A 144,179-nucleotide genomic window follows, 5' to 3' on the forward strand; every position below is an offset into this window, starting at 1 on the left:
ACTCTGAGATCATGACCTGAGCTGAAGGCAGAGGCTTAACCCACTGAGCCACCCAGGCATCCTGAGCACTGACAACTTTTTGAGTGCTTGCTATGTGCTAGGGATGATAAGTTTTGTGAACATGATGCAACCTAATTTATATCTTACAATTAACTTGGGAGAGGATAATATAATATCTCTATATTACAGAAGGGAAAACATCAGGTCAAAAGGATGTTCAGTTTCTTGCTCAGAGCCACAGGACAAGGAAAATAGCAAAGATGTGTTTGTATCCCAAGCCTGAGACCTGGCCTCAGAGTGAATCAGCTTTGGCTTCTCATACCTTCTTCCTCACTTATTTACTCAATTTATAAATATTTTTTGAAGAGGTACTGGGCTAAATGCTGAGAATAATATAGCAGTAAACCAAAAGATATGGTGTCCCTCAGTATGAAATGTTCATGTTAATAGGGATGGCTGCAATTAACTTAAAGTTTCATAAATAACCACTTACAGCTGACCTGAAGAGCATGGGTTTTCACTGCATGGGTTCACTTGCTTGTGGCTTTTTCATGGTATGGTACTGTTAATATATTTTCTCTTCCTTATGATTTTCTTAACATTTTCTTTTATCTAGCTTGCTTTATTTAAGCAATTTAAGAATACAGTATATAATACATATAACATACAAAATAGGGGTTAATCGACTATGTTATTGGTAGAGCTTCCTATCAACAGGAGGCTATCAGTAATTAAGTTTCTGGGAAGTCAAAAATTATAGGCAGGTTTTCAACCGTGCAGAGAGAATCGTGCTCCTCTCCCCTCACGTTGTTCAAGTGTCAACTGTAAATGCATTTGTGATAAGAGCATGATGAAGAGCACAGGGTGTTATAACAAGATTTAGGAGGGGAATATGGTATCAGAGGCACCCAAAGGGGGACCTAAACCCAGGGAGACATCAGCTTCAAAAGAAGGGGAAAGATTGTGCCAGGCAGAGATCCAGAAACCAGGAGTGAGGAAGGCCGATGTCACTGGATCGTGGAGAGCCAGGCTGAGAGGCAAGAGAGGAGGTGGATAAGCAGGCAAGCTGCACTCACGAAGAGCCCATAATCCATGCAGATGGAGAAAAACTCAGACAGGTTCCAGACCATGTGTCTGGAAGATTCTAGAAGGTTGAAAGGTGCTGAGGGCTCTGGTTTGTTTGTTAGGGTGTGTGTGTGTGTGTATGTATGTGTATGTGTGTGTGTTTAGGATTTATTCATTTGAGAGAGAGAGAGAGAGAGAGAATACAAGCACGGGGGTAGGGAGAGAAGGAGAGGGAAAGAGCGTCAAGCAGACTCCACGCTGAGCATGGAGCCTGATGTGGGGCTCAATGTCAGGATGCTAAGGTCATGACCTGAGCCAAAACCAAGAGTTGGATGCATAACAGACTATGCCCCCCAGATGGCCCTGGTTTGTTTGTTTGTTTAAAGATTTTATTTATTTATTTATTTATTTATTTATTTATTTATCAGAGAGAGAGCACAAGCAGGCAGAGTGGCAGGCAGAGGCAGAGAGAGAAGCAGACTCCCGGCTGAGCAAGGAGTCCAATGTGGTACTCGATCCCAGGACCCTGGCATCATGACCTGAGCCGAAGGCAGCGGCTTACCCGACTGAGTCACCCTGGCATCCCAACTGGTTTGTTTTTTAAAACAACTTTATAAACATAGGCATGGACAGTACTTTAACTCTGTGGCAAGTCATTTTACATAGCACTAGTCCTTTATATTCTTTCATATAGATTTTTAGCAGAACAAAGTGCTCAAATGTCATCAGTAGTCAGAAAATCAATTAAGTCAGATTTCCCAGCATATTGAGTAAAGAAATGTGTGATCTTGTGATTTATAAGAAATATGTAATTGGTCGTTCAGATGACCAAAATATATGAATATCTCAAATATATTTGGTTTTCGACCACAGTTCTTGGCTGGCTCACAGCTCCCCAAATCCTTGGAAATTCCTAATTGATGAGGGTTATAAAGCTATATTTTGTTCCACTGATGAGGTGACTTTTGGAAATCACCAAGAGTCCCCCAACCAAGTGATTGGAGGGTTGGAACTTTCAGTCCCCCTCCAGACCTTCTGGGAGGGGAGAAGACCTGGAGGCTGAATCAATTACAATGGCCAGGGTTCTAACCAAGAGTGCCTCTGTAATGAAGCTTCCACAAAAACCCAAGAGGTTTGAAGAACTCCCAGGTTGGTGAACTCTCAGGTTGGTGAACACCTGGAGATGTGGGGAGAGTGGTGGGCCTTGAGAGGGCATGGAACGTCCAGAACCTTTCCCCACCTGCCTTGCCCTGTGCATCTCTTTCCTCTGGCTCTTTCCTGAGTTATATCCTTTTATATTAATCCGGTGTCTAGCACATAACATGTTTCTCTGAGTTCTGTGAGCTGCTGCTGTAGCAAATTCATTGAACCTGAGGAAGTTATGGGGTCCTCTGATTGATAGCCAATTGTCAGGAGCCTAAAGTGCAGGTAACAGTCTGGGCCACATGAAGTGTGTAGGGATGTGTTTGTGTGTGTGTGTGTGTGTGTGTGTGCACGCATGCGTGTGTATATGCATGCACACACACCCCGTGTTGTAGGACTGAGCCCTTGACCTGTGGAATCTGATGAGGTCTCCGGGTAAATAGTGTCAGAAATGAGCTTATTTCTCAGACTGGTATTCTGAGAATTGCTTTTTGGTGGTCTGGGGGAAACCCTCTACCCATGTTGGAAATTGTGTGCTCTGAACACCAAAGAGAAAATGTAATTTGTAGATTATTAAATATATTGGCTATATGAGCTATGCCATTTTGGATGATCAAATTGCAAATAATTAAAATATAATTAAATATGTAAAAAATTAGAACCATAGTAATATAGTTTTTCTGAGGCTCCAGTTAAGTACGGCATCTTACTAAATAGTAGATAGTATATCTAGATATATCTATCCACTTACTATCTGTCTATATACTATCTACTTACTAGATAACTAGATAGTATATCTAGTAAGATATTCTGTAGGTCAGCCTCTCCCAGTGTCCCACCCAAATCACAACAGATGACATAAGAAAACAAAACATAGCAAACAAACACAAAAGTTACCCCAAATTGAAAACACAAATTTCTGGAAATCCTGAAATCTGCAAACCTTCCACATAGTAACTGTCCATTGAACACCTACTAGGTACTGGTGAACCACTTCTCTGTTCAGTGTTTCATATGCTTTATAATGCCAGTGACCCTATCAGCTAGGACTTTTAATTCTTTTGTTTTTAAGGTTTTATTTATTTATTTGACAGACAGAGATCACAAGTAGGCAGAAAGAGAGAGGGGGGAAGGAGGCTCCCTGCTGACCAGAGAGCCTGATGTGGGGCTTGATCCCAGGACTCTGAGATCATGACCTGAGCCAAAGACAGAGACTTATGCCACTGAGCCACCCATGTGCCCAGGATATTTAATTCTTAACTTTTGCATGATAAAACCAAATGTGAATAATTTAAATAGCTTGTTCAAGATCATAGGTGGTAAGAGGGAGAACTGAACTCTGTAGCTTATGCCTTTAAACATCACACCCTGCTTCTCCCATTGAGAGATCTAAGTTGTCAGGTCAAATCCCCTGAACAGAGGTGATAAGGTGTTTTTTTGCCAGGCTTGTGGAGCTCACCCCTTCCTAATGGGGACTATTGTCACTGATCCCTAGGTAAATGCCAGCTTACTCTCCAGAAGGTCAGAGTTGTGTCACGTAGAAGCACAGACTATTGCTAACCTGCCTTTTGCCTTTCTTTCCTCCATCCCACCATTTCTAGAAAGATCTGGCCCACCCCCTCCTCTGCAGGGCTGAAGCTTAATTGTGGTCTGTAGCCTTCCCAGCAGAGGCTCAGGCATTTCCCCTCAAGTGTCCTGGTTGCATGTATAACATTCCCCTGTACTGAGCCAAAATGCCAGGAAATCCCATCTGTTCTTGTAGCTCTTAGTCACCTTTTTTTTTTTTTTTTAAGATTTTATCTATTTATTTGAGAGAGAGTGCACAAGTGAGGACAGGGGCATAGGGAGAAGGAGAGGGATGAGCAAACTCTGCACTGAGCATGGAGCCCAACATAGGGCTCCATCCCACAACCCTGAGATCATGACCTGAGCCAAAGTCCATGCTTAACCAATTGAGTTACCCAGGTGCCCCATCTTAGTCACCTTTCTTCAGTGGAATGGACCACAGTGGGTGGGGCTGGGTCCTGATCTCTCTTCTCTAGTAACCAAAGCAAGCTGGAAGATCCAGGGGGTGTTATAGGTGTTGAGGGAAAGCTCAGCAGGGCAGACAGAATATGAGATGGTTCCTGGCAGGGGGTTGGGACCAAGGCATCTAATTTAGGTGTATTCATGCCACAGGTATTTCCTATAGGTGGGCTAACACCTGTACGTCAGCGGGTTAGGGAAGAAGTGCAGTGCTGTCCCTGAACCCTGCTCCACTCCTTGCTCCCCACCCCACACCCCACACCTCACACCGAGCTTCCTATAATGGCTGTGCTGCTTGCTGACCTGCTCAGTGTAACAGCTGGGGTGTCCCTCAGGCGAGAGCACCAACTACCTAGTACAGAGCCTCTGTTGAATCAGGGGCAACCGGAGACGCAGAATTAGGAGGAAAAAGAAGTATTAATGCCTGTTAACTCCAGAAAACCTCCACAAAGACAAGTGTTAAGGGAGAGAGGGCTGTTTTTTTTGTTTTTGTTTTGTTCTTTGTTTTTGTCAGACTGATGGAGAAAGAGGCTACAGATGAAAGAAAAAGGTTTTGTGACTGTAAAGGAATATGCCTTGCTCAGGGAATTGAACAAACATGGCATTGTTAGTATAAATGAACTTATTGGTATGGATACTGTGAGAAGTTTTGTCGCGAGGGTTCCTTATTTCTTGTGGTCTCTGCATATGTTCTTCGGATTGCGAAGGGACGTGCTTTCGTAAGAGCGTGTGGGAATTTCTGAATCCCTGAAACACAAGAGGGTGGTCCTCTCTCTGATATCAGATCAGGGCCTCTTCTATTTCCAGTTTCAGACAGTAGAAAATGAGGGATTGTAAAGTCAGGAGATTATTAGCCTCTGACCATGGTCGTTCTTTAGCAAGAAAACAAACGAACTCGATAGCATTCTTGTCAAACCTCGTAGCTCTTTCTGTCTGGGTTAATAGCATTTTTGCCCCCTCGGACCTGGTCAGCTCAGTCTCCCTCACACCGGGCTCAGCCCACTGCGTTCTCACTTCTTCCCCATGGGTCGCCTAAACCTTCTCGCCAAGGTCACTTGTGACCGCCTCCCTGTTAAATCCAGGGACTGCTGTCAACCCTGCATACCCTGCAGGCTTTGTTGCCGTTACCAATTTCTATCCTTCCTGAAAGGATCCTGCGTTTTCCTTCCTTTGTCTTCATGGCACTCTATTTCCAGGCTTCTCTCTTGGCTGGCACCTACCTGAGACGTTCTTCCAGTGCCCTCTTTTCCCGGGAATAGACCTTCCTTTCCAAACCCCAGGAGCACAGTTACGGCGGGAGCCCTGATGTTAGGGAGCAGCCGCAGCCCCAGGCGGCTGGCCCCACAGCAGGAGTCTGACCCCAGTCATTGTCTTTGGCGTTGGAAGCACTGGCGCCCAGGAAGCAGTTTTGGAGGTGGCTCTGATAAAACGTCTCTCACTCGATATCTAAATTGACAGATACAAACTGCAGGACCCACAGCCCGTTTCTCACGTGCCCTGTGGAAACGCGTCCTCAGTAAGACCAGGAAAGTCAGAGCAGACCCAGGCACAGGACAGAGAAGAGACAGAAAATGATTGACTGTTTGGGAAACGGGGGTGAGGGAAGGGGAAGGGAGCCTAGGGTCCTTGCAGCCATATTACCTAAGGATTGAGGGAGGAGACCCTTGAAGGCAAGTTCCTTCTGCAGAAAAGGTTGGAAGGAACCCTACACAATGGGAAAAGGAGTTGTCTCCCACACACCATACAGGGGCCTCGCTCAGACTTTTTTTTTTTTTTTTTTTAAGCTTTCACAGGAATCTCATAATACCAGTGTAGATGAATAGATTGGGAGCCATACACATTATACAAAGGATGCATGTCCACATTGATAATTGGAGGTGGAAGAGATTTCATACTGAAGCTGCTTCCCACACTCCTTGTGCCTCCAACACAGCAGGGATGTCCCAAGCCTCTATCTTTCCTTTATCACTGTTTTCTTTCCCTTTCCTCCTCCTTATTTTTCTTCCTCCTCTTTTACCTCTTCCTCCTTGACAGAAAAATTTTTGTATTTTTCATGAACTCTTATCCAGAGACTTAACATCTACTCAGATCTTTTCTAGTAGAAATGGGAATGGAAGCCAAAGCCTTACTTTCTTCTCTGGCAAGTTCTTGGTCTTGGTTAGTAGAAAATACGACATAAGCTGCGTTCTAATCAATTGCTAATCAATCGGTAGAACTTCTCTTGAATTCTGATTACCAAAATGAGACATTATAAAATTCAAATATGTAAATATTCAACACAGAATAGAACCAGACCTCCTGGTCTTTACCAAATAGATAGGCATAAAAGACAAATTTTCAATTTGCATTTTTAAATTATCAGTATGGGAGAACAGAATTTAATATATTTCTGTGTGCCTTTATATTTTATCTTCAAGTTGTCTATCTCTGTCATTTACCTATTTTTCTGTCTGTTTGCCTTTTATCTTGGTACAAAGGGGCACATTATAGAGTGTATAATGTGCTCAAAAATGCTTTGTGGGTTGTATGTGTTGTGAATCATTCATTTCTAACTGTGATGTCTTTTAAGCTTGTTTACAGACTCTTTTAAACTCCCTTGGATAAACAGGGGTGCCTGGGGGGCTCAGTGGGTTAAGCCTCTGCCTTCGGCTCAGGTCATGATCTCAGGGTCCTGGGATTGAGCCCCGCATCCGGCTCTCTGCTAGGCAGGGAGCCTGCTTCCCCACCCCCTCTCTGCCTGCCTCTCAGCCTACTTGTGATCTCTCTCTCTATCAAATTAAAAAAAAAAAATCTAAACTCCCTTGGATGAACAGTGAGAGGTCACTGTGACAGGGTAGAAATGTTAATGTTTTAATGTCATGTCGGAGGAGGATCTGAATTTGAATCCTGACTGCTCACAGTCTGACGTTCTGGAAGTTGTCTAACTCTCTCTCAGATTTTATTTCTCTTAGATAAAGAAGGTCGATATTATCAGACTATAAGTTTTGAGAGGATTAAATGAGATAACACAAAAGAAAGCTCTGTGCAGGTATCAAAGCACCATTCAAATTTAAGTGGCCTGTTGTGATTACATGGTTTTCAACAGGGCCTGGTGTGTTTCCCAGCCTGAAATAGAGACAACCATTGTCTTTCATGTAAGCAAAATGTTGCACATTTGAAACTTGGATGATCTCAAGCACTAAACCTGAGGTCATTGTTTTTAATCTTGTCTTTTTCCATAAGTGATAACATTGATACAGATCCAGTGGCCTGATTAGCTTTTTCCTTTGGTGGAATGTCCATAAGAGTTGCCTTTTGTGTGAATTGACCTGCTCATCTAATTAACTCCATTCTTCAGTCTAGAATGAGCTCTGCCTGCTCTATTTGTCTGTTTGTTATCAAATCCATTCCTCTTATTCTCCCTGCTCTGTATTTCAGAGGACTATATTTTCCAGGCTTCCGTGCCTGCTGGTTTTGCCTATTAAATCATCTGTAAAAAAAAAAAAAAAAAAAGAAAAAAAAAATTATTAAAAGATTTTATAATCAAATTGGCCAATCATTTACTTTCTAGTTGCTGGGATTTTTTAATATTGATTAAGAAAGATCTAACCCTATATAAGAATATGAGAATATTCTCTGATGCATTTTATAGTGTATTTTATAGCATTAAAAAAGGAAAGTCATTTACCTAGAATTTGTTTCTGTGAATGGTGTGAAGTATTTATATCTTGTTCCCCAATGAATCATGAGTTGTTCCAGTGCAATTTACTGAATAATTGAGTAATCTATTCCTTTCTCACTGATTTGAAAAAAGCTCTTTCTGCATGTGTTTAATTGACATACATACCTACGCTCTCTTGCTCTGTTTCAATGACATATTTATTCATCCATTTCTATGCATTTTTGTACCTTTTATGTTACAAATAAATTAGAATTCTTTCTGATGCTCCGAAGCACCTTAAATAATACAAAAACACTTGTTCCATCATCAAGTGCCACCATCAAAACCTTGGCACCCTTATGAGTAAAGTATTAGTAGTCCAGTTTGATTACTACATAACTTTATAATAACTCTTAATATCTGCTCGAACCTGTGTGCCTTCACCCATTTCACACATAGCCAGAGAGAAGAATGAAAATCACTCCAAGGAACTTTGCCCACAGACAAGAAGGTGGTTTTCACAAAGCCTGTGCAGTCAGATTTTATTAGTCCTAGGAACAAGTGACTCACCTTTTCACAATGAAAGTGTTTATTATGGATACTCTGTGCCTTCCCCACCTTTGTGTATAAGAGGGGGCAGATAACATATTAGTTTTATTCATAGATCACTGGCCTATAGGGAGCTACAAACAAACCTGGTGGGAGGAATGAGAATTATCTGGAAATACTCAACATTGAACCAGATTCAAGGACTGGATAGGCATTTGGGTTATCTCTGTGCACGGGGGAAGGATAAAATGAATATTTCATGATGAGAAAGGTAAGATGTATCAGATAAAGAGCTATGCATTCATCACTGTCCTTTTCTTACTTTTCCTGGCTGCAAAGATACACTGCCTTTCCCATCCTTCTTTGGAAAATTGTTGTGTGTTTTCTAGCTAAAAGAATATGAGCAGAAATGATAAATGGCGCTTAACAATCACCATTCTCAGTTTGGATTTTATATGAGCAAGAAATAAATTTTTATCAGGTTTGAGTCATTAAAAATTTTAGGGTTTGTTACAGGAGCTAACACTCAGCTATCATTTTCATTTTATTTTTCCTGATTAGGATTTGTTTCAGTTCTAAGATCTGAAAATCAATGTATTTGATTGATTCTAGAATTAACTCCTAATAATAGTGTTTTTTTGCTTCACTCTCTATAGTCTTTTTTCTAGACCCCAGTTACATATAGTTGGTCCTTATCAGTCTATCCACCATTGTCTCTCAACCTGTCTTTCATTCGTTTCATTTCTGTGCTGCTGGGTAATTTCTTGAGATCGCTCTCTAACTTGACTATTTCTCTATCCGGTTATCTATTTTGCTTTTTAACCTCTTCACTGAATTTTTATTTAAGGGAATATAAATTTTAATTTCCAAAAGTTCAATTTGGGGCTTACTTTTCAAATATTTTTGTTCTTCATAAATAGAATCTTCTTTTGCATATTTTAGATTTTCTTTTATTTTTTTAAACCATTTAAGTAAAGGTTTTATGTTCTGTATCTAATAATTCCTCTGTCTGAACTCCTTGAAGATTTAATTCTCTTGATTATTGTTTCGGCTCACTTTAGCTCACAGTGACTTTCTATGTGGTAGCTCATTTTTACCAAGTATTTATTTCTGACTAAGTTGAGAAAGCTGATTTCTTTTTTCTCCTGAAAAGGATTTCAAGGACCTAGAATCATTTTAAGTTCATATCCAGAATTTGTATTTTCTGGAACATTCAGGTAAATTTTAACCCCTTACCTGTGTATGGGCAAGATACTGTCAATTATGACTTTTTGGAAGGGACTGTTTTATTTACCCAGTGTCGTGATCCAGGCAATCAAAATTTCTTATTATTTGTCTTTCAAAACAGGTAACTCTTTGAAGCTGTTAACCCTCTGAGGGATTCATATGTTAGATTCAGTCTAACCCTGACATATATGCACCAAAGACATTTTCTCCTGAGGTTAGGGTCAAACCGGGGTTTGTTATTACTGAAATAATGCCCTTAGAACAACAGCCTGGTCTTCAGCTGTAGGTTATGATTCCCGTTATAGTTTTCCCCTTAGATGTTAAGCTATGAATATTTCTCTAATGTCTTTGAGAATTCAGCTAAGCAAATAAAAGAAATTTTATTGCATTTTTATCTGATATTTCCAGTGTACTTTCATCAAATACAATCAACAATATTTCTGGATGCAGGATATGTTTCTTCTTTATCAGGTTTTGTTTCATTAAGTTACAATGGATTCTTGTTCCTCCACCTGAGTTTTATCAGGTTGATTCTTCTGCTATTGTTTTCGTGGACTGGGCTCCACATATCTGTTTTACTAGTTGTTACATTGACTTTGAAGCAAATGCTTTTAAACTTGGAATTTCCCACCAATGTCAAAGTAGGTTGCTAACTATAGCCTATCCCTAGGATCCTGTAACAAGGCAATAATTCTAGTATGTTTTGAATTTTTCTCTTCCTCCTGGATCCTTGTTTTTCAGAAAGAGAACACTCATTTAAGTTCCAAAGCTTCATTATCTGTAACTATTTAAAGTTAGTTACTTTTGTCATTATACATCCTCTACATATAAAGATTCATTTCTCAGTTCATATATTAGTGAATACATTTGACAAAAAGTAAGTGTAAGCAATATGTAGTTTCTTTTCATTGATGTCTAAAATGCTCACCTCCCCCTAGTCATATCAAAGTTTGATAGGAATAAGACTTTTTTCATTCAAACTACTTTATTCTTGTTTACTATTTTCTAGACTCCAGGATTTGATTTGATTTGATTTTTTTAAGATTTAATTCATTTATTTGACAGACAGATCACAAGTAGGCAGAGAGGCAGGCAGAGAGAGAGGGGGAAGCAGGATCCCCGCTGAGCAGAGAGGCCGATGCGGGTCTTGATCCCAGGACCCTGAGATCATGACCTGAGCCGAAGGCAGAGGCTTTAACCCACTGAGCCACCCAGGTACCCCTAGACTCTGGGATTTTAGATAAAAAGTTGGATGTCAGTAGGAATCTTAAAAGGATATTGACTATTATAGATATAACCACCATGTCTTCTGCTTTGTGTCTTTTAATTCTTATTGATTTGACTTTTTTAACTGTCCCTTGGAATAATTTCTCAGTTTTATCTTCCCAATCACCAAAATAATCTTTATCCCTGACAATTCTGCTATCCAATATTTGTATTGTTGTCGTAATTTTTAATCTTAGTAATCATGTTTTTAAAGAAATAAATAATTACTTTCTATTTTTCTGAGCATCCTTTCACCTCTATGAAAATATGAATATAAAATAGTTAAAATCTTTCTGTGCTCAATGCTGTAACACTCTGATTCTGTTGATATTAGTTACCCTAACTTATTTGATTTCTTCCTTTCGTGGTATTAAGTTTTTTAAATTGCTTTTTTTCCTCCAATGTCTGATTTTTTTTTTCTTCTTCATTTCCATGTATTAATGAGCTTATAGATTCAGCTGTGATCGTTGTTCATGGGAGTTTCCTGGCACATGTGACAGTTATTACTGCTGCAGTAATGAATGCTGAAACCAACTGCACCCACTAGATTGGAAGGTAAAAGTAGACTTTCTTTACTTAGAGGTGCAGAAGAAGACTATCTGGACAATGTAAGAGGCCTGTCCCCGACCGCAAGAGCCCAGAATCACCATCTTATAGGCCCCTTTGCAGAATTCCCACAGTCTATAAAAAGTGGTCCTGCAGGCTTTATCCACTTGGACAACAGAACTGAGAGCAGGGGATGGCTGCAAATACTTTGTAATTTTAAAATTACACAGTAAGGTTGCTCACACTGTTCCAGTTCCATGGTCTTGATCTCTGTGCTCTTGTTTTTGAGGGATTTTTTTTTTTGAAAATTCAATTTTTCAGAGATTCCTTGCTCTATTTGATAGATTTCAAGGATCCTTGGCTACATTAAGTTTAGGTATCAGTGTAATTCCATTAGCAAAATATCTTCTAAAAATACTCTATATTTCTTTGATTTTGAAGGCATTCATCTTCATATTGTATCATGACCATTTTCTCCCATTTCAGAATAATTTTGTCATTTTCATAAAGTTCTAAGAGAAGGAAGAGGAAAATATTTATGCATAGTGAGTCATTTAAATGAGAATTCAGATTTTTTTTTCCTTTAATTTTTTTAGGTTCACAAAGTTCACTGTCACCAATCACCTACTGATACTATGTTCAATCACTTCAGTTCTGCTCTTTTTTACTCCCTAACATGAATTTTAATTCTATTGTTTGTTTAGATGACTTGCAAGTCCTTCTCCAATCATCCACTTCCCTGTAAACCTCACTATTGTCTCTATTTCTCATTGTCTTAACATGTTCTACCCTTGTTTCACTGAGGATACATGTCTTCTTCTATTTTATTGAAGATGCCAAAATTCTCTTGATATTTAATTCTCAACTCACTATTGACAATTTCCTTATCGTGCCCAGAGTGTTGCTCCTTCTCTGAGTCTTTGGGCTGTGTTCTTCCTGTTTCACTCTGTGGTAGTTTGTTAGGTGCCTTTGTTGTGTGTGTGGTTTTTTCCCCTCTTTTATTTACTGTTAGAGTCACCCTGTAAGTTATCACTCACAATAAGACAGTTTTGAAAGAGAAAGAAGGTACCTACATGATAAAATTACATCATTTAACATATCTTTATATTAGTGGACAAGTTGGTTTTATTATACTGAACATCTATAAAATAGTTTTAATGCAAGAATCCTAAACATAATGATAGTGAATCAAATTCAGTGGTAGAGTCAAAAGAGAGTATTTTGGTTTTCTCTCATTTTGTTTTGGTTTTAGGCTAATTCAGAGTCCATAGTTAATACTTTGAGGTACATCAGTTTATTAAGAACTCATTCCTGGGGTGCCTGGGTAGCTCAGTCAGTTAAGTGGCTACCTTCAGCTCAGGTCATGATCCTGGGGTCCTGGGATCGAGCCCCGCATCTGGCTCCCTGAGCAGGGGCCTTTCTTCCTCTGCCTGCTGTTCTGCCTACTTATGCTCTCTCTGTCAAATAATAAATAAAATCTATTTTTAAAAAAAGAGAGAGAACTCATTCCTCCTTACTGGAGGCCAATCCCAGACTTTTTTGAACTGTCACAGCCCAGGAGCAAAAATCTACGCACTCTTCATGCCATAACTGATTCGCTGATACTAGATTTCTTGTTAATCTCAGGAAGTAGAGCTAATCCAGATTTAAGATTACTTAGAAGAATCATTTGTGTGCTCCCAGCTGTGTTATAAGCCTGTGTGTAGATTTCCATGTAACGGGATATTAAAATAAAAATTTTAACCAAGAAACCAAAGTACTAAAGATGCTAATTAAAAAGCAAATTATATCATGCTAAAAGGCAGAATTTCATAATAAACAGCTGATAATTGATTTCATGACTCAGGATCATCTTAAAGAGCAAATCCAGACCCAGATCTAGACTATAAAAATTGAGAAACTGGAGAAAAAGTTAAGATTTCATGATGAAATATTTTTGGCAAGAACTGATGTGGTACCTGATCTCCTTGGTACCCACCAGGGGTAGGAGTGGGTGGCATGGGGGGGTGAAGATGCTTCCTCTTTCCCTTCGAAGCTGGAGATGGGACTTTCACAGGAACTTCACACAGGGCTTGAAAAGTGAGAGAGGCTGAAAGGGGACTGAATCCTGTCAGGGTATGTGAAGGGCAGGAAAAACAAACCCTCCCCTAGTAACAAAGAAGGGTGGTTGCTGGTGCTTCTGGGAAACAACGTAATTCACCTCTGTTGGCAATTCAAAGAGGAATAGGCATTTTTCTGGGAACTAGATGCGTACTTCACAGAAGAGAAAACCTGCCCAGAGCTATTTGATGGCCTTCTCAGAACACTACGTAAAAAGGTGGTGGAATTCCAGTAACACGATCGAAAGTGGACCTCTGATGACAGTGCACTGGAGAAAAGTGGGGGCCTCCAAAGTTGTGGAGCAGTACCCATGGGAGTCACTGCCCACGTTTGCTGGGGGCCCATGACTGCTAAGACTTTTGGTGGAAGTACCAGTTCCACTAAGAACTTCCCTGTCATGTTTTCTTCTTCTGTCTCCCTCAAAAGATTAATAAAAAGAGAACTGTGACTTCTTTCTTCCACCACAAGTAGCCGATAATATCTTTGAAGATTATTACAGTTTTGCAACTTGACATTTCTAATTTCTGAATTGAGGCTATGTTTGCAAACTAAAGAAACAAGAGAAATTATTATTACCTAAGAGTAAAACAGTTGGTCATGGAGTTTAACCAATACTGAGATACAAGAGTGAAAAACAGTCCTTTTTCTAACTATATACAACAGTTTGTATTTGGGCACTATGCTGACACTCTACACAGAGAAGATTGATTTTGTTTGAGGATCCCGGAGAACAGCAGAAAGGATGTGACATTTGAAATGGGTCTTAACAGAGTTGAATCATAAAGAAAGAAAGCAATATGAGCAAAGACCTGCAGTTTTGAAGTTTCACGGCATGTTATAGGCAACAAGGAGAATTATGATACGTATAGACAGGAAGGCTCGGAAGAGGAGAAAGGTGAATTTGCAAAAGCAACCTGAAGCCAGTATATTAAGAATCCCTTGTGCCATGGAAATTTACAACATAATAATGAGGTAGCAGGAAGCTATCAGATTCCTAGTTATCAAGGAGTTTTATGAAAGTATTTGTGTTTTAGAAAGGTCATCTTGTCAGTACACTGTAGGAAATACGGGAGGGATGAAGGGTAGAGGTGGAGACGTATTTGGTAAGCAATTGGGACAGTGCTGTTGAAAGGTGATTCTCACCTGGAGGAGGACAGAGGCCATTGAGATGGGTTTGCTAGCCTTGGGTCTGAGCAGAAAGGGGGGATAACCAAAAAAGAGTAGCTCAGAGCAGCACTCCGATTATCTGGTTTGAGGACTTCAGCTGTCTCATAAGACTGCTTTCGCAAAATTGGGCAAAGGATGAACTTCAGGTTTGAAGGGTAGAATATGTGACTGACTTTAAAGCTATTAGTGTCCGCACGGCTGGAAGATAGCCAAATGCAGATGTTCAGTAGGTAACTAGAGATTTCATTGATTCAGGAGCTAAGAGTTGGGGAAAGATTGGTATTTATAAGGTTAGTTTTAAGTAGGTAGAGACATACTGAGAATCATTTTAGAGAAGTGAAAGGAAGAAGGCTTGTAAACAGAAAAAAAGTGCTGTCAGAGGTATGAAAAGCAGGGGAGAATCACATCAAAGGCGTCGAGGAAGGAAAGAGAAGTTTTCAGAAATGATGGGGTCGGCACCAGGGTCAGCTTCTACAGAGAAACCAAATAAGATAGGAACTGAACAGAGTCCACTGCATTTGATTATTAGTCAGTCATAGACTGCTTTTGCCTGAGCTGTTTAATGGAGAGAGGAGCTCAGGAGTCAGGGTTCCATGGGGAGTGAATGGAAGGCAACGAATTAAAAGCAGGGAATCTTGTCTCGGCTCCCTAAAATATCATGGAAGGGATGGAGAGAGGCAGACAACTGGATGGGTATAGATGTGCCAGTTTAAAATGGAAGAGTTGAAAGAATGTGAGATGCTAGAGATAATAGTAATATGAATACTGGGGAAGACAGAGAATAAAAATCAACTTGATGGTGCCTTCTGCGACTCCCTCAATGATTGAGAGCAGCACCGGTGGGTAACAGCATCTAATATGTTCTCACGAAATGTATTTCCTTGTCTTTGTCCCCTCTGGCCAACTTTAATTAATTTAGATCTAGAGATAATACTTGACAACTGTGAAGGAAAAATTGGGTAGATAAGAATGCAAACTATTTTTCTGCAAATGATCTAGGATGAAGTAGTAAATGCTTTCTCTTAGACCTCTATACTATTATATTTCTAAATTATTTTCTTGTATTTGTCTTAAAGACGAAGATAATATTGGCTGACCATTCATAGAGTGCATATGGTCTGAGGGTTTTTGGTTTGGTTTTGGGAACCTGTGGTTATTTTGGAGGTCTATTGGCTTACAGAGTGTGTTTGAGACTAGACAGATCTGAACTCAAATTCTAGTTTCACTGAAATAAAGGTATGTGATCTTGGCTAAGAATTACCCTCTCTGAGACTCATTTTCCTCAGCCATAGCATGGGTATAACACAACCTCTCCTCTTTGAAGATTAGTGATGATTCATGTTAGCAAATTCCACAGTGATTCAAATACAGTAGGTGTTCGGCCAGTGGTGGGTATTATCTTTCATTATGATCCAGACTTCAAATGGTGGTCAACGGTACACTTGTCTGAGGACATTTCCTGGGGGAATGGAGTTCTTCTTCTCTTGGAAAGTCACATGCTCACTATTATATTAAAGGTTTGGAAAAGTTGGGTGATGCAGACATCTGACTGATTGTGTGGTAAATGTATTGAAACTTGCATGCTATACTCAGGGGTAGAAAAAGGGAGAAACCTTTCTAAATGATTAATTTTGTTTTTTACCTCTTATTCCCAATCCTCCATAAACACCTAGATTGTGTGAGTATGTAGGGGGTGGTGACAAATCTTGTCATCTGTTATCTCATTTTTCCCCATTCAAAAAAGAATCACTTTCAGTGGAATGTTATTTGAAAAACTAATAAATATTCAGTCAAATTCAAAGTTCAGACTCCTTGCCAGGGTTGATTTTTCTTTTGGTGAAGATTTCCTTAGGTCCTCAGGGAGGCTGAATCCACTGCTATGCACGAGGGTTCTTGCTTGACCCATCCTCTGGATTCATGACACCTCTCTGGTGATGTCCATTACTTTGCCTGGACACTTGGCATCCAGCTAGCATCAGCTACTCAAGTTCATGGCTGTTGCAATTCATGACCTATTTTTATATCATAGCTCCTTGGAGGTCTGTTGATAACTAGCCTCATTATGGTTCCTGCTGGCCCTTCAAAATCCCCGTATGTAGGTCAATACATACAATACAATACAAAAACTCCCTTTCTATACACATTGATCCAGAGAAAGCCCATGGATCTTTGTTCTAGACCACCTTCCTCCTAAATCCTGGAAGGAAGCACAGTGAATCTTGGGTTTCTTCCATGCCACATGAGTGCAGACAGAGCAAAATGTTGTCTCTGGATGTCCCTCTTCCTTAACACACAGAAGACTACTCCCATGCCCTTTCCCAGAACTGTGGTATGGTGGTCCTCTCCAGGAATTCCAAACATAGCTTCCCCTCAACGTCCTTGAGGTCTGTCACTCTTTGATCTTCTTCTAGAGCTTTAGCAACCAAGATTCTCATATCTGATCTCTTGCCTTCTTGCCCTATTGTTCTCTCATTTCCACCTCCCAGAACCTGAAGAATTTTTATCTCCCCTTCTCTTTTGGTGGAAAATGAGAATGTCTCTAAGTCCTATTCCCCTTCTTTCCTCCAGTGGGCTTCTGCATTCTTAGATGGCAATCCCTTTTTCTCTACAGCCATAAAAAGCTTTGTTCAGCTGGTAAAAGTCCATAAGGTGTCATGATTTAATAAATAGGATAATTTACAGTTTAGTTTGATTTTTCACATTTACTTAACCCAATTTCCCCAAATCTACGTATTTATGTATTTTCCATGTGTGACTCAGTTGTTGAGATCCTAGTTATGGTATGTCTCCAAACACTTTCTCTACTTTCTGTATTTTGTGCTGTTGAGGGAGGGTCTCTGCAAACCATGGTCCTGTTTTACTAACTGCTCCTTGTTAGGCTCTTCAAGTAGGGGACCCTAGAGGAAGACACAGGGCTGGAGGAAGGAAAGGCAGGTGTGCTCTTTCCTGTTTGTTTCCTTTCACTTTCTTTTCCTTTCCTTTCTGCTTCCTTTTCTTGTGTCATCCCAGCCACACTGCCCTCCTGAGCACAGGGTATAACAGCAGTTCTTGTCAGTTTGTAGTTTTCCCAACACTTGCAGAGCCAACTTTGTTACATCCCTCCCAGAGACCCCAGCACTGACCAGGCACCATCTCCTTAGACAGGCACGCCCAAGCCCATGGATGCTCTCCTTGGTGCTCAGACACCAGAGCTGGGGGTCTGAGTTTCGGTTTTCAGGTCCCCTCTGACGCTTCTAAGCTTAAATATCTTCAACCTCTTCCCTCTGATGCCCAACTCTAGGGTAGGAGCCGCTTCTTGCATTTGCTCCCTCTGTGATATCTAGTTGATTTCTTTATACCTAGCATGTAATTCTGTATATTGAATATTCTCTATTAAAGTTACTAGTATGATTTCAATCTCCTTACTGGATCAAAACTGATTCAAGTTCCCCCAGGACTAGTGTTGTGTGAAAGCCGCAATGGACAGCACCCTTTGTCGGCAGGACTGTGAGGTTGGTGATGGGATGTGACTGGTCAGTGTGTATCTGTGTGAACACACCTATTGGTCACATGTGTTTATAAACATGCCTGTGCTCAGTAGAGTGATCACCAGTCCAGGGACACATAGGCCAGAGAGTCACTGAGGACTCAATATACTGGAAAGAAAAATTGGTCTTGAGATCAAATCAATTTAGCATATCCCCATCAATTCTCCCCTAAATCCATTACTCACAGCCATTAAGATTTGAAAGTGCCTGAAGGTCAGCTTTTAAGACAAAGAGATGTAAGTGTGATAACAACATGGCCAGAATAAAAACTACATTTTGTGTTTTCCATGTGTTCTTTCATATCCAGAACACTATTTCAGTTCAGTGGAAGAAACTTAAAAAGTGTCTATCGTAATCTTGGCACTGAGCTGAATTCACATCATATGGTTCCTGCCGGGAAGGAACTCACAGTCTTATAACTCAGAGTATGTTTCATGAACCAACAGCACCAAGATCAGCTGGGACTTCTCAGAAACACCCAGATCTCATGCTTCACCCAGATCTATGAATTTGAATCTTCATTTTAACTAGATTCCTAATGATGGTTATATACATTGAATTTGCCCCACACTATACTGGAATGTGGAGTAGAGCAGTAAATGGCATACTGAGCATAAGCCTTAGGTCTGCCTTCCATGTTTAATCCCTGCTGCTCATTTGGCCTCCTAAATCCCCATGGAAGTAGCCCTCCATACTCAGCATCTCTACTACGAGAGAAGGTGGGATGGGCCATTATGGGATAGAGTCCTCCCATGGTCAGTATATTAGACTGGGTGGGGATGGTGAGATCTATAGGAGGAGCACAGAAATAGTCTTTTGGGTGCACAATTATTTTAAAAAGGGAAACAGAAAAATGATTTCATTCACCGCATATTCTCTGTGGCCTAATTTTCATTCTCTACTGGGGGAATTAGGTGTTGGCAGCACAGTTCAGTTGCATTTCAGGCTAGTGAAATCACCTGCAACAGAGTGTGGGCCAGGGGATGGGTACCCTCCCTCCAGCTCTGTCTTAAAGGGGGATTTCCTATTAGGATACAAATGGGTCTGTGGCCATGCAGGGGTGTCCTCGTACCCCACCCATGGGTGAGGAGTACTCGCTGAATGTGGCTCCCTATTCACAGGCTGATAATACCCTCACAAGAGATTTGGGGATGGAGCTTTGATTGTGGAAAGAAAACAGGTTCAAATTTTGTCTTCTGTTTAGGGAGGAGGGCAGAGGGGTCACGTACAAAACTTCAAATTTCTTAAGTGTCTTTGGGGCCAGAGACCTGGGCTGACCTCTTACTCGAGAGTGCCTCTAGACCTAGATGGGCCAAGTAGAGACTAGTGACAAATTAGATATGAGTGTGTTCTCTGCAGTCTTTCTCTGAGAACTTTCAGAGGCCACAAGCTACAGAGAAAGTGTTGAAGAAATTTGGATCTCTGCCAACTATTTTGCTGCCTGTTATATGTAACATTGTGCCTTATGAGAAAATTCTGCAGCATAACAGATGTGGTGGACTCAGAGGAAAAGCACATCTTGGACAGTTGCTGTGAAAATAGATCAGGTTTTAAAAATACCTGATTTGTATTCCCCGTGAGATAGAGGAATCATGAAAGAAGAAAATGACATATAAGGAAAGAATAAGTGAGATAAAAAGGCAAAATTTTGAGATAAAATATTATAAGCTAAAAATTTTAAAGTTTGCCACAACCATGCTCCCCCAAAGCTATATGTCAGATTTGTTTGTTTGTTTGTTTAATACACATGTTTAAAATTGGCATTGGTATCAAAAAGGAATACAATTGACAGTGTAGAAAATGGAATTAATGTTGATAGATATGTTTGAGAAATTATTCCAGAAATCAGAGGAATGGACCAAAGATGATAGTAGGAAGACAAAGATTTGCAGTGTTGGCTAGAAGTGTCTGAGATGGGGGAGGAACAGACAATAAAGAAAAATAGAGAAAGAGAAAGAAAAAGAGAGAGAGAGATGGAAAAGGCAAATAATGGGAAACCACTTATAAATTCTGGCATTCCTATAGAATATCTCCCTCTATAAAATGAATCAGAATGGTTGGAGAATAACGTCATAATAGACCAGAAATCTGAGCTGAAAAAGAGTATTTCGGCCTAAAAGAAGCATCATGAATTAATAGGGACGAGTTGATTATTTGACAACTATTGCTGGAATAAATGAGATTCCCACTTCATACAATACTGCAAAATGAATTTTATGGACTTAGTTTAAAAATTGCACAAAAATTGATTAAAATAGAAATAAATGTTTAGAAAGTTTATGCATAAAGGAGAATTTTCTAATCTTCAGTTCATTAAAAGAGTTCTCAAAAAAATGGACAGATGTGGCTAAATTAAAATTAAAAATTAATATAATCAGAATATATTCAAGTTTAAAAAGACGAAATCAGTCTGGGAATGATGTTTCAGTAAATATGTCAAACAAGGGGATCTCAATGTTCTTTCCTAAATGAACTTATTTAAGCAGTGATGGGTGTGAGAACCAGGACTCAAACTCCCAAGTTCAGGAATAGATTAGACAGTGTGAATTGACCATGAACAAGTCCACATTGCTGAAGGTCACCCTATGTCATGCCCCTTAACTCAAGACAAAAGTGTTATGGTTGTTATGAAACAACCATTCTTCCATAAGGAATTATGAAACTATAAGTGTATTTACTCAAATGACCTAAAATTAATGTGGCCTTTTTTTGCAGTCATTATGCCTAATTTGCCAATCATATTTGTACAGAAATTCACCAAAATTCAGATGACCTCCTGAAGAAAATGAAGAACCAAATGTAGATGAAAACTTAGTTTAAGGCAGGAGGAATTAGAAGTCCAGTAGATCTGCTCATTGTCATTTATCCTGAGACCTCTTTCTGATGCATACTCAGGGGAAGGGGCTAGTCCAGATGCCTCTTCTTTTATTCTTTTCTGTATTTTCTCTCCTCCTTGTCCCTTGTCTTCTCTCTCTCTCTCTCTCCTTTTAATTTTTGCCTCTCTCCTCTCCTTGTAAAATGAATGGACCATAGACTTTGGAATGAGACAGTACAGTCAGTTCTGCTACTTAACAAATTTTAAATAGTACATAAATTGTTTAGAAGCCACAGTTTTCTCTTCTGTAAAATGGAGACAAGAATAGTCAGCTGTTAAGACTTTGTGGTTATTAAATGAAATAATGCATGTAAAATGCTCAACAACAGTAGGAGCTCAGAAAATAATAGGTCCCTTTTTCTTCACAGCTCACCTGCCTCCCAGGCTCACTATTAGGCAGAGTTTTTTCTGGGGGTCTCAGGCTTGACAAGCCATCAAGCCCTACTTGCCTGAAGCAAATCTGTGAAGTGTCCAGTAACTTCCCAGCAGCAGAGAGTGGAGGATAAGATGAGAGGTATTCTACATTGGTTTCTGACCCTCAAAATACCACTACCCTTCCTGTTACTCCACCCAACTCCCAACTTCCCACCTGCCCCTACTTCATTTACTCCGATTTTACCAGCTTCATCTCTTTACCCAAGAGATGGTAAGAGTGTGAGGTTTTCCAGATTCAGGTGGAATCCAGGTCTCTGATGAAGGGATTGCTCAACACCATTTACAAAAACTCAAGGGCTCCTTTTCTGGAATCTTGGGCATTGATGGTTCCTGGGCATCAACTAGTACTAAATATTATTTCTCCTTTCTTAACTGTCCAGACCTGTGGTTCTTCCATTCCTTCTATGGCAGACAGACCCCTGCCTTAGATTGTGTAATCCTCTTCCAGACAACTCTGGAACTGGAAACTGGGTGGATTCCTATGTGGAATGCCCCACCTTCCTTTCATAATATCAGACACTATACCATCATCATCAGTTGGACGCACGAGTCTGTGACGGTTCTCGCTGTTGTGAGAGCCAGAGAACTGAGTATCACACAAAGTTTGTAAGAGATTTTCCCTCAAGACTAACCTGCCTAGGAAATGGGGGAGCAGGAAATTAAACCTAAGCAAGGATTATAACAAGAGTCTATTTCCATAAATCATAGGAAGTATAGAGGGTGTTTTATTATTCAGCTCAAGCATTGATTGAGCACCTACTAAGTTCTAAGCTATGGAAAGATAAAGACAAAGGAAACACAATTATGATATCAAAGAGCTCTATTTCTAGTGGGAGAGATCTTTGTGTAAAAAGCTAAGTGCAGGTTAGTTCATAGCTGTTGTGATAGAAATCTGAGGAGTGGCATGTTCAGGGAGATCATTTGGGGCAGAGTGTGGTGGTGAGGATGGTGGTGATCAAGAAATGCGTTCTTCTCAGGGCATCCACTTAGGTCACAAATAGTGGTTTGTTGCACTTGCATGCTTTAACAGGTGTCTCCAAGACCTCATGTTCAACATCAGGGCTTTCTTACCCTGCTGAAACACACATCCAAACACCATTTGGCCTTTTGGGGTCCTGATAGGTTCCTCATAAAATGTCTCATTCAACCGGAGATACAGGCTCCAATTTCAATTACATATTCCGAGAAAGACTCGCAGGATCCAATTTAGGAGAAATGCTGAAAGTGGTTTCATAGAATCCCAAATATGTCATCCTTCTTCTTCTTCTTCTCACTCCCACACTGAGGTCCCTAGTAGAATGTCTGGTGTAGGCAGAATCTATACATCGTTCAGGGAAAAGCAGCATAAAGACAATTGGGAGGCATCGGCATCACAAGAGTGGCTCCTCTTGTCACAGCGAGCCCATCTTATTAAATGTCCATAAAAACATAGGATGGAAATCAAACAGCAGTAAGAGCTGACCCACGTGGTTTTCAGGCCTCACTTTTGTGCCACTATCCCTGAGTTCCATTTCTACACTCTTCCAGGAAATTTTCCTATGTATGACTTTTCAACAGGATGTTTGCATAAGCTTTTCCTATGCAACATATCTCACCAATGGGTGAAATGTTTTGCAGTTAATTCCAATAAAGGACGAGTTTTAGCGCCTTCAGCATTGTTATGGTCAATTACATTTGAATTAAAACTGTAGAATAAAATCTGCAATGGACCAGACCTTGGTTAATGCACACAGTTTGGCATTTCGTGCTTCAGAACACTTGCACACAAACACACTAAAGAGGCCAAAATGGTTCCCTTAGTAACTGTTTGAAGACTTTGGAGCCACATTTGGATAGAGAGAAGTCACTTGATCTCCAGGACTGAATGTTAGACAACCAATTTCCATATTGCCTTGTGAAATGACTCAGGCAGGAGAAAGGCCCCCTCGTGTTGACGAATGCAGACAGTTCTGTCCTTGCTCCTCATTTCTGGAAGCCAAATTAATGAACAGGACTTCCTGAATTTTGAAAGAGGAGTGCTTCCGGTTTTGGGCTTAAAAGGCCCAAGGAGTATGCTTGCCTCTCAGTGAGATGGTAACGTAACAAAATTGAAGTTCAAGAGGAAGAAGAGAATCACTACTATATACAGGTAAATGTGTTAAATGTGCTTAGATGCACAAAAGGTAATTAGCATGTAAATTGAATTCTGAAGAGGAGAACACAAATAATCATGTCACTAAGGACCTATCTACAGTGGATTTTTGGTGCCAGAGTTTAACCTGCAATCCTCTCTAACGAGGTGATAATGAGCTGTGAAAGCCCAAAGGAACTGTTGGGTAGCACTCCTTATCAGGTGAGGAAGGCACATTTCCACATGCACAGTCATTCCTGGTATGTAGCAATAAAATCACTGGTATTCGCTGCCACAAGTTCCCTTAGAAAGAAATGACACCGGCTGAGACTTCCGGTCTTTTGAAGTTGTCAGTAATCCCCAGGGGTGTGACTTGGACATCAGAGGGAGAGCCAACCTGGCAAGATACAAAGATGACGGCGTCGTGAGAACATACCATCTGTGCCTACGCACAGTTGAAGAGGTCAGACTTTGGAAACCTGATTCAGGATTAATTCTAGACTCAGGAGTTCCTCTCCCACCCTCAGAACCTGTCTATAAGACTCTTGATCTAGGTGGTTTGGAGCTCTGGTTATTTAATTCAAGAGGTGAGTGTCTGCCTCATAGTAGAGAAAGAAAACTACTTGTTCTAAAGATCAGTCCTCTCAAAGATTGAGACCTTGTCTTGTTTTTAATTTTCGTAGATTTTAATTCTCCGCTAAAGCCCAGAGCACAAACTAAGGCCTGACCACTTTTTCTAAGGTCTAGCTGAGAATGGCTGGCAGTGGGCCAGACCCCAGCTATGGATATGAAGGGTGCGTGCAGGGCCATCAAGGAGCACACCTTAACATCAAGGAACACACGTTAACTCAGGAGCTGAGTTAACTTGTAAGGGGATGTAGGTTCTGAGAACAAAGGTAAAGAAGATGAGTTGGGAATTTGAAATAGATCTATGCCAGAAAATTATCTTAAAGCCAGCAGAATATATATATATATATATATAGATAGATATATAGATATATATATATCCAGCAGAATTTGATTGAAATACAGCATAAGTATAAAAATGGGTTTAGGGCAGTGATGGGATGCTTAGAGAATAAAAATTTCCACAGAGCAAAAAGACAGAAATGTTTCCCCAAAGGTCTATCCCAGCTATCTTTATTTGGAAATTGTCCCCCATATGTCTTGCTTTCATCCTGATGTTGTAGAAGAGGCTGAACCATTGTATGCATGTTGTTTGGATCCCAGTTGTTTCCCTTGGCCTTCTAAGACACCCCCCCCCCCAATGTTCTTGCTCTCTGGCTCTTGCCAGCCACTCACTCTCTTTGCTACCTCTCATGGTAAGTTGTAAAGAGAAGTCTAGAGTACAGTGAGAACCAATCACAAGGAATATGGTCTGGTCTGTAGGGGTCAGGTAAAGCTGGTGTGGCACTTAACAAGAGATCTGAAGGATGAGAGAGAATTTGGCCAGAAGGGTGGCAGGTAGGGACAGGTTCCCACTCTGAAGGTATGGCCAGTGCAAAGATCCTGAGTCACAATATAGCAAGGCAGCTGGTAAACCTCCCCCCAGTATGTTCTTCCTAATAATCACTGTCTGGCCCTGGAGACAGCCGCCAAAGGGGAGAAAGGAAGGGAATGCAAGGATTTAGTTGGAGAGATGTCCGATATGCTCAGAAGAAAGGGCTGGAGTAATGGGAAAAATCAACTAGTGCTCAGAGAAATCTAGTTTCCTTCCTATTTCTCATCACTTTGTTCAGTGCTTTCTGAATTGGAAATTAAGAAGACTATTTGGCAGTTCTGACATTTCACAACATTCTAGCTGACCTCCAGTCATAGCTAGAGAGAATGGAAAACCACAGTGTCAAAAGAAGTTGTTCTAAGGAAAAATTACACACACACACACACACACACACACACACACACACACACAGAACAAGGGTAAAGAGGGAGATATCCATTTTCTCAGTATTGAATGATTTGGAACTTACTATATATTTACTCAGCTGTGCATAGCAATTACCAAACAGCTAAATGGTCAAGAATTTCCATAAAGTAAAACACAAATACCTGATATTTATGTTTTAAAGTCTACCCTTTCAAGCCATCATGTTTTAACCCACGGCAAAGGGATTTCCTGCTGACACCAGGCTTTGAATGATGGAAGAGATCAGCCACTATATTTTGTTTCCACTGGGATCACATCAACCTGCAATTTTTCCATATTAGAAAATTGCACTTGATTTCCAAATAATGAGCAGTTGGCCAATGACTTTGCCCACCTTCCACCTAATGCTTGTGCCATTTATCTCCCCCCAATGTGGAGGTAGAGACAGAGACCTGTTTCCTCTAGTAACTTATGGACTGTGGGGCCTCCTGAGCTACCCCATCCCTCAGGAGCAATACTGGCCAGGTGCCCTGCTTCCTTCTTGCTCTCACCTCTGAGAACCCCAGACTCAGAGAGTCTTTGCTGTCCCCTCAGACAGGAGCATTTCCAAGCATCCTCCACACGACTGATGTGTCACCTGAGTGACAGGAATACTGTCCTCTGGAGGCTTCAGACATAGTGGGTTTCTCACATAAACACATTTACCGCAACATGGCTCAAACTCTTAAAAAAAACTTCTGTCTGGATACTAAAATTTGCTTTGAGAAACTACAGCCAGTTATGAGATCTCATGTCCAGGGGAAAGGTACTGACCATTTGTGGTCTCCGAATTCCCAGAAACATCTGCATGCAGGAGAGGATTGTACCACCCGCGTGCACCATCAGAAAGGAGGGGTACAGACTAAGAAGGAAAGATGAGACTTGTCGCCATTCAGAACCAGGGAGACCCCAGTCACAGCAAAAGAAGACCAATGGGCATGAAAAAGCTTGAGCCCATTTATTGGCACACCGATTTGCTGTGGAGGTGGGGTGAGAGATGTAATTCTAAGAGAGGAGGGTATCCAGTCATGCAAAGCTAAGTTGTGTCTGGGGATGCCCATTGGAGATTCAGCATGGATGGTGAAAAACAAAATCTTGGCTGGAAAGAGCACGGTGGGTTTCCCAAGAAGGGAGAATGACAGGACACAAGTTTCTCCAGATTTCAAAGAACCAGAGGGTGAGAGAAGCCTGGGCTGCCCCCCTGAATGTGGGAGGCTCTACATCCTTTAGATGCAAGACCCTGAGGCCTGACAGGCTTGTTAGCTCTAGGTTTGGAAAGGGGTGGTCCTTCCTGTGGCCACCTGACTAATCATGGTACCTGGCTGGGAAGGAGCTTACCCTGGGATTGGCTACAAGGCAGGGCAAAAATTCTCTAATGACACTTCCTATTTGGGTGAGGCTTCTGTGCTCAATGTAGAGTGATTATATCATTTGCTTCGGCTCTGTCCTAGGCTTACACTAGACTTACACTAATTTTGCCCAGGCTTGGAGGTATAGGAGCACCATCAGATAACATTGCCCATACACATGCAGGCCTTGTGATTTCTATAGCTTTTCTTGGCAAGTTTTCTTTTTAATTCTTGAAACACTGCACACACACACACCCCAAAAAAACTCCTTGCTCTTCCTTTTCTTTAAGGAATATAATCTTAGAGAAAATTGTCAGTGTGGGAGTGAGGCAGACTTGAGGTAAAATCTGAGTAATCATGACCTTGGACAAGTCATGCTTCTATTTCCCGGTGTAGAGAAAGAGATATGATATAACTTGGACTTTGAAATGCTGGGACGAGGAATTAATGATATATGTCAAAAGTCTAGCATTTTCCTTGATCCAGCATTAAGGAGTTGACTGTGTGGAATTAAAGAATTCTGACTACAGAGCTCCCTTTGGTTTTCTCTCTCTCTCTCATCGAACTGCTATTGATATGACCAGAAATACTTAGGAAAACCCCAGTTGCCCATATCTGCTGATTCCCATTCTCGCCCAGCGTGATTTCTTCCTGTATGAATACGATACAGAACCTTAGGTTGGGACATTACAATTCTTTTGCCTCAGGCTAGCCAACCTCTGCGAGATGTCAAAATATTGTGAACTCTCTTTGGGCGTCCCCTAGTGGCTCTTTTCCAGGATGGCCTGCTAATCTGAGAATCTTTGCACAAGTGACCATGCTCCACTATGGCCTTCCTGCATTTATCATTTGATAGGACATGTTTGGTTTTTGGCAATGGATACTTTTCTTCCTAGAGCAATGATGGGTTGAGGATGTTATTCAAAGACTCTCCTCCTATGTCTAATTGATCTTCCACCATATTCCGTTATTATCACATAAAGATTTGATGTGATCTTTGTCTGTGTTACTGAATGATTGGGGATGTGGGGTGAAGGGGACTGTCAATGACAGAGGCCCTCACAGTGCTCCCTGGAACGATACAGCAGGGCCCCAAGATCCTGGGCTAGAGCTCTGCAGAGGCAGCTCACCCACTGCCAGATGGGGCAACCACCCCATCCACAGATGAGCAAACAGAGGCCTGAAGTGTTATCCAACTGCTTCACGTTCATGCGGTTATTAAATAGTGCCTAATATTGGCAGTTTTTCCTACCTCGAAAGATGCCCATCCTTCTTCCTCTTGAGAAAGCCTGAGATTTTGTGTTGGCCTCTTGTGATTTGCTCTGCATTATGCTGTCTGTGGATTGCACACAAAAAGTCAGCTGCTTTGTCAAGTTGACAATCGATGCCACAGAGGTCTTGAGGACCAGGAATCCTGGAGGGTGAACTTTTGCCACATGACCTGATGTCCCGGGAGATGCCTGAGTGATTGATCTCCCCACTGGGCCCTGAGGCCCCATTCAGAGATCGAAGCAAAGTCCCTGAGGAGACACTGGGCCCTGAGTGTGCCCTTCACAAAAGCCATGAAGACAATACCCTTGTGTGAAAGGAGTAGCACATGGACTATAACCAGAAGATGAAAACTGGCACACAAAATTTTTTCAGGTTTTATCCTAATTTCCAGTACAGCTTTAAGATCTCTTTGGTTCAATATTCACCAGGAAAAATAGAACTACTGCTTATTCTTGTTCTGTAGCTTATAGTCTTTTTTTTTTAATTCTCACACAATAAGGTATCAGGTTATTTTAATTAGATTTCTATGAAAACACATTTGCAAGTATCATCTGGTTTTTAAAATCTAAATGGAATTATAGTTTGTAAATGCTCAGTTAAAGATTTAGGCGAATATGATTGTCCCATCAGTGAGTGCTCTGAAAATTTGTTCATGGAAATTAGATTTTTTGATGCTGCTTCATTCCCTGGGTGGCACGTTACCATCTCTTTAGCTACATTTTCCACTGGGTTATTGCTGTAGGCCTAGCCTCAATGTCAAAACAATTGGGAAAAACATATCATGCTGTGGACAGGCTCCGTGGTGCCTTGCTGCCATGTGGGGAAGGTGCTAGGATATTCAAGGGACACAGCCCCATCATGCTCAGGTTGACCTTACAGAAGCTAGAGCCACACCCCTGTTAGGTGGCTGTCCCCTCTCCAGGTCATGAATGACTGAGAAACCACATAGGACTGAGGCTTGAAAGCTGTGAGTGGCTGAGGCGGATGGAGCTGGCAATTGTCAATGCGTAATCGCGTCTGTGCCAGGTTATCATTATTCACTCGGGGCTGCTCAGGGATCCCATTAATACACTGACAGCTGACTCGGTAGGAGAACTACTGGGTAGAAAGTCATCCCTGGCTGGAAACTAGTCAATACCCAGTCGGGGGGTGGGGGGAGCAATCTCCCCTACATGCCTCTCCATCTCTTTCTCTGATGGCTCCTTGGTCAGCTCACTGACATGTAGCAAGGGTTCCCGGGCTATTTCTCTTCCGTGACTCCTTCCGAGTAGAGACCCTGCCATGTTGTACTGGATCAGGGCTGGCTACCAGGGTTTTATTTGTAGAAGGGCTCTACAGGCATTTTGGGAGAGAGAGAGCAGCCACTGGGCAATTTAAAGTTTAATTCATGGTCAGTAAGATTCTGATGTAAATGTGGCCCCTTTGCAGAAGAAGGATGGTGCTGGGACTCAGGATAGCCAGAAGGGTTGACTTTGAATGGGGTGGGGTAGGCACAAGTGTTCTCTTCAGACCAGTTCTTGTGTTTTTTTGAGAGAAGGGGTGATATGAAAAAGCAGGCTTGCAACTCCAATAGAACTGCTGCAAAAATGAAGAGAGAGTTCCATGTGTCAAGACACCGACAAAGGCTAAGATAAAGCTTTTCTTTGCTGTTGCCTGGAAAAAATTAGGCTGGAAAGTGGGGTGATCCAGATCTAGAAGGAAAGGAAGGCTAGAGAGCTGCTAACAAAGCAGGGAATCATTGCAAAGAGCTCAGGTCCCATCTTTTGCAGCTACAAAGTTTAAGTGGCCAAAAGGCCACATCAGCACTTTCCATTGGTGGCCAGCAGCAGAGCTGTCCTGGCCATTAGAGAGACCCATATGTCCTTTCCATGGGCCGAGTGGGTGCAAGAGAGCTCAGCAGAGAAGTGAGGTGGAAGCTTCTGCAGTTTCTGGACTGGCAACTGAACCAGGACAACAAGAGTAAAGCCATGGCTACGGGGGCTGGGGCTTGAGTCCTCCACCTGGGTTCACGTGCTGGCCCTGCCGCTCCCTGCCATTTATTAGACTGGAAAAGTTCACTGCCTGTGGCAGACATGGAGATATGCCTCTCAGCTTCCTCTTCAGCTGGGGGCTCCTGCTCAAGTGGGAGGACTTTGGAGAGCTGACACTCTCCAGCTGTTATCGGGATCTACCTTGACTTTCAGGCCAAGATCATGCTACCGCAGAAACAGCCCCTGCCCGTGACCAAGTACAATGGTGTGCAGGGGCCTAGGTATTTCTTCAGCATGGGGCCTCCTCTGCTGGGCAGTCTTGGCTCTGCTCCCTGTTGAACTAACACTATTCTCTGTCTAGTCCACACAGTTGCCCAATGACTCCCCTTAACCAGTCCTGCTGCCTTCCTGGTTCTTTCTCATGTGTAACTCCACAGTTAATGTCTACTCCTAACCCCATCTCAACATCTGCTTCCCAGAGCCCTATCAGTGCCATGGCCCTGTGCCTCGGTTTTCTCAGTTGTACATTGGGCATAATTAATTTGAAAAGTAATTTGTTGTTGTTATGAGAATGAGCAAGATAATTGTGTAAAACCTTTAGCAGGGGATGGGGCGCCTGGGTGGTACAGTTGGTTAAGCATCTAACTTTTGCCTTTGGCTCGGGTTGTGATCCTGGGGTCGTGGGAGGAAGCCTCACACTTAGCTCTGTGCTCAGCTGGGAGTCTGCCCAAGATTCTTTCCCTCTCCCTCTGCTCCCCCTCCCCCACATGCTCTCTCAAATAAATAAATCTTAAAAACAAACAAACAAACAAACAAAAAACACTTAGCACAGCAACACCCCTGCCATGTCATTAGTGTAGTAAAGACTGGAAAGGTTCACATTATGTTATCTCCTCTAAGTAAAGAGATCCATTCTGCCTCACTCCAATTTCCGTCAGCATTTGGCTGCTTGGGCAAGTCTAGTTTCCAAGCCTGTGGCCCCAGGAAGTGCGCCTGGTCTTAGGTTTGAAAAACTTCTCCTTCTCGAAGATTCTCTGACAAAGAGATGTCGGTCAGACCATCTGTAATTTATAGTTCAGCCATATTAATCACTTAGAGGAGGACTCATCTTGACAACAAATCCAAGATTCTGGAATAAAGATTTCAATGCTCTGGAGAGTTTACACCCTTGGCTCCTAGAACACAAGCCAGGAGCTCCAGAGCTGTCTGAGAACACCACGAGATTTTCCTTCTACCAATATTCAGCGGGAGGCTGCTTTCAGGTTTCAAGACAAGCACACCTCAGAGACTGCAGGGTGCTCTCATTAGAGAGGGTTGGATTTCATGACTGCTCTGAGTTCTTGATGCACAAAGTAATGACTGTCATAAGCCATTTTTATTGTCAATGAGAACTCCAGAGACTGCCACAATCTTTTAGGGATTTGAGAGAAACGTCTTTCCCCAGATACTGACAGCCTCGGGGCAGTAGTCAGAGGGTGGTCACAGAGAAAGCAGCTCTGCACACTGGGGACAGCCTCTTGGGGCTGTCTGGCCTACAGCTCAGTGCCCCAGTCAGTACTACAAAGTGGGTATGACTGGAACCTAAGTTTCTTTTCTTTCCTTCTTTTCTCTCTCTTTCTCTCCTTTCCCACATCTCCCTCCTCTCCTTTACTTTCTTTTTCCTTCCCTAACTGTCCTTCTTTATGTATTCAAGACACTTTATGGATCTCTTGCTAGGTCGCAGGATTACATGGAGAAATACGGTATGGTAGGTAGAGTCAACAAGTTTATTGTCTGAGAAACATTCGACACAAGAATCAAGTTACACAATCTGGGTCGATTAGGAAAAGTTTCACAGAGTATAGAACTTGTGAACCGAGCTTTGAAGAATGTTGGGAGCCTTCCAAGCAGGGCAGAATGGGCTGATGGGGATGATAAGGGTGTGCAGAGAAACTCTCTCCAAGGTGGAGTGAAGTGCACAGAGAGAATCAGAGGGTTGTGAAACAGTACAGGGTTTCAAATAGTCTCACCCAAGGCAGGACTGCACCCCATGAGCCAGTAAGCCCTGTGAAGCAGTCATCCGGGGCATGATCCATATTATGCTTGGAAGTTGCGGGAGAACACTGACTTATTTTTAGTAGGGCAGGATTAGAGCCTAGAGCCTGGTCGGGTCCTTCTTGGCCTCCTAAAACCTGTGTTTGTGAGTCTTCCTTTATGCCAGACCCATGAGGCTACAGGGCCATCCCACATGAAAGGAGAAAACTAGAAAGAATTAGACAAGCATCCCAAATGACCACCACACCAGTATGTGACCTTGGGCAAGCTATCTAATTTTCCCTGCCTGGGTTTATAAAATGGAGTGATAATCACATTATCTTCATCATAGGTCTCTTGGGAGAATGAAATGGAAAAGTGAAAATTCATTAAGCTTGGGGTGCCTAGGTGGCACAGTTGTTTAAGTGTCTGACTCTTGGTCTCAGCTTAGGTCCTGAGCTCAGAGTTGCGAGATCAAGCCCCTAGTTGGGCTCCATGCTCAGTGGGGAGTATGCCTGAGATTCTCTCCCTCTGCTGCTCTCCCTGCTCATACTCTCTCTCTCTCTCCTAAGTAAATAAATAAATCTTAAAAAGAAAATGCACTAAGCTTGTGCACAAGACTTGGAATATTGCGAATGCTGAATATTATTTGCTGAATAATGCTGAATAATATCTCTGAATATTAGAGATCATTACTTTTGTTTCATAGCTTGACAAAAAGTTGCAGAGTAACAGGAAAACTATAATTCTAACATACGTTTCACAATTCATGCTGCAGATACACTGCTCTTTTGATAATCCTGTAGTATTTTTAAGTGTTGTTATGTTTGCCCCTCTGGGCCATTGGGGTCTTTGGTTGGGGTAGTAAGGGGAATCATTTGCTTGGTTTCCTGTTTTCATAATACAGCATGAATGGCCCCAAGATCATGTTCAGTCTAATGTATCATGCAATCAGTGTTTTAGTTTTTCACAAAATGAAATGTTAATGCTTGAAAGATCATTTACATATGGCCTACTAGTTATTTAAGAAAACAGCAATTAAACATGTTGAGATAATTAACAGTGTGCACACAATTAACAATGCTTTTTAGATGCTAGACATTAATGGAGTAGATGCCAAATAAATGTAATCCCACACTTCAGTTAGGATTTCTTCGTTAATTATATTAATTTACAAATTTAAAACAACAATCACATTCATGCGAACAAAATAAGTATTTTAAAAGTTGAAACAATCGGTGGGGGGGTCTCAGTGCTTAGGACAGAACGTAATAGATTTACCTTATTTTCTGTCCCCACCAGAGGACAGTGTAATTAAGGACAAGAAATAACCTGCTATATTACAGGCCTGTCCACGATGGACTCATCCAACCCCTTCGCACACATAATTTGTTTCCAAGCTACCTCACCTGCTAGTATCCAACAAAATGGAATTGTTTTGCAGCTGTGATTCATTGGCCTTTCCCTGGATCTGAGTCGTGCACTGACCCTACAATAGAGATTCTAAATAGAACACATGAAAACATGAAAGGGAATGAGCATACTCACCAGCCAGCACCACAGCTGCCTGGCCCAGGGCCACAGTCCTAGAAAACTGGGGAGACTCTCCTATTTGCTTAGACTAATGGCAACAGTTCACATGCCCAGGACTATTTCCAAGACTATCTCAGTCTGTCTCCGAGGGTAGTGGCCCAACCAGTACAGCAATTAGGGAATCTGAGACACACGTCCCTCTAGTGTCTGCTGGGCCACTGACACATAAAACAGCCCCTTTGAGGGGTGGCCCAATATAGGGAAAACCTTTGACTGATCGTTTCTACCACTTAGTATCTGGGTGGTCTTGGGCAAGCTAATATGCCTCAGTGTTTCTAAACTTACAAAATGGAGATCATATATTATCATATACTTCATGGGGCTATTTTGAGGATTGAAATGAAATAATCCCTTGACTGTTAATTCCCTTCCCCTCATTTGGAATTTTTTTTAAGCCCTCGGTACTCAGATAGCTGCCGCAGGAAAATTTAACTTGACAGGGAGGGATGGAGGGAAGGAAGGAAAACGAACTTAAAATTCATGAGTTCTGCATGGATCTATGGTCACCAGCGTGAAGAGGCTCTGGTTGTATGGATAAAGGTCAGGCTATAAATGTACAGGACACTATAAGGAAAGTGAATAGTGCAAGTGACCTTTGGAATCTGCATATGATTTCCAGGATATTGTCATGAAAGGAGTCATTACAGAGAAGGAAATTATCACCAATTGATTACCTATATCAAACTCGACCCATGGTCTGATGTTTAACTCACACCCTTTCACACAGTTGCTGAGTACAAGGCTCTAATGTGAATCTGTATCTCAATCTCTGATTTTAGAATCCTGGTAGTCAGGACCGTCAGCTTCCCTTTGCCTGTTGGGTCTATTAATGTCCTCAGAGCAGATTGTCCATTCGGTTCTCTGCTCCACCAGCCCACAACATGCTCTTGGGTGTCCACAAGTCATGAGGCTCCAAAAAAGAAATAGGTTGTCACCCTGGGGTGAGAAGATGGGAGGTGACCCTGCATAGACCATGATATGCCAGATCCCCCACACCTGTATCATCTTACAGCACACTGGCTTCTTAGAAATATAGTTGGGTCTCTATCTTTGTATTGAAAACTCTTCTGGTTTCAAGCTCAAAACTTAGCATAAGTCCCTCTCGAGATGCTCCACAAACAATATTAATTTGAGATTCTGTATCTGTGTCCTAAAAATGCAGCAGGATTTCAAAGTGTTCAAGTTTCTAGGTCTTTGCCCTACTTCTTCCCTATGCTTCATTAGTGCCCCTTGCACCTTCTCATCATCCTAATGCAGTTAATTATTTTTAGTTATTCAATAATTATGCCAATAATTACCTCCTTGGGTGCTTTCCCTGACTACTATGCTTTCCCCTCAGTATCTGGTTCCATAAGGGAGCCATCTTCCCTTCTGGGGCCAAGCATCACCTGTCTCTTCCAGTCTCTGCACCCCTCCATATACTAAATACCTCCAGGTAGACACTGCATCTTGGTCTCTGTGCCCTAATACCTACTTACCCATGCCCAGAACTAAACAGGTTCTTCAGAAAAGTTGTCACAATCAATGTGATCAAGATGTTGAGGTTCCATGGAATTTAAACATGCCCTCAACAGTTCAGACAAGAAGTTGTTGGAGTTCTAGCCATCTGCATTAGGATGGACACAGATGGAACTCATTAACATGTGCTCTCTTGAGGGGCACCTGGGTGGCTGAGTCGGTTAAGTACGTGGCTCTTAATTTCACCTCAGGTCATGATCTTAGGGTTGTGAAATTGAGCCCCACCTTGGGCTCTGCGCTCAGTGAGGAGACTGCTTAAGGATTCTCTTGCCCTCTCACTCTGTCCCTTCCACATCTGAAATACATAAATAAATCTTTTAGAAAATGTGCTTTCTTAAAAAAGAATGAGATTTAGGGCAGGCAGGTTAACCCAACTTCCTTCACTAGAGAAGGATTCCTTAGTAGCCACAGGACTCAAACAGTAAGGCCAGCAATTGTCCCACAGTTTAATCAATGTGAGAACTAATCTTGACAATGCATGCTTAAGAAACCACCTCTTCACTAGCGGCCTTTTGTTTGCATCTTGTTACCATGCATTCTGAAAGTGAAATTTTCCCCTTGTTCATGTCTTCTGCTCTTTGACATTTTGCTGTGCTCTAGAGTAAGAATCTCTTAAACTCCCATAGGTCTAAGAATCACTTATTTAATCCAATTAAAATAGGTAGAAGACATGAATAGACATTTTTTCCAACAAAGACATACAGACACGTGAGAAGATGCTCAACGTCTCTGAACGTCAGGTAAATACAAATCAAACACCACAATGAGTGGCTAAAATCAACAATACAAGAAACAACAGGGGTGGGTGAGGATGCCGAGAATGGAGAACCCTCTTACACTGTTGGTGTGAATGGAAACTGGTGCAGCTATTCTGGGAAACAATATGGAGGTTCTTCAAAAAGTCAAAAAATAGATCTTCCCTATGATCCAGCAATTGCAGTACTGGGTATTTACCCAAAGAATACAAAACACTAATTTGAAAGGGTACATGCACTGTTTACAGCAGCATTACCTACAATAGCCAAAATATGGAAACAGCCCAAATGTCCATCGACTGATGAATGGATAAAGATATAGTATAGGGGCGCCTGGGTGGCGCAGTCAGTTAAGCAGCTGCCGTCAGCTCAGGTCATGATCCTGGAGTCCTAGGGTCAAGTCCCGTGTTGGGCTCCCTGCCTAGCAGGGAACCTGCTTCTCCCTCTCCCTCTGCCCCACCCTACCTCTGTATTTATGCTCTCTTTCTCTCTCAAATAAATAAATTAAATATTGTTTGTTTATGTTTATTTATTTATTTATGGCATATATATATATACTGGAATACTACTCAGCCATAAAAAAGAATGAAATCTTGTCATTTGCAATGACATGAATAGAGCTTGAGAGTATCCTGCTAAGTGAAATAAGTCAGAGAAAGACAGATACCATATGATTTCACTCATATATGAAATGTAAAAAACAAAGCAAATGAGCAAAGGAAAAAAAGAGAAGCAAACAGAGAAACAGACTCTTAAGTGTAGCAAATAAACTGATGGTTACCAGAAGGGAGGTGCGGGGGTGGGGGGGAGGCCCTAGGTGAAATAGGTGATGGGAATTAAGGAGGGCACGTGTTGTGATGAGCACCTGGCATTGTATGGGTATGTTGAAACACTATATTGTTTACCTGAAAGTAGTATTATACTGCATGTTAACTAACTGAATTCAAATGGAAACTTAAAAAAAGAAAAATATTTAAGAAATAAATGGACATACTGATTGATTTGCGAATGTTGGTTCAACATTCGCAAATCAATCAGTGTGATAGAACACATCAATAAGAGAAGAGAGAAGAACCACATGGTCCTCTCAATTGATGCAGAAAAAGCATTTGACAAAATCCAGCATCCGTTCCTGCTGAAAACGCTTCAAAGTATAGGGATAGAGGGAACATTCCTGAACTTCATAAAATCTATCTATGAAAGACCCACAGCAAATATCATCCTCAATGGGAAAAAGCTTGCAGCCTTCCCGTTGAGATCAGGAACACGACAAGGATGCCCACTCTCACCACTCTTGTTCAACATAGTATTAGAAGTTCTAGCAACGGCAATCAGACAACAAAGAGAAATAAAAGGTATCCAAATTGGCAAGGAAGAAGTCAAACTCTCTCTCTTCGCAGGTGACATGATTCTTTATATGGAAAACCCCAAAGACTCCACCCCCAAACTACTAGAACTCATACAGCAATTCAGTAACGTGGCAGGATACAAAGTCAATGTACAGAAATCAGTGGCTTTCTTATACACTAACAATGAAAATACAGAAAGGGAAATTAGAGAATCGATTCCATTTACTATAGCACCAAGAACCATAAGATACCTGGGCATAAACCTAACCAAAGAAGTAAAGGACCTATACTCGAGGAACTACAGAACACTCATGAAAGAAATTGAAGAAGACACAAAAAGATGGAAGACTGTTCCATGCTCTTGGATTGGAAGAATAAACATTGTTAAAATGTCTATACTGCCTAGAGCAATCTATACTTTTAATGCCATTCCGATCAAAATTCCACCGATATTTTTCAAAGAGCTGGAGCAAATAATCCTAAAATTTGTATGGAGCCAGAAGAGACCCCGAGTTGCTAAGGAAATGTTGAAAAACAAAAACAAAACTGGCGGCATCACGTTACCCAATTTCAAGCTTTACTACAAAGCTGTGATCACCAAGACAGCGTGGTACTGGCATAAAAACAGACACATAGACCAGTGGAACAGAGTGGAGAGCCCAGATATGGACCCTCAACTCTATGGTGAAATAATCTTCGACAAAACAGGAAAAAATATTCAATGGAAAAAAGACAGTCTCTTCAATAAATGGTGCTGGGAAAACTGGACAGCGATATGTAGAAGAATGAAACTCAACCATTCTCTTACACCGTACACAAAGATAAACTCGAAATGGATAAAAGACCTCAACGTGAGACAGGAATCCATCAGAATCCTAGAGGAGAACATAGGCAGTAACCTCTTCGATATCAGCCACAGAAACTTCTTTCAAGATATGTCTCCAAAGGCCAAGGAAACAAAAGCAAAAATGAACTTTTGGGACTTCATCAAGATCAAAAGCTTCTGCACAGCAAAGGAAACAGTCAACAAAACAAAGAGGCAACCCACGGAATGGGAGAAGATATTTGCAAATGACAGTACAGACAAAAGGTTGATATCCAGGATCTATAAAGAACTTCTCAAACTCAACACACACAAAACAGATAATCATATCAAAAAATGGGCAGAAGATATGAATAGACACTTCTCCAACGAAGACATACAAATGGCTATCAGACACATGAAAAAATGTTCATCATCACTAGCCATCAGGGAGATTCAAATTAAAACAACATTGAGATACCACCTAACACCAGTTAGAATGGCCAAAATTAGCAAGACAGGAAACAACGTGTGTTGGAGAGAATGTGGAGAAAGGGGAACCCTCTTACACTGTTGGTGGGATTGCAAGTTAGTGCAGCCACTTTGGAGAACAGTGTGGAGATTCCTGAAGAAATTAAGAATAGAGCTTCCCTATGACCCTGCAATTGCACTGCTGGGTATTTACTCCAAAGATACAGATGTAGTGAAAAGAAGGGCCATTTGTACCCCAATGTTTATTGCAGCAATGGCTACGGTCGCCAAACTGTGGAAAGAACCAAGATGCCCTTCAACGGATGAATGGATAAGGAAGATGTGGTCCATATACACAATGGAGTATTATGCCTCCATCAGAAAGGACGAATACCCAACTTTTGTAGCAACATGGACGGGACTGGAAGAAATTATGCTGAGCGAAATAAGTCAAGCAGAGAGAGTCAAGTATCATATGGTCTCACTTATTTGTGGAGCATAACAAATAACATGGAGGACATGGGGAGATGGAGAGGAGAGGGAGTTGAGGGAAACTGGAAGGGGAGATGAACCATGAGAGACTATGGACTCTGAAAAACAACCAGAGGGTTATGAAGGGGTGGCGGGGGGGTGGGGGGGGTGGGAGGTTGAGGAACCAGGTGGTGGGTAATAGGGAGGGCACATACTGCATGGAGCACTGGGTGTGATGCCAAAACAATGAACACTGTTATGCTGTAAATAAACAAATAAAAATAAATAAATTTAAAAAAAAAAGAAATAAATGGACATTATACATATAAAAATTAATGACCTACTTAGCATATTGCTAAAATGCTGATTCTGATTCAGGAGTTTTAGAATGGGTTCTGAGATTTGAAAACTCCAGGGAGCTTCCAGGTTAAGCACTACAGTGGTTGGTCAACACTTCGAGTAGCAGGATTTCATTATGTAATTTGCAGCTTCAGTTGTGCTGTCAAATCACCTGGAAAGTTTTATAAAAGTACGAGTTCCTGAACCCCACACCTCAGACCATTTAGATCAGAATCTGGATGAAGCCTGGGAATGGTATTTTGTGAGATGTGTCCCGGAGGTTTCAGTGGGCAGCCAAGGTTGGGAATGTTGGCCTAAATCAGTGGTTCTCAAGGTGTCACCAGAACAGCAGCAGCAGTGTCATCTGGGGACTCTTTAGCCATGCAAATTTTCAGTGAATAGGAAAACAATTGCAGTATATCCAATGAATGAAATATTACTCGGCAATGAAAAAGGAACAAAGTACTGATGTGTGCTTCAACATGGATGGATCTCAAATATACTACACTAAGTAAAGAAAGCAGATGCAAAAGACCACATACTGAATGATTCCAGAGTAGGCAAATCTGTAGGGCCAGAGAGTAGATTCATGTTTGCTGGGGGCAGAGGATGGGATCTGGCAATGACATCGACCTGGCCTAAAGGATCTTCCTGGGGTGATGGAGATGGTCTAAAGTGAGACTGTGGTAATGGTTGTAATAGGAGGTCAAGTTATTAAGATCATTGAATTGTACACTTACAACGGTTGAATTTCATGGTATGTAAAGTCTATCACAATGAAGCTGTTAAAACAGAAAAAAAGAAATGCAAGTTCCCTGGGCACCACCGGCCTCCCCAACCCACTTAAAGACTGGAGTAGGGCCTGAGAATGTGGTTAACAAGCCCTCTCGGCAACTGTGAAGGGCACTCACATTTGAAAATCCCCAGTCTAGGCTGGGAGGGTCTTGAGAGCTGCCTGCTGCTGGGATTGGAGTCCTGCTAGGAGTTTTAGGATAGAAACTTCAGGAGACTGCTCTGGGGAATCCCAGAATGGAAGCAAAACAGTCCTGAGGAAATGAGGAAATGAGGAAAATACTGGGATTGGGGTCCTGCTAGGAGTTTTAGGATAGAAACTTCAGGAAACTGCTCTGGGGAATCCCAGAATGGAAGCAAAGAGTCCTGAGGAAACCAGGGAGTAAAAGCTCTCGGTAACTGGAGGGAAAAGCCCATGTTCCACATCTGGACCACCACTGTTGATGACTGTGTGAATCTGGGAATATTATTTGCCTTTCTCAGCCCTGGATAGTAAATGGGAATAAAACTATGTACTTCTCAACGTTGCTATGCACATACAATTAGAGGACAAGCATGGAAGCTGTTTACAATAATGGGGTCAAATCAGGGCCTGGTACATATACACCGAGGAGAATAATAAATGTGGGTCCATTTCTCCTTCACATAAACTGCTACAATCCAGCATCTTCTAAAAGGTTTGTTCTGGAATTTTCTGTTGCATTGGGGAAGCTCTGTGCTGCTATATTTAGAAGGTTATTAGTCCAGAACATGAATATTCTTCTGGATTCTTTCTTGCTTTGGGGGTCTTACTTATTTAAGACTGCTTATTTTCAAAGTCAAAAGTATGTGCTACTTGAAAAAAGCTTCAGGACAATGCCCTGGATTCAGTTTCATCCTCTTTGTTATCACAAGAACAGAAATAGTATTTTTACTGGGGAAATTGCCACCCCCAAAAGAGTTCTCATCCCTGTCTTGGAACTAAGGAATTGTTCTTTGCCCTTCTTAACCCAGTAAATGGACTGAATGTCACAAGATGTGAAGATCCACTTGTTCCCCAAAGCTGCCCCATGAGTGTGCTAAGAGAATTTTCAAAAGCTTAGCCCCAGTGAGACAACAAGGAGGAAATAGAATCAGCCTTTAATGGAATGTATTTTGGGGTGACATAAAGCCCTTTATGGCAATTGGAGTTCAAGTCAGGACATAATCAACTAATCATTGGTAATCATTGGTAATTCAGATGTGAATTTCCAGGCAAACAGCCCTTCTGATGGTCGCGTTGAACTGCAGGCATAGGTGTTTATGACGAACAGCATTTAGACCCAGGCTAAAAGCAAAGACCTGAACCATGGGGCAGCAGACTGGGAAGCCATACGAAATCCTCAGTTATCTTCTGATATCCCACCTACCTTCGTGAACCCACAAAAAGGCAGCGCCACTTTCTTCTTCCCTGAAGCTCTGTCAAGTCCTTGAAAGGCAGTAATTTCAATTGGTTTTTTTTTCCCCCCACTCATTCAGTGAAGGTAATGATCAGTTAGTGATTCAAATGGAAAAGGTCTCATCTCAGCTAATATAATTTGTCTGCCATTTGTATTCTGCTATAAACTTCTTTAGGGAAGTGTCTGTGTCTTGTCCACTGATGTGTCCTACCCAGAGAGTGCCACAAATTGCAACAGAGCCCTATGCATTTAACACATTCTATTAACAGTTAATAACCCCACTGCTCCTGGGAAAAGAAAGCATTACTACTTGGAATTTATCAGCATGCATGAGCTAGGATTAGGACATAAACCCATGCATTTCAAACTCCAAAGCCCAAGTTCTGCATTTGGCCCCTCTTTTCCTGATCCCCTATTCATACCTAAAAACGGGCAGCAAGTTTGATGCACTGGAACTTGACCCTCCAGCTCATCTCCTGGTTTCTGGGTTATCTGGGACAATAGAGGCTTAAACCAATCCATGTCCATTCAGTGACAAGAGAACAAGTCCATGCTCCCTACTTGCTGTTTTCTGAGGTTGCCCTGATTGTTTGAGCCAAATCTATCTCTCCCCCAAACCTCAGAGTCCAGTTTTGCCCGTAAGCTCTTTAAACAGCTTGCTCATCCTGTCTATAACAGTAAAATCCCTGGTACAACAAGCGAGGAATTGCTTGAAATTCCAATTAAGCCAAGTCTTACCAAAGCCTTTTCCATTATCTCAGTAAGCTGCTTTCTACATTAAAAGTCTCCCCTTAATTAATTCTTCTTGCTGGACTGTGGACATGCGATGCTTTATTATGACCTGCGAATTCAAAAGCAAGAAAATAAAGTGTAGATAAGCAGTGTGCTGAACTTCTCCCATCAAATCCATGCAGCCCTGTACTGCCTTGTCACGGATCGTGTTGTCTCTTACATCTCAAACAAAGAAAGCACTTCTCCAGACAGGGCCCAGGAGGGCTCAGGAAAGAACTCCCCATGGTCTTTGGTACAAGTGATGGCATCTTCTAGGGAGCTGCTTGGATAGCGGTGTCACCCCGCTTCTAGAAGGGAAGCTGAAACAGGAAAAGGATGATTCTCTGACCCATTTCTTGCCCACAAGTGAGTGCACATTAGGGCTTTGTTGTATGAATAAATGCATGCTGGGGACAACTTCTGTATTCTGCAGTCAAATGCTCTACCACAGAGCTATACCCCCACCTTTTGTACTCTGGATTCTGACTGTGAGTTGCCTGCCTGCCAGTGGTTCCATCATGCAGAGCCCCCCTTACTGAGGTAGTCGTCTAGTCTTGGGTCTCCTCTGTTCTGCCTGTCTCCCAGCTAGCCAAAGACCTGGCTTTAGAGTCTAGACCTCCTTCCGGGGAAATCTACAATAAGGATATCAAGGCCGTGGACCTCCTGCCCAGCTCAGCCCAGACTTGTCCACCGGGAGCCCAGGTGGGGCCAAGAAAGTGGGATCACGCCTGTAAAGTGTATAGAACTTTCCCTGGTTGTCCACCGATTTTGTGTCTCTCTGCTCCCCTGATATTTGCTTGTTTGTCTGTTTCCTCACTGCTGAGTTCATCTGCACTCAGGCTTATCTTTTTGGTTATATTTTGTTTTTAACCAAATTCCCCAGGATTTATTGCCATCCGTGGGTTCAAAGAAAAATCCTCTCCAGCTTTGCAATGGTTCTCCTTCCTCTGGCTGCTGCTCTGGCACCTGATTTGCCCAGACATTAACATTCCATGTGACAGCCCAAGCCCTTCTGACTTAAGACACTTTGGCAGAGAGCCAAGACAAGTGGACTGGGATCTGGAGTCAATCAGGATGGGTGGCAAGCGGGGCTCTGGCTGTACCAGGTGCTTCAGGAGGAGAAAGGGGCATCTCCATTCAGTCTGACAACAGATTTCGATTTTCGTTGGGATACAACACACACCACATCCGCAAACGTATCTCCTTCCCCCAACGTCTGCATTTCTTGTTCTGCGGCTCAGGCCTTGGGCTGGGAGATGCAGGGTTCTCCTGGCCGGGAAATGTGAGGTTGGGTTGTTAAAGTCACATTTATTTCTCCAGAGTGCGCGGAATGACAACCTCTGTGTTGATGAAGAAGACATTCTGAAAGTATTTCTAATTGCTTTTATTGAAAGGGATAAAAAGAAACAACTCCAGCAGATACAGTGAGATGGCTTCTGGGAATAGTATCTGCCTCCCAGGATTATGTTTGATTTATGGTTTTGCGTGACTGAATGTTAGGGTTCCACCTCCACTTGTCTCTAAAAGCCATTTCTTTTCCTTTCTCTCCATTCCCACTGACACGGTGTTTTAGTGTACACAAGGGGCTTCCTCATAGGGACCATCACAGCTGCCTGCTGCCTTACCCACTGCCCTCCCAGCTCCATGGTGTCCTTAGAACTCTTTCTAAACTATGGAACTGACCCGGGGCACCTGGGGGGCTCAGGAGCTTAAGTGTCCAACTTTTGATTTTGGCTCAGGTCATGATCTCATGGGTGGAGAGATGGAGTCCCGCGTTGGGCTCTGTGCTCAGGGGGAATCTGCCTGAGATTCTCTCTCCCATACCCCCTCCTCTTACTCTCTCCTTTCCTCTCTAAAATAAATAAATCTTAAAAAAGTTTTTTAAAAATAAAATACAAAACTTCCCCTGAAGGAAACCCTAGCATGGTCCCCAGGTTTCTCTTCAGGATGAAGATCATGTTTCTATGTTATGGAACGATGAGGGTTAAAGACATGCCGTGGTGAGACGAGGGTCCATAAGCCAGCCACCAGTGGATGGCTGTTCCCCAGTCCCTCTCTGTTTCTGGCTCCTAATACGTACTTAGGAAATATTTGCGATGAATTCGTCTATCTCACCATTACTTGAGGAGAACTGCTTTCAGGTAATGTCCTAGGCACTGAAAATACAGCCATGAACCAAGGAGAGCTCATGGCCCTCACAGAGCTCTCCTAGGAACTAAGGGAGGGTAATGCCAGGTAAGGTATACAGGAAGGCCTCCACATTGGGCAGATACCTGGTAATGGTGAGGAAATAAGGTGTTCCAAACCTCTGGTGAAAGAGTACCCCAGGAGGAGATCTAGTTCCTTCCCTGAGGTGAAGCCATGCTTGTGGGGTTCCAGGAAGAGTAAGGAACAGGTGTGACTGAGGAGATGAGCTGTGGAGGGAAGGGGACATGATAAAGTCCTCCAGAGGGGAGTAGAGGAGACACGTGGATAAATGCAAAGAGTTTGGGTTTTATTCTCAATAAGACAAAATACTGTTGGAGGATTTTAAACAAAGAAGTAACAGGTCCTGACTTAGGTTTTCCAAGGACTGTGCAGGCTGGTATATGAAAGCCTAGGAAGAGAGAAGGAAGGAAATGGGAGACTTCAAGATGAGAGTGAAAATTGCACAGATGGTAATTGGATTCGGGGTCTATTCTGAAGGTGAGGCTAACTGGACTTGCCTATAGATTGAATGAGTGGCATAGAGAAAGAGAAAGGTTTGGGAAATAAGGAAGGGTCATTCCAAAATCTTGGCCCAGATCATTGCAATGATGGAATGGCCAGTCCCAGAGATGGTGAATACTCACGGGCTAGTGAGGGGGGAACTCGGCTCTCTTCTCACAGTGCTGTTGAGTGGTCAAATCCATTCTTCACCTGCAGGCCTTCCCTCACCACTGCCCCCTCTTTGAGCTACTTACCTATGAGCTTATTCATTATCTACAGCTCAGTTAGGCTCTTGGAGCTTCTAACCACTGGCCCCAATTCAAGTCCAGCCATGGAAGTGCTCTAAGCCATGGTCGCTTGTCAATGATGATGTCCCTCATGTGGTTTCCCTGCAGACCAGGCCGACCATCCTCAGTCCTGTCATCTCCTCTCAGCCCTTTGCTCACCTCAGCTTTTTTCCCCCGGATACATCTGGTTTGTCTATATTCTCTTTAAAATTGGCATTCAGGATGATCAAAAGCTACCAGGTGGAGTTGAAAAGGGAATTCTAGACAGACTCACCTCTCATGCTATAATATTTACTCTTTTTTCCTGCAGTCAGGAATCGCATTACCTATAATCGCATCTTATTTCCATTGCTGCCTGACACTCTGCACCATGTTGACCACAGACCTCACACAGGACCACTGCCATAGCCTCCTAGCCAACATGGCCACTCTTGTCCCTCTACCACTGAGTTTTCTCCACACAGTCTCCAGGGTGAGCCAAATCCCGTGTTACTCCAAACGTCTTCCTGTCAAGTTGGAATATAAACTAAACTCCTACCACACCGCGTACCACCCAGCTACCATTGTCTCTGTTCCCTTCTTGCAACACATCAAACCACTGCCTCCCCAAGGCCTGATACCTATTGTTCCCTTGGCCCCCATACGTTTCCCGGAACATCCTCTATAGGTGATTTAAACTTATCTTCCAGGAAGATTGTACCTCATCTTCATTTCTGCAATTGCCTCCTCAGAGAAGCATATCCACCCTGACTATGTTATCTGAAGGAATACCCGGTTACTTCTACCTATACCTCCATAGATCTTGTACACATTTGTAATTAATTGCCTTACTAACTTCTTCATTTGTTGCTTGCTGGCTGCATCCCTACTGAAATGGAAGCCCCACAAGGACAAGGAGAGTGTATACCTTGATGAGAACTCTATCATTAGTTTCCACAATGTCATGTCCAGAGGCCGAGGGGAAGACTGTGGGGCACATTATAGTTTGATTGTAAATGACAAAGATATTTAGCTAGCCTAGTTACCAAAAAAGGTAGGTTAGCTGGATTATTTTTATATTGGTCTCCTGCTAATTAACTTGCAATATTTAAAAAAAAAATAAGATTAAACACATAGACTCTCTGCCTGTCTTACAATGATGTTTCAGTTCTCTCCTTATTCTGTAATTGAGTTATAGTGAGTTTCTTCCTGTACGACTTTTCCATTTTTATTTAGTAAAATCTGTTAATGTCTTTCTTCATGGATTCTGCCTTTGATGTTATGCCTAGAAAGTTTTCTCAGCCTGACATTTAGCTTATATTTGCCATTATTTAATTGTATTCATGCTTGTATTTATCACCTAACCCATAACCTAACGGAAAATTTTTGGTGTATATTATGGAATGAGCATCTAGATGATAATTTTCTCTAGGGGCGTACCGATCGCTTAATTTTAACAATAAGAGATCTATTCCTGTGTAACAACAGCCAAAACCTCTTTATCATAATTACATTATCTAAATACTTTGCTGAATGCCTTTGAATTTCCTTTTATTGCTCATTATTGCCTTTTCCTATATGGGTTACTACCTATTTTTTTTATTTACTGATCTTAAGTAAACCTATAATATGATGGTTCAATCCTGTGACTTTGAGCAGGTTCCTGAATCACTCTGAATCTCAGTACTTTTTTTGTGAAATGAAGATAATCGTATCTATCTCACAGTCTCCTTGGAAGGATTACATTATATAATGCATATAATGTGTTCATTTTCTTCAGTAAAAATTTATGGTGTCACACAAAAGGATTCTGAAGACTACCTACAAAATTTTTATAATACAGATACATATTCTGTATATACCACATACTGGATATCATATATACTGGATATAGAAAAGGGACTTCTGTCGTCTTTTCCAAATGGTTACTTCTGAATCATAGGATAAGTTTCTATACGTAATTACATGCAAAGTAGCTTTCTTAGATAACTTCATGATGCCTAAATTTGTTGAATGAACTGTTTTGATTTGCCAGATAGTCAATTGCCTATTCCTTTTCCATTTTTCCTGTATGCACGTCATATTGATTTTTCCTGGCTTCCTACACTGGCTGTAGCAATGATAACAGCAGCACACCTGAGACCCTTTGGGGCTCTAGTGGCAGTGGTACTAGTACATCACTTAAGCATAATGACGGCTATTGATTTCAAACTGAAGACTTTTTCTTATCTTCCTGGTGGTCTATAGTAAAATAATATATTGGATGCAAGTTTTTATAAAATACCTTTTCTGCTGATCTTTCCTTTTTTTCTTTAAATTCAATTAACCAAGGTATTGTAAGTACATCATTAATTTTCGCTATGATGTTCAATGATTCATTACTTGGATATAACACGCCGTGCTCAAAATATCACATGCCCTCCTTAATTTCCATCACCCAGTTACCCCATCCCTCCACCCACCTCCCTTTCCACTTATCTTTCTGATCATCATATTGGACGTTGTTTTCCTACTGGAGAATTTCCAAAACTTCAAATTCCTTTGCCTTGATGTTTTATTTAGATTTACGCTTGCAAGTCGATATCATTTTTACAGTTTTGAATATTTTATTTATGAATACACACATATGTATATTCATAATGAGACTGATTACAGGTTTTCTTTTGGTGCTATCTTCTTGTAAAGTTTTGCACCAGTTTCAGGCCAGTTTTGTATAGCTAATTGAGAAGTTTTGCATTAGTTTCTTATACTCTGACACTTTAAATAACATTGAATTAAAGTTCTTTCAAAGAATGATTTGGCTTGAACATTCATTTTGGAGAAAGTTCATTGACAACTTTTATTTTCTACCACAGTTAACAGCCTATTTCCCTCTTCTAACTCTTCTTGAATAAATTTTGGTAATTTACATAATTCAAGATGAAAGTCATGCATTTATCAATGAGCTGTATATTATTAAACTTGTAATAACATATTACACACTATTGTAATTATTTTGTTCATTTTCATGTGTATATCCTACTTTGAATACATGATGTTATACATTTTTGTGTTTTATTTTTGCCATTTTTCGTATTTCCAGAGATACATCCATATTATTTTTCTTTTATAAGAAACAGGTCTTTGGGGTCAAGATGGCGGGGAAGTAGGAGGAGGCACCATTTCAACCTGTACCCTAAAGTGAGCTGATTACCTACCAAAGAACTCCGACCACCCATGAAATCAGCCTGAGATCAGAATTATACACGTCTGGATCTCTACAGGAGCAGAAGACGCCAGTGACAGGTAAAGCAGACTGGGAGCGTCGGACTGATATCGGAAGATAAACAAAAGGGGGAGGGAGCCACCAGAGGTCACCTATTGGAAAGTAATACCCCAACACGAGAGTGCTCTGCGTCTGGGGACCAGCATTAACTTGGAGTCTGGTTGAAAGCACTCAAAAAACAAAGAGCAAAGGATCCCGGGGGGTAATAGTGGGAACCTGGGCGGTTAGGGTCAGGGACCTAAGTCCCCCGACCCAGGACAGCCTCCCTTGGCGCTGAGCCAGAGAGAGTGCGGCGGAGAAATCAGGTCTCCATCCCTGAGCCGCCAGTGCGCCTGAACGCCAGTGCGCCCAAGAACGAGTGGGGTCTGGCTCCCCTGAGGGGCTGGGAGCCTGGCCAGATGGCAATCCTGAAACGTGCACGTCCCACACCCTCCCTTGGGATACGTGCTCATAGGCGCTAGCCTGGAGCTCTGGCATCCAGAAAAACCAGACATTCCCAGCCCGGGACAGCGGGAAAATCTCAGTGTGCGATCTCTGCTCCGAACCTCTCTGGCAGTCTGGAGCTGCCTAGACAGCCACCGCTGCCCTGGTTTTGGGTACAACGAGGAGCTCCTGCATCCCCAGGGACAGTGACTCAGAACCGACTCAGCCAGCAGCTTTTCCAAAACATTCTGGGGCTTCTCTCTGAGAGGGAGGTCGGGGTGCAGTTTGCTCTCCTCTAAACCTCCAAAAACCATCAAAAGCTGTCAAGGCGAGAGAAAACAGATGAAAGAACATAAAAACCCCCAGAGAACAAAAGGCTGAAAAAAACAGTTTCCTGAAAAAAAAAGAGCTCACCCCCTTGAGGGGAGCAGGAGGACCTAACTCAGGGAACATCATTGTCTGAAAACCCACGTGGCAGGCCCCTCCCCCAGAAAACCAACCAGGAAGGAAGAAAAAAAAAAAAAAGACTACAAGAGAACAACCACCACTACTTCATAAATACAACTTTTATTTTTAACTCTTTACCAATATTCTGGTTCTTTTTTTTATAGATACAGATAATTTTTTAACCTATTTACCACCACACTGAGATGTCCAGTACATCAAATTCTTTAATAACCTTCTAACCTGAACTTTTTGATACATACACCCGTGTTTTTCTTTTGCTTTTCTATTTTTTTAATTCTTTTTTAATTTTAACTTAGTTTAGTCTAGTTTATTCTTTTTTAATTTTTATTTTCTACTATTCATATAGAGTTAAACTTCAAGGTAATCCCCTTTCCCCAATCAATGCTACCCCTATAGGCAAACCAGTTTCTAATCCCCCTGTAACTTAGGAAAGCTGAGTCCCTTAACAAAAACATCAAGATACCTTCAGGAAGAATCAAAATAACCTTCCTCACCCACACTGAGAATTTATAACCACTCTCCCAATTTTTCCTTCTGTTAGTGTTTCTGTGAATTTGTGTTTGTCCTGATAATATATAAATCTTATACTTGGGGTTCTTTCTGATGAGCTTCTTCCCTTATTTTTGCTTATATATATATATATTTTTTTTTCTCTTGTCATATACTTTTATCAGTCTTTTTGTTTGTCTGTTTTTGTTTGTATACTTCATAAATCTTACCTTGTGGCCCATTTGGGCTGAGATTTCTCTTTTATCTTCCCTTTTTTTCCTAGCTCTCTCTCTCTCTCTCTTTTTTTTTTCCTTTTTTTCTTACCCCCTTTTTTTTCTTTCTTCTTCTCTATTTCTTTTTCTTTTCTTTTTTCTCTCATTTGGGTGGGGAATCCTGATTGCACAGAAGCATTCCAGGGTGCACATTGACTGCACCACAATCGATAAGTCCAGCTGCATCTGTTCAGTCATCTCTTTCCAAAATGACTAGGAGGAAGAATACCCAACAGAAGAAAAATACAGAGGATGGGCCTTCTGCAACAGAGCTAATGGCTATCGACATAGACAATATGTCAGAAAAGGAATTCAGACTAACAATTATCCAGGCAATAGCTAGGTTGGAGAAAGCCATGGATGACCAAACAGAATTGATTAGGGCAGAACGGAAAGCCACCAGGGATGATGTTCACAATGTTAGGGCAGAACTGAAAGCCACCAGGGATGATGTTCAAAATGCTCTCAATAAGTTCCAATCTAATCTAAATTCTCTAAAAGCTAGGGTAACTGAGACAGAAGATAGAATTAGTGATCTGGAGGACAAACAGAGAGAAAGGATCAGGAGGAAGCCTGGAACAAACAGCTCAGAAGCCACGAAAACAGAATCAGGGAAATAAACGATGCCATGAAACGTTCCAACGTCAGAATTATTGGAATCCCTGAAGGGGAAGAAAAAGAAAGAAGTCTAGAAGATATAGTGGAAGAAGTTGTCTATGAAAATTTTCCCAATCTCACGAACGGAAACAACATTCATGTACTAGAGGCAGAGAGATTTCTTCCCAAGATTTTAAATTCTCGAAAGTCCTCACGACACCTTATAGTTAGAATGAGGAATTATGTTTCAAGAGAGACCCTCTTTAAAGCAGCTAGGACAAAGAAGCTCCTTACGTACAGAGGAAAGCCCATTAGAATAACGTCAGACCTTTCCACAGAGACCTGGCAAGCCAGGAAGGGCTGGCAAAATATATTCAGAGTACTAAATGAGAAGAACATGCAACCAGGAATACTCTATCCAGCAAGACTGACATTTAAAATGGATGGAGAGATAAAAAGTTTCCAAGACCGGCAAGGCTTAAAAGACTATGCAACCACCAAGCCGACACTGCAGGAAATATTAAGGGGGGTCCTATAAAAGAGAAAAAATCCTAAGAATATCATTGAACAGAAATATAGAAACAATCTACAGACAGAAAGACTTCAAAGGCAACACGATGTCAATAAAAACCTATCTCTCAATAATCACTCTCAATGTGAATGGCCTAAATGCGCCCATAAAATGACACAGGGTTGCAGATTGGATAAAACGACAGGACCCATCCATATGTTGTCTACAAGAGACCCATTTTGAACCTAAGGATACACCCAGACTGAAAGTGAAGGGATGGAGAAGCATCTTTCATGCCAATGGGCCTCAAAAGAAGGTCGGGGTAGCGATTCTCATATCAGATAAATTAGATTTTAAACTAAAGACTGTAGTCAGAGATACGGAAGGACACTACATAATTCTTAAAGGGACTATCTGCCAAGATGATCTAACAATTGTGAATATCTATGCCCCAATATGGGAGCACCAAATTAAATAAGAAAACTATTAATCAAGATAAAGAGTCATATCGATATGAATACAATAATAGTAGGAGATCTTAATATGCCTCTCTCAGAAATAGAAAGATCATCGAAGCAGAAAATTAATAAAGAAATAAGAGCATTGAATGAAACATTGGACCAGATGGACCTCATTGACGTATACAGAACATTCCACCCTAAAACAACAGAATACTCATTCTTCTCAAGTGCACATGGAACCTTCTTCAGAATAGACCATATACTGGGTCACAAAGCAGGACTCAACCAATACCAAAAGACTGACTTTATTCCCTGCATATTCTCAGATCACAATGCTTTGAAACTGGAACTCAATCACAAGGAAAAGTTCAGAAGGAACTCAAACACATGGAAGCTAAAGACCACCTTGCTTAAGAATGCTTGGATCAACCAGGAGATCAAAGATGAACTTAAACAATTCATGGAAACCAATGAGAATGAAGACACTTCGGTCCAAAACCTATGGGATACAGCAAAGGCGGTTCTAAGGGGGAAATACATAGCCATCCAAGCCTCCCTCAAAAACATTGAAAAATCCAGAATACACCAGCTGTCTCTACACCTTAAAGAACTGGAGAATCAACAACAAATCAAACCAACTCCACATGCAAGAAGGGAAATAATCAAGATTAGAGCAGAGATCAATGAGGTAGAAACGAGAGATACGTATCAATGAAACTAGAAGCTGGTTTTTTGAAAGAATCAATAAGGTTGATAAACCATTGGCCACACTAATCCAAAAGAAAAGAGAGAAAGCCCAAATTAATAAAATTATGAATGAAAAGGGAGAGATCACAACTAACACCAAGGAAATAGAAACAATCATCAGAAATTATTACCAACAGAATATGCCAATAAGCTAAGCAACCTAGATGAAATGGATGCATTCCTGGAAAACTATAAACTCCCAAAATTGAACCAGGAAGAAATTGACAACCTGAATAGACCGATATCTAGTAATGAGATTGAAGCAGTGATCAAAAACCTCCCAAAAAACAAGAGCCCAGGACCTGACGGATTCCCTGGGGAATTCTACCAAACTTTCAAAGAAGAAATAACACCAATTCTCCTGAAGCTGTTCCAAAAAATTGAAGCAGAAGGAAAACTTCCAGACTCTTTTTATGAAGCCAGCATTACCCTGATCCCCAAACCAGGCAAAGACCCTACCAAAAAGGAGAATTTCAGACCAATATCACTGATGAATATGGATGCAAAGATTCTCAACAAGATCCTAGCAAACAGGATCCAGCAGCACATTAAAAAGATTATCCACCATGACCAGGTGGGATTCATCCCTGGGTTGCAAGGTTGGTTCAACATTCACAAATCAATCAGTGTGATAGAACACATCAATAAGAGAAGAGAGAAGAACCACATGGTCCTCTCAATTGATGCAGAAAAAGCATTTGACAAAATCCAGCATCCGTTCCTGCTGAAAACGCTTCAAAGTATAGGGATAGAGGGAACATTCCTGAACCTCATAAAATCTATCTATGAAAGACCCACAGCAAATATCATCCTCAATGGGAAAAAGCTTGCAGCCTTCCCGTTGAGATCAGGAACACGACAAGGATGCCCACTCTCACCACTCTTGTTCAACATAGTATTAGAAGTTCTAGCAACGGCAATCAGACAACAAAGAGAAATAAAAAGTATCCACATTGGCAAGGAAGAAGTCAAACTCTCTCTCTTCACAGGTGACATGATTCTTTATATGGAAAACCCCAAAGACTCCACCCCCAAACTACTAGAACTCATACAGCAATTCAGTAACGTGGCAGGATACAAAGTCAATGTACAGAAATTAGTGGCTTTCTTATACACTAACAATGAAAATACAGAAAGGGAAATTAGAGAATCGATTCATTTACTATAGCACCAAGAACCATAAGATACCTGGGCATAAACCTAACTAAAGAGGTAAAGAACCTGTACTCGAGGAACTACAGAACACTCATGAAAGAAATTGAAGAAGACACAAAAAGATGGAAGACTGTTCCATGCTCTTGGATTGGAAGAATAAACATTGTTAAAATGTCTATACTGCCTAGATCAATCTATACTTTTAATGCCATTCCGATCAAAATTCCACCAGTATTTTTCAAAGAGCTGGAGCAAATAATCCTAAAATTTTTATGGAATCAGAAGAGACCCCCGAATTGCTAAGGAAATGTTGAAAAACAAAAACAAAACTGGCGGCATCACGTTACCCGATTTCAAGCTTTACTACAAAGCTGTGATCACCAAGACAGCGTGGTACTGGCATAAAAACAGACACATAGACCAGTGGAATAGAGTGGAGAGCCCAGATATGGACCCTCAACTCTATGGTCAAATAATCTTCGACAAAACAGGAAAAGATATTCAATGGAAAAAAGACAGTCTCTTCAATAAATGGTGCTGGGAAAACTGGACAGCGATATGCAGAAGAATGAAACTTGACCATTCTCTTACACCGTACACAAAGATAAACTCGAAATGGATAAAAGACCTCAACGTGAGACAGGAATCCATCAGAATCCTAGAGGAGAACATAGGCAGTAACCTCTTCGATATCAGCCACAGCAACTTCTTTCAAGATATGTCTCCAATGGCCAAGGAAACAAAAGCAAAAATGAACTTTTGGGACTTCATCAAGATCAAAAGTTTCTGCACAGCAAAGGAAACAGTCAACAAAACAAAAAGGCAACCCACGGAATGGGAGAAGATATTTGCAAATGACAGTACAGACAAAAGGTTGATATCCAGGATCTATAAAGAACTTCTCAAACTCAACACACACAAAACAGATAATCATATCAAAAAATGGGCAGAAGATATGAATAGACACTTCTCCAACGAAGACATACAAATGGCTATCAGACACATGAAAAAATGTTCATCATCACTAGCCATCAGGGAGATTCAAATTAAAACAACATTGAGATACCACCTGACACCAGTTAGAATGGCAAAAATTAGCAAGACAGGAAACAACGTGTGTTGGAGAGGATGTGGAGAAAGGGGAACCCTCTTACACTGTTGGTGGGATTGCAAGTTAGTGCAGCCACTTTGGAGAACAGTGTGGAGATTCCTGAAGAAATTAAGAATAGAGCTTCCCTATGACCCTGCAATTGCACTGCTGGGTATTTACCCCAAAGATACAGATGTAGTGAAAAGAAGGGCCATCTGTACCCCCAATGTTTATTGCAACAATGGCTACGGTCGCCAAACTGTGGAAAGAACCAAGATGCCCTTCAATGGATGAATGGATAAGGAAGATGTGGTCCATATACACAATGGAGTATTATGCCTCCATTAGAAAGGATGAATACCCAACTTTTGTAGCAACATGGACAGGACTGGAAGAGATTATGCTGAGCGAAATAAGTCAAGCAGAGAGAGTCAAGTATCATATGGTCTCACTTATTTGTGGAGCATAACAAATAACATGGAGGACATGGGGAGATGGAGAGGAGAGGGAGTTGAGGGAAACTGGAAGGGGAGATGAACCATGAGAGACTATGGACTGAAAAACAACCAGAGGGTTTTGAAGAGGCGGGGTGGGGGGGGTGGGAGGTTGAGGAACCAGGTGGTGGGTAATAGGGAGGGCACATACTGCATGGAGCACTGGGTGTGATGCCAAAACAATGAACACTGTTATGCTGTAAATAAACAAATAAAGGAATTAAAAAAAAAGAAACAGGTCTTTGATTTCTCAATTTTATTGGATCATAGTCTAGTTTATTTTTTTTTTACATTTTACCTAATTCTTTTTTTTTCCATTTTATTTATTTTTTCAGCGTAACAGTATTCATTGTTTTTGCACAACACCCAGTGCTCCATGCAAAACGTGCCCTCTCTATTACCCACCACCTGTTCCCCCAACCTCCCACCCCTGACCGTTCAAAACCCTCAGGTTGTTTTTCAGAGTCCATAGTCTCTTATGGTTCGCCTCCCCTTCCAAATTTTTTTTTTAATAAACATATAATGTATTTTTATCCCCAGGGGTACAGGTCTGTGAATCGCCAGGTTTACACACTTCACAGCACCCACGATAGCACATACCCGCCCCAATGTCCATAGCCCCCTCCCCCTCTCCCAATCCCACCTCCCCCCAGCAACCCCCAGTTTGTTTTGTGAGATTAAGAGTCATTTATGGTTTGTCTCCCTCCCAATCCCATCTTGTTTCATTTATTCTTCTCCTATCCCCCTAACCCCCCATGTTGCTTCTCCATGTCCTCATATCAGGGAGATCATATGATAGTTGTCTTTCTCCGATTGACTTATTTCACTAAGCATGACACGCTCTACTTCCATCCACGTCGTCGCAAATGGCAAGATTTCATTTCTTTTGATGGCTGCATAGTATTCCATTGTGTATATATACCACTTCTTCTTTATCCATTCATCTGTTGATGGACATCTAGGTTCTTTCCATAGTTTGGCTATTGTAGACATTGCTGCTATAAACATTCGGGTACACGTGCCCCTTCGGATCACTATGTTTGTATCTTTAGGGTAAATACCCAGGAGTGCAATTGCTGGGTCATAGGGTAGTTCTATTTTCAACATTTTGAGGAACCTCCATGCTGTTTTCCAGAGTGGTTGCACCAGCTTGCATTCCCACCAACAGTGGAGGAGGGTTCCCCTTTCTCCGCATCCTCGCCAGCATCTGTCATTTCCTGACTTGTTAATTTTAGCCATTCTGACTGGTGTGAGGTGATATCTCATTGTGGTTTTGATTTGTATTTCCCTGATGCCGAGTGACGTGGAGCACTTTTTCCTGTGTCTTTTGGCCATCTGGATGTCTTCTTTGCAGAAATGTCTGTTCATGTCCTCTGCCCATTTCTTGATTGGATTGTTTGTTCTTTGGGTGTTGAGTTTGCTACGTTCCTTATAGATTTTGGATACTAGCCCTTTATCTGATATGTCGTTTGCAAATATCTTCTCCCATTCTGTCAGTTGTCTTTTGGTTTTGTGAACTGTTTCCTTTGCTGTGCAAAAGCTTTTGATCTTGATGAAATCCCAATAGTTCATTTTTGCCCTTGCTTCCCTTGCCTTTGCCGATGTTCCTAGGAAGATGTTGCTACGGCTGAGGTCGAAGAGGTTGCTGCCTGCATTCTCCTCAAGGATTTTGAAGGATTCGTTTCTCACATTGAGGTCCTTCATCCATTTGGAGTCTATTTTCGTGTGTGGTGTAAGGAAGTGGTCCAATTTCATTTTTCTGCATGTGGCTGTCCAATTTTCCCAGCACCATTTATTGAAGAGGCTGTCTTTTTTCCATTGGACATTCTTTCCTGCTTTGTCGAAGATTAGTTGACCATAGAGTTGAGGGTCGATTTCTGGGCTCTCTATTCTGTTCCACTGGTCTATGTGTCTGTTTTTGTGCCAGTACCATGCTGTCTTGATGATGACAGCTTTGTAATAGAGCTTGAAGTCCGGAATTGTGATGCCATCAACTTTGGCTTTCTTTTTCAATATTCCTTTGGCTATTCGAGGTCTTTTCTGGTTCCATATAAATTTTAGGATTATTTGTTCCATTTCTTTGAAAAAAAAAATGGATGGTATTTTGATAGGGATTGCATTAAATGTGTAGATTGCTTTAGGTAGCATGGACATTTTCACAATATTTATTCTTCCAATCCAGGAGCATGGAACATTTTTCCATTTCTTTGTGTCTTCCTCAATTTCTTTCATGAGTACTTTATAATTTTCTGTGTATAGATTCTTAGCCTCTTTGGTTAGGTTTATTCCTAGGTATCTTATAGTTTTGGGTACAATTGTAAGTGGGATTGAGTCCTTAATTTCTCTTTCTTCTGTCTTGTTGTTGGTGTACAGAAATGCAACTTATTTCTGTGCATTGATTTTATATCCTGACATGTTACTGAATTCCTGTACAAGTTCTAGCAGTTTTGGAGTGGAGTCTTTTGGGTTTTCCACATATAGTATCATATCATCTGCGAAGAGTGATAGTTTGACTTCTTCTTTACCAATTTGGATGCATTTAATTTCTTTTTGTTGTCTGATTGCTGAGGCTAGGACTTCTAGTACTATGTAGAATAGCAGTGGTGATAATGGACATCCCTGACGTGTTCCTGACCTTAGCGGAAAAGCTTTCAGTTTTTCTCCATTGAGAATGATATTTGTGGTGGGTTTTTCATAGATGGCTTTGATAATATTGAGGTATGTGTCCTCTATCCCTACACTTTGAAGAGTTTTGATCAGGAAGGGATGCTGTACTTTGTCAAATGCTTTTTCAGCATCTATTGAGAGTATCATATGGTTCTTGTTCTTTCTTTTATTAATGTGTTCTATCACATTGATTGATTTGCGGATGTTGAACCAACCCTGCAGCCCTGGAATAATTCCCACTTGATCATGGTGAATAATCCTTTTAATGAAAAAAAAAATAATCCTTTTAATGTACTGCTGAATCCTATTGGCTAGTATTTTGGCGAGAATTTTTGCGTCCGTGTTCATCAAGGATATTGGTCTGTAGTTCTCTTTTTTGGTGGGATCCTTGTCTGGTTTTGGGATCAAGGTGATGCTGGCCTCATAAAATGAGTTTGGAAGTTTTCCTTCCATTTCTATTTTTTGGAACAGTTTCAGGAGAATAGGAATTAGTTCTTCTTTAAATGTTTGGTAGAATTCCCCTGGGAAGCCGTCTGGCCCTGGGCTTTTGTTTGTTGGGAGATTTTTGATGACTGTTTCAATCTCCTTACTGGTTATGGGCCTGTTCAGGTTTTCTATTTCTTCCTGGTTCAGTTGTGGTAGTTTATAGGTCTCTAGGAATGCATCCATTTCTTCCAGATTGTCAAATTTGTTGGCGTAGAGTTGCTTATAGTATGTTCTTATAATTGTCTGTATTTCTTTGGTGTTAGTTGTGATCTCTCCTCTTTCATTCATGATTTTATTGATTTGGGTCCTTTCTCTTTTTTTTTTGATGAGTCTGGCCAGGGGTTTATCAATCTTATTGATTCTTTCAAAGAACCAGCTCCTAGTTTCTTTGATTTTTTCTATTGTTTTTTTTTTTTTTTTTTTGGTTTCTATTTCATTGGTTTCTGCTCTGATCTTTATGATTTCTCTTCTCCTGCTGGGTTTAGGGTTTCTTTCTTGTTCTTTCTCCAGCTTCTTTACGTGTAGGGTTAGGTTGTGTACTTAAGATCTTTAATGTTTCTTGAGAAAGGCTTGTACCACTATATATTTTCCTCTCGCTGTGTCCCACAGATTTTGAACTGTTGTGTTTTCATTATCATTTGTTTCCATGAATTTTTTCCATTCTTCTTTAATTTCCTAGTTGACCCTTTCATTCTTTAGAAGGATGCTGTTTAGTCTCCATGTATTTGGGTTCTTTCCAGCTTTCCTCTTGTTATTGAGTTCTAGCTTCAGAGTATTGTGGTCTGAAAATATGCAGGGAATGATCCTAATCTTTTGATACCGGTTGAGACCTTTATTTGTGACCCAGGATGTGATCGATTCTGGAGAAGGTTCCATGTGCACTAGAGAAGAATGTGTATTCTGTTGCTTTGGGATGAAATGTTCTGAATATATCTGTGATGTCCATCTGGTCCAGTGTGTCATTTAAGGCCTTTATTTCCTTGTTGATCTTTGGCTTGAATGATCTGTCCATTTCAGTGAGGGGAGTGTTCAAGTCCCCTACTATTATTGTATTATTATTGATGTGTTTTTTGATTTTGTTATTAATTGGTTGATATAGTTGGCTGCTCCCACATTAGGGGCATAGATATTTAAAATTGTTAGAACTTCTTGTTGGACCGACCCTTTGAGTAGGATATAGTGTCCTTCCTCACCTCTTATTATAGTCTTTGGCTTAAAATCTAATTGATCTGATAAAAGGATTGCCACCTCAGCTTTCTTCTGATGCCCATTAGCATGGTAAATTGTTTTCCACCCCCTCACTTTAAATCTGGAGGTGTCTTCGTGTCTAAAATCAGTTTCTTGTAGGCAACATACTGAAGGGTTTTGTTTTTTATCCATTCTGATACCCTGTGTCTTTTGATTGGGGCATTTAGCCCATTATCATTCAGGGTAACTATTGAGAGATATGAATTTAGAATTATGATATTAGAATTAGAGATATGAATTAGAATTAGTCTGTAAGGTGACTGTTACTGTATATTGTCTCTGTACCTTTCTGATCTACTACTTTTAGGCTCTCTCTTTGCTTAGAGGACCCCTTTCAATATTTCCTGTAGAGCTGGTTTGGTGTTTGCAAATTCTTTCAGTTTTTGTTTGTCCCGGAAGCTTTTGATCTCTCCTTCTATTTTCAATGATAGCCTAGCTGGATAGAGTATTCTTGGCTGCATGTTTTTCTCATTTAGTGCTCTGAATATATCATGCCAGCTCTTCCTGGCCTGCCAGGTCTCTGTGGATAAGTCTGCTGCCAATCTAATATTTTTACCATTGTATGTTACAGATTTCTTTTCCCGGGCTGCTTTCAGGATTTTCTCTTTGTCACTGAGACTTGTAAATTTTACTATTAGGTGATGGGTTGTGGACCTATTCTTGTTGACTTTGAGGGGGGTTCTCTGCATCTCCTGGATTTTGATGCTTGTTCCCTTTGCCATATTAGGGAAATTCTCTCCAATAATTCTCTCCAATAGATCTTCTGCTCCCCTCTCTGTTTCTTCTTCTTCTGGAATCCCAATTATTCTAATGTTGTTTCGTCTTATGGTGTCACTTATCTCTCGAATTCTCCCTTCATGGTCCAGTAGCTGTTTGTCCCTCTTTTGTTCGGCTTCTTTATTCTCTGTCATTTGGTCTTCTATATCACTAATTCTTTCTTCTGCCTCGTTTATCCTAGCAGTGAGAGCCTCCATTTTTGATTGCACCTCACTAATAGCTTTTTTGATTTCAACTTGGTTAGATTTCAGTTCTTTAATTTCTCCAGAAAGGGCTTTAATATCTCCAGAGAGGGTTTCTCTAATATCTTCCATGCCTTTTTCGAGCCCGGCTAGAATGTTCAGAATCGTCATTCTGAACTCTTGATCTGACATATTACCAATGTCTGTGTTGATTAGGTCCCTAGCCTTCGGTACTGTCTCTTGTTCTTTTGTTTGTGGTGATTTTTTCCGCCTTGTCATTTGTCCAGGTAAGAGGATATGAAGGAGCAAATAAAATACTAAAAGGGTGACAAAGACCCCAGAAAAATGCGCTGTAACCAAATGAGAAGAGACCCCCAAATTGTGGGGGGGGGGGAAGGGGATAAAAAAAGGTTCAGAAAAAAAAAGAAAAAAATTTGAAAAAATAAAACAAATAAAGAAAAAATATAAAAAAGAATGAAAAAATATATATATTTAGATAAACTAGTCAAAAACGTTAAAAAAGAAAAGGGTAAAAGTTTTAAAAAATTTAGCAGAAGCAGAAAAAAGAAAAAAGAAAAAAAAATTGAAAAAAGAAAAAAAAATTGAAGTAGCCGCAAGACTAAAGAATCATGGAGAGAAAGCAATGAGTCCCGTGCTTTGCTTTCTCCTCCTCTGGAATTGCTCTGCTGTCTTAGAAATTGAACCTACTTTCCTTGATAGATGAACTTTGTCCTGGTTGGATATTTTGTTGATCTTCTGGGGGAGGGGCCTATTGTAGTGACTCTCAAGTGTCTTTGCCCGAGGCAGGATTGCACCGCTCTTACCGGCGGCCGGACTAAGTAATTGACTCCTTCGCTTTTGGGAGCTTCTGTTCCCTGAAAACTTTCCGTAGAGTTCCGGAGGACGGGAATGAAAATGGCGGCCTCCTAGTCTCCGGCCCGGAGGAGCCGAGAGCCTGGGGTCCCACTCCTCAGTGCTCCCCCAGAGGACAGCACCCAATCACTCCCGTATCCCCAGCCTCTAGCCGCGCTCCGAGCTCACCCAGCCCGCGACCAGTTCAAGGTAACCCCGAGCTGAGAGTTCAGGTTTGGCTCTGTCTCTGCAGCCGGCTTCTCTGTTCTAATACCTGCGGGCTCTGCGACACTCCGACACCTCCAATCCTTCTGTGACCCTGCGGGACCTGGGGCCACGCTGACCCCGCGTGGGCTTCACCCTGGTTTAGCCTCTGGAGCAATGTCCCTCAGTGGAACAGACTTTTAAAAGTCCTGATTTTGTGCTCCGTTCCTCCGCCGCTTGCAGGGAGCCGGCCCCTCCCCCGGCGGTCTATCTTCCCCTTGTTTTAGATTCACTTCTCCGCCAGTCCTACCTTTCAGAAAGTGGTTGATTTTCTGTTTCTAGAGTTGCTGTTCTTCTTCTCTTCGATCTTCCATTGGATTTGTAGGTGTTTGCAATGTTTAGATAAGCTATTGAGCTGATCTCCTGCTACCTGATGTAGTCTCAGCCTGCTACCTCTCCGCCATCTTGACTCCTCCTCCCATAGTCTAGTTTATTTATGTTTGGTTTTATTAAATGTTTTTATGACTTTTGTAGAAATTTTTCATTTGTCTTTGCCTCTAGAATTGAATGAAAGTTTATTTTACAGGTTTTTTTTCATACTTAATAGTACACTGAATAAGCATATGAATTTTCTTGAGACTAGCTTTTTGTGAGATAATCTAAAGTATAATGATTGCTTCACACTGATTTTGACAGAATCTTTAATTTTATTCTTCAATCAAAATTAAAAATTAAATGGAGATGTTTGCTTAATCCTCTGTTATTTAGTTTTAAATATATTGATTGTTTTTATAATTATAATTATTAAGTGGGTATTTTGTCAAAGATTGTTATTTAATGTTAGTTTTTTGTTTGCACTATAGTAAGTCAATTATGATTTGTAGAATTTCTGCTCTTGGACTCAGTGAGGTTCTATTTCTTTTTAGTATTGGATCTGATCTTCCTATGTATATACTACAGGGACATCAAAAAATGGATTTTTTGTTGATATTTCCTGTAGTTACATATTTGATATATACACACTCAATATATAATTAAACAATGATTAAAGAAGCTCTATCTAACTTTTAAAAATTTTGTCAGGGTGCCAGGTTGGCTCAGTTGGGTTAGGCAGCCAATTCTTGGTTTCAGGTCAGGTCATGATCTCATGGGTCATGAAATCCAGCCCACCTTGGGCTCCATGCTCGATAGGGAGTCTGTTTAAAGATTCTCTTCCTCTGTTCCTCCCCCCACACTCATGCGTGTTCTCTCTTTTTCAAATAAATCTTTAAAAAAAAAATTTGTCATCTGAGTGTGTCAAACACTAAAATTTGCATTTTTGACTTTTACTATAACTACGGTGTTGTCAATTTCTCCTTAGATTTCTAACAGTTTTTTCTTCACATTTTTGGATATTTTATTATTCATTTTGTGAATATTATGTCTTTGTTATGAATTATTTATTTTAAATATAAAGTAACATTCTTAGGTATCTTTTTATACTTCGACTCTTCCATTCTCTTTTGTCTGTTATTAATTTTGCTACACCTGTTTTCTGCATTTGCATTTGCCTGATCTATTGCTACTCTTCCCTTCTGTAATTTTCCCCCAGCTTTACTGAGGTGTAATTGGCAAATAAAATTGTAAAATATTTGATGAGTGCAACATGATGATTTGATATACATATGCTTTCTGCAAGGATTCCTCCATCGAAGTAATTAACACATCCATCGTCTGACATACTTACCTTTTTTTGGGTAATAACATTTCAGCTTTACTCTGTTAGCAAGTTTAGTTATACAATACAGTGTTATCATGCTTAGTCACCATGTTATACCTTAGATTCTCAGAACTTATTCATCCTATAGCTGAAAGTTCGTGCCCCCTACCAACCTTTCCCCACTTCCCCATGCTGTCCCCCAGCCCCTGGCAACCACATTTCTATGCTCTGTCCCTTCTGTAGTTATGTTTCAGGCTTATCTGTTTGCAGATACTTTATATTCTAGTTTGTTTGTGTTGAACCCTGCCTGAGACATTACTCTTTCCTAATTTGCACCAATTTTATGACAGATATGTTTTGGCTTAAACTGTCTTATAATTCCTTACTATCACTTTTCTTTTTCCTTTTTCTTTTCCTTCTTGATTTTTTTTTTGAAGTTGTAGCTTTTGTGGGTACATCAAAACTGCACTGAGCATTCTATTCAATTTGATAAAAATCTACTTTATCCAGGCAGTGGGTGGATGCCGTGGCTGGAAATGTGACAATGGCCGGGGCTCTTTCCTTACCATCCACCGTTGTCACCCCAAGTGCTCCTTGTAGGACTAAGGGGGTGTTTTTCAGGTTCAACCTCAGTTCTTAACGGTCCTCTGCCACTCCATTCTGTCCTGTGTGCCAGGTAATATAACTTTGTTATTATTTTAATGTCTTATTAAAAAAAAATTAAACGGGTGCCTGGTGGCTCAGTCGAATAAGACTTGGACTCATAATTTCAGATCAGGTCATAATTTCATAGACCTCACATCAAGCCCTATGTCAGGCTCTCCTCTCAGTACAGAGTCTCCTTAAGATTCTCTCTCTCCCTTTGCCCCCACCAGTTTGTACTCTCTCTCTCCTAAATCAATTAATTAGTTATTTAATTTAGTTAATTTAATTTAATTTAGTTAATTATTTTTTTAAAGATTTTATTTATTTATTTGGCAAACAGAGATCACAAGCAGGCAGAGAGGCAGGCAGAGAGAGAGAGGAGGAAGCAGGCTCCCTGTTAAGCAGAGAGCCTGATGTGAGGATCGATCCCAGGACCCCGGGATCATGACCTGAGCTGACGGCAGAGGCTTTAACCCACTGAGCCACCCAGGCACCCCATACTTAATTTAATTATTTAAAATTAAAATAAAAAAAAATTAAACCTATACAAAAGTTATAGTACAGTGGACATCCACATACTCTTTACCTAGAATGGCCACATGGTAACATCTTCCACATTTTCAGTGTGAATGTGTGTGTGTGTCCTGCAGCATTTGATACAGGGTAATTATAATGACCTACGTCCCTAAATACCTTAGAACACATTTCCTAAGAACAGAGGCATACAGTGTAATTGGCAAACAATGAAAAGTAATATCGGTAGATTGTTATCACCAATTATATAGCCCGTATGTTCATGTTACTAATGTTAATAATGTGCTTTAGAGCAAAATATTATTTTACTTCTGGTAGATAAAACCTTAGCCAACTGATCAAAGGTAACATCATCCATATTGGGACAAAACCGTATCACAAGCCTCTTGATATGATGCACTGAAAAGGATACAATGTCACTTCAGTTGTGTTCCTGCCAAAAATGCATAACCTGAACCTGATTATGAGGAAACATCAGACAAACCCAAGTTGAACAAAATTCTACAATATAACTGGCTCGCACTCTTTAAAAATGTCCAGGTTAAGAAACAAAGAGAGGGTGAGGAACGAATCCTGGTTAAAGGAGTTGTTAAGGACCTGAGAACCTAGTGCAGTGCGTTCATCTGGAGGGAGCTGGAGTAAACGAGTTCTAAAGCAGGAGCTGGAAAACTGTTTCTGTGAAGAGCCTGATAATAAATATTTTTGGCTGTATGGACCATATGGTCTCTGTTGCAACTACTCAACTCTGTGGTTGTCATGCAAAAGCCGCCATAGACAACATGTAAACAAATGGGCAAGATTTTATTCCAATAAAACTTTACTTCTGGAAACAGATGGCAGTGTGCAGGTCCTACTTCTAAAGGGCATTGGGACAGTTAGTAAAATTTCAATATGGATAGAGGATCAGATAATATTTTTATTTTGTTTTGCCAGGGCTAAACTTTCTAAAATTGATAACTACATGATGGTTATGTAAGAGAGCGTCCTTCTTAGGAGACACACACACACACACATAAAAAGAGATACGGAGAGAATATTATGTATGGAGAAATAGATAGATCTTTATCTGATCTGTATCAGATCTTTCTTTTTCTTTCTTTCTTTTTCTGATCCAGACTCTGATCCAAGGTCATGTTCTCATTCCATCTTGTTTAACAGAGAATGGCTTCTCTTCTTCTCTCTCTCTTTCATGATTTTGCTATTTTTGAAGAGTCAAGGTAGGCTTTTTCAGTAACCTGTCCCTCAATCTGTATTTGTTTTGGGCTTAGATTCACACTGTGATTTTTGGTAGAACTACTATCAAAGCGGTATTCTGTCTCACTCAGCACATCCCATCAGGAGGCACATGATGTCAATTTATTCCATGATTGGTGATGTTAGCATTGATCATTTGGTAAATGTGGGGTTTTCCAGATTTATCCACTGTAAAGGTAACTTGCTTCAGCATTCTTCATTTATTATTTTCTAATTTACTGAAAGAGCCTTCGTCTTGAAATCTGACATCTTCCTCCATTCAGAGGAGCCATCATTACTTGCATTTTATACATGTACAAAAAGGAACCAGATGCATTGTATTGGTGACCTTGAACTCAAGAGATGCTTGTGGAATCTTCCTGTAAGAGTCGACATTTGTTTCTGTCACATGAAAAACTCTTTCCATTACATTTGCACATACAGTATGACACAAAGCCTGGGCCTTTTCATCGTGGGGGGGTGGGGCTTGCAGAGACCCAGTAAGTTTAAGAACACACTCTTCTATTTAAAGGTTATTGTGCGAGGGGCGCCTGGGTGGCTCAGTGAGTTAAAGCCTCTGCCTTCAGCTCAGGTCATGATCCCAGGGTCCTGGGATTGAACCCGGCGTCGGGCTCTCTACTCTGCAGGGAGCCTGCTTCCTCCTCTCTCTCTGCCTGCCTCTCTGCCTAGTTGTGATTTCTCTCTGTCAAATAAATAAAATATTAAAAAAAAAAAGCCCATCACCTGGGATGGCCTAATTTAAAGGTTATTGTGCGAATACCAAATAACTACCACTGCTGGGTGTGAGGTGGCTTTGATTCATAGACCTTTCAGGGCTGCTATGATTTGCATTACTATAGTAAGGATGGTTTTATTAAAAGTTATACATTATAATAACCTAGGTTTTTTTTTTAAAACATGAATGTGGATCTTAGGATATTGATGTGCCAGCTACGTGGCTAATTAAAAGCTCGGAAAATTAAAAAAATATACCAAGATTAAGATGTTGAATGTTTTGAATGATTTTTAGAACTGAAAATGTACAGGTTTGGTTATGAACGTGGCCTACCAAAATGATTTTCTTTGCTTTAGTTGCACACCTTGGGGGGTACTAACAAGGAAGCCAAGACCCCAGGGACATTTCTTTGCCTAGACGTCATGCACATTCACATCTGTGACCAGGTCCACGTTAGCGACGGGGTATCCTGGCACAGTGCTGGGCATGGGATGCATTACATGTGAAATGAGTACAAGGGTAAGTGAAGTCAAAGAAGAGAAAGAGTGGAAGTTCTGAATCCAAACAGAGAAATGGGGTTAGTGGTGCGGATACCTCCTTCACAAGGGATGAGGCAACATGACGTGCTTACCTGTAATAGAAAATGCCAGGCATCTCACAAAGCCAGTGGATTAAGAGAATTTTCAAGCTTGACACACTGGAGCTGAAACAGGAAATCATTGGGGGTACCTCCGCCTTGATGGATGGGGCTGTGTAGTACATTTTGGCTTTGAAAACAAATATACCCAGAAGAGTGAAAGGGAGGCAATTGCCGAGAGTAAACTCAAAAGCCACCGTCCTCCCAATTATCTTCGGAAGAGGTAAAGATTTATTGAAGGATGTTTGTTCAGGATGATCAATGGTTTCCTGTCCGGCTCTAGGTACCCGGCAGAAAATTTTCATTTTCTATGGTGAGTGGAGGACACCAATTTATCTCTCTTTCGGAGGTTACGCCTGACAGGAGGTGCAGAGAGTGAGCACACCTACCTTAGGCTCTGCCATCACGATCTTCATAGAAAGGGACTCGATAAATCCACTTTAGGAAAATATCCAGCAGTGCACTGGCTTCATACGAGCAGTTGTGATGGTATTCCCCTCGGACGTGGGCCCCAGATCCCTTGATCAGAAATGAGTGTGGTAGGAATAGGAGAGGATGCGAAGATACAGCCAGAGCACACAGTCGCCTGTCATGCTCTGAGATCTGTGGGACAGAATCAGTGCTGAGAAAAATTACACCTGAGAAATTCAGAGCCACTCCAGCAAGAGCCAGGGAACCAGAACTTCATACTGGAGCTAATTTGTGAGACAGGGGGAGGGAGAAGTGAATCCTTTCCTTTTGCTTTCCTTGGACAGACATATATCGAGTACCTTTCTTCCCAAGAGCAGTGCTCACTCCCCAGATCTCCTCCCTTTCCTGCAACCCACAGGAGCCCAACCCAAGTCTGGGCAGTAACCTTCACTGTGGGTCTAAGAGGAGGCAGAGACTCTGGACAACAACTCACAGTGGGAAATGTAAAAGATTTTCCTGCATGATGCTCCTGGTGGTAATGGGGATTCGTGCTCCCTAGAGAGACTGCACCATTTTCTCATTCTTGTCTATCCATCCACCTAATCTATCCTTCCTCAGAGACCACACTACCCTATGAAAGCTGCCCTGGGTAGTTGCCACTGTCCTCCATGTGTGTGATCTGCTTCTAACCCAATTTTCGATCTGAGTTAACAAGACCAAGTGAGGTGAAGCAATTTGACCTTGATCCCCAGCGAGCCTGTGACTGACTCTGCATTTAGAAGAGAACTCACCCCTCTCCGACCAGAGATGCTCACAACAGCCACTATGTCCCTGAGCCTTCCAGCTGCTCTTAGGTATGGTCTAGATTAATACTCACTTAAGCACCAGATGGATGTTTGCCAACCCAGATCCGTTGGTAGACCACTCTGAAAACTTCTTCACTCTTCCTAAGTACTGTCCATCCTTCCATCAATCAATTAAGCAACTTTGTCAATTAGTAAGACATAATTTTCCGAAGGACATCCTTGTCTTCCAGTCATTTCTTTTAGGACCTCCATGCCTGCAGAACATTTGTGCTTGTTTTCATTATAATATTTTATTTATTTATTTGACAGACAGAGATCACAAGTAGGCAGAGAGGCAGGCAGAAAGAGGAGGAAGCAGGCTCCCTGCTGAGCAGAGAGCCCGATGTGGGGCTTGATTCCAGGACCCTGGGATTGTGACCTGAGCCCAAGGCAGAGGTTTAACCCCATTTGTGCCTGTTTTTTAAAGAGAAGCATGAAGAGGCAGGCATGAGAAACTTCAGTGGAACTTTCTAACTCATTGCCTGGATATGTTATTTTCTAGCTTCTTATTCTATTCTTTCTTTTAAAAATTAATTTCTTTTTAAAGAGCAGCAAAACTATCTATAATCTGATGAATTAAAATAGTTTTCCCCATTACCAATGAAACCAATTTTTAGAACTAGTGTTCAATTTGGCAGTTTTAATTAGGTACATATTTCCAAATTTGATTAGAGTATCCAACATATATTCGACTGTGGCTTTATGTTTTATTCCAGGAGGGAAAATGTCACTTTCCATTTGCCCAGAGTTCTTATTTAGCATAATGACCATCAAGGGCATTGAATTGGTGAAGGACATGCATAATTCAGACAGATGGGGACCCTGCCTAGAAGGGCCCTACAGGTGCAAAGAGACACAGGCATGGCTTCAGACAAGCAGAGCCAGAGGACAGCCCGGTGTGGTTCAGGGAGCAATCCTTCAGGAAGAAAGAATAGAAATGAGTCAGAAATTCACGGATGCTAGAAACCAAAGATGAAGGGAGCTCTGGAAAGGATTTGGTTTAAATGTCCCTCCCACTCCAACTCTGGATGTGGAGACATCAGGAAGGATGGAGAGCATGTGGCATGTGTGGAGCACTTCAGCTCTCTCAGCCTGGACAGACCCCACTATCTGACAGGACATTCATTGGGTCACAAAGCAGATCTTATTAGGAAAGGATACGTGAATTCAATTTTCCACATACAGGGATTCCAGTTCCTGGGAAATGCCTAACCCAAGGAGTGGTGTATAGGAGATGAGACATGCAAACCAGTGAGCCCAATGCCTTGCATGGAGCAGAGACTTAGTATATATTTCTTGGATGATTTAAAGAATGAGTGGGTGGATGGATGCAAGTTTATTCCTTTTACTCATTCTGATTCCTGTAGGTTCTATGTATTTGAGACCAAGCAAGGATCCTAAGGGATCTTGCTAGGATGGCCAATCACCCCGGAGCTGACAGTAGGTCTACAGTATCAACCTAGCCTAGCCAGGTCCCCATGCCCAGAAATACTAGTGTGGAAAGACAGAAAGCAGGGATAATAACTAAGACTGGTCCAGAGCACACTGTCTCCCAGGCTCTCTTTCAAATGTACTTCATGTCTTAACCTTTTAGTCCTCACGGCACCTCTGTGTTATAGACACAGTTATTAACCCCATTAACAGATGAGAAAACTGAAGCTCAGAAAAATTAAATAAGTTGCTCAAATACCCCCTGCTAGGACTGATGCCGATAGCAGTAACCACAGTCTGAATACCATAACCAGATGGAGGCTGTCCTTGAGGAAGAACATGGACGCCAGAATTTCCAGGAAATGACTGACTTTCAGTCAGGTGGGATGTGGTTTGTGGCTCAAGGCAATCCATCAGTTTGGTAGAAAACCCTTGCTAGAGATTGGATTTCAGGGAACAAAGACCTCCCCCTGTAAGAGGCGGGTGTTAGAGAAATATGGTATTTTAGCAAAAAGTTAGGATGCTAGAAAAGTGTGGAGAGCCAGAAAGCAAAGCAAGAAATGAAAGACAGATTGCCCTGGGAACATGTGGTGGGGCTTAATGAAAGCCTACAATCTACCACGTATAAGTTATGATCCAAGGTTAGGGCAGCAAGACAAATTCAGTCTCTGTCTGCAAATGACCTGGCCTGCTGAAATTCGGCCAGTTTTGCTCAGGGTCTGAATGGCCTCTCTGTGAAGGCTCTTGGTCTCAAGGACTCAGAGAGAGCATGACTGCTGAGGGCAGAACCCAATGTAAGTATGCATGGGAAAGCAAGAAGGTAAGCTGTCTGTCCAAGGGAAGGGAAAACAGGTGTCAGGCAAGTGGTCCCGGCAAACGGCTGAGATGGAATCCAGTATCCAGAGTGGCATTCAAGCAGAGGATGAACAGACAATTGGCAGATGGGTGACATCAGGTATTCAGAGAACCTACAGGTGGGCAGCCAGATGGTACCTGTTGATTACCAGAGGTACAGGTAAAAAGACAATTGGCAACAAGTGACTGTGGTCTACAAGGGGCCCAGGAAACTCACTGATGAGGTCAGAGATCAGCAGAGGCACAGTGAACAGAGAGATGGCACCACGGAATGACCATGCATTCAGATAGCACTGTGGGAGCCCATCAATCAGTATATGTATGTCTCATTATCCAAATTCTCTGTTATCCAAACCCTAGTCTGGAATAGAGTGGGATGGGTAGGATTTCTGGTATCAGGGACCCAGTCTTATGGAGACTGGGTTTTGTGGAGTAGATTATCCTGAAACTGGAAGGACAGAGAAGGACCAGATGCCAGGTTAGTGAATAAAGGATTCTCAAATAAGTGCTACATAGACTTGACCATGAACTCTCAACCCTATGGGCAGGTCAGACAGGCTACAGCATTGAATCCACTGGATAATATGATTATTTAAAGTTCTAATTCCCTGTGCCCCTGTTCTCCACACTGCCCAAGGCCCTGCCTGCACAGAGAGGCATGGACCCAAACCAATAGAAGATAATTACACGCCAGACCCAAGAAGCTTCCGAGTTGTTCAGAGTCATGTGGCACTCCACCCAGCACAAAGTTCTGGACAATGCTGATGTGAGGATGGTCGATCCAAGCCTCAGTCCTAAGAGATTCTCTGATTTTTTTTTCCAATGTTGCCATATTTGATAATAAAGGAAATCAAAGCAGGAATCTCCCCCACCACACTCTTCTATCCACACACACTTTCTGTACCTTTTGGGAATGTGCACACTGTCCCACAACTGGTACTGTTCTCCCTTATAGGAATTCTATTTCTTTTCTTCTTAGCTACACCCCACCTTTCCTGCCAGGCATGTTTCAGTCTCCCTTCTCCCCCTCCTCCACTAAGCTGGCCTCTGTCTACACTGTGCTTGCTCCTTAACCTCCTTCTGACCTCTGGAGTAGACTGTAGGCAGTTTTGCAAAGCCTGGAGCCCCACGGAAAATGACTGAGTAAACAACAAGGGCTAGGTGTGGTGCTGTGATTTTACTTGGCTCAGCCAAACCTTGCTCCTCTCTGGCCCCCCCTTGGTTGCATGGCTCCCGGATACTGCCTCACCCTCAAACTCCCTTTCAGCTATTCACATGGGTCACACTCCCTCCTCCCACAGGGTCTTAGTCTTGCTCTTCTGTCTGCCTGATAGGATCCTCCCTCTCCTCCCCACGTGTCCTAGGCATCCTTCAGATTGCAGCTTATTCATTACTTCCTCGGCAATTTCTCTTCTGATGGGCTGATGATGCTCTCACTCTGAGAGCTCCCTGGCCCGCACCTGTGACCGTTGTAATTGTACACCCCTTTGTGTGACTACTTGCTTAGTGTCCATATCCTTCTCTGAGCTATAACTTTGCTTATTCCATTCACTCCAGCATCTAGCACAGGACTTGCTACCTCACAGAGGTCCGGCAAATAGCTATGGGATCAGTTAACACCCTTGGGGACCACACTAACAGCACAGAGCCTATATATTTCCATATATGCAGAACAGAAGGAAGATAATGAAAGTAATCTTCCAGAGGGATGTGGTAACAGTAAATCATACATCACTTATAAATTTCCTCCCATGGTACCTGGCCCATACCTTCTTCCCACTGCATGGGGCTCTAATCTGGAGTTAACCTTAACAGAGACACAAAGCACCAGCAGCATTGACTTTGATGTCAGATTGACCTGTGGTGTGGCCACAATAACACTTTTTCTCACTTAAGCCTCACTTTCTCACCTGTAAAGTGAGGATAGTAACAATACTTATTTCACAGAGTTGCCATTGATCACACGTGGAACAGTGCTTAGAATAGTCCCCTGACATGTGGTGGTTTGAAATTAGTGTTTGCTGTTATTATATTTATCTCTATTGCTGGGACCTAATTAGAAACTCATGGGAGAGGAATTATGAAAACTGGTCCAGAGTTTGTAGTGAGCCAAATATTGTGTTAGAACCCCATATAGTTCAGTCAACTAGATGGCTATCTCTCTGGCCAGGAGAGAGGTCCTTCAAAGCCAGGGGACCATCACCATGCTGTTTTGGTTAGAGGACTGCCTTTTGTAAGTTGGCTTCTCAGCCTTGTCTATTCAGCAAAATGAATTTTACTGAGACTTGAAAATGCTTGCTTGATCATATTCCCACTTATTCTTTCTGAATACAGCTCTTTGAACCCTGCTAAGATTGGCAATTGCATTTCTCAATTCTCAAAGGACACACCAGAGGATAAAGGAAAATTCTATCCACTGTAGTTGGCTATGTATTACTCAAAAAAGAGTTCATAGGAGACCAGCTTGAGTTCTAGGTGGACAAGGAAAAAATTGCGAAGGATGAGCCAAACAGAAGAACAAAGAAAGTGGAAAAAAGAAAGAAATGGAAAGAAGAAAAAGAAAGAAAGAAAGAAAGAAAGAAAGAAAGAAAGAAAGAAAGAAAGAAAGAAAGGAAGGAAGGAAGGAAGGAAGGAAGGGAGGGAAAGAAAAAAGAATTAAAGGGAAACATATACTTTTTGCCATGAGGGACAGACTGTATCTGAGTTCCCAAATAGAGGCAGGACCACCTTAATGGCTAGAATTAGGGAGGAGTCTTTGCTAAAGTCAAGATTCTCTCAACACATTTCTCCAAATAGGACATTACAAAGAGAGGGCTGGGAGCCCACCAGCATTCCCTTATTCTCAGACAGAGGGCCTGCACCATCAACCTGCCAGGAAGACTCGTGCCTTTCTATCTGCTGGAATGAGGGGAATTGCTTAAAGAAATTCTGAAAAAAAAAAAAAAAATAATAATAATAAGATAGAGCAGACAGAAGCCAAGTAGATTCCTGGAAATTCTTTGGAAAGATACGGGTCTACGAACACCTCTGCATGTGGATTTAACTCCAGGTGATCACTCAGGTCTGGAATTTGACCTGGGACAATTAATGACTTCCTTTGAGTAGTACAGGATTAAGCTCTGCCTTACTCCAGGGGATATGGAATTGTTTAGGCCCTGTCTTTCTTATTTATTTATTTATTTATTTATTTATGATTTTTGAGAGCAATAGAGAGAGAGAGAGAAAGAGAGAAGTATCAGGGACAAACAGTGGGGGATAGGCAGAGGAGAGGGAGAAGCAGACTCCCCACTGAGCAGGGAGCGTGATGGAGGGCTCGATCCCAGGATCCTGGGATCATGACTTGAGCTGAAGGCAGACGTTTGATGGACTGAGCCATCCAGGCGCCCCTGTTTAGGCCCCGTTTTGTGTCGGGAGGTGGTAATTTACTCTGTAAGCTGCATGGAACATGGATTACAAAGACTTGGATGGTTTTTCTGTATTAATAAGGTCAAAGAGGAATATTTGAGAGCAACAAAACCATACACTGTGAAATGAATGATAGGCAATTATTTGCAGTTATTTCTGTTGTGTGCTTACGTGAACACACACACACATGCACACACACACAACACACACACTCTCTCTCTCTCTCTCATATCAGGCTGTATTATTGGGACTATGTATTTTTCCTAACCATTCTCTCAACATCAAATTAAAGAGCTGCTTGACCCTGTTGGTCAGGTATCTCCAAAGACAACCTCTCTTTTGTAGTCATGTTTTCTTCCTCTTCTGGACTTCTCCCTTGCTGGAATACTTTTCCATTTTCACCATTGCAGATTGGAAAGTTACGGTAGCCTTTGAAACAACAGAAATTACTAAGTGAATAACCTTTGGCAAAAACTGTGAAACTCTGAGTCCATTTCCTCCACTAGAAAACCAGAATGATAGTCCCCACCCCCCACCCCCAGAGGATTGCTGTAAGGATTACATGTCTTTATAGAGGTAAATCACCTGAAAACATGGCTGGCAAAAGGAAAGCTAGGTAAATGATAATTTTCATTTTTACCCCCACCATATTCTAGGGCACATTGGACTTATCTTCTATGTACTTCAAAGTTACATACTAGCTACAGAGAACTTTTCAACCTGCCCTTTCTCAAAGTTTGGGTATCAATCTGGAATCTTCAACAACCAGGCAAAAAGCTCTAACTATTGCTTTTCATCAGACCTGTGCCTTCCTTAATTAAACTTTGGGAGATCTCCTCTGTCCTAATTCTAAAACGATTCCCGGAAACAGCTTCAGCTTCCCTTTTTCTAGCTGAATCATGTTGGGAGGAGGAGTTTAGGGATTGTGATGGCTTTTCATGGCAAGAGAACCACTTTCAAATTAAATACCCATTAAACACTTCCCTCTAGTTGACAAAGTCATGACAAATTGCAAACCCGGCCCTAGGTAATTTAACCACCTCTTGCATTACCACAGTGATCCAGACAAAACAAGAAGTAGCTTCTATTCACACTGTTTTTGGACCTGAACACTCTTGTGCTTGGAGCTGAGAGAAGGATGCATATGTTTGGGCTGGATGTCAGGGGCTTTGGAAATCAACCATTGTAGTTGGCAGGGGAGTGGATCCCTGGGCTGGTCAGGGCAGAGTGTTCATGTAATTGAGAGTAATTATGTTGACAAAGAGGGGAAGTGTAAGGGCACCTCATAATTATAAACAGATGTGTTTGAATAATGGCAACCGGCCTTTCAGGGGGCCCAACACACTGATGCTTCAGCAAGGACTCCTCTCCCCTGTTGCACGGAGATGCTCCAACACCTCTGATAACCCAAACATGGCAAGCCAAAGAGATTGAGCTATTTTCAGAGAGAATGATACAGATGGAAATCAGATGAGGAGGACAGTACAGTAAGAAAAAACATGGGTTTAGGAACCAGATAGACTGGTTTTGACTACTTAACCGCTGGGTGATTTCACATTAGTTTTTTAAGCAATCTGTTTCCTTATCTCTAAAATGGCTAGAATAAGACCTCATGGAGTTGTTAGTAAAACTTAGAAAGTGTAAGTCAACTGTCTAGCATGTAACTGGCCCACAATTCGTTTCTAGTTCAAACCAGGTTCAGTGTTTGCAATCTCCCACCTGCTCTCCCTGCTTCCATTCTGATCCCAGGATTATCTGTTCTCCAGAGGGAATTTTTTAAAACATAATTCAGAACAGAGAACTGATCAAAACTTTCAAATAGCTTCATATTACACCTGGATTAAAGTCCAGGATCCTTATCCTATAAGATCTAGGCTCAGCTCTTAGGACTTTCCAACCCCCTCTTCTCCATTTCCCCCTTTCTACTGCCCTCCACCCAAGATTCTCTTTTGGTTCTTTAAGTCTGTCCAGGAAGGCAAACACTTAGTGTCTGCCTTCCCGGATCCTTCTCATCACTCATTTCCCAATTTGAATATAGTAACTCAAAAGTGGTCTTCCTTGACCACCGTCTCATTTGAGTTTCCTAGAAAAGAGCTTAAGAGAGAGATTTGGGAACTCATGGTTTATTTAAAGGTGTGCTCATGGGAAGCCTGCGATGGAGTGAGGGAAGCAGAGAGGGGAAGAGAAAAAGAGAACAAGGACAGAGTCTTAGATGTTGTCTTAGGTAATGGGCTGATCTAGGCTTGGGCTGATCTATTGGGGTATTGGGGTAAAGACTTGGTGCATGAATCATTGCTCATAGGTGTCCTGCCTTGAAGTAAGGAGCCAAGCTTTTGTACCATGGAATCAGTCAGTCATTGGCTGCCTCACAGGCATCTCCTACCAGTCAAGGACAATTCTCAGGAAGAAGTTGCAGGTTTAAGCCACTGGCCACAGAATTAGCCTCCTGCAGCTGGAAGATGTGTGTACGGGCTTGTAAATAGGCTCTAGCAGCACATCAACTCACCTGCTACAACCACCTGGTCCAGCATTGCCATGTACACGCTCCATCACCTAAACCTGGTTCAACTCTGTGGTTTACGTTTATTCTCCAGTATTTTTCTTGCTTCATTATTTGTTGATTTGCTGTCTCCCTGACTAGAGTATTGGATTTTGAGAGCAACAGACTTGTCAGTTTTGGATTTATCTCCTGACTCTAGAACAAATCCTGGTTCAATGAGTGAATGTTAATTGCCATTCACTTGCCTTCTTCTGACATGGGAAAAAGTTTACATTCAGACAAAGAACATGTCAAAAACAAAAGGAAAAGACTAAATTCTCCATGTCATGGTCACCTGCTCCCTGGAGTTCCTTTGTTTTCTGTGCCATTTTCATGTTCCATCAGTGGAAAGTTGGCTGACTTTTTTTTTTTTAAGCATTCCAAAGAGCATTGCTTATAAACTGTTTTCTAAAACAATGCTATCCCCCACCAGGGAGGCAGCTTTCATCACTTTTCCTGAAATATTTACAGAACGGATCTGAAGAAAGAAAAAGAAGAAGCTGTCCCCAGAAGCTTATCCCCATAGCTTATTTAACATGACTCCCCCCGGAAGATAGACCTCGACCAGATAATTGCTACTGGGGCCACAATTTATGAAGTTATTTTCTACAGAAGATGCTGTTCCCCACCCCAGATCTTTCATGTATATCAAAGCACAATCTGTTATGTATGTTACTGTTGTCTCCCTCTTCCTCCTTGTCTTTGGGGAAAGGAGATCATGGAGAAATAGCAACATGTGAGAGGATTAACAGGATAATGAGCTGTGTACCTCTGCCTTATACTGGGTCCACACAAATCATACACACGCACCCCTCACTGAAAAATGATACTGCCAACAGCTTTTGTAACAGTCTTTCTCAAAGTTCCAGCTTCCTATGGACCTTGTAGCCATCAAAAAATCATCAAAATTGTCTGCAAAATTCTGGGCCATTCAAATAAGGAGCCAGCGGCATAAGGAAAATAAGGCAATCAAGTTGCCTACAGGAAGGTGTAAGAAGACTCATGAGGCCTGGGGCATTATAATCCAAAATAATAAAAGGCTCTTTGGAGGATTTACAAAGCATCAGTAATTGTGAAATTAACCAATTTCAAATTTGGTGTCATTGGATCCTTAACTAATGCTGCGAGAGATACACTGTACATTTGCTTTATGGATGTGCAAACTGATGGACAGACCATATGCAAGCTACCCTATATCACGCAGTTGGTTTGGTGGCTATTTATTGTTTTGGCTGGATGTTTTGTACTGTTTTGCATTACTTTCTTTGGATGTCCAGTATCCAGTTGCCATTACTGAAGACATAACACTCTGAGTTGCCTTTGAAAATGCCTTTTCCCAACTTTTGATCCATGTTGACTGAGCGGGGCTGACCCCATTCTGTTCTATGTCTAGTTAACCAAATTGTTCCATTATCCTGGCCATTTTGTGAGTTCAGGATGGCCACATGGCCCTAGCCAGACCAGTGAGACTCAGTTCCCGAGTTTTCCTGGAAATGAGAGAAAAGAAAATGCCTTTTCTTCTGGCATTGCTCAGGTAAGATACGTGTAGCTAATTGTAACCAAGTTGCTACCTGATGGGGAGAGTTCAGTGACAAAATGCTGACATGAAAGAAAATGGAAACATGATAAAAGAGAGACATATTCCTGGGGCCATCATCTGAGCACCTGTATTCCCCCATCGCTGAAATTGGTGCTACCCGTGGGACTTTTTAGGAGGTCAATACAATACATTTGCTTTATTCCTTAAGACATTTAATGTGGATTTCTCTTTCTAGAAACTGACTAAATCTTAATATAGAATTAAGTAAATAATGTTGACCTTGGATGTTAAGTGAAGAATGGCTGATCCCTCAATGCTCGTGTACGTAGCTGGAAAGCAGATACATCCCAAAAATCATACAAGGGGAAGGCATTGGATATTCAATCTACTTTTCCTTCTGAATTCTTTGGCTACTTCAGGGAGTTCCAATGGGTGACACAGGGTGTCAGAAAAGGAGCATATCCAAGAGATAACTCTTATCCAACTGGCCACAGAACTAGCCTACAAGAGAAAGAATGAGAATAGGGAGTGAAACACTAAAGGAACTGGACTTAGAATCAGATAGTGCTAGATGTGAATCTCAGCTCTGATACCACATACCAAATAACTCTGGAGAATTACTGAACCTCTCTGCACCTCAGTTTTCTCATCAGTAAAATGGGATGTTAGAGCATATTTAAGAGGGCTATTCTGAGAAGTAAGTAACAGTATGCATGCAGAGTGCTCAGCCAGTATGGCCATTCCATGAAAATACTATTAGCTCCCTACCCTGTCTCGGATGCAGCTGATCTGGCTATTGAAACTCACAAATACTATTATAGGACAGTGGCTAGGAATTCCCCTCCGTGTCCACTCAGAAATAGAGGTTCTTGATTTTAGGACAAGTAAACAAGACAAATTTGGGCTTATTGTCTAAGGATTTGAATAACTGGGTATATATGTAGACTTTGTAGAGTCTTAGAAGGAAGCCATGTTTCTAAACAAAACCAACCCACCTGATAGGCTATTTTATTTCAGCCAAATAACCAATTGTGCCTTTGACATCTTGTTAAATAATAGTATGACTGATTTGTCTCTTCTCTCTGAGTGAAGGTTGTCTGGATTGATCAAACCAATGAGGTTTCTTGACAAGTTGTAATAATAACAGGGCCATCCTTCATCTCCATCCTGGCTCTTGAATGGGGAACAGGTGTGTCCAAGGTTGTCAACACTCGAAAGAGTTGCTTAAAGTCGGTGACACATGGTAATGAAAAATCTAGTTGGAGTTAGGGTATAAATAATGACCAGAAAAAAGTTAGAATAGATTTCTTTCCCAAAAGAAGGGACTATGACTTTATTGTAGTCCTGCGAAGGGCAATCTAGGGGGCCGGTCAAGGGCTATGTGCGTTGTTGGGAAGAATCAAACTCTAAGGGGATGGATGGAGAGAGGCCCAGGCCCTGGTCTTGGCTGAGGTGCATTTATTCTGCACACATTTACTGAGGACCCACTCTGCAACAGAAAGTGGTCTAGGTGCTGGGGTTCAGAAAACACTTGCATCCTCATGGAGCGTAAAATAGATTGGAAGGAGACAGACAAAACATAAGTAAAATATATCTTGTGTTAGAAGATGATAAGCCCTGTGAAGAAAACAATAAAGCCAGGAAAAGGAATAAGAATGATAGATACCAGTGTGCAGGAAGTAAAGGTTGCAATTTAAAAGAGTGTTTACTGAAGACCTCAATGATTTTTTTTTTTTTTTTTTTTGGTGGGGAAACAAAGAAAGAAAGTGAACAGAGTGGTTTGAGCCGCTGCCTTTGGCTCGGGTCATGATCTCGGGGTCCTGGGATCAAGTCCCGTGTTGGGCTCTCTGCTCTGAAGGGAGCCTGCTTCCCTCTCACTCTCTCTGCCTGCCTCTCTGCCTACTTGTGATCTCTCTCTGATAAATAAATAAAATCTTTAAAAAAAAAAAACAAAAAAAAAACCTGTGTGGATTTCTGGGAGAAGAGCATTTCTCTGAAGTAAAGTTCTGCCTCAAATTCTGGAAAGAGCCAGAAGGAATCAAGGGGTGAAGTAGGAGGGTAGGAGGCAAGGTCAGAGGGTAGGCAGCATGGGGTGAAGTGGGATGCAGTTGAAAGCCAAAAGCTTTCTCCTCCCAAGGGGAGGGAGCCATTGAGCAGCTCTCACATAGGCTTAATGAACCCTCTGTTGCTGCTGCTCTGAGAACAAACTCTGGAAGTGCATGGGGAGGGTAAGCAAGACATGAGCAGACAGACTGTGCAAGTAGTTATTACAACAATGCAGATGACCCATGAAATCGGCTTATACCGGGATGGCAGCTATGGAGAGGATGAGGGACGACTCATCCTTACAGAATATTTTAGATTGTACTCAGTCTTCACCTATGGACTGGGGTAAAACACATGGTCATCCCACTAGAAAAGCTCTGGAAGAGAAGTTCTAATGACTTGAATAAAATTGGCAGGGTCTCAGGTCGAGCACCTCAAGGCAGTTTAGCAAAGCTCCATGTTGGAACCATAGCCTAGAGGACAAATGTATAATTTCTCAAGCTTTAAAAATGAAGCAAATTTGCGATGACATGGATAGAACTGGAGGGTATTATGCTTAGGGAAATAAGTCAATCAGAGAAAGACAATTATCATATGATCTCCCTGATATGAGGAGTTTGAGAGGCAAAGTGGGGGGTTTGGGGTGTAGGAAAGGAAATAATGAAACAAGATGGGATTGGGAGGGAGACAAACCATAAGAGACTCTTAATCCCAAAAAACAAACTGAGGGTTGCCGGGGGAAGGAGGGTAGGGAGAGGGTGATGGGGTTATGGACATTGAGGAAGGTATGTGCTATGGTGAGTGCTGTGAAGTGTGTAAACCTGGCGATTCACAGACCTGTACCCCTGGGGATAATAATACATTATATGTTAATAAAAAAAATAAAAAGTTTTAAAAATGAGGCAAAAAGGAAATAAAGGATATGAGAAGCATCATGACTCAGGAATGAGACCAACCATGATGACCCATGTGTCGGGGGGGTGTTACGGAGCCCCTTAGAGGGCATATGTGTAGGAGGAAAGAAAAACAAGAAACCTCAGGGAGCTGCACCTGCTGACAGAGGGTGTCAGGAAAGGAGCACCCCCAAGAATCAAGATGAGGCTGACAAAGAGTGACAGCCCAGTGGATGGGCTGCTCTTCGTGCATGGTGGGGAGGAGGGGACTCAGGTGGGGCAGGTATGAAGAAGGGCCGATGGCAGATGCCGAGGGATGGCCTCATCAAGGTTTTCTTTTTGTGGGAAATCAGAGTTAACATATAAAGTGGCTCCTTCTCTTCCCAGCAATGACACTGATTGAAGATGATCCTCCCAAATTTCATTGCAGAAAATGAAGAACGGCTCCTGGTGATTGTGATTTTCTGCCTCCCTGACCCAGCGCTGAGGAGGGAGACGGCTCATCCTTCATGCCCCTTCTTCTGCGGCTCTCACCTCAGGGCGGTGGGCATCCTTCACCTGGACAGAGTCCCGGGATCCGACGACAGTCAGAGGTCGCTTTGTTCATCTTCCCAATCCTTCAGGCCAGAGTACAATCCCTTGTAGAGGCCTGAAATCTAAACATGGAAGGAAATAAAAGGGAGAGAAGAACCCACATGCATTAACCATTTCCTCTCGGTCAGGCATCATACCAAATACGTCCCATGTGTAATTGTCAGAGGCCAGGGCTGGAAGGTGACTAGTGCATGAACTGAAAAAGTCCTGTCCAGGTCGCTCTACTCTAATGTCACCCCTCAACAACATGATCACCCAGTTCACCCCGCCGCCTGCAGTATGGGCTCTCAGCAGGGGAGAGTCAGCCTGTCCCTCTCTCTGGCGGTGCCACCGGGAACATTACACACTAAGCAGCGGCACTAGGCTGCTGCCATCCCCAGCACCGCCTGGCACAAGCCTGGGATTACGAGGAGGTGAGGGAGTGAGGGCAGCGATTTGTATTTTCTGGGCACATCTTTATGACAGGTTTTGTCTTCGGTCTTTTAGGTACAAGATTTCATTTAGCTCTCATCAGAGCTCCACGAGGAAGACGTTATTTCCATGAGGAAACTGAAGTGCAGAATGTTTATCCAGAACCTGTCAGTGGCTTCTGGGAGAGGTGAACACAGTCCCAAAGAAGCCTGTTTCCAAATTCCATGTTCACTGTTGTTTGAGCCCTGGAGAGTTCTGTTGGTTTGGGCAAGGTCAGAAAGGCAACTCTTTGATCCTTTTCATCAAGAATCATAGAAATTAAATTCAGAAAATCAGACTTGTCAGAATCGCTGAGGTCAGAAAATACCAAAGAGGCATCCTGGGTTTCATGCTCACACAGGTAAGTGAACAATGAGGAGGGTGGATGGTCAGCCCCTTACTGTTCAGTGTTGTAGAGAGTGACCACGTGCATGGGGCCCCAACACCTGGCTCTGCCAGTCACTAGCTGTGTGACCACAGGCATGGTCTTTGTGTTTCTCAGCCTCGAACTGTCTTGGGTATAAGAACTTGCCTCCTCACAGGTTTTGTATGAGGATAGCAGGAGACACTGCCCTATCGCCTTGAGTCCTGTGCGTGTGGTGTGCTGGGAGGGCCTAGCAGTAGTGCTGGCTGTTGACTCACTAGTACTTTTAACCATAGTCATTTCACTTGGGAGCACTTTGCTTTGCAGAGTCATCATGTTTATTTGGAATTATTTAGCGTTGGAAGGAAGAGATGAGAAGGTTAGAAAAGGAACAGGAGACTAAGGACAGGGAAGCCAGTGGGCGATGCTTGAGAAAATGAGTGGGACCCCATTACCATGTGTGGGGCCACCTTAGTCCAGGGGGCTGCTGGCAGCCAGGATTGCCCTTCCAGGAGACAGTAGCGTCCCAGGAGTGATATGGTGAGCATCCAGACCACCTGGGACAGGAGCAATGTGTAAAGGACCTCATCTGCAAGGTCATTTTCTCAGGAAAAGTGTTGGAAGCCCAGCTCTTGGCAGGGTTTAGGCCTGGCTGGGGGTGACCTGACTGAGAGACTCATGTTCCCTTCTGCTTTATCAAGATTCCAAACCATGTCCTTTCAGGCCAGCCAGCCCTCTACTCCAGCCTTTGTATAAGGACAAGCTTCCTGGTTGTGTTTGTTTATCATGCAAAGGGTTGCAAATTTTCTGCTTGGCATCCCTCCTCCTCCACCTCCTCCTCCTCCCTCTCCTTCATTCCCCCCTCCCATATCTTTTTGCTCTGATGGTTTTAAGAATCATTATTTCTCCTGTGCTTTCTACTGGAAAAAAAAGAGAGAGAGAGAGACAGAAGTCTAATCCTCAACTCAGGCAATGACGTCTAATTATCTTATTAAAACTATCTGGAGTCTTTAAGCCTGTTATGCCCATGGCCCTAAGACAATCTTCCTACTTTCTGATGTCAATTTTCGGTGACTTTTAATACCTGCTGTTGAGTATGAGGTGAAGGGAACTTCGCTTTAAAACATATATTTATCAAAATACGATTCTCCAAGCAAACAATCTCAGCTTTAAGAAGCCGACAAGGAGAAGGAGCAATTTGGAGTGCTTACTCTTCACAACGGAGGCCCACCTGAAATGTCATCAGTCTAGAAAACAGGAACACTGGAAGAAACCAAGCTTATTTTTAAATATAAAATGATAATTTTAAAAAACTGCCTTTGTTGTTTAGTCTGAAGGCAGCTCACCTGATCATTTGTCAAAGCCGTGATTTTTACTACCAACAAAATGAGAGAAACAGGCAGAAAAGAGAGGAGAGAAAGCATTTATTTTGAAGGGGAAAATAAAGATCTCTTTCTAACATGATTACCAATGTCCTATCTCTCTGATGGCAGACAACACACCAAAAATCTGAGTTGTTATATGCCAGCTCCTTTGGATGTGGATTATCTAAGTAGATGTGGGTTAAAGATGGGAAACTCACATCATTAGAAGGCTCCATGGCCCACAGAATAGGCCACCCTGAGAAGAAGCCCAGCTAGCCACGGGATGTCACTAGCCCCTTAGTCTGCCCCAGAAGACTACCATGACCATGATGTATTTGTCCAGCTTTGTCTTTTGTCACTTCAACCCTCCCTCTCAAAGCTTGTGTTCCCCTCACGTCAAATCATGTCTTTAGTTTCCCCATGCCTTCTTATTTCTATACTTCCAGGTTGGGTGTAACCGTGCTCTCCTGTCTCATCTCCTGCCTCACCCCTCTACCCCTTTCCCAGCTAGCAAATTCAGCACATATACCATCTCCCCTGGGAACCTTATTTGATCCCACAGGAGCTGTGTCCTTCCTCCCTGCCATTTCTGCCCTACTCTGTTGAGCCTCAATCATCGTCAATCAATCATTGTCATGTCAGTCATGCCACAAGGGGCATATCTTTGTATATCTTCAACTAGTCACCATTTAGGCTATGGACTCCTAGGAATTTCTTTTGTACATATGGAAAAACTGAGGCAGAGTGCTATTTTTAGCCTCAAGAAGTCCTGTGCTGGAGGGAATATGAGTTGAGATTTTAGTATGCTGGGCAATCCCTACTTGTGGATCAACAAAACTGAGTGAGCCTGGAAAGAATTGTACGAGAACTTGCCGTGCTGGATGCCAATCAACACCTGAGCAGTGAATCATTCAATTACATTCAACATGCTTAACTGTCCCCCACTAGGAGCCAGGCATGTTAGTGGCTACTGGTTTGGAGATGCACCAAATGCTCCAACATGAGGAGTGTTCGTTGAGGAGCTAGCTATACACGGAATGAGCAAGTAGGACAAACAGCAGTATATTCCATATGGGGTAAATGCCAAGAGTTGGCTTTTTTTTTTTTTTTCCTTCTGACAGTAAGACAAGCTGGGTTTCTTGTAGTCTCTACCCACTATCCCTAGTTCTGCCTCCTGGTGGGATCCACAAACAGTCCTGAAGTCTCTATAATATAACAGTGGAACTTTGTGGGCTTTTGTTGTTGTTGTTGTTCTTTTTATAAGCACTCTTAGGCTACTTTTTACCTTTTGTCTCAGCCATCACTTTTTTTTTACTTTTTAATGAAACACCTGTCTTTCATTTGTTTCTATTCCAAAAGAATGGCTTCCCCATACCAACCACTCTTTCCTACACTCCCCAGGTCTGTCAGTGTTACTCTTCAGAGCATGCTGGCCAGCTCCGGACCCCTAGTCCAGCTGTCCTCTGAACTATGGTGCCTCTACTTTCAGCAGCACCTTCCTCTGTGTGGGCAGCTGCTTCCCTAATCCATCTCCTGACGGCATGGGCCATTTTTTCCAGAAAGCTTTGGACCGTGGTCCGGCATATTGGATACCTGCATATTAGAACACTTTCCTATTGCAGTCATGCAGAAACTTGATAGGAATATCATCATTGCCTTTATAAGTCCATAATAAACATTTGAACAGGATAAAAACTATGTGCAGCCTTTGTCACAAAGCAATGATTTCTATCCAGAGAATCATGGACTAGGGAGGGATGTGGGATAGGTTGTCAATATTTTATTTTGCCAAACAAAGGCATTATTCATTTAAAAAAAAAAGAAAAGAAAATGAAAGGAAAGAATATACTGCCATCTACCATCACCATTGTTTCATGGGGGAAAGGACAGGCACACACTCCCACCCCCACCATTAATGTGCTACCTATCATGATGCTACAGCACATGCTTAACCAATATTTGTGAAGGAATGGATGTGTAAATAAACATGGTTTATAGGAAATAGGCTCCACTGAGTTAAAAATTATCTCCAACAAGTCTTTAGTTCAGTGACTATTGATCTGGTAGCAAGAAAAGTTTCATTTGTCAGAGTGGACATGGCCAAAAGAACAGTTTACTGGCCTTGTGTGACCAAGTGAATTTGTCTTGTGTGATACAGTCTCTTGAGTCCTGCATATACCCTGCCTTCCAGCAGGCCTTACATTCCAGCATCCTCAGCCTACAAGCTTGAGACCCTGTCACCACCAACAGGATGGTACAACCTTTTCTCAGTACCTCTCACACCGCAACTGTGAGACCTTAGAGTTACTGGCAATTAGCCCAAGAGTATGCACACCACGGGGACTCTAGCTCCAGCACTCATGTGACAAATAACTCAATGATAGCTCCCCTTCCTCAACCCCCAGCTGATAAGCCTAACTCACTGTCTCCAGCTCCGAATCCTCCCATGGCATAGCACTTCCTAAAATTCAGCTCTTACCATAGGCATCTGCATCTCAAAAATCTTTAATGACTTCCCATTAGGTACAGAAACAGGTCCAAATCCTTAGACAAGCATTAAAGGACTCCCATAATCTAACTTTAATGTATCCTTTCAACCTTAATACCTTCCAGCACTTTGTCCTCAACTCGCTTGTGGTCTTTGCAATATCTGCTGTGCCTCTTTGCAAGTGTCTGTGTCTTCTGTCCTCTGCTAGAGAAGGAGATGGGTAACTCTCTCACCCCCACACAAAGTCCCGCAAACACTATCTCAAATTACAACTGTTAGGTGAATGAATAAGACAGGCAGCCACAGATACACGAAGCTGCATCTTCACTCAGTCACCCCTGCTGTGATCTGCTCCAGCACCCAGCCCAGCATTAGGTGCATCACAGGTCCTCAATGCATGAGCCCGGTATAAAGAGCATAGAGAGCAAGAAGAAAGGGAAGGAGGAAATGGAGGAATGAACTGCAGGGGGTCCTCTATTATAGTCTGTCAATTTCATGTTCTGTCTTGGACCACAGGATGAAGGCGGGGAGTAGATAATACTGAGACAGTGAGAGTAACTCAAGCACTACAAACCAACTCTGTCCACAAAGACTCAGAGAAGGAGGAACAGTCTCCTGTCACAGGTGCAGGAAGGCCTGTCCTCTGGAAAGGAGAACAAAACTGAGTATCTGGAGTAAAGACAAGTATGCCAAAGACTGGATGGAGGTCAAACACAGATGGCTTCCAACTGATCCTATGTCTCATCTGCTCTGTGTCCATATCTTCTGGACCCTGGCTCTGAGAGCTAATAGTGTCCCAGTGGTCCCATCAGACACAGCTCTATGGTCCCTCAAAGGCAGCAGTCACATAAAAGTGATAGCTTTCACTGGAAGTCTCCCCCAGGTCCTCTCCACAGTCCACTTTGGTAAAGTTTTCCAGCAACTTCATCTTGTCCACTTGCTCCATATGTCCAGGAGACTCAGTCTGTGCCTTTCCTCTGTTCATCCAACTTTCCCTGTTAGACCTTCACTGACACAGTTCCTCCACAACTGTGGAGGTTAGTTACTATAATAAATCTCACATTCTACAGTACTTGCCATAGATCTCCTTCATGATCAAACCCTGACTAACAGGTAATGAGAAGACCTCTATAACCCAATCATTTTTGGACAGGAAGGAGCCTGAGAAAGCTATTCCACTGTAAACATGGATCATTTTTTTTAGGTGAAAGGAGATGTAATAAAATGTACCCAGCATTTTTTTTTAATCAAGTATGATAAGATAGCAGACATGGAATAACTGTCATGAAGGGAATAGCTTATATTCACAGATTCCTAAAGCAGAAAGCAAGAGGAAGCATGCCAAACCATGCGGGGCCATGGAGATAGACCAGAGATGGTCAGGAAGCAGAGAAGGGCTAGAAAGGAAAGAATGATCCAAAGAGCCTTATGAGGATTTTTTGGAGGAGGGAATGGGTGAGGTAGGGTAGATAAGCTGAGTAAGCCCAGGATTAGATAGTTTGAATAATTTCAGGTGGACTCTGGGGTATTCAAGTGGTCCCTAGTTGGCCCTGGTATGATTTAGGGCAAAAGTGGTATGGGTGTGTAAGGGTTCGGTAAAATAGATGGTTGTGGGTATCGGCTCTGGATTGGTTGATGTCGAAGGTATAGTAGAAGAGAAGGGAGTTTCCTATCTCTAAGAGTTGGTTAGCCCTGGGAGGGGCAATCTCTCTAGTCTAAAGGTTCCAATTGCCAGGGCATCGAGAATACAGGAAATAAGAAAATATAGTCAATACAGAAGAGATGACTCAGGGTGAAACCAGTGGCCCAGACAACAAAACTAAGATCTGAGGAAAAATAGATCTAACACAACTAAGATCTGAGGGAACAAACCCAGGTCCTGATCAGTATACCTCCCTTACCCCCAGAGCAGGGGGAGTTGTGACATGTGCTAAGTCAGAATTCAGAATTGCTCTGAAATGATGACGTTTATAAGCCTGGCATTTCCTCCCCCTGTGAACACGAGTTTCTATAGTTGATATCATATGTCTATTACCACTGCATGCTGGGCTCTCTTTAATTCATAGGCCATCTAATCAAGAAGAACCACACTAAAGACCTACCCTCAAAGAATGGCATATCCATCAGGGTGTTTTTCATACACTTTTGGACATGATAATATGATAAGATCCTGGTCTTCAAGCCCAAGTATGATGTTAAAATTGAATAAGATTTTTATGGCCACTGGGTTATGGAGAAGTGTATTTTGCATGTGAGAGTAATGTAAATAATCTGTGTCCACGGATGAACTCTGAATAATTAAAGATGGTGGTGAATTTTTTTTTTTTTTGGCCATTCCCTGCATCTAGAGGTGAGAACAAATCCCCTTCCCTTGAACATGGGCTGGCCTTTGGATCTGCTTTGACCATTAGAATGTGGTGGAAGTGACCCTGCATAACTTGCAAATCTAGACCTAAAGAGATATACAGCTTGTGTGCCCTAGGAATGCACTTGCTGCACTGGGAGTAGATCAGGCAGTATGGAGAGGCTGGGTAGAGGATCAGGCAGCTCTCCGGCTGACCACCCCACTGAGTTTCCAGCCAACAGTGCTCCCAAACATTAATCATTTGAGTGAGTCATCTTGCTTGGTCCAGCCTAGTCAAGCCTGCAAATAATTGCAGTCCTCGCCAATTGAATGAGGAACAAAGGCACCCCAGCTAACCCCAGGTGGGCTCTAGAATTTTGAGAGATAATAAACGGTGGTTATTGTTTTTAAACAATGGGAGGGAGAGTTGTTACATAGCAAGAGATAGATGGAATACAAAAAAAAACAGCAAACATGGAAATGGCTCAAATATATTAATCTAAAGACAAGATTATAGAATTTACCCTGTGAGCTCAGATTTTTCTACTGCATATACTTCTACGAGTCTACCTGTCTCTACTCTCCAAAGAACCACTTTCCCCTAAGGAGGGGCAGCCACAAATCCAGCATCTGGATAGCCACACTGCACCTTCTCTCTGTCTGGACAAATCTTCTCTGTCCTTCTCCAACTTCTTGTGTTAGCACAGACAAAGAAACTCTCTTAAAACAAAATAAAATATTGAAATTTCCTTTGGAGACTGATGCTCCTGGATAGAGAAGTAAAAAACATTCTATGGGCTCCAGCCACTCTGTTTTCATTTTGCTTTTCTATTGCTATTGGCAAATCTACATATTCTAAGAGTGTATCGCCATACTCCTATGACAAAAATTTTAAATTCCCTTTATAGATTAATGGCACTGAATGAAGAGGTAACGTGTTTATCTGGTTCTGGCTGCTCTGTTTTCATTTCGCTATTGTATTGCTTTTGGCAAATCTACATATCATAAGAAGATATTTGTTTCTGCTTGCCTGAAGCTTGTTAATACCTTTCTGCAGTTGCCTAAAACATGAATAAGATTATGCAGGACAGTCACCATGGCTCAGGATCCAAATTACAGCTACCTAATTTAAATGATGCTCTTGAGCTCTCGCACTCATCAGGCAGGTAGGGCAGCTCAGATCAGTGAAATGCGTGCACAAGGAGGTTGCCAGAATTAGGGAGGAAAAATACAAGACTTCCAGCTAAATTTGAAGTTTGAATAAACAATAGATTTGTGTGTGTGTGTGTGTGTGTGTGTGTGCGCGCACGCGCAAATATATTCCTCTGCACTGTTTGGGCATATTCAAACTAAAAACCTGGTTAACTGGCTGTTTACCTGGCAACCCTATCTGATGTCTCAGTAAGATCTCGGAAGTCAGGTATGTTTCCTCTGGCTATATATCCTTTTTAAAAACGTGTCCCTTTTTCTACTTTTGTGGGATCCATTGTGATGTGGTTATGCTTTAACCCATGGCACAGGAAAGGTGACAGAGATTTCCAGAAACCCGGAGCAGTAGGGAGGAGTCCTCACCTTTATTAGGCACATAAAATCCAGTATTTCACATATGTTATTTCATGTGATCCTCTCAAGAACCCCAACAGATCTGAGTGTCACCACTTTGCTCTGAGGAAACAGATACTCAGAGAAAGCCTTGCCCAGCATCACCCAGGTAGCTTGAAGCTCAGCTCTCTGACCAGGATTACCTGGTTCCCAAGACCTTGTGTCCATAACTCCACAATGTGCTGATCTGTAGAGATGTGTATCTGGAGATTGGGGGTGTGAGGACAGGTAAAATTCTTGTTATTTTTCTGTCACTCTTGGGTCTTCAATGTGTTCCCTGACTGTATGACATTTGAGAGGCCTGTTGATAACTATATACTTTATGGAGGACAAATGAAGGTAAGAGAGAAACAGGGAAGATGGGGAAAAGATATAAAATATGCCTCTATTTTAATCTCTAAAGGAGGAATAAATCCTTACCAGTGACTCAAACTGTCCCCTAGCCACTTGCTCTTTTCACATACAGATGGTAGCAGATTCCTCTTCCACAGAAAGAGAGCTTGGTGGTGGGGGTGGGGAGGAGGTTGCTCTGCAGTAAACCTGTGGTTAAGTGATCCTCCTCAGTCCCCTGAAGTCCCAGTGGGACAGAGTCTTTTCTTACATTGAAGAGCCCCTTGAGAAAGAGTAGAAATATTAGGACTCCTCCTCTGAAGCTTTGAATGGGTCTCTCCGTCCTGAAATACTGTAGGAGGGAATAAAGGGAGAAGAAAATGAGGACACAGGGCAATGTCAAGTTATGGGTCCCGCTGCTGCGTAGTTCTGACCTATTCTGCTTCATAAGGAAGAAGAATCTTAGCAAGCAAAATTTAGGAATTCAATTATAAAAAGATAGTGAAACATTATATCACCCCCCATGTGGAGATTTCCTTTCCCAAAAGGAACAAGCCAAGATTACAGCCAAGATGTTAGCAGATTGGTGTGTGTTTGTTTGTTTGTTTGTTTGTTTTTCCCATGGAAAACTGACATCTCTTAGCCAGGTTAAGTAACTCCAATCTTGGTTTCTATTTTCCATCACTGCTTTTCTTATACTTGAAAGCTTGAAATAAACCAGTCAGCATTTATCCTTGAGTTTGACCTAAATCATTTTCTGGGAGGACGCTGACATGAAGAGAAACCAATGGCCCAAAGCCCAACTGAGCAAATGATTCACGAAATGCTTTTGTCCCTACTGAAGCATATGGTCCCGATGCTGCTGGGAACTGGGAGAAATAATAAGGGTCCTCTCTGGCCCTCAGCCACTCATAGACACCATTCAGGATGCTTTTCTCCCGAGAGTCCCACGTGGTGGGCTTACATCAAGACCAGGATTAGGACTTGAGAATGTACATGGCAGGCAAAAACCCAGCAAATAAATGTCCTTGGACCAACGTATTGATTCCCCCAGATGATTGTGGAAATGTCCCATCTGCTTTCTGTAGATGTATTTTTGTAGCTTCTGTGTGTATTTCTGGGATGGGAGCTAAGAGATTTCAGTAGACTGTCTAAGGCCTCTATGACCCCCTAGATAGAGAAGTTACAAATTACACATTTCTACTTTAGAAGACCTAAGTGAAGAATGATTTGATATTTTGACTAGAGCAGAAACTGCCTCTTATTGTTAGGTCTTAAGGCAGTTTCCAAGGCATGGGTGAATTAATATTTTGAACTGTATGCCAGATAAGTGCAGAATCAAGATCTGATAAGTTTTATCCCTTGGAATTTTCTACTCTACCCTGTGATGTGGGCATCAATCCCCTGGCTCCCATGTGAGTTGAACTGAAGTGAATGAAAAATAGCGAGCCCATTAGCTTAGGTTAATCTCTTCCAGGGGACAACATAGCAAACCCACCTAGCCAGGTCTATCTGGTTCCAAAGCTCTGCTTTCTGTTGCCTCTCTATTGCTCTTGGTCCGTTGAAGACCAGCTTGTTCCTTTGCTGTTGGACTGGTGCCCTGCCCCTGACTTACCACCTGTAAGTGCCTGACCTGGTTTGCTGAGGGGCTTCTCCTTCTCTGGAACCCATTTTGCTATGTTCACTGTGAGCTGGAAGCATGGATCCTCCAGGATCCCCAACCATGACTAGTGAAGTTGGCAGATAAATAGTTGATAGGTAAATACCCATTCTGTTGCTCCTGGGTTGAGATTATGCTGGTGTGTACAGTCTACCCTGTTTTCTAGTCCCTGGGAGGTGACTCGGCTTCTGACATTGGTAGCTGCTTCACTGGTTTATCCTTTTTTGGGAGACTTTCATTTCTCATGCCATTTCTCCAATCTTTGAAGTTATCTCTTGCATTATCTGTAAAATGGGGCTTCAGCTACTGGAAAGTAGACATGGGGGACAGAAGAAATAGAGTGTGTGTGTGAGTGTGTGTTTGTGTGTGAGTGTGATGAGAAGGGTAGAGGAAGCTGATAGTCCAAGATAAGAATTACCATTCCTATCAAATATCTACTTTTTTGCTCATAAATGTGATTTTTTGGAAAAACCTACCTCACTTAGCTGTTGAAAGTACAAAATCACATGATTTATAGAAAGCGCTGCCCATCATAAGTGCTCAGTAAGTCTTGAGCAGCTGTCGCGTTGAAAGGTCATGAATATTAAGCTTGACCTAAGTGAAACACTTGGATCTAAATTCTGATCAGTCCCTTCCTAGCTGTAGGAGTTTAAATTACTATGAGTCTCACTGTCTCTATCCAGGCAATGGGCATAAAGATATACTCCCCACAAAGCCATACTGAGGACCGAAACAAGTGATGTGTGCAAGCAGCTGCAGACAGGACATTGTAAGTTCCCAAAACATGGGGACACCTCTGTTTCTGCTTGTCCCACTTCTTCAAGGACACACACAGAGCCTTCTGGGCACAGAGGCTTTCCAGCCTTCTTAGACCTATTCTAGCAGGAATTAAAATCACACTTGCAATTTTTCTGAGTGATTGATAGGCGTTTCATGATGATTTTATCACTTGGTAGAGGGTGAAAGTCACTCAATGATTACCCGGGTTCCTCCATTAAAACCCACCGCCCAAGACATACTCTAATTACCCACACATTCCTGTTAGGCTTTATAGTGTAATTGCTATTCATGGTCCAATTAAGGGGCAATTGCAAGCCGAGAAAAAAAATGTGCTTTATTGCTTCAATTTTGAAATTCGTGTATCTTGGAGCTTTAATCTACTCCCGGTCTATAGGGCTCCACACAGAGTAATGCCCACGCTGCTGCAATGGGGCTTGTGGGACTTTCTTTCCCTCAACAGGCTCCATAGATGAGTTCTCTGGCTGACAGCAGAGCCTCCACAGGCTCTGATGTTTTGCATTCTAGAAGGCAGACGGACTGATGGACAAGGGGGCCTGCCTTTTCTGATGTGCTCAAAACCTTGAAAGAAAATCATCAGGTCTTTTGAGAGTATGAGCTATCAGGGTGGGTGGGGCTCCACTAGGCTGGACTGGCCACCCTCCCAGGGAAGGACAAAAGCAGATACCATCCAAGGGACTGAGAATTCAGGCAAGTCTGGGTACAAATCCCTGTTCTACCATTTCCTAGTGGTAAAACCTTGGGCAAGATAGCTCTTGATTGTTCCAGTGTCCCCATCTACTGAACAGGATAATAATAGGACTCACTCTTTATCGTAATTGGGAAGATTAGATGAGCTACAGCATGGGAGGCACCTAGCACATACTAGTCTCTCAGTAAATTCTGCTGTCATTATCAACACTACCACCAGCAATACGACTATTCCAATTTCTACTCAATTGTCCTGTTCCGAGCACATAGGTCAGGAAGGGATGTACCTGCTGACTATAGCAATGGTCCCTGGCAGAGCTTAGCAAAGCTGTCAATGTTGTTTCATGCCAAGCAACATTAAATAGGGTTTTTTACTGAGTGCATCTCAGCGCATTTAATCCTCTAATTTGTAAAAAGGAGTTCTGAATCAGCCTGGAGCATAGTGGCCAAGGGTACAGACTTTGAAGTCAGAGGCACCTGGGTGCAAATGCCTGGTTCTGTACTATCAGCTCTTTGACTTTTAGTCTCTGCACTTACAAAATGGAAACTGTAGTGTTTCTGGTATGAATGTATGTGTGAGGATTAGATGAGATAATATACGATAAGTACTTCCTATAGTTTGTGCACTTAAACATTCACTAAAGGTTAACTCATGGTTCTTCTTATTTTTTAAAAAAAGAGATGAGATTATACTATATTATAGAAGTTTCCCTGAGCCTCTCCTCTGTAAAATTATGGAATCCAAAGAAGAGAATATGTAACCGTCCAGAGGATTCTTGTTGGAAAATCCTGGAGCAGTACGTGTTGGGCAAGGACAAACTGATTCCAGTGTGCTTTGCATGTGATTCACACTTCTCAGAGGAGGCCTAAGGACCCCAAGGGGAGGGACTGTGGGCTTGCCACTAATGGATCAATCACATCTGCATGAGGAAGATACATTTTAGAGTAGAAGTGGAACTGTATTCCCAAGTAGATAAGGATTTGGAGAGAATTCAGAATATGCTTAAGTAGGGACAGAATGGAAATCTTGACAATCAAATATCCCACCGATTGACCAGGAACTGTCCTTTTATCAGAAAGGACTGGGGCTTGCTGAATAATCCCTGCCCTCTGAGGCATTGTGCTGGATGCCATGTCCAACTTCCTAAAGTAGCCTTATCTCCTAATTCCCATCTTTAGGGGGAACCTGAGGAGCATGGAACAAACACCGATCTCCAAACCCTGCCAGGATCTCAGGGACATGGTCCAAGGGTTTTTGCCCACCTGTGGAAGAATCCACCATGTATCTCCCATATGTGCAGAGGAATATGCTTAAGCATTCCTTCATCTTCCAGAAGTCAAAACCCAGATGCACAGATCTTACGGTCAAGGAGCAGGTGGTTATACTGCCTTTCCTCTGTTTCAGCAGACAATTCATTTCATGCTGAACAAATAGATCATTCTGCTGTGAGGTTGGCCCCAAGGTTCCCAGGTTCCCATTGGTGAAGAATTACCCATTCATACTCTGGCCCATTTGTTTCCGCTGCAAATTTCCCAGAGACTTATGGATATGATGTTCATAGATTTTCCCATTTATGTTGTTTCCTCGTGCATAACAATGATCTGCCGGCTTTCATTTCCTTTAATGATCCTCTGAATGGGGAAATGTTCCTGTCATGTCATATGTCTGAGGCTGGCCTGACTTCAGAAGTTAAAGTCTTGCATGTCGATGACCTAAAAAGGGTCACTCTCCACCATTTGGCAGGCTGGTGACAAGTCCCATTGGGAAAAGGAGAGTGTCAGAGGGAGACAGGTTAGAGCAGGGTAAAGAGGGAGGCTATTAGCATCAAATCAACAAGGATGTGATATATAGCTCTACTGCTTTCTCTGGGTCTGGACTTTGGCAAGTCATTTAAATGCTTTGTGCCTCAGTTTCCCCACTGTATAATGGAGCTAGTGCTCCAGATATGGTGACATGGTGGTAAGGCGTGTGATATTATTGCAACTCTCAGTAATAACAAGAGATCCCTGGGAATTCTGAATCAGATGCTCTATTCCATTCAACTTCTTCAAAGACAAATTTCAGTAAATGCAAACATTTTCAAATTACAAAGCAATCCTAAAATAATAGACTGTCCTTATTTGTTTACATCTCTCAGTTGCTTGCTCACTCCTCTAGATTGTAGATTTCTTACAGGCAGAAGCTATGTCTTATTTTCATTTGTATCCCCAGTAATTGCTAAGAAGTAAATATTTGTTGAACTAATGCAAATGTCAGCTATGTACAGAGGCTCAAACAAGGACAGTGGTCCCTACTGCAGGAAACAGGGAAGCCTTGAATGGACAATGGCTTAGCCTGGAAAGGGGATGAGGTTCTGGGGGGAAAGGCCATAACCTATTCCAACTGAGGCCCTGGGAGAAGGCAAGGCACCAGCTCAGAAGAGAAGAGAAGAGCGGAACCAGCTCAGGGACTGCTTGCCCAGATCCAGGACTTCTCTATGGTTCAAGTTTCCAATTTGAGAGACAGTGTGTGCAGAGCTCTGAGGAGCTGGGCTGGGCTAGCTAAGCAAGACAGCTCAGCTCTTGGGGAGGGAAGGAGAGAACCTGGAGCAGACCCACATCTCCTTTTGCAATTTGGGATTGAGCTATTTTGCTGTGGCCCTTGGAGGAGTCTTGATACAAAATCCTTCACAGCAAATGAGTTTGCCAATGTTTGCAGATTCCCGTGGAACCTCAGGAGACTCACAGTACAAACATTGCTGCACTCAGAACAAGTCCTCAGAAGGCTTGGCTGGGGTGAAGGACAGGACAGAAGGCCACGCTGAGCCACAAGGCATACACCTGTAAACACACCTACAAGGACAGGCGGAGCCACACATCAATCTGTGCGATCCCATTCCACGGGACAGAAGCAAGTGTTAGTGTGAAGACAGGCTTCCCACCCAGGCTTCTTACCCATCCGCGGCACCTGCACGGTGGCTGGCAGGCTGGAGCTCGTCACTCCAGGGGAGGCCCAAGTCACTAAATGGCTGGGCTCTGAACGCATTAGGGAACGTGCCTGTGGGATTACTTTGCTCTGTCCCAGTAGGAGATGGACAGACCTGAGGAGCAGAGCAGAAAGGGAAGTAGAAGCTGGGGGGGGGGGGGGCGGAGAACAAAGGAAAGGAAAGGAGGGGCGGGGGTTGGGGGAGCTCAGCAAGGAGCAAAAGGACTTCCACAGCACCACGTGCCCAGCCTAGCCCTAAATAGGTTTCCATTTCCAAAGCCCAGCAAAGAGGAATTCATCTTAAGTTCTCTTGAATGCTTTGCACAGGGAATGCCCCCGCTGAGAGCGCCTGTCTGCACCAGGCGCCAGCTGCCCTGCGTGGCTTCATAGGGGGAGGATGCATGGTAATCATGTCATTGCTGTCTTAGCTCCCATTAGAGACCATGGGGATTATTTCCTTGCAGCCACTGAATCATCCAGGGCTGCCGCCTTTCTCTGATGATGTACACAGCTTTGCCTAGCAAATCATTTTAAACAAGAGACGCATTAAGGGCAGTGTTGGAAAGGGTGGGCCCCCGGGGGTCTAGCTCAGGCCTGGTCCAGAGGCCCCAGCAGCTGCAGCTGGGGGCCTGCCATCTCCTCCTTTGTCGCTCCCTCCGGAGCAGATAGACGCCGTCATCCAGTTATTGGGTCACAATCTATACAGGGAAACCGAGGGTAATAAAAATAGCACCTTGCATTTGAAAAGTGTTTTACAATTGCCAAAGTGCTTTTCATACCTGTCATCTGACTCAGTCCTCACAATACCCTTTCCCGTGAAGCAGGAGAATATCCTATCTGACAGAAAGGAGCACTGCGTGGCAAAATCACCTGCCCGACATCCCGCAGCAGGGTCCCCAAAGTCCTGCCTCCAGGGTCTGTCTTCCTTCAGTTGTAGCTTTCCGTGGGGTGGGGGAGAGGCGCGTCCTGTTCCGATGGTGATTTCTCCATTGGCCACGCCCCTTCACCCTCCAAGCCCATGGACAATGGTACTCTGCTCCTGACTCCTCGGAAATATCTCTGTCACTCTCTGCCCCACCTCTGCACCCTGGTGCACACTGTTGACCTCTCCCCCTCACCCACAGTCTTGTTCACTTCCCCCTACTTCCCACGCTGCAGGCAGAACAGAGAGAGCCTACAAGGACTTTTCCTACACAAATATGAACGTGTCACCTTGCTACCCAGATTTCTCCATTGGCTTCTGAAGAGAAAGTCTAGGGTCTGGTCTGGTCCACAGAAGTGTTACTGGGCTCTCAAGTGTTGCTGTTTACCACCCCATGAATTCTGTGTGCTTTAGTGCTACTGAACTTTGACCTTTCCATATGTGCCTGGGAGACCACATGCCCCTGGGCCTTTGCTCATGTGCTTGCCTTCCTGGTCTTACAGTAACTGTAAAAATTGTGATGTAATAGCAACAGTTATGATCATGAAGAAGAAGGATGATGGTGATGAATATAAGCATATTTTATTGACAGTTGAACATAAGTGTTCTTTTTTTTTAAAGATTTATTTATTTGAGAGAGAGAGAAAGAAGAGAGGAAGAGTGGAAAGAAGAGAGATGGAGAGAGGGAGAGTGAGAGAGGGAGAGAGAATCCCAAGCAGAGTCCACACCAAGTGTGGAGCCCGACATGGGGCTCAATCCCAGATCCTGAGATCAAGACCCAAGCCGAAACCAAGAGTCGGACACCCAACCAAATGCGCTACCCAGGCAACCCAACCACCAGAGTTCTTAAAGTCATATCCACTTGCATGCCCACCCCGCATAGTACAGCTCACATGGCAAAAAAGCCTCATTCTCTTCCAGGTCTCAGTTCAGAGCTTCCCTCCTCAAAAGGCTCTCCATGACAATCCCCCTAAAATCATCTGGTCTTCCTTCTTGTTCCCTGTCCTTCCCATCCTGATTGCATTTTGTCACAACTCATTTATGCCTCTGCAGGTAATGCTCTGTCTCTAGTCTTGCTGCTGCTAGCAGAGCGTGAGCTTCTTGCGAGCAGGGACAGATTGTCAGGTCTGTTCACTTTGTGGCCCTGTGCTTAGAACCTGCCCATGGTCATGGTGTTGATGACTCAGGACCGCTTCGTTGATGAGGAATCTGAGATTGAAAGAAAATTAACTGGCCTAAGGTCAACCAGGTACCATGGGGCAGAGCCAGGAGTTGATGCAGTGTTTCTTGTCCCTAAAAGCAATTTCCCAGGTTCAAGGTCACATGTTCTAGAAATTGTCTCTAGCATCCCCAGGACTGTATGTCTCAGTACCCATGTGTAAAAATTCTCACCATTTTACTGCCCCCAGTAATTACCTCTCTTGGCAATTACTTGCTTTGTCATTGCCCATTTATGTGTTGATAGACTTTAAGGCACCTGACATCAGGGATTCTGTATCCTGTAATGTTTCTAGTTCTTGGCATGTTAACTGAAATCAAGAAGGCGTTACATTTGTTGAATAAGGTTTGGAGGAAAGTAAGCTTCACTTTTCTGGGTGCTCTTTGGCTTAGCATTCCTTTATACCAGAGCTACTCAAAGAGTGTTCTCTGGACCAGCAGGATGAGCATCCCTGGGAACTTGTTAGGAAGTTTCTCAAGCCCTTCCAGACACGCTGAATTGGAAATGCTGGGGAGAAGCCAGCCATCTGAGGTTAAAAAGCCCTCCAAGTGAGGCTGACACACACTAAGCTTTAAGAATCACTGTTTTAGATGCAGGACGGACACCACTGAGCGAATCTAACACAGATTAGGCTAAATCCCAAATTCCTTAGGCCACAAGATGCTGTGGTCTCAGAGCTGAAGGCAAGGTCAGCTGCAGTCACCGAGTGACTTTCACCACTTTCCTGCCTCACTCCGCACAGACACAAAGGCTCTTCCTGGTGCAATGTCATGCCAGCCGTCCTTCTGGAAGAACCTCATGCCCACTGCCAAGGGACCTGAGTAAAGGAAGACATCTCTGCCTCCAAAACTCCCTTCCATTCTCCTTCACCTTCCTCCACACCATTTTGGTGGAGGGCACAACATTCTGGTTGCCCTTGGCTGGGTCTATGACTTGACCTAGTACTCTGCTCAGAATGAGAAGCTGGTCCTACTCTTTCAGATTCTGGCAAATGTCCTGCTGTGCTTCATTCATTCTTCTGCTCCCTGCTAAGGTCGGTCAGTATCACCTGCCAGATTCCTGATGCTGAGAACTATTGTCCTTCCCCTACCCCAGTCCAGAATGGCCCCTGGAGATGGCAAGATTGGGCTAATTGCTAGACCCATCCACATTTGCCTGGTGACTTAAGTCCCTGGGCCAAGCCCCGCATGGAAAACTCAGCCTGCCTATGGACCGGGTTTTCACTGGGAGATCCCCAACAACAGCTATGCTCCAGCTGCCCCAGCTCCACTCCCAGCCACAAGAAACTCACCACCTTCCTAAGTGGTTTCATGCTGGAACAGAGCTAGCTGTTCGAGTGTCTGCATATGATCACAGTCAGCTTCTTTGTGGCATCTGTCCATAGCTCCTGGCTCTGCAGGCCCATTTGGCTTCCCTTCCCTACAATCTCCCCTTCCCCAAATTATTCACTGGGGGCTTCCAAGTTACTGTCACTGCTCTAGAGATGCTTAGAGTGGTATCTGCTTTGATCCTTACTAAGTCTGTATTTTATCTTTCATAAAATGGAGGGAGAGCTTGCAGCCATCACGCAGAGCTACGAGTTCCAGCTGGAATGTTTCTAGGTTAGGGGCGTAGATATAGTGCTGATAAGAGATGGGCCAGGTTCTGCAAATATGTCGGTGACTGCCTGGAGCTTCCCAGAAGCTTAGCTCTGAGCAAATGAATGTTCCTACTTCAGAATAGATTCATTTCATTTTTAGAACATGCCCTGTGGAATTACAAGCTTGGAGGGACACGGGAAGGCACATGAACCTTCTTAAATCACTGCAGACATGTTATGGGGGCATGAAAGGGAAAGCCTGCAAGGGGAGTGAAATGTCAAAGAGTGGGAGAATAAGGGGGGTACCAGGGACCCTAAGTGGGATGTCTCTGCTCCGGTCAAGGCCTCTAGTGCTCCTCCTTTATCCCTGTGCATGAGCTTCCACAGGTTCCAGTCCTGTCTCCTCTGGCCATACGTGGTCTCAGTCACCTGAGCAGCACCATGGCAAAGAGATCTGACTGGGCAACACAGCAGCAAACTCCTGCCCCACTGGTTCATCGGTTCGGAACCCATCTTTGCTTCCAGGGGCCAAAGTGCAGCCCCCTGAATGTCTCCAGAATGTCAGCCCGAGTTCTGGAACCAGACCAATCTACTAAAATGTTGGACAAATTACCTAACTTCCCCGAATCTCAAATTTTTCATCAGAATGTATATCAAAGAACTGTTCACAAGATGAAAAGAAATAGTATTTGTAAGGTGATAGGAAACCTAGATCACACTCTATCCACCCTGCCACCGGGCTGGGCTTGCAGTGACCCAATTTGATATTGAGAAGAGAAAGCTCAGAGGTTTAAAGTAGCAAAAACCCAGTGGAAAGGGAGTTAAAATGTTTTCCTGCTGTTAGGAATATGCCTGCTGTTAAGTTTTAGGTCTTGGGAATGAGGCATGATGCTACTTTATGGAAAAGAGGTGGGGAAAACAGGTTCGTACAACAATTTAGAGTATAACTAGATCACCGGGGAAGGAAAAATTTGGAAAGGAGCTGAGCCATCAGAGTGTAGCAGGAGGGCAGGGCGGGTGTCATTGTGGAGCACAGACCTAAGCCTCAAATTAGCCACGGAGAATCTAGGCTAGGCCTGAGACGCTAATATGGCAAGGTTCTTTGGAGGAGGGAACAAAGCAGGGATGGATACTGTGCCTGAGCCTTAGAACAAGAGGTTATATGTGTATAGTTGAGTGGGCTTCCGGGCTGGAGAGGAATTCTTGTCGCCTACGTTTCTCCACAAACTGTGTTTGTGAGTAACTCACATCTTTGCTTCCACATTGTTACACAATGGTACCATGGAGTAAAGGTCTTAAAGTCTCTTCGTGGCTTAGCCTTATCTTTGTATCCTGCTAAGACTGTAGCTGGCTGAGATGCCGATGTCCTAGACACGGGCCTACCTGGAAGATGGGTGATGTGTTGCAGTCCAATTGGGTGAAAGGGGCTGAGTGTCCAGAGTGACCAGACCTGAGCTTAAGGACAAGGCCCTCCACACACCTGCTAGATGACTTTGTAGCAAGTCCTTAGTATGTTCAAACCTCAATTTCCTCATTTGTAAAATGGGAAAGGAACCACACCTAGATTCACTTTAGATTAAATGAGAATATAAGTAGAAATCATGTAACACAGTCTCCCAAATAGTAGGATTATTAGATGCTTATGTCCTCATACCTCTAGTTTAGGAATAAGAGTATCGAACTTAACCATATTTTATTTGTTAGGGTGGCCGCTTTCATGAAAAGACATGGTACTCAGCTCCATGGACAAGAAAAAGAAACAAAGCCTGATTCACGAGCTCTAGGGATTAGTGAATAAGCAGCAGAGATCAGAAAAATAATAGTTAGACAAGAAGTAAAGTGAGATCTATAGAAAGAAATCTGCAAGTGCTGTGCTGTTGGAGGACAGAGGCCTCTGTGTGCTGAGTGGCTACTCTGTTCTGGGCACTATACTAGAAGCTTGCAAGCTTTCTTTTCCATGGAACCCTCCCAGCTACGCTGTGGGATAGGTCCATTATTGTCCCCATTGATCGTTGCAAGAACTCAAGGCTCAGAAGAACCATAGGGCTTTCTAAAAAGCCCCAACTAGTAAATGATGAAAGGGATTTTACATTGTCTGCCTCTTAAGTTCTACCCTTTCTGGAAAACCTCATTGACTCTAAGGAGAGAGAAAATAGAGAGGAAAGATGTTTATATGGGCCCTGGGGCGGCGGGGGGCGGGGGGGAAGAACTGTTCTACTGCCATACCTTTTCATTGGATAATAGGGAAACTATAGGCAATTCTGGTAAAGAGGGATGGGAACCATGGGCACGTACGGCCTGAAATGATAGCTGTGAGAACACAAGCTCAGCTTCTCTCATCAGTGCTGAGCATGCATAACATGGGACGTTTTGCAAAGTAGCCTCATGTGGGATCTCTGATGGTTCAAAGCAGAAGCATCCAATTGGAAATTAGCCTGGAATATCTTCATGAGAAAGTGAGCCATGGATCTTTCCCAAATGGTGGCCTCAGAAAACAGATCATAGATAAAAATAAAAATACCAACATTCATTTTTAAAAATAAAAGAAAAATCAAACAAAGAAACAATGTGGCTGGCAAACATGAGGAATGCAGCCTTGGAGACAGAAGGTGGAAGGAGGTAACATTTACATAGCAGCTAAGGTGCCAGACCCTATGTTTGGTGCACGCTGATCGGACTTCATACAAGAGGATATTGATTGAGACAGGATCACGATAAACCTAGAGGAGGAAGGGCGTTCCCCAGAGCACTAGGTCTTGATGCAATGAGGATATAATCCTGGAGCCACCAGGGGCCCTTATAGTGAAAGAGCCTGCATAAAACAGAAGATCACACAAGGAAAAGCAGAGCTGTGGAGAAGGGTGGAGGACTAAGAGACAGGGTTGCAATGAAGCTCTGTTAGCCTCAGTCCAGGTGCGTGTGAAGTCAGGTCATCCCTGGATTCTGTGCTTGTGCAAGCCCCTGCATCTCCTCTGTGGTTTTTGCTTAGTTTGGGGTTTGAATTATTTTTACTTACAACCGAAAGAGTCCTGCCTAATATGGAAATGAAGTCATGCTGGCTCTCCTGCAACGAGGACAACGTGGGGCATAGAGTAGATGCTCAAGGATATTATTGGAATGCGTGAATAATATACTTGAACCTCCGGAGCAATTACAGGCAATGACTCAGAGACACAATGGCTACAGTGACCGAGATAGAAGTAAAATGCTCATGCCTTGAGTTCTAGTTCAGGGCACCTTCCATTAATTTATCTCCTGCCTCTTGTGCATAGGGAGGGATGTTTCTTTTTTTAAGTTATTTTTCCATGCTTCGTGATTTAAAAAAATTCTACCCAAATGCTTTCTCATCATAAAGACCCGCTCCTTCCGCTGTCCGCCTATTCCATTCTCAGTCACAGTTTCATATGTACCCTAATAGACCTTCGCCCATGCGTTTATGTGAAGTTAATTAAGTATCAAGTCGATAATAATCTTTGAATTAAAAATAACGTTTTAATTTCCTTCCAAATAACACAAGGAGTCATTAGAAGAGATGGTTGGTGGGTTTCAGATAAAAGAGAGTGGGCTGTGTTGATAAATGTCAAAGCAGCCTGGGGGTTTGTGGAAGTTTGTCACTCTGTCCTCTACAGTGCATATGCTGGAAATATATAAAACATAAAAATAAAGTATCATAGTATTATAACATTTGTAACGTGTACAGTGTAAAGAATTGAAGAAGAAAGGAAAGAAATGATGAGAAAATTGAAACATGATATTCCTGCTACCTCAAGTTTCCCAGAGTTAAATGTATATTTCTTGTGTGTCCTTCCAAACTTTCATTCATGCATACACATAGACATACACACACACACATAATTGTTATTTTTTGTCTTTTATTTAACCAATTGTCTCAAATATGTGTTTAAGAAAATTACCTGGGATTTTTCTGTTATGGATACTGCATTTATTTTATTATTTGGGAGGAATAACATTTACCTCTCCCGGTTGCCATGCCAATATTTAGTATTTTTTGTTTCAATAACGCCCATCCAATTTTCAAATGTCCCCAGCCATCCTTAATAATTCATCATTTGTCTGAGAACATCCAATGCAGGACCAGGTACTGTATCTAGTTTTTATACCCTTTAAAACTCATGGGGAAAAAAAAAACAAAAACAAAAACAAACAAACAAACAAACAAAAAACCTTTAGCTTTACCAAGACATAATTTACACAGCATATAATCACCTGTTTAGAGTGTACAATTCAATGTTTTTTGGTATATTCATAGAATTGTGCAGCCATTATAATCTAACTTTAGCATATTTCATCACTCCCTAAATTACCAGTCACTTCCAATTCCCCACCTGGCCCTCCCCAGCCCTAGGTTGTTCTCTGTCTCTGTACATTTGCCTGTTCTGACATTTCATATAAATTAAACCATACAATGTATGTAGCTTTTGTGTTTGACTTCCATCCCTTAGCATCATGTTTCCAAGGGCTGTCCACATTGGAGGATATCCCAGTACTTGTTCCTTTCTTTTTTTTTTTTCCATTTTATTTATTTTTTCAGCGTAACAGTATTCATTCTTTTTGCACAACACCCAGTGCTCCATGCAAAACGTGCCCTCCCCATTACCTACCACCTGTTCCCCCAACCTCCCACCCCTGACCCTTCAAAACCCTCAGGTTGTTTTACAGAGTCCATAGTCTCTTATGGTTCGCCTCCCCTTCCAAATTTTTTTTTTTTTTAATAAACATATAATGTATTTTTATCCCCAGGGGTACAGGTCTGTGAATCGCCAGGTTTACACACTTCACAGCACTCACGATAGCACATACCCTCCCCAATGTCCATAGCCCCCTCCCCCTCTCCCAAGCCCACCTCCCCCCAGCAACCCCCAATTTGTTTTGTGAGATTAAGAGTCATTTATGGTTTGTCTCCCTCCCAATCCCATCTTGTTTCATTTATTCTTCTCCTATCCCCCTAACCCCCCATGTTGCTTCTCCATGTCCTCATATCAGGGAGATCATATGATAGTTGTCTTTCTCCGATTGACTTATTTCACTAAGCATGACACGCTCTAGTTCCATCCACGTCGTCGCAAATGGCAAGATTTCATTTCTTTTGATGGCTGCATAGTATTCCATTGTGTATATATACCACTTCTTCTTTATCCATTCATCTGTTGATGGACATCTAGGTTCTTTCCATAGTTTGGCTATTGTAGACATTGCTGCTATAAACATTCGGGTACACGTGCCCCTTCGGATCACTATGTTTGTATCTTTAGGGTAAATACCCAGTAGTGCAATTGCTGGGTCATAGGGTAGTTCTATTTTCAACATTTTGAGGAACCTCCATGCTGTTTTCCAGAGTGGTTGCACCAGCTTGCATTCCCACCAACAGTGGAGGAGGGTTCCCCTTTCTCCACATCCTCTCCAGCATCTGTCATTTCCTGACTTGTTAATTTTAGCCATTCTGACTGGTGTGAGGTGATATCTCATTGTGGTTTTGATTTGTATTTCCCTGATGCCGAGTGACGTGGAGCACTTTTTCATATGTCTGTTGGCCATCTGGATGTCTTCTTTGCAGAAATGTCTGTTCATGTCCTCTGCCCATTTCTTGATTGGATTGTTTATGATTTCTCTTCTCCTGCTGGGTTTAGGGTTTCTTTCTTGTTCTTTCTCCAGCTCCTTTACGTGTAGGGTTAGGTTGTGTACTTGAGACCTTTCTTGTTTCTTGAGAAAGGCTTGTACCGCTATATATTTTCCTCTCAGGACTGCCTTTGCTGTGTCCCACAGATTTTGAACTGTTGTGTTTTCATTATCATTTGTTTCCATGAATTTTTTCAATTCTTCTTTAATTTCCTGGTTTACCCATTCATTCCTTAGAAAGATGCTGTTTAGTCTCCATGTATTTGGGTTCTTTCCAGCTTTCCTCTTGTGATTGAGTTCTAGCTTCAGAGCATTGTGGTCTGAAAATATGCAGGGAATGATCCTAATCTTTTGATACTGGTTGAGACCTGATTTGTGACCCAGGATGTGATCTATTCTGGAGAAGGTTCCATGTGCACTGGAGAAGAATGTGTATTCTGTTGCTTTGGGATGAAATGTTCTGAATATATCTGTGATGTCCATCTGGTCCAGTGTGTCATTTAAGGCCTTTATTTCCTTGTTGATCTTTGGCTTGGATGATCTGTCCATTTCAGTGAGGGGAGTGTTCAAGTCCCCTACTATTATTGTATTATTATTGATGTGTTTCTTTCATTTTGTTATTAATTGGTTTATATAGTTGGCTGCTCCCACGTTAGGGGCATAGATATTTAAAATTGTTAGAACTTCTTGTTAGACAGACCCTTTGAGTAGGATATAGTGTCCTTCCTCATCTCTTATTATAGTCTTTGGCTTCAAATCTAATTGATCTGATATAAGGATTGCCACCCCAGCTTTCTTCTGATGCCCATTAGCATGGTAAATTGTTTTCCACCCCCTCACTTTAAATCTGGAGGTGTCTTCACATCTAAGATGAGTTTCTTGTAGGCAACATACTGATGGGTTTTGTTTTTTTATCCATTCTGATACCCTGTGTCTTTTGATTGGGGCATTTAGCCCATTAACATTCAGGGTAACTATTGAGAGATATGAATTTAGTGCCATTATATTGCCTCTAAGGTGACTGTTACTGTATATTGTCTCTGTACCTTTCTGATCTACTACTTTTAGGCTCTCTCTTTGCTTAGAGGACCCCTTTCAATATTTCCTGTAGAGCTTGTTTGGTGTTTGCAAATTCTTTCAGTTTCTGTTTGTCCTGGAAGCTTTTTATCTCTCCTTCTATTTTCAATGATAGCCTAGCTGGATAGAGTATTCTTGGCTGCATGTTTTTCTCATTGAGTGCTCTGAATATATCATGCCAGCTCTTTCTGGCCTGCCAGGTCTCTGTGGATAAGTCTGCCGCCAATCTAATATTTTTACCATTGTATGTTACAGACTTCTTTTCTCGGGCTGCTTTCAGGATTTTCTCTTTGTCACTAAGACTTGTAAATTTTACTATTAGGTGACGGGTTGTGGACCTATTCTTGTTGACTTTGAGGGGGGTTCTCTGCAGCTCCTGGATTTTGATGCTTGTTCCCTTTGCCATATTAGGGAAATTCTCTCCAATGATTCTCTCCAATAGACCTTCTGCTCCCCTCTCTGTTTCTTCTTCTTCTGGAATCCCAATTATTCTAATGTTGTTTCGTCTTATGGTGTCACTTATCTCTCAAATTCTCCCCTCATGGTCCAGTAGCTGTTTGTCCCTCTTTTGTTCGGCTTCTTTATTCTCTGTCATTTGGTCTTCTATATCACTAATTCTTTCTTCTGCCTCATTGATCCTAGCAGTGAGAGCCTCCATTTTTGATTGCACCTCATTAATAGCTTTTTTGATTTCAACTTGGTTAGATTTTAGTCCTTTAATTTCTCCAGAAAGGGCTTTAATATCTCCAGAGAGGGTTTCTCTAATGTCTTCCATGCCTTTTTCGAGCCCGGCTAGAATGTTCAGAATCGTCATTCTGAACTCTTGATCTGACATAGTAACAATGTCTGTGTTGATTAGGTCCCTAGCCTTCGGTACTGTCTCTTGTTCTTTTGTTTGTGGTGATTTTTTCCGCCTTGTCATTTTGTTCAGATAAGAGGATATGAAGGAGCAAATAGACTACTAACAGGGTGGCAAAGACCGCAGAAAAATGCACTGTAACCAAATCAGAAGAGACCCCTAATTGTGGGGGGGAGAAAGGGGATAAAAACAGGTTCTGAAAAAAAAAAAAGAAAAAAATTTAAAAAATAAAACAAATATAAAGAAGAAAGAAAAAATATATATATTTAGATAAGCTAGTTAAAAAACGTTAAAAAAGAAAAGTGTAAAAGTTTTTTAAAAATTTAGCAGAAGAAGAAAAAAGAAAAAAAATTGAAAAAAGAAAAAAAAATTGAAGTAGCCGCAAGACTAAAGAATCATGGGGAGAAAGCCATGAGTTCCGTGCTTTGCTTTCTCCTCCTCTGGAATTGCTCTGCTGTCTTAGGAATTGAACCTACTTTCCTTGATAGATGAACTTGGTCCTGACTGGATATTTTGTTGATCTTCTGGGGGAGGGGCCTGCTGTAGTGACTCTCAAGTGTCTTTGCCCGAGGCGGGATTGCACCGCCCTTACCGGCGGCCGGACTAAGTGTTCGGCTCGGGTTCGCTTTTGGGAGCTTCTGTTCCCTGAACGCTTTCCGTAGAGTTCCGGAGGATGGGAATGAAAATGGTGGCCTACCAGTCTCCGGCCCGGAGGAGCCGAGAGCCTGGGGCCCCACTCCTCAGTGCGCCCCCAGAGGACAACACCCAATCACTCCCGTATCCCCAGCCTCTAGCCGCGCTCCGAGCTCACCCAGCCCGCGACCAGTTCAAGGTAACCCCGAGCTGAGAGTTCAGTCCTCAGCTCTGTCTCTGCAGCCGGCTTCTCCGTTCTAATACCTGCGAGCTCTCCGACACTCTGACACCCCCGATCCTTCTGTGACCCTGCGGGACCTGGGGCCACGCTGACCCCGCGTGGGCTTCACCCTGGTTTAGCCTCTGGAGCAATGTCCCTCAGTGGAACAGACTTTTAAAAGTCCTGATTTTGTGCTCTGTTCCTCCGCCACTTGCCGGGAGCCAGCCCCTCCCCCCGCGGTCTATCTTCCCGTGGTTTTAGATTCACTTCTCCGCCAGTCCTACCTTTCAGAAAGTGGTTGATTTTCTGTTTCTAGAGTTGCTGTTCTTCTTCTCTTCGCGCTCCCATTGGATTTGTAGGTGTTTGCAATGTTTAGATAAGCTATCGAGCTGATCTCCTGCTACCTGATGTAGTCTCAGGCTGCTACTTCTCCGCCATCTTGACTCCTCCCTACTTGTTCCTTTCTATTGCCAAATAATATCTCTCTGGATAGCTAGAACACCTTCTATCTAGTCATTCATTGGCTGATGTTTATTGGATTGTTTCTAGTTTTTAGGTATTTATGACTAATGCTGCTATGAACATTTATGTTCAAGTTTTTGTGTAGACTTGTGCTTTTCTTTTCTTTGGGGTAGATACTTACTAGTGGAATTGTTGGGATGCTAGCAACCTTATGTTTAACATTTCAAGGAACTGCCAAACTGTGTAATCTTAATTGGGGAACTATATCTCAGTAAAGCTTTTAAGATGTTGAATATTTTTCTCTCTAGGTTTTTTTTTTTTTCAAAGATTTTACTTATTTATTTGAGAGAGAGAAAGACAGTCAGAGATAGAGAGAGAGAGAGCATGAGTAGGGAGGAGAGGATGAAGCGGGCTCCCTGCTGAGCAAGGAGCCCAATTCAGGGCTCCATCCCAAGACCCTGGTATCATGACCTGGGTGGAAGCCAGCGGCTTAACTGACTGAGCCACCCAGGTGCCCCTCTAGGTTTGTTTTTAAAGAGTTTAGCCCTACTAGTAAGATTTCCTCCTGGGATGCTTTCTGGACATCCCCGACGATCAGGGAGGACCCTCTACTCTGGCTGGTGGGAGCTAAGAAGTTTCTTGTCCCTGCGTGAGTGTGGACAATTGCTCAGTTTACAAGTCCTTAGTCACAATTCCTCAGCTCACAAGTCCTTAGTCATTCTTTGCCTGGCTTTGTGGGGAACCCCCCTCTATACGCACAAAGATTCAAAGGGAAACCTATAAAAAGGTCTGTTGCTTTTTCTCTCTGGTTTCTTCCTCTGTGGTACCTGCCCTGGAAACTGTAGCTGTCTCAGCCTCCATGAACTCTAGTATCTGCCCTCAACTAATTGAGACCACGGTTCTGTGCTTGGACTCTCCTATCCTTCCATAAGAAAGCCCTTCTCTGGAAAGTGGCTCAGAAATCTAGAATGATTGTAGGGCTCACATCATTTCTTTCTCCTCACTCAAAGATCACAGTCTTTTCCTGCCCACATGAAACAATTCTTTCACCAATTTTGTCCACTTTTCTATTTTTTTATGCAAGGAGAGTCAATCTGGTATTTACTCAGTCTTGGTTAAATGCTACCTTTTGCCTTTTACCTCCACCTCCCTAAATGAATTTCAAGAATAATTTTACTAACAGAACTGATTTTAATGCTTTTTCCTCTGTTTCCTATTTACAAATAAGATTTCATAAAGTCACTAGAACTTGGGTCATTATGGTTCATAGCTCCTTTCCAAAGGAAAAGTTCTGAGCTCTCATCTTAGAAAATGTTTTCAGAATTACTAGAGAAAGAGTGGTTTCTACGATCTCCCATGAAGAGCTTCTTTTTCCAATTCACTAGTGAAACACCTCTGGAACTTTGGTGAGGAAAATGCTAGAGTTCATGTTCAAGTAGCTCCCTGCAGGTTGTCACCATCAGGGTCGACACAGCATTCACAAAGCTAATAAAGTTAACAAAGTAATGAGACACAGATGACTATAGAAGCTGAGCTTCTCCAGCTACCCTAGAGCAGAGGATAATTTGACAGTTCTACCCTGCCTGTTTGCCAAAATACTTCTGTGGCTCATTTCTTATTACAGAAAGTAGCCCCGTGAGGGCATGTCATTGTCTAGGTGACAGGGCTCCATGTGGGAAAGTACAGCTCAGCGTGTTTGCTGCTGGGCTTGGCAGGCAGTGAGTGACAGGCGGTGTTGGGAGGAATCCCCGTTCTCAGGCTCTCTTCAAGCCCACACCCTCTGCTCAAGCCTAAATAAAGACATTACTGGAAATGTTCTTCTGCTACTCTGGGCTCAGTTCCTTCTTCCCTCCCTCTCTCCCTTTCCCACTTTCATCAAATATCTATTATCCTAATGAAAAAGACAGTTGAGGTACAATACTTCAAAACGCTTCAAAGAGCACCCGGTGCAGACATAAAGAAGCTTGTCGCAAATAATTGAAACATCCTGAGCCAAGTAGAGTGGGGGGTTATTCAAGGGCACACAGAGGTAGAAGCGAGTCAGCTTGGCAAGGAATGCACTAACACTGGGAATTAAACCACCTGGAGAAATGCACTAGGTGGGTGACTTGGGGGAGGATTCGAATTTGCAAACATGCAGGACCTGAAGTTATACTGTGCACTCTAAAAACTGCAAAACCACATTGAGATATCCCCTCACATGAATTTCTAGAATTTCTAGAATTAACAACACAAGAAACAGCAGGTGTTGGCGAGGATGTGGAGAAAGGGGAACACTTTTATACTCTTGGTGGGAATGCAGACCAGTCCAGCCACTCTGGGAAAAAACATGGAGTTTCCCCTCAAAAGTTAAAAATAGAACTACCCCACAATCCAGCAATCATACTACTAGGTATTTACCCAAAGAATACAAAACAACTAATTCAAAGGGATGCATGTATCCTAATGTTTATAGCAGCATTATCAACAATAACCAAATTATGGAAACAGCCCAAATGTCCAGTGACCGATGAATGGTATATACAATGGAATACTACTCAGCCATAATAAAGAAGGAAATCTTGCCATATGCAACAATGTGGTTGGAGCTAGAGTGTATTACACTAAGTGAAATAAGTCAGCGAGAGAAAGACAAACACCATATGATCACACTCATATGTGGAATTTAAGAAACAAAACAAACGACCTCAGGGGTAAAAAAGAAAGGCAAGTCATCAAACAGACTCCTAACTCTAGAGAACATGCTGATGGTTACTAGAGGGGAGGTGGGTGGGGGGATGGGTGAAGTAGGTGATGGAGATTAAGGAGCACACTTGTCATGATGACCGCAGGGTATTGTATGGAAGTGGTGAATCACTATATTGTACACCTGAAACTAGTACTACACGTATGTTAACTAACTGGAATCTAAATAACAACTTAAAAGGAACTGCAAGTAGTTAAATAATGTTGGAAAGAAAGCTAAAGGAGGTACAGAAATGGGGGGATGGAGGGAATCTGGGGGTGGGAGAATCTTCCCTAATTTATGCAGGTAGTTTGGGCTCTATTCTCTGCAGTTTTCCTCATACTTCTGAGATGTGAACCACAACAAAAAACAGGTTTTACATCAGGATCTACTAGACATACATAGAATTGAAACAAAATTTTCACGGAATACTTTCTAACCTCATTAAGCATCCAAGTTGTTATTATTTTTTTACTCTATTTCATGTTTTAGATACTGGTTATGATTTTATCTCAGTGTCTGCTTTCCAGAAGACCCAATCTGTGACAGTGGGTATGCTTGTCTTGCTCTAGATCTCAAAGAGCTTTCAAAATTTCACCACTAAATGTGATATTTGTTGTATGACTTTCGTAGATTTACTTGTCCAATGAAGGAAGTCTTATTCATCTTTTAGTAAGAGTCTTAACACAAATGTTAAATCCCGTGAAACATTATTAAGGTGTTTAATTTTTTCTATTAATTTATTAATGTCTATATTAAATTGTTTGGTTTTTCTAATGGTAAAAAATAAACCCCCGTTTTCACATTATAAGCTTAATTTGACCATATGTATTATCTGTCTTGCATATTGCTAGATATGTTTTTCTCTCATTAGTTTAGAGCTTTAAAAAATTTACATATAGGAAAATTCACTCTACTAGGTATAGAGTTCTTTGAGTATTGACAAATATAAAGAGTCGTGTAACCACCGTCACAAGCCAAAATATAATGGGCAGTGTTCACATTTCCAATTGTCCCATAAGAGTCATTTTAAAAGTTTCTTTGGGTCAGCATTCAGATATACTGGTAAGTTCTGTATGTTGGAGCTTGTTGTTGTGTTTCTTAAGACTTTTGTTAGACCTGAAGTTCCTTTTCATCTTCCCTATCCACCTTGCAATGTTATTTGTTGAAAATCCAAATCATTTTGTCCTGCAGAGCTTCCCATAACCTGAATCTTGCTGATTACAGCCTATGGTTGTTTTTTGCATCAGCTGTTCAACATAAAATATATTGTTCAACAGATTGTTCTCCTCTCTTCTTTCCTAGATTGAATCTGGGGGCTTCATCAGATTCAGGATTGATTTGGAAGACGGGTCTATACACAGGTTTGCTTGTTTGTTTGTTTTCCATTGGGGTACACGAAGTGTTTACTTGTCACTTTTTCTAGTGTTAGCAGTAGTTAATGACCAGTGCTTAGCACAAGAATTCATTATGTATTACACAGTGATGATGTTCCAATTCTTTCATTTCTTCTTTATTCGTTTGCTAGAATACTTCTATAAAGAGAAACTTTGCTTCATCTACTTTTTGTTGACCTAGTAGTGTGGGAAGACATGATAAAATGCTGAATTCTTTCCTTTTATCTTCAAGTTTCCAATGGTAACCAAGGTTATTTTTTCTTTCAGTATCATATTGCATTCTATAGTTTTATACATATTTCATGTGCTTAAATTCATAGCAGAAATTAATTTTAGTAATTCTGAAATTGTAACATTTTGGGCCAATAAAGACTTCCTTGAATTGACTTCAACTTTGTTTAGATAAAGTATTACTCATCTTGATAGGGTTCTTATTATCCCATATAACAATATATTCCAAGATCCCCTTGTACATTTCTTGCCCCTTGCTTGGAATCAGTCATTCTGAAAGGAGTTCTGCTTCCTTTGATGAGAATAGTATTTTAAGACTACAATCTGTGAACTATGGGGTTCCTTGCTACTGGTATATTATGACATGTTTTCAAGGCATTTTCGGGGAAACTTGCTTAAAAATATACATACATATACATTTACATATATTTATATATGTATGTGTTTTTATATATACATGTGTGTATGAATATGTATCTACCTCTATCTATGGCTATCCATTTATTGATTGATCAATTGATTGGACATTTTAGTTTGAATCCCAGGACTCCAGAACACAGGAATGATAGAATACCATATACTTAGCCATTTGATGAATCCCCAAATACACACACCCAACATTCTAAAAAAAAAGACAAATAACAAATAAATAATAGCACTATTACTAACAATATACTTACTTGATATGTTTTGTGTTGTTGTCCCACTAGGACATGTTCAGTCCAGGGAAGAAGATTTGAGAATCAGTTTCACTCTGAGTGATTTGTCACCAAACAGGGAAACATTTAGGATTATTTGTTCAATGTCCCTTTTCAAGTTCTCAAGGATTGATTCCAAAATCAATTTCATAGCTTTCTAACTCAGTCCCTCTTATCAGATTCTTATTTCATCCCTCAACTACAGTTAAGTTCACACACACACACACACACACACACACACACACACACACGCCTCACTTTTCTTTAGATAAGGAGTAACAAGCTATACCTTTTTCTACTCATTATTTTAAAACAATAAGATACTCTCAAGAACTCTCCAAACGAAGCTATAGAGATTTTACTTACTGCTTTCCATAACTAGTTAGCACTCCACTGTGGAGTATCACAGGTTTCTTCATTCTAGCTCCTATTTGGAGACTGTTGGCCCCCTGAGTTGTTTCAATTCTACTGATATCTCGAATATTCCTGCAAAGAATGCCTAGAGCATATGACTTTTCATATTTTCACCTGTGTGTTTTTTGGCACCAGCTCCTAAAAGGGTAATTGCTAGGTCAAAGGGTAAATGAATATGTAATTTTCCTAGAAATTACCACCTATGCCTACAGGTGTTTATTAATCTGCATTTCTACCAGGGACACATGAGAATGACTGATTTCCCCCATAGCTCTGACAGCAGAGTGTGTTGCCAAACGCATCTTATGCTGCCCATCTATCAGGTGAGAAACGGTGTTTTATTACAATTTTAACTTTCATCTCTCTTATTGTGAGAGGATGTAAGCATATTTTCAAATGGTCCTCTTATATAAATTTTCTATGAGCTTAAAGTTCATTTGTTAATTCATCATTCTTAAAGATATTCTCATTTTTCTCTATTTTTATGAACCCTTTATATATTAAAAATTTTGAGCTTTTGAGCTTTAAGTTGTGAATACTTTTCCAATTGCCAAATTTCATTTTATTTTCTTTGGCTTTCTTTTTTGTGACCAGGCAGAAGTTTTTGTTTTTGTGGTACTATGTTCATCTATCACTTCACTCAGGTCCTCCAGAATTTGATTAAAAGTTAGAAAGGTTGTTCACAGTTTCAAATGACAATTCTTCTATTACAAATTCTTCTATTACAAAATTCTTCTATTATATTTTCAATTTTTATTTTGAAATAATTATAGATGCGCAAAAAGATTGCATAATTAATCAAAAAGGTCCCACATGCGCTCCACCCAGATTCCCCTAATGGCCGCATCTTACATAATTATAGTACAATATCCAAATAATGAAATTAACATTAGTACAATCCACACCATATTTAGATGTCATCAGTTTTATATGCATTCATTTGTGTGTGTGTAATTATTTCATCACCACCAACACATTCAGGACACAGTTATTTCATCACCTCAAATATCCTATGTAAACTTCCTCTTTATAGAAATGCTCATCCCCTTCCCCAGACACCTTGTCCCTAACTGCTGATAACCACAGACCCATTTTTTCTAACTCTACAGTATTGTCACTTCAAGAATGTTATATAACCTGAATCCTACTGTATATGATGTTTTGAGATTGGCATTTTCATTCAGCAAATTGCCATTGGGATACATCCAAGTTGTTCCTATCAATAGTTTGTCCCTGCTTTATTGCTGAATAGTATTCCATGGTTTGGATGTAATACAGTTCAAGAGTTCGCCCACTGAAGAGCATTTGAGTTGTTGTCAATATTTGGCTATTACAAATAAAGCTGCTATGACCTTTCACATAAAGGTTGTTGTGTGGACACAAATTTTCTTTTCTCTGAGATACATATGCACAGGAGTGTGATTGCTGAGTTGTATAGTAAATTTACATTTATTTATGTTTATACATATTATGTATAAATATATAAATTTATACTGTGCTCACTTTGGCAGCACATGCACTATATAAATTTATATTTATTTATATTGAACACTATATTTAGTGTTCAAAAAACACTAAAAAATTTGTTAGGTTTATTAGTTTTTGGTTGCTGCTTTAACAAATTACCATAAGTTTAGGGGCTTAAATACCTCAGATTTCTCATCTTATAGTTCTGGAGGCCAGAGGTCCAAAATGGGTCTTTCTAGACTCAGGTCAAGCAAGTGCCCGCACTGTGTTTTTTTCTGAAGGTGCCAGGAGGAAATCCATTGCCTTGCCTCTTTGGGCTCCTAGAGGCTGCCTGTACTCCTTGGCTCATAGCTCTAATCCTCAAGATTCAGAGACAAAAATGTCACATCCCTCCAACTTTTATTCTGCCTTCCAACTTTACCTCTGAATAAGGCTGGGAGAAGTTCTTTGCTTTTAAGGGCTCCATGGTTAGATTGAGTCCATCCAGATTATCCAGGATAATAATCTCTTCTCAACGTCTTTAACCTTAATCACATCGGCAAAGTCCCTTTTGTTAAGTAATGGGACATATTCACAGATTTAGGGATCAGGGTGGGAACATGTTTGGGGACCATTATTCTGCCGACACAGACAGTTTATTTTCCAGAGTGGCTATGCCATTTTATAGCCTCAATAGCAGTGTGTGATAGATCTAGTTTCTATACCTCCTTATCAGCATTTGATACTGTCACAATTTCTTCCCAGTTGTTGAGATAGATGTATAGTAATATCTCATCATGATTTTAACGCATTTCCTTAATGACTAATGAAGTTGAGCCTCTTTTCATGGGCTTAGCTGCCATCCATATATCCTCTCTAGTGATATGTCTCTTCGTGTATTTTACTATTTTCTGGTTGTTTATTTTTTCTGTTCAGTTGTGAAACCTTTATATATTCTCAATATGAGTGCTTGGCCATGTATATAATTTACAAACATTTCCTTCTAGTCTGTAGCCTGTCTTTTCATTCTCTTAACAGTCTCTTTTTCAGAGAGTTAAAGCTTTAATTTTGATGAAGCCTGCTTTATCAATATTTTCTCTTAGGATCATTCTTTGAACATCATGTCTAAGGCATCTTTCTCTGGCCATGTGTCCTGAAGATTCCTCCTATGTTTTTTTCTAAAGAATTTTGTGTGTGTGCATTTTATATTTAAGGATGTGATCCATTTTGAGTTAATCTGTATATAAAATGAGTTTAGGTTGAGGTTCGTTTTCTTTCTCCACAGATGTTCAATTTTTCTAGTACCATTTGTTGAAAGGGTAGCTTTCTTCAGTTGAAGTGCTGCTCCTTCATCAAAAATCAGTTGCACGTACTTACATGGGACTGTCTTGGATCTCTGTTTCTTTCATTCATCTCTGTATCTATCCCTCTGCTAATTCCACACTGCCTCTGCCTTGATTATTATAGGTGTGTAGTAAATATAAAAATCAGGTGGACTGATTTCCTCCCAGTTTATTCTTTTTCATAAAGAGCAATGAGGGGCGTGTGGGTGGCTCAGTCAGTTAAACAACAGACTCTTGATTTCAGCTCAGGTCATGATCTCAGGGTTGGGAGATCAAGCACCACGTAGAGCTCCATGCTGGACCTGGAGTTTGCTTAAGATTCTCTTTCTCCCTTTCCTTCTGCCCCTTCCTCTCCTTTCTCTCTCTCCTTTCTTTAAGAGAGAGAGAGAGAGAATATGAGTAGGTTCAGTCTTATCAGACATTTAAACATACTACAAACCTCCTATAGTTAAAATAGTGATGTATTGGAAGTGACACCATTAGAATTTAATAGAAAATCTGTAAGTAGAACTTACTGTATATTGAAATTTGTTATATGAGACCTGATGAGCACTGGGTGTTATACACAAGTAATGAATCATTGAACACTACATCAAAAAACCTGGCGATTCACAGACCTGTACCCCTGGGGATAAAAATACATTATATGTTTATAAAAAAAAAAATTGGAAGGGGAGGCGAACCATAAGAGACTATGGACTCTGAAAAACAACCTGAGGGTTTTGAAGGGTCAGGGGTGGGAGGTTGGGGGAACAGGTGGTGGGTAATAGGGAGGGCACGTTTTGCATGTGGCACTGGGTGTTGTGCCAAAACAATGAATACTGTTACGCTGAAAAAATAAATAAATTAAAATTTAAAAAAATTAAAAATTAATAATAAAATAAATAATAAAATTTAAAAAAAAATCCCAGACCAATAGAAATGGATCAGAAAGTTTTAATGAAATCATGAAAGAACCAGAAGAAAATATGAGTAAATCTTTCTATAACCTGTGAATTGGGAAATCTTTATTTATTTCAGTGAGAGAGAGAGAGAGAGCATATGTAGGGGGGAAGGGCAGAGGAAGAAGGAGAGAGAAACCCGGGCAGACTCCCCACTGCCCAGTGGAGTGTGGAGCCAGACATTGAGCTCGATCTCACTACCCCAAGATTAGACTTGAACTGAAAACAAGAGTGGGACTCTTAACTGATTGAGCCACCCAGGCACTGCAGGAAATCTTTTAAATCTATTATTCAAATTCCAGAAGCAACAGATAGGAATAAATACAAACAACTTTGATTATATGAGGACTTTCTGTGACAAAAATTACTTATTCAAAATAAAAGGGAAAATTACATCCTGAGGGAAAAAAGACTAGTACTAATGAGATAAACAAATTTTGGGTCTTCTTAACATAGAGCTTTCAGACATAGGGAAGAAGAAAGCCAGCAACTTCATAGAAAAGGAGACAAAGGGGGCGCCTGGGTGGCTCAGTGGGTTAAGGAAGGCCTCTGCCTTCGGCTCAGGTCATGATCTCAGGGTCCTGGGATCGAAACCCACATCGGGCTCTCTGCTCCACGGGGAGCCTGCTTCCTCCTCTCTCTGCCTGCCTCTCTGCCTAGTTGTGATTTCTCTCTGTCAAATAAATAAAATATTAAAAAAAAAAAGAAAAGGAGACAAAGGAAATAAACAGAAAATTTACAGAAAAAGGAATGAAAATGACTTGCATACCAATGAAAAGATGCTTAAACTTGTTTATACAATAAGAGAGATATAAATTAAAATTAAAATGATATATTATTCCTCGTCCATCAGAATGACAAAAACCTCAAAGTTTGGCAACATACTGCACGATGAAACTGTGCACTCTTATACACTGCAGATGGGAATGCAAAAGGGTATGATCTCTTTGTAGAGGAATTTGACAATACTTAGGAATATTACATATGCACATTTACCCTGAGACCCAGCAATTCATCCTCTAGAATCTTTCCTGAAAATAAACATTACAGTGATTACAAATTTCTAAAATATCATGTATCTTATCACTGCTTTGAAATTTTTATAGTTTCAAGTCTCAGCATTTTACCTTATCATTGAATACCTAAATTAAAAGCAAATATACTATCATATCACAAGTTAGATTTTTAAAATATTTTTATACCCTTTTTCTAGTTATTTGAAATTCAAAATAAAATAAGTCTCATTCTTGAGAGGGGCAGCTATCATAACCTCTTAAGCTTTCTTTCTCCCACCAACACACATACATATGTACACAGACACATTTTGGGAATTCTTTTAGACTGCACAGGTAAATATATATCATCATGGGGTGAGAGAAGGTATGGCTTGGGCTAAACATCAAAGAAAAGTACTGGAGTCTGTAAGCTGAGAACTATGGATATAATTAAGTCATAAGGTGTTTGAGCAACCTTCATACATTCAATATTTCTGAAATGGAGAGGAAAGAAAATCCATCCTCCTGTTACAGGAAGAGACAGTATTTTGGTCTGAATTATTGAGCTTGGCTGTTGACCAAACTCAACTGAGTAATTCTCTAAGTCTTAATCTGACTAGTTCTATATGTTGGCCTAAGATTTTGGTTGGGACATGAGATGTTAGCAATTCTTACTGGGCTGAGTGAGATGGGCACAGCCTGGCCTGGGATTGGGCAAGTAAGGCACCTGGGGAGCAACATTTGAGAGGCACTTGCTTACATACAGGATAGACACATACATGGCCGGTCCTGACAGTGACTGCCCTCTGAGTTTTTGTGCCCTAAGCACCTTATCACCTTCCCTTAGTTTGAGCTTTGAAACTGATGCCCGTGGATACGAAGTGTTTGGTTAGTTCATGTGGCTAGTTGGTGAGAGAGCTGAAACTAACGGAGATTCTCTAACACAGATCTGGGATCTTGCCTTCTGTATCAGATTGCCGTCACCCTCGGCATTGCTCCAGGGAAATTCTCTCAAGACAGAGTGGTCAGCTCCTGAACCTGGATAAGACCTTGAGCCCCAATTTGATCATGACATGACAACCAATAAGAGCCAGTAAGACCTCATCCACAACAAGATAATCACACTGTTGAAATGGAGAAGTGTTTACAAGTTGAATCAATAGGCAAACAAGGAAAATGTTTATCTTTCATAATGAAGACCAAGAAACTTTAAGTGCTAATGAAATTACTATGAATAGAGCTATTGTAAGCAGACAGTGACTTTGCTAATTTCTAAACCATTCCCCTTGTCTAATGATTGGAACATAGAAGATCCAAGGATAAAAGTAGTTTCACTTTTTAAGACTTGTTTAAGATTTGGAAAAAATAATTCTGCATTTTTTCAATAATACTCTAAAACTTAGGATTTTCAATGAAACAAATAAATAGACCCAGCAATCCTTACTACCCAGGAGAACTGAAAATTTATGATCTCAAATTTTTATAGTATCTCCTTTTCCTAATTAAAAAAAGTTTGGCAAAAAAACAAAATGCCCTTCAAAGGGTGAATGGATAAATAAATTATGGGACATCAACACAATGGAGTACTGCAGAGAAATAAACTTAGATGGATCTCAAATGCATTGTCCTGAATGAAGGAAGACTGGCTGAAAAGACTATATACCTATTCCATTGACATTTATACAACATTGTGGAAAAGGCAAAATTATAGAGGAAGAAAGAGAAAAGTGGTTGTCAGGATTGGGGTTCAGAGGAGGTCCTAAGAAAAAAGACATGTGGGGAATTTTTTGAAGTGACAGACCTGTTTTGTATCTTGTTTGTCATGGTAGTTTCTGAACTTATATGTACTTGTCAAAAACCATAGAATTATACACTAGCAAAAATACATTTTACTGTAAAACACACTTCAATAAATTTTTCAACATAATTGGCTTCTTTGTATTTGCAAGTATTTCATTATATGCATCTAAAAAAGATTATTCTGAGAAGGGATCCATCAACTTTGATCGACTTTTAAAGGGGTCCATGAGAAAAACAAAATAAAAAAAGATGAAGAATGTCTTCAATGTAGGGTACTGCCCTGGCCTCTGCCTTTGGTGGATATGAGCTTCTATCCTGTCAACCGCAAGTGGCAACTTAGAGCTTACTCACCTCTCAGCTGTTTATCAGGGATGCACAGATAGAAGACAGGATCAGTCTGTGTGTGTGTATGTGTGTGTGTGTGTGTGTGTGTGTGTGTGTGTGTGACTCAGAGGACTCTCATCTCTATCTTGTTGCCTCCTTGGCTCAACACTGTCCTGCCTCCTGTGTGCTCCATAGTGCCACCTGTTGGTCGTCCCTCCGAGTTCCTGAGATGTCCGTGGGCAGAGCATTTTGCTCTGTATTTTGTGCTCTTATTTTCAGCCTGGGACTTGGTCCAGTAAACTTCAGTATCTTGCTTGTCCTATGATGTTGTTAAGATAAAACTTTCTGAATATTTTCACCATTTTTATTTGTTGTTAGTCAAACTATTAGTTTGAAACCCGGTATGACATAGCATAGCTATGCTTTACTGGTGTTTCAGTTACCTGGTCTTTTACTATAGTTACTGGATACTATTTTATCTAAATTAACTTTTTTAAGAGCAAAACTGTGTCATTTGTACTCTTAAATGAATGGAGAGCAATGATAGGGAATGATTGATTCCCTTCATGATTGATTACATCTCATAATTGCTGATCCAGTTCCAAACATTTATCCATCTTCATTTCTTTTTTTAAATAATTTTTAATTTTTATAAACATATAATGTGTTATTAGCCCCAGGGATACAGGTCTGTGAATCGTCAGGTTTACACACTTCACAGCACTCACCATAGCACATACCTTCCCCAATGTCCATAACCCCACCACCCTCTCCCTATCCATCTTCATTTCTAACTGATGTTTCAGTCCTGACTAGATGCCATGACCCAACAGAATAAAAAATATTTAATAAATCATAGGTATAAATTTGAGATTAGACTTTTGTATTTTTAATGTACTTTTTAAGATTTATTTATTTATTTGAGAGAGAGAGAGAGAAAGAGGGCACGAGTGAGTCAGGGGTGGAGGCACAGAAGGAGAAAGAGAATCTTGAAGCAGACTCCCTGCTGAGTACAGAGCCCAAGGTGGGGCTCTATCTCATGACCCTGAGATCATGACCTGAGCTAAAATCAAGATTCAGATGTTTAACAAATGAAGCCACCCAAGAGCCCCTTTAATTATTATTTCTATACTGATCTCCAATTCTATTCTTCTATGTGGTTTTCATTACACTTCTAATCCAATTAGGAAAGAATTAAAAGTAATTCTATGCCTCCCAGGGCTTTTGTGAGCTACAGAAATATGTTTTCATGTTGAACAGTGAGGTCGGGAGATTGGGGGAAAATCCTTTATCCAAGCGTTCCTAAGACAGTTAGCATCATGACAGTGAAGATTTAAGAACAAAGACAATTTTTCACATCTGTGGTGGTATGTTGAGACTATAAGGAAAAAAAGAAAACCAAGAAGTTACAAGCCAAAGCCTAGAACCAGCCAGGAAACTTGAGGAGGTAGATTTTCAATCACATTTGAAGGAGATCTTTCTAGAAGATACATCCAAAGACAAAACTGTCTCTGCTGTGGGTGGCTGTGATCTCTTCACCAGACTGCTTGTTGCAGGTGGCACAGCCACTCCCAGAAAGGTTTGAGAGGCAAGTTGGAATCGTGGCACATTGAATTGTGGCCTCAAGGGACCTCTCTAACTCAGAATCAGTGAGTCTCCCATCCTGAAGTGCTTGACTTTTTTTTTCTTTTTTTTAGTTGCCTTGTCTAAAGTAATCTAATTAAATACTAGCTTATATTAGATTTTTCTTATCCTCTTTTAAAGGGCAGAGAGTTGAGTTGATCATACTACTTAGTTCTTGGTACAGTATTTTCTCTGGTCTATGCAAAGCTCTCCTCTTGTTTATTAATTCAATCATTTAGTTATTCCCTCTTTTTTTCTACACGATCTATTCCCATTTCCTTCTCCCACATTAGACAAAATTCTAATATATTTAATATATATCTTCCTATTTATATGAAAAACTTTATCCTTGCAAAATAGGCATTCATTTTACAAAATGTATACTGTTGTTTTACATGCATGCATTTTCAATTTGCACTAATGATATTGTGTAATATAATCTCATTCCAACCTTTCTCATTAAGCACTTATTCTTCACTATCCATCCATTTTGCTATATTTGGTCCATTGCTTCCAACTATGGTATAGTCCTCCGTGGTATGAATGTGACCCGTGTACTCACTACCTACACAAATAAAATGAAGACAGCCTTACCTGTGTCCTCTTGTGAACTGGGAAATGAAGATGTTGGCATGTGTATTAGTCAAGTTTCTTCTGAAAAACAGAGTCAATGATATGTGTGTGTGTGTACGTGTGTATATCTGTGTGCATCTCTGTGTTTGTGTATCAGTGTGTGTGTAGATATTTACTCTAAGGAATTGATTCACATGATCAGGGAGGCTGGTAAGTCCCAAGATCTGCAAGGTGAGTCACCAGCTGGAGACTCAGGAGGCCTGACAGTGTAGCACTAAACCGAAAGTCATCAGGCTCAAGACTCAAGAAGAATTGACATGTTTCAATTCTAGTCCAAAGGCAAAAAAAAAAAAAAATGATATCCTAGTTTGAGAGCTATCAGATGGGAAAAATCGGATAGAAAATATCAGTCTTTTTGTTCTGTTTGGTCTTTTTGTTCTTTTTGTTTGGTCCTTCAACTGATTGGATGAGATCCACTCACATTGTGGAGGGTAATCTGCTTTACTCAGTCTATCAATTCAAATGTTAATCTCCTCCAAAAACACCTTCATAAATACATTGAGAATAACACTTGACCGAATATCTGAGCATCCCATAAGCTAATCAAGTTGATACGTAGAATTGACTATCACAGTGCATAAAACCAAAAGTGTACGTGCTGAGTCATGAAGCGTGTGTACCCTTATTTTGACCAGGTTCTGTCAATGTACTCTCCTGACTGGTAGACCTAGGCTTCTCCCACTCACAGTAAATCAGGGTTCTTAATCCCTGCTAACACTTGGTGTCACCCCACTTTCTAATCTTGACAGTCTACAAGTTTAAAGAGAGGTCTCTGTTGTTTTCATTTGCATTTTTCATATTACTAATGAGTTGGAGCAGCTTGTCATGCACATGCTATCTGGTTTCCTCTCTCTAATTGTGGTTTTAATGTATTTAAATCTCTAATGTCTCTAAATTATTGCCCCATTTCATTTGTTATTTATTTGTATTTTTTAATTTTTCTTGTTCAGTCTTGCCTGAGGTCTGTTTTGTTAATCTTTTCAAATAACAAATGTTGGTCTTTTTAAAATCTTCTCCATTGTTTTTGTGTTTTATTTCCAAATTCTAATTCTAATATTTCTCTTTTTTATCCTCTTTGAGAAAAGTGATGATGGTTTATTTTACATAGAACCCCCCCAATTACAGCAGGGACCTGACATATAGTATACATACAAGATTGTCAGATGACTGAATTAATGACAAACTATATTATCTTTGAAGTATAGCAATTCATTCTGTTTTCTAAATTGAGTTTTCTGCAGAGAAATAGGAGTCTAATGATGTAGGTATGGCCAAAGAGGAGAAATAGGACAAACAGCTTATATTTAAGCATGCTTTTCTAAGGTTTGATTATGTCCTACTACTGCAAACCTGCTTAGGAATGTGGGGAGTGAGGATGGCAATACTCTCCTCCAAAAATTATACCAAAGGACCAGTCAACACCATACTTCTTCAAGACAATTTTGTAGAGAACTTTTAGATACACAGCAAAAATTGAGGGGAAGGTATAGAGATTTCTTACCTATCTTTCCTGCATAGTTACACAGCCTCTCCTATGACCAACCTCTCTGACCACAGTGACATATTTATTACAATTTGCAAACCTACATGAACACATTATTATCACCCAAAGTTCATAGTTTATGCTACAGTTCATTCTTGGTGTGTATTATACTAGTTTGGACAAAAGTATAATGATATGTATATATCATTACGATATCACGTAGGAGAGATTCACTGCCCTAAACATCCTCTGTGCTTTGTATATTCATCCTCTTCTCCTCTCAACCCCTGGCAACCCCTGAGGTTTTCACTGTCTCCAAATTGTGTTTTCCCAGGATGTCATATAGTTAGAATCATAAAGTATGTGGCCTTTTTAGATTGGCTTATTTCACTTAGCAGTATGCATTTAAGGTTCCCACATACTTTTCCTGGCTGTTCTAATAGTTCATTTCCTTTTAGCACTGAATTGTATTCCCTTGTCTGGATGTACCAGAGTTTATTTGTCCATTTAGTTTCCAAAGGACATCTTGGTTTCTTCTAAGTTTTGGCAATTATGAATAAATCTGCTATAAATGACCATGTATGTGTTTTTGTGTGGACATAAACTTTTATCCCCTTAGGGTAGAAACCAAAGAGCACAACTGCTGGATCGTATGGCAAGAGTGTGTTTAGTTTTTTAAGAACCTCTCCTCCAAAGTGGCTGTACCATTTTGCATTCCCTCCATCAGTAAAGCATCGTTCCTCACCAGCATTTGATGTCAGTGGTTTCAATCTTGTCCATTCTAACAGGTGTGTAGTGGTATCTTGTTTTAATTTGCATTTCCCTGATGACAGATGATGTGGGGCATCTTTTCATATCCATATTTGCCGTCTGTGTATCATCTTTGGTGAGGTTGTCTGTTGAGGTCTTTGGCTCATTTGTTACGATGTTTGTTTACTTATTCTTGAGTTTAAAAGTTCATTAATTTTGAATCGCAGTTCTTTATCAGATGTGTCTTTTGAAAACATTTTTTTTATGGCGCCTGGGTGATTCAGTTGGCTGAGCATCTGCCTTTGGCTCAGGTTGTCGTCCTGGGATTCTGGGATTGAGCTGCACCCCCCACCCCCGTCTTGGGCTCCCTGCTTAGCCGGAAGTCTGCTTCTCCCTCTGCCCTTCCCCCTGCTCCTGTTTACTCAATCATTCTCTCTTTCTCAAATAAATGAAATCTTTAAAAAAAAATGTTATCCCAATCTTTGGCTTGTCTTTCATCCTCTTGACATTGTCTTTCACAGAATAGAGTTTTTAATTTTAAAGAAGTTCAGTTTATCAATTATCTATTTCCCAGATCATGGCTTTTGTGTTGTACCAGAAAGTCATCACCAAACCCAAGGTTATCTAGGTTTTCTTTTATGTTATCTTCTGGGAGTTTTATAATTTTGTGTTTTACATTTAGATCTGTGACCCAATTTTAATTGGTTTTCTCTGGAGGGTATAAAATCTGTATCTAGATTCATTTTTTGCGTGTGGATATCCAGTTGTTCCAGCACTGCTTGTTGAAAAGACTGTCTTTGCTCCAAAGTTTTGTCTTTGGTCCTTTATCAAAGATCAGTTAATGAAATTTTTGTAAGACTATCACTGGGCTCTCTATTCTGCTCTATTCATATATTTGTCTATGCTTTTGCCAATATCAAACTGTCCAGATTATTATAGCTATATAGTAAATTTCAAGTTGGGTACTACGGGTCTCCACTTTGTTCTTCTCTTTCAATATTGTGTTTGCCATTCTGGGGCATTTGTCCCTCCATATAAATTGTAGACACATTTTGTCAACATCTACAAAATAACTTCCTAAGATTATGATTGAGATTGCACTGAATCTATAGATCAGTTTGGGAAGAACAGACACCCTGACAATGTTGAGTCCTTTTATAATGAACATGAACTACCTCTCCACTTATTTAGTTCTTTTATTATATTCATCAGAGTTTTGTGGGTTTCCTCATATAGATCTTGCATGTATTTTGTTAGGTTTATACCTAAGTAGTTCATTTTGGGGAGCGCTAATGTAAACATTATTGTATTGTTGATTCCCAATTCCACTTGTCCACTGCTGGTATACAGAAAGGTGATTGACTTTTGTATATTAACCTTGTATCCTACAAGCATACCCCTAATCATCTATTAGTTTCAGGTGTTTTTGTCAATTCTTTGGGACTTTAGAGATGATCATGTTGTCTGTGAACAAAACCAGTTTATTTCTTCTTTTTCAATCTGTATACATTTTCTTTTCTTTTCTTGACTTATTGCATTAGCCAGAACTTGCAGTGTAATGTTGAAAAGGAGTGGTGAGAAAGGACATCCTTGTCTTGTACCTAATCTTAGCGAGAAAGCTTCAAGTTTCTCTATTAATTGTGATGCTCATACAGAGTTTTTAAAGCAGAGTTAATGAAAACTCTGATTACCAGAAATATAGTCACCAATAATAATGAGATGAGTTCTGTGGAACTAACTTACGAAACAAGGATCAGATATACTTTGCACATCACAACTCATGAGGGTCCTAAATCCAGCCATAGAATTATAGAGAAAAAAAAACAGCATAAGCTTGAAACATCAAGTGCTAGAATAAGTTTATCTATGCACTAATGATTCATAGGGAAGTGGATATTAAATATTAGCCAAGAAGTTTGACCATAGACCCTCTCATTAAGGGAACAATGGGCAGCAAGGGAAGATTTCTGGCAACCACACTTTTTTTTTTTTTAAGAGAGAGGAAAAGAGAGGTTGGTGGGGTAGGGACAGAGGGAGAGAGAGAGAGGTGAGAGATGGAAACGTAAACATGCTCCACATGCAGTTGCTGAGCCCAACATGGGGCTCGATCTCACCACCCTGAGATCATGACTTGAGCTGAAATCAAGAGTTGGGCACTTAACCAACTGAGCCACCCAGGCACACCTGGCAACCACATTTTCTTTTCCTTTTTTTTTAAATTTATTTATTTATTTTTTTCAGCGTAACAGTATTCATTGTTTTTGCACAACACCCAGTGCTCCATGCAATATGTGCCCTCCCTATTACCCACCACATGGTTCCCCCAACCTCCCACCCCCACCCCTTCAAAACCCTTGGGTTGTTTTTCAGAGTCCATAGTCTCTTATGGTTCGCCTCCCCTTCCAATTTTTTTTTATAAACATATAATGTATTTTTATCCCCAGGGGTACAGGTCTGTGAATCACCAGGTTTACACACTTCACAGCACTCATGATAGCACATACCCTCCCCAATGTCCATAACGCCCTCCCCCTCTCCCAACCCCACCTCCCCCCAGCAACCCCCAGTTTATTTTGTGAGATTAGGAGTCATTTATGGTTTGTCTCCCTCCCAATCCCATCTTTTCTAATGAGAAAATACATAACTTTCCTAAGAGCACAAAGTCAAAAGGTAAGTTTATTACCAACAAAACACCACAAAGGAGTCAACACACCAAAGGATATGAATGCTGCTATCATGCATGTAGAAAAAGTTCTGATTGGCCTTGTATCAAAAGGCTTCAGTAACAATATCTAAAGTACCTAATAAATTCGTATCAAGGAAATGAGAATACTTAGTCTCTTAGTCCATTTAAAAAGCTTAAAGAAAAAACATTTATTTTTCATAGTTCTGGAGGCTGAGAAGTCCAAGATCAGTAATTCTGAATAAAGACAACAGGGGTCTCCCCAGAAAGAGAATTTCTAAATGACATGCTTAACATACTACCTTAAAAGAATAATGCAAAATAAAGAAAGGTGGAGGCCATACAAGGAACAATCGTGTCCTGAACTTCCATTTTAAAAAAGTGGAAATATGACACACTCCAGCATAGTTGCACAGTTACCAGACAGTGGAAAATAGGGCTGCAATTTGATTCTGCTCCATGGCTGTATGGTCTGTGCTGGATATAAAACTGCCCACTCTGATGCTTAAGAAGGGCTCAAACTCGGGGAGTCAAAATGGCGGGGAAGTAGGAGGAGGCACCATTTCAACCTGTACCCTAAAGTGAGCTGATTACCTACCAAAGAACTCCGACCACCCATGAAATCAGCCTGAGATCAGAATTATACACGTCTGGATCTCTACAGGAGCAGAAGACGCCAGTGGCAGGTAAAGCAGACTGGGAGCGTCGGACTGATATCGGAAGATAAACAAAAGGGGGAGGGAGCCACCAGAGGTGACCGATTGGAAAGTAACACCCCAACACGAGAGTGCTCTGCGTCTGGGGACCAGCATTAACTTGGAGTCTGGTTGAAAGCACTCAAAAAACAAACAGCAAAGGATCACGGGGGATAATAGTGGGAACCTGGGCGGTTAGGGTCAGGGACCTAAGTCCCCGGACCCAGGACAGCCTCCCCTGGCGCGGAGTCAGAGAGAGTATGGCGGAGAAATCAGGTCTCCATCCCTGAGCCACCAGTGCGCCGGAATGCCAGCGCGCCCGAGAACGAGTGGGGTCTGGCTCCCCTGAGGGGCTGGGAGCATGGCCAGACGGCAATCCTGAAACGCACGTGTCCCACACCCTCCCTTGGGATAGGTGCTCATAGGCGCTAGCCTGGAGCTCTGGCATCCAGAAAAAACAGACATTCCCAGCCCGGGACAGCGGGAAAATCTCAGTGTGCGATCTCTGCTCGGAACCTCTCTGGCGGTCTGGAGCTGCCTAGACAGCCACCGCTGCCCTGGTTTTGGGTACAACGAGGAGCTCCTGCATCCCCAGGGACAGTGACTCAGAACCAACTCAGCCAGCAGCTTTTGCAAAACAGTCTGAGGCTTCTCTCTGAGAGGGAGGTTGGGGTGCTGTATGCTCTCCTCTAAACCTCCAAAAATCATCAAAAGCTGTCAAGGCGAGAGAAAGCAGATGAAAGAACATAAAAACCCCAAGAGAACAAAAGGCTGAAAAAAACAGTTTCCTGAAAAAAAAAGAGCTCACCCCCTTGAGGGGAGCGGGAGGACCTAACTCAGGGAACATCATTGTCTGAAAACCCACGTGGCAGGCCCCTCCCCCAGAAAACCAACCAGGAAGGAAGAAAAAAAAAAAAAAGACTACAAGAGAACAACCATCACTACTTCATAAATACAACTTTTATTTTTAACTCTTTACCAATATTTTGGTTCTTTTTTTTTATACATACAGATAATTTTTAACCTATTTACCATCACACTGAGATGTCCAGTACATCAAATTCTTTAATAACCTTCTAACCTGAACTTTTGATACATACACCCGTGTTTTTCTTTTGCTTTTCTATTTTTTTAATTCTTTTTTAATTTTAACTTAGTTTAGTCTAGTTTATTCTTTTTTAATTTTTATTTTCTACAATACATATAGAGTTAAACTTCAAGGTAATCCCCTTTCCCCATTCAATGCTACTCCTATAGGCAAACCAGTTTCTAATCCCCCTGTAACTTAGGAAAGTTGAGTCCCTTAACAAAAACATCAAGATACCTTCAGGAAGAATCAAAATAACCTTCCTCACCCACACTGAGAATCTATAACCACTCTCCCAATTTTTCCTTCTGTCAGTGTTTCTGTGAATTTGTGTTTGTCCTGATAATATATAAATCTTATACTTGGGGTTCTTTCTGATGAGGTTCTTCCCTTTTTTTCCTTATATATACATATTTTTTTCTCTTGTCATATACTTTTATCACTCTTTTTGTTTGTCTGTTTTTGTTTGTATACTCCACAAATCTTACCTTGTGGCCAATTTGGGCTGAGCCTTATCTTTTATCTTCCTTTTTTTTCTCTCTCTCTCTTTTTTTTTTTCCTTTTTTCTTTCCCCTTTTTTTTTTCTTTCTTCTTCTCTATTTCTTTTTCTTTTCTTTTTTCTCTCATTTGGGTGGGGAATCCTGATTGCACAGAAGCGTTCCAGGGTGCACATTGACTGCACCACAATCGATAAGTCCAGCTGCATCTGTTTAGTCATCTCTTACCAAAATGACTAGGAGGAGGAATACCCAACAGAAGAAAAATACAGAGGATGGGCCTTCTGCAACAGAGCTAATGGCTATCAACATAGACAATATGTCAGAAAAGGAATTCAGACTAACAATTATCCAGGCAATAGCTAGGTTGGAGAAAGCCATGGATGACCAAACAGAATTGATTAGGGCAGAACGGAAAGCCACCAGGGATGATGTTCACAATATTAGGGCAGAACTGAAAGCCACCAGGGATGATGTTCAAAATGCTCTCAATGAGTTCCAATCTAATCTAAATTCTCTAAAAGCTAGGGTAACTGAGACAGAAGATAGAATTAGTGATCTGGAGGACAAACAGATAGAGAGAAAGGATCAGGAGGAAGCCTGGAACAAACAGCTCAGAAGCCATGAAAACAGAATCAGGGAAATAAACGATGCCATGAAATGTTCCAACGTCAGAATTATTGGAATCCCTGAAGGGGAAGAAAAAGAAAGAAGTCTAGAAGATATAGTGGAAGAAGTTGTCTATGAAAATTTTCCCAATCTCACGAATGGAAACAACGTTCATGTACTAGAGGCAGAAAGATTTCCTCCCAAGATTTTAGATTCTCGAAAGTCCTCATGGCACCTTATAGTTAGAATGAGGAATTATGTTTCAAGAGAGACCCTCTTTAAAGCAGCTAGGACAAAGAAGCTTCTTACATACAGAGGAAAGCCCATTAGAATAACGTCAGACCTTTCCACAGAGACCTGGCAAGCCAGGAAGGGCTGGCAAAATATATTCAGAGTACTAAATGAGAAGAACATGCAACCAAGAATACTCTATCCAGCAAGACTGACATTTAAAATGGATGGAGAGATAAAGAGTTTCCAAGACCGGCAAGGCTTAAAAAACTATGCAACCACCAAGCCGACACTGCAGGAAATATTAAGGAGGGGTCCTATAAAAGAGAAAAAATCCTAAGAATATCATTGAACAGAAATATAGAAACAATCTACAGACAGAAAGACTTCAAAGGCAACACGATGTCAATAAAAACCTATCTCTCAATAATCACTCTCAATGTGAATGGCCTAAATGCACCCATAAAACGACACAGGGTTGCAGATTGGATAAAACGACAGGACCCATCCATATGTTGTCTACAAGAGACCCATTTTGAACCTAAGGATACACCCAGACTGAAAGTGAAGAGATGGAGAAGCATCTTTCATGCCAATGGGCCTCAAAAGAAGGCCAGGGTAGCGATTCTCATATCAGATAAATTAGACTTTAAACTAAAGACTGTAGTCAGAGATACAGAAGGACACTACATAATTCTTAAAGGGACTATCCGCCAAGACGATCTAACAATTGTGAATATCTATGCCCCCAATATGGGAGCACCCAATTACGTAAGAAAATTATTAATCAAGATAAAGAGTCATATTGATATGAATACAATAATAGGAGATCTTAATACACCTCTCTCAGAAATAGATCATCGAAGCAGAAAATTAATAAAGAAATAGCATTGAATGAAACATTGGACCAGACGGACCTCATAGACATATACAGAACATTCCACCCTAAAACAACAGAATACTCATTCTTCTCAAGTGCACATGGAACCTTCTCCAGAATAGACCACATACTGGGTCACAGAGCAGGACTCAACCAATACCAAAAGACTGATATTATTCCCTGCATATTCTCCAATCACAATGCTTTGAAACTGGAGCTCAATCACAAGGAAAAGTTCAGAAGGAACTCAAACACCTGGAAGCTAAAGACCACCTTGCTTAAGAATGCTTGGATCAACCAGGAGATCAAAGATGAACTTAAACAATTCATGGAAACCAATGAGAATGAAGACACCTCGGTCCAAAACCTATGGGATACAGCAAAGGCGGTTCTAAGGGGGAAATACATAGCCATCCAAGCCTCCCTCAAAAACATTGAAAAATCCAGAATACACCAGCTGTCTCTACACCTTAAAGAACTGGAGAATCAACAACAAATCAAACCAACTCCACATGCAAGAAGGGAAATAATCAAGATTAGAGCAGAGATCAATGAGGTAGAAACGAGAGATACGTATCAATGAAACTAGAAGCTGGTTTTTTGAAAGAATCAATAAGGTTGATAAACCATTGGCCACACTAATCCAAAAGAAAAGAGAGAAAGCCCAAATTAATAAAATTATGAATGAAAAGGGAGAGATCACAACTAACACCAAGGAAATAGAAACAATCATCAGAAATTATTACCAACAGTTATATGCCAATAAGCTAAGCAACCTAGATGAAATGGATGCATTCCTGGAAAACTATAAACTCCCAAAATTGAACCAGGAAGAAATTGACAACCTGAATAGACTGATATCTAGTAATGAGATTGAAGCAGTGATCAAAAACCTCCCAAAAAACAAGAGCCCAGGACCTGACGGATTCCCTGGGGAATTCTACCAAACTTTCAAAGAAGAAATAACACCAATTCTCCTGAAGCTGTTCCAAAAAATTGAAGCAGAAGGAAAACTTCCAGACTCTTTTTATGAAGCCAGCATTACCCTGAACCCCAAACCAGGCAAAGACCCTACCAAAAAGGAGAATTTCAGACCAATATCACTGATGAATATGGATACAAAGATTCTCAACAAGATCCTAGCAAACAGGATCCAGCAGCACATTAAAAAGATTATCCTCCATGACCAGGTGGGATTCATCCCTGGGTTGCAAGGTTGGTTCAACATTCACAAATCAATCAGTGTGATAGAACACATCAATAAGAGAAGAGAGAAGAACCACATGGTCCTCTCAATTGATGCAGAAAAAGCATTTGATAAAATCCAGCATCCGTTCCTGATGAAAACGCTTCAAAGTATAGGGATAGAGGGAACATTCCTGAACTTCATAAAATCTATCTATGAAAGACCCACAGCAAATATCATCCTCAATGAGAAAAAGCTTGCAGCCTTCCCGTTGAGATCAGGAACACGACAAGGATGCCCACTCTCACCACTCTTGTTCAACATAGCATTAGAAGTTCTAGCAACGGCAATCAGACAACAAAGAGAAATAAAAGGTATCCAAATTGGCAAGGAAGAAGTGAAACTCTCTCTCTTCGCAGATGACATGATTCTTTATATGGAAAACCCCAAAGACTCCACCCCCAAACTACTAGAACTCATACAGCAATTCAGTAACGTGGCAGGATACAAAGTCAATGTACAGAAATCAGTGGCTTTCTTATACACTAACAATGAAAATACAGATAGGGAAATTAGAGAATCGATTCCATTTACTATAGCACCAAGAACCATAAGATACCTGGGAATAAACCTAACCAAAGAAGTAAAGGACCTGTACTCGAGGAACTACAGAACACTCATGAAAGAAATTGAAGAAGACACAAAAAGATGGAAGACTGTTCCATGCTCTTGGATTGGAAGAATAAACATTGTTAAAATGTCTATACTGCCTAGAGCAATCTATACTTTTAATGCCATTCCGATCAAAATTCCACCGATATTTTTCAAAGAGCTGGAGCAAATAATCCTAAAATTTGTATGGAGCCAGAAGAGACCCCGAATTGCTAAGGAAATGTTGAAAAACAAAAACAAAACTGGCAGCATCACGTTACCCCGATTTCAAGCTTTACTACAAAGCTGTGATCACCAAGACAGCGTGGTACTGGCATAAAAACAGACACATAGACCAGTGGAACAGAGTGGAGAGCCCAGATATGGACCCTCAACTCTATGGTCAAATAATCTTCGACAAAACAGGAAAAGATATTCAATGGAAAAAAGACAGTCTCTTCAATAAATGGTGCTGGGAAAACTGGACAGCGATATGTAGAAGAATGAAACTCGACCATTCTCTTATACCGTACACAAAGATAAACTCAAAATGGATAAAAGACCTCAATGTGAGACAGGAATCTATCAGAATCCTAGAGGAGAACATAGGCAGTAACCTCTTTGATATCAGCCACAGCAACTTCTTTCAAGATATGTCTCCAAAGGCCGAGAAACAAAAGCAAAAATGAACTTTTGGGACTTCATCAAGATCAAAAGCTTCTGCACAGCAAAGGAAACAGTCAACAAAACAAAGAGGCAACCCACGGAATGGGAGAAGATATTTGCAAATGACAATACAGACAAAAGGTTGATATCCAGGATCTATAAAGAACTTCTCAAACTCAACACACACAAAACAGATAATCATATCAAAAAATGGGCAGAAGATATGAACAGACACTTCTCCAACGAAGACATACAAATGGCTATCAGACACATGAAAAAATGTTCATCATCACTAGCCATCAGGGAGATTCAAATTAAAACAACATTGAGATACCACCAGACACCAGTTAGAATGGCCAAAATTAGCAAGACAGGAAACAACGTGTGTTGGAGAGGATGTGGAGAAAGGGGAACCCTCTTACACTGTTGGTGGGAATGCAAGTTAGTGCAGCCACTTTGGAGAACAGTGTGGAGATTCCTGAAGAAATTAAGAATAGAGCTTCCCTATGACCCTGCAATTGCACTGCTGGGTATTTACCCCAAAGATACAGATGTAGTGAAAAGAAGGGCCATTTGTACCCCAATGTTTATTGCAGCAATGGCTACGGTCGCCAAACTGTGGAAAGAACCAAGATGCCCTTCAACAGATGAATGGATAAGGAAGATGTGGTCCATATACACAATGGAATATATGCCTCCATCAGAAAGGACGAATACCCAACTTTCGTAGCAACATGGATGGGACTGGAAGAAATTATGCTGAGCGAAATAAGTCAAGCAGAGAGAGTCAAGTATCATATGGTCTCACTTATTTGTGGAGCATAACAAATAACATGGAGGACATGGGGAGATGGAGAGGAGAGGGAGTTGAGGGAAACTGGAAGGGGAGATGAACCATGAGAGACTATGGACTCTGAAAAACAACCAGAGGGTTATGAAGGGGCGGCGGGGGGGGTGGGAGGTTGAGGAACCAGGTGGTGGGTAATAGGGAGGGCACGTACTGCATGGAGCACTGGGTGTGATGCCAAAACAATGAACACTGTTATGCTGTAAATAAACAAATAAAAAAAAAAAAAAAAGGGCTCAAACTCCTCTAAGTGAAGCACAAGCCCAGGCACAAGTCACAAACCACAAGTCAGCCTACAGATCTAGAAGCCAGCTCAGAGAGCAACCAGGAATATTCAGATCTGTGTTATGCTGCAGAACCCTAGCACCATTCCAAGATTAAAATACAATAAATTCAAAATACTGCACTCTACAGCTCAACTTGGCACCCCTACTGAAACACCCCTTATATTTGGTGATCTGTCCTCATAAAGGGACTCCTTAGGGGGTGTATGCCATCCTGAGAACAGAGGGAGACTCCACCATGAAGCTGAGAGGCATTGGCGCCCAAGACATTGACCCGTTCTTCTGTAATGGTGGTCAGACAAGAATAGAGATTTAGTGAGGATTTTACACCTATCACATAATGTGGTTATATTTTGTCTATTGATATTTTCTTCAAATACTCAGTTTTCTTCAAATATATTTTGTCTATTGATATTTTCTTCAAGTGCTTGGTACCCAGTACCAAGAATGTTAGTGAAACTTATATTTGTGCCAGTTTATAGATATTTCTAGGAGTTCTGAGAAAGAAATATTCCCACAAAGGTGACACATCTAAGCTAGTGGCCTAGAGGATCCCCAAATTAAAATACACTTGACCCGAGTGTTACACGAAGACTCAGAGACCTTAAAAAAATTACTAAAGAAAAAATTCCTAGTCTCAGAACTATCAATCTCAAATAAGAGAAACGTTTACTATTAAAATATTGAGTAGAAGAATTCCCACAAATGGAAGTACAGAATACCAGAAACACTGATTATAAAAATAGTGAGTATCAGAAATCTCAACACTGTAAATACAGAGAGATGGAAACACAGAGTATCAGTGTTGGGAGTGTTCTTGAAAAGTCCTTCCCACTTACAAGGACTTGTACACAGGTTAAAATCTACAAAGTGCTTGCGAGTCCTCCTCAATGATGTGCAATATCCTGGTAGTTATTATCATGGAAACCAAAGAGTCTTTCTCCTCCTTAACCTTTCACTAAATCCTCTTCTTTATCACATCTCTTATGGTGATATTGACCACCTGGTTTTCCAAACTAAAACCTCTTTTGGCAGATGGCTTGCAGTGTTTTTCAAGAACAGCTTAAAAGCTGAAACACTTCCATTCTCCAATTCATCGACATGTCAATCTTTCAGAGAGGCTCTCTGGTTTCCATGATAAGTAAAAAGAGTTACCAAGATGCACAGTCTTAAAAACTAATAATTACAATCAATTCCTCCATTTGAGACAATGTACAACACAGGCTACGGAGAAAGGGAGACTGTTGGAGATCTCACTGAAAACCTGGGGGTGCTGTGTCCCACCAGGTGCCCAAAGGTACCTAGACCAACAGATGGGGTATCAGAAAAAGAAACATCAGCCCAGACACTTCAGCATCAATAACTTTGCACTACTTGAGAATTCTGCTCATTTGGCCTGTTTCTTTCATTTTGTGGCTTAATCTCCAACATCTTTAAACGATATCTCTGGTTCTTTTGTACCTTGGGCAAGTGTCTGGGAATCTGTTTGAATCAATGAAGTGCAATTAATATTTCAGTGTAGAATTTGAAGTGGACAAAAGTGGACTCCTTGGCCTTTGGGAAATTCAACCTTCTGAACCTCAGAAAGAGGCTTACATGAATACACAACACCTTCATAATAGATGATTGTTATTATTAAATGAAGTGTTCAAAGAATAGCGGGCACTGTTCATGGATAGCATGATGGCTAAGGTGAGGATTGTATCTGCTTTGTCAGGACTCTGGCCTGCCACTCTGGATCTCGCCTGTCCTCTGATGCTGAGAACACTGCTCTGGGTGTCCTCTGTTCCTTTCCTGCTTCAAGCTCATCATTACTCATGTGGAAGCCCATGGGTTGAGTACTTAACTGACCCAGGGTTTCACCATGCCTTTGTGACTCTCACACTCATTCATTCTAGTAGCATATAGTCTCCATGGTGTGAGGCTCAACATAAGTACATTCATGCTTACAGATATGTCAACTGCATATGTATATATTACCATATAGAGAATGTGTAATATTATATGCCTTTTATGTATTATATGTATATGCTTCTTAGTTGTATCTCCTCCATGGAATGCAAGCTCCCCGAGGGCAGTGATCTTGCCTTGTTAATTATGACACGACCAGGACCTAAAGGACTGCTTGGCCTAAGATTGCAGGATATTCTTGATACTTCATCAAATAGTTCTTTCTAATAGTTTTCTAGGTGTTTGCCGTAGCTTTCCTAGGTGTTTCTACAAATGTTTGTTGAGTAAATGAGTGGATATATCGATGCATAAATTAAAGTGAAACTTTGCAAATCACAGTGGTACTGGTACTAGGTGTGCTTTGGAGAGAGACAGAAGTACTATTTGGCCTCTAACAGTACTGTGTTGACATTTCTTTCTTCCCAGTGGTATTAAAATTTATCTTATTGACCCTCAGGTTCCCAAAGGGGTATGCAAGTATGAGGGATTCATTCATGAAGGACTGACTTTCTAGGGGAATGCATGTAGGGGGAGGGGGAGGGAAGAAGGGGAGGGAAGGCATTTTTTCATGCAAACTAATCACCAGCACTTTTTTTAGAGACTACCAAAAATTGTGTCAGCTCAGATGCCGTTTTAGACTAATATTGATAGATCTCCAATAATTATAATTAAGTTTTCTCCTCCCCGGGGGAGAAACAAGTGATCAATGACATTTTCTAAAGTTTCTCTTGATTGTGTAGCGGAATGTGTCTCTCAAATGCTATAATTTGTGAGGGCTTCAACACAAGACTTAATGAGGGTTTGGAGACACACAGACTGAGTAATCATCATTTAGCTGACATAAATAGTGTTAACATATCTAAAAAGGGCCTAAGGTTAATTGATATTTGGCAAAATGAAAGCCCTGTTTAGTATACTTTTCTTGCCACAAATTGGAGATGTAGTCCTCGAACCTCGTATCAAAATGAGTCTGCTCATTACCTCCTCTGTTCACACGTCTGGTTATGTTTCCAACCCCAGTGCAGGAGCTAAAATGGAAGAGGAAGCTAAAAGGCTCTCTTCAACAGTCACAGAACTTAGGGTAAATTTGTAGTATACAATATACATACTCATAACACAGAATTTATAAAACATGAAAATGTAGAGGGACAAAGGGGGAGAAACATAAGTCCATATACCAAAGCCATCATATGCAAACATCTTGATGTACTATATTTTATATTTCATTTATGCTTATTCCTAGCATATTTTAGATGTTCCTGTATGTACAATTTTGCAATTTTAAAAGACTAACTCAAGGTGTAGTCCTCATCCTTATACATTTAATGGTTAAGTAATGCATCAGGAGCAGATTATAATTTAAGTGAGCTTTTCCTTATTGCTGAGAATTTAAAATTAGTTTCCTTTGCACTTTCACCAATGTTCCACTGAACTTTTTTGTGACTGTTGGTTTCTGAATTCAGGATAATGTTCTGACTCTCCAGTCCCACCAGTAGAATGTATGGGTCTAAGATGAGGAAATTTAAAACTCCTTTCTCAAACTTCCAATTTTTCTTTTTTCAAAAATGTTTGACCATGTGCTTTTATCTCCTGTAATAGAAATTCAAATAAATTCCTCAAGTCTGAGTCTCTCATGGAACATATGCCATCACCCTGACTTTAAACTTACCCTGTCCACAACAGAGGGCACTTGAACCAACCCAAGAAAAATCTCTCTCTCTCTTTTTTTTTTTTTTTTTTTTTTTTGCATTATATTTTGCTCTAAGAAACCTAAAACACAGTAGACTTCTGCTCTGCAGTAGGCGTGGTGGTGCCAGGATTGGCTGGAATCACAGCACATGCAAGCCAAAGACATGGGGGACGAGGACACAGAAACCACAGGAGAAAAGTAGGAAACTTGGGGAAGCTGGTTTGCATCCCGACAAGAGGTCACGTGGCCCCAGAAGCAAGGAGAGCCTGAGACAGAAAATCATGTCAGTCTGGAGGATTTGCACTCCCCATGAGGTCTGGCCTCATGTTCCCCTCTTCCTTAAGCTTCTCTAAGTTTCTGCTCCTTGCAACAGAAAATCCCTGACAAAGCACAAGCCAGTGCCAAAAGGGACAGCATTTTATATATAACTGTTTCCAATTTTTCCAGAGCTTCCAGAGAAGCCAAATGTAATGGATATAGGACGACATTTTTGGGGCTTGCAACAACTTGAGAGCCACTCATTCAGTCTCTATGTATAAACACACACACACTTACATATGTGTGTGTTTATGTATATACGTAACATCTACGTCTATATATTTTTGGTATAATATACACATATTGTTATAACATGCATCTATGCACATGTAGGTGTGCATATATATTTACATATACATACACACTGATAGCTAGTTTTCTGATGGAAAGACCCAACAAAGATTTGAAGGCCAATGTTAGTTACCTACAGGTAGGACTTGATGCTATCCTTCCGGGTCCTGAAACCCAAAGAGAGAAGAATATGAAAAGCAAGTCTATTACCCCACCTCTGGAAATATTGTAAAAGAATTTTGTAACCAATCTATAACTTAACCCAGAGAAATTTAAAATTAGCTTCCTGGGGAAAAAAATGTCAGGGAGGGTGACGTCACAGTGTTAAAACAACGAAGCCTGTAATAAACCATTCATGTGCTGCACAATTGTATTTCTGCCTCTGAATTAGCAGACAGGTGATCACAGGGAAGTGAGAACTTACTGGTTATGATTCCTCAGTGTGCCTTCTATGCGTCCATATTGGTGCATGTGTCCTCCGTGGATGACAGGCACAGAGGTTTTTTGTGGTAGGGACAGGCATCCTTCCCCCTCTGAGGGAAACTGAGGCAATGTTACCAGGGTAGCAAGCAGTCTCTCTGTTAGCAAGCTATAGAGTGGGACTTTGAGCCTGGAGGCATCCCAGGGACCATGCGCCTTCCCTTCTTCCCTCTGACTTACACATGTTCTATTGGCACTAAATCTGGAAACAGAAAATGCTTCTGTACACATTGTCTTTTCTGTCTTATCTTTAAGCCAAGTATATTTTGTAGGGCTTGTTTTTCTATGATCAAGGATTGAATCCTATTCCTCACTCAGTTTGTCATTATCCCCCTAACTTCGTAGCTTTTGAAATTGCAGAATTTTGAAATGAAGATATATCATCATGAAGACGAAAGGCTGAAGGGACAAGGCTCTCCACAGATGAGTTTTCTGAGATACGTCCGCCTTTAAGGCAGCCTCATGGTGAAGGCAAGAGAAGTAGAAGGGGAAAGAAGCAAGAGCCTTCGGATTGTGGTTCTATGTGGAGACCTCCCCACCCCACCCGACTTCCACTGTGATAGGTCAAAATGAGTCTTCCATTCCCCCAGATTCTGCTGAATTTTTTTTTTCAAGTACCACTTCTTCAATTCATCCATTCATCTACCTCTGAGTTCAAGGAAAGATTCACATTACTGATTTTTCTTACCATGAAACTTTTATTTTCAAGCCCAAGTAAATTGATGTTCATCTCCAATTGCCCACAAAATCTCCCAGGCACACTCATTCTATGTCGATGTGCTCTACAAGACGTACAGCTCCACTGTGAGCGAGATGGGATGTAGTTACTGAAATGAAATGTAAAAACCAAGAAGGAAAAATCACTGCCCTGCTCCCTCACCCCATTTTCAAAGGGTCAGCCTGGAATTTATCCTACCAAGTATTCTCTCAGGCTTTATCTCATCCCAGGGGCATGCCTTTGATGGTGTTGTTTGGAGATGCCAGAATTAATTTTCCATCAATAATAACATTCTACTCTACTATATCTGTGTCTTAATTCATTCACCCACTGAGCAAACATTTATGGAGCGACCTTTATGTATGGGGCACTGTGCAAGTCACTGAAGGGAAAAGATAGAGAACTGGTAAGATAGAGATTCTGTCTGTTGTAGGAAGAAGGAAAGTAAATAATCATAGAGGGGTGAGATAGGGCTTCAGATGAAAACTCCAGAGTGCCTAGACTAGAGGGCACCCAACCTCTGCCCAGAGGCTACTGGAAGAGATATAGCCAGAGAACACACTTTGGGTTTAGTACTTGCAGAATAAATTAGAGGGAGCATGTACAAAAGTGAATGTGTCTTCCGGAACCAGGGGCCTTGGCAATGCATGATTCTCGTGCTGACAGAGCCTGATGCCAGAAACCACAGGGAAGTTGTGGGGGAGCAGCACAACGATCATGGGGGCTGATCATGCCCAATGAGGCAACAGATTGGGGTCACACCGCAAAGAACTCCCTAAGCAGTGGTAAGGGCTTCTCTTTCCCTCCTGCTCACTAACAGGGCGGGCAATACGAGCACAGCTGCCTTGCTGGTGGTGGCTGTGAGATCTGTATTCTTCCTGGTCCAGAGCTCCTGATGGGTGGTGGGTGTTAAATTCCAGATCCTGCAAGCTCCAGAAGGGGGCTCTGAATTCCTAGTCTGAAGGAGGAAATAAGAGTTAAGAGAAAAGAGAATCCCTGCCCTGCTATTTATTAACTGGGAGACCAGAACAAGTAAATTAACTCTCTCCTACTCTGTTTACTTATTTGCATACTGAGGGTGAACTGAGCTGCCTTGATAGGTAAATATCTCAGTGTATAAAATGCCTTGCTCGCTGCCTTCGTGGAGATAAAGCACACTGTGATATTTACCCAGATTCCCTCATCACTGTCCCCTTTCCGGGGCTTCCACCTCCGCCACCTGCGTCAATTCCGAGCTTTGGAGGCGCAGAAGTCACATCTCTAGCAACAGGCTGAAGTTCAGGAGTCAGTGTGTGGAGGGAGGCCAGTGTTGGGCTCTAATGTGGCTGAGGTAGCCATGTCCTTCTATCCTGTTCCCTGCTCTGGGGACATGGTGATCAGCTTCCTGGGTGTTTTGGGGAAGTCAAGGGTAGAGGGACCCGCGCTCCTGATTCATTTCCTCTGGCTTCTGTAAAAAATTGCCACAGATTCAGTGCTTAAAAGAACGCATTTATTCTCTTACAACTCTTGGTGGATCATAACCAAAGGGGCTGTGCTCCCTCTGAGAGCCCTAGGGGATGGTGTTTCCTTGCCATGTTCTGGAAGCTCTCTTCCAGAGAGCTTCCTTAACCCACGCCTGCTCCACCTTCAAAGCCCACAGAATACATCTTCCTGTCCCAATCTCTCGGCCGGGTTCATGGCATTGTCTCCTCCCTTCTGTCTAGTCTTCAAATGTCCCTCTGCTCCCCTCTTATAAGGACACCGTGATCACATTTAGGGTCCAAGTAGGTCCAAATAATCTTCCCCATCTCAAGACCCTTACATTAATCAACATCTACAAAGACCTTTTTGTTTATCGTTTGTTTTCTTATTTGTTTTTCATTTTTAATCAAAGTATACTGGACATACAATATTATATTCATTTCCAGGTGTACAACATAGTGATTTGACAATTATGTATGTTACTCAGTGCTCACCACGGTAAGTTGTCACCATACAAAGTTATTACTGTATTATTGGCTATATTCCCTATGTTGTACCTTTTATCCCTGTGACTTATTTTTCTAATATCTGGAATTTTGTGCCTCTTAATCCCTTATTTCACCCCTCCTTCCACCCCCTT

This window comes from Meles meles, chromosome 13 (assembly GCF_922984935.1).
Source record: "Meles meles chromosome 13, mMelMel3.1 paternal haplotype, whole genome shotgun sequence".
Taxonomy (NCBI): domain Eukaryota; kingdom Metazoa; phylum Chordata; class Mammalia; order Carnivora; family Mustelidae; genus Meles; species Meles meles.